This window comes from Pollachius pollachius (genome assembly GCF_949987615.1).
Source record: "Pollachius pollachius genome assembly, chromosome: 2".
Lineage (NCBI taxonomy): Eukaryota > Metazoa > Chordata > Actinopteri > Gadiformes > Gadidae > Pollachius > Pollachius pollachius.
The window spans coordinates 16,965,297-17,109,475 of NC_136935.1; the positions used below are offsets into that span (position 1 = coordinate 16,965,297).

Genomic DNA, 144,179 nt, shown 5'->3' on the forward strand with positions numbered 1-144,179 from the left:
AGAGATGAAATACGGAAATAACGGCATTCAATAATAAAAATAGACTTTCATCCTAGCCCTAAAGATACCCTGTTGAATTTTGGACACATTTATTAAGGGCTTTAAAGTAATATCTACATATGCCTCTGACTCACTTAGTTCATGGGGTTTCAGGTGGCACAAAGGTTTATTGTGGCAAATTAATAAAACACCAAGCAGCAGTCGTCATGGTAATGAAAGACTGAACAAGTGCCATGAAGAAAACAGAAATGAGATAAAACCTAGAACTTTGATTACTTCAGTCACAAATCACTTTTGGAGCTACAATCACTATTCTTCGGCTAAACGAATCCAATTTATAATTGTATGATCGACATCAACATCCAGGATCCACTATCTCATAACAATTATGCACACAATGTATGAAATCTTCAGAATCTCTGAATAACAACCAGATACAGAAGCCATGGCCCACAGTCATATCTCCAGTAAAATATATTCCAATCAACAATGACCATCAGGAGGAAGCGGTTAACTATCCAATTACATGGCTGTTGTAAATCATTCTATTATTCTCCATTACAATGGGCCATTTATGGAACAGCTTGTGAGCACCCCCTTATTGCCTGCCACAGACTCCCCAACACAACGCTCTAATAATACAAGAGCTTACATTGAACTTTGATAAATTAGCTTTGCTAATCATTAGCAATTAGTCGTCAAGAACCAGAAATCCCACTTCTCCAGCCTTTCATTATATGAGCCTGTATAGTTGACTGAACTGTAATAGACAAATTATCAAGTTATTTAATGCTTGATTATGAGCATTATTATTTTACATAAATATTCAAACATCATACAGCATACAAACATCAAGCAAAAATAATAAAGCTTACCCATTCCCTTGTTCCAGTTCGTTTTCCCTGGCCTCCAACCGTAAGAAAAGAAAAAGATAAGGAATACCTCTGGATGTGTTAATCCCAAAGTAGAAATGGTAGGAGAAGGCAGGCTTCAATGATTGAGGAGACAGGGCTGTTAGACTGTGGATAGATCAGAGTTTAGGATCACTGGTTATCTGGCAGCATACTGACACATGGGATTATGGCTATAATCAGATAGCTCAGAATGCTCACCCTTAAGATGGATTGAACTTTGACCCCAGCGAGATGGAATACAGTTAAAGATGTCCGTCTGTAAACATCTCAGTACGTCTTGTAATAACATTGAAACTGACCTTCACCATCAACACTCTGACACACACCCTGCTGTGAGAACCTTGAACAACAACCGTAGATAGTTTGAAACATTTTGATTTATTCTTTGCTTGCATGCCAGGGAATAGTATTTTCAACTTTGTTTTTCACGTAGTATTCTTGTTGTTGTTTTTGCTTTCTGTTGGTATTGCGGTATTCCATTGACAAACAGCAGCTCACACAAGTGCTCAAGATGCTCAGGTAAAATTAAAGCCTGTTTAGAAACATTGCAAGTGTGAGAGTGTGAGAGTCCATCCGGTAATCGGTAGAACAATTCTTCTCGGTGTGATGTTTACAAGGGTGTGCAGAGACTGAAACAAAGAAACATATTTGTGTGTGTGTGGTTAATTATGCGTGTGTTTCTGAGGTTATTTCCTCTTAAAGGGGACATATCATACCACCAGGTGTGAGTGTGATTAGCCATTACAAGCAGGTTTGAAAATGTGCAGCATTGTGACATCACAGGTTGGCGTGTCCATCTATCCGTCACACATCTAGATGGACACGCCCACCTGTGATGTCACAATGCTGCACATTTTGAAAATGGCTTGTAATGGCTAATCACACTCACACCTGGTGGTATGATATGTCCCCTTTAATAAAAGCGAGAGTAGGTGAAGAAACGTGGAGGTGCTAGGCCTGAAATCCATACACCCCCCCCCCACTCACCCCCTACAGACATAACCACCAAGCTCCCTGCCGAAACGACGACCCTGCACTGGTCTGAGCCATCCGTCCTCTAGCCCTGCCCTCAGAGGCTGAAGTACTAGTAGTAGCAACAACTGCGGCGGTGTTGGAAGCTTCCCCCCAATTGAGAAACTTAACGGCCTCTCTCCCTATAGATTACCGTCCGGAACTCTCCTTCCTTCTTGTATTGCCCCCTTCCCAATCACCGCCGCTCAGCAGCTCGGAGGCATGCAAGGTGCTATCCCTCTCCAAGCCTGCCTGGACCGGCTTATTATATGTCAGGAATTTCAGGGGGTGGGGTGGGGGGTAATGAAAAGAATGGATTTTGAGAGGCCTTGCAGAAAAGCTATTCATCGCTACATTTTCTATTTTCCCCTTATTTACCCAGGCATTCAGAAGGCAGAGGTTTTATTCCGGGTGACAGCCTCAGCCAGAGGCATTATCTTCTCCCGGCCATGGTGCGATTGGCTTTGATTGGAGCAAGAGCACAAAACTACCCAAACACATAATGAATGGCAGGGCTTGTATACATCTTTCTCTCTCTCTCTCTTTCCTTCTCTCTCGCTCTCCCTCTGTCTGCGTTATCAGAACGGACCCCTTGTGACAAATTTGGGCACCAACCACGGCAAAAAGAATCCTATTTTCAACATGCACACCATTTGCCAACGATTCATGCAGTGGGCCAGATGAGGCATGGATAGCCCCCCCCCCTAATAGATGTTGGTCACCGCTGGAGACCGGTGTCTGACACACCACCGCTTTCCAGCTTTATTCAGGCCTGCACTCTGGGAGAGCAGCGTGACAGGTACTGGTAGTCGCAGTCTCCGAGGGGCCAGTGTGTCCCCCTCACTCACTGTCCGTCAGGCCTTCTCCCCGTCAGCAGGAGGGGGAGAGACCAAGGATGAGAGGATGTGGGTGAGGGGTGGGATACTAGATGAGAATCAACAACGAGGGGAAGGCTAAGCCACAGAAGCATGTTAAGAGAATATTTAAAATAGGATTCATCTACGCTCTTGCTGCAATTAATTTATTTTGTGTATATTTGTTCATCTTGTATTGTTTAAAATCATTTCCAGATTTGAGAGCAGTTTATTTTCTCTATCAGTGGACAGGACCGAATACAGACTGTGACAGGAGTTCTAATTATCTCATTCATAATTTCTGGATGTTAAATATCTGTTTTGGAACTGTGTTGTAGGCCTATACTGTGATTTACCATCAAATGGTTACATTGTGCTGCAGTCTGTCTTGTCTGGACACTCGAGTAAAATATATCTTACAGAGTTCACTTTGTTCACACATTTTAGTATCTTTGTATGATTTGCTAAGGCATGTTTTTCTCATGCATTTAATGCTAGAGTTTATTTGCTCAATTAATTCATCTTCCAAGCGTTTTCATAATTGTTTCAAACTTCACTTGAAGCCTTTGATAGTGTTCATGTTTTTTTATTTTTCTCGTAAATTAGTTTAGTGAAAATACATGCATTCCAAAACTATAAATTGCTTCATTATCGAAGTTAGCGTACGATTTTATTATTGGAGGTAATTGCTTTTGGAGAATGAACTTCTAGAACAAGACTGTGGCATCCACTATTACAAAACATGTCTTCACATTTTTTTTACTAACATTTTATACATTATAATTTATAAGTAAATTGTAGATTGTCAGTTATGTCAACGCACTTATTTTAGAGTCCCACCTCCCCAGCCCAAGTAATCACTCTCCGCTGTGTCTTCTTGGTTCTCTTATCACTGTTGTCACTTGTCTCTTTATAAACCTCTCAGTGTCAGCAAACTCTTGTTTTCCCCATCGTCCAACAAAATGCTCGTGCATTTCAAGTTGCCTGGTTTATGAATAAACCCTCTTTTCCTGCACCCTGCCTCTGGAGAATATCTTTAGATAATGATACGTTGAAAAAGAGGAGGGTGATGTATGAGTATGCAATTAGCCATCTCCAATGATGTTACACTTTAAGATGCAGAGTTGAGCTTTGCTCTGCTATGGAAATAGAGGTCAATAGTGTTGTGGCGTGCTGTCTCCCGTATCCCTCTCTGATCCGAGGAATGTTCATTGCTTCAAAAGGGTTGCATGGAGCGGGGTAGATGGGAGATGATGGGTTGAGATGATCCCAGTATATTGACATGCTTAAACCATGTTAAACCTCAGTGATTAGGCCCTGATACTTTAACACCTTCTCTTCATCAACAGGCCTGGAGGAGGTCAGGTTTTCCGTGGGTGGAAAACATAGGATTTGTATTGTCTCCTGCTTATTGCTTGTCATTATGTGCAAGAACAAGATGGCCCCTGCTTTTTGTGAATTGATATTTATTTTTTAACCAAGTTCTCGGTTCGAGGGGCTTTGTATTATGGACTATGAAACCGAACAGCATGGCAAGTACTGCAAAAGCTTTTCATTTTGGAATGATACTGTAACATTGCCCAAGAGACAATCCCTTTTCATGTGTTTAAAGATTATGCACACCATACCTTCAATTTTAAAGGACACAAGCAACACAGAAGATTATTATTGTATACAAAATATTAAATTTTTCCCAAAATCCACTGGATGATGTAGGCAGAAAACCCAAAGCCATAGGAGATTGGGTTTGGCACCAAAGTAGGCATGGTTGACTTTCTCCTCCAAACTAAATTAAAAGCAGTCGAGGAGAACAGCAAAAGGACACGTACAGAATGAACAATGGCAACGAAAGAATAGTTTTACCAAGACAGTTTCATGAGTTATGGCATGAGTGCAAATATACAGACTTCATTAGCTGCTAATTTTAGCAACAATATCCGCGTTGATATTTTGCACATGGGTCTGTGTGTGCAGACACCAAGGAGGCAAGATAACGTAGCCAGAGAAAAGCATAGCCCTTAATCCATACAATTTTAATATCAGAGAAGGCCTGATATTAAAATAGCGTAAAATATTGGGTAAATTTGATTGGGGATTAGCCTAACCTAATAAATGATTTAAATCACTCCTAGAAATATTTTTTCTTACCTTGCCCTTGTGACGCAATGATCATGAAAGAATGATATTGATATTCATCTCACAAAGTTTAATCTTGAAACCCTTTCTGTAGCCCATTCCAAATGGAAATTTGCCTTAAAACAACCAGAAATTATGCCAAACACACTTGCGTTCTTCCCGGTCTTCAATGTGTGGGATACAGATGATCCCACTCTGCTGGGGAACTAGGTTAATTCCCCACCTGTTTGCCATTTAGCCAATTTAAATCAGCAAAGAGCAGCACTGCACGTGTACGTATTTTGCCTAGCTCCTGAATCACTCAATATATAATTGGTTAATGTAGGTTTCTGAGGTCTTCACAGGAGATACAACCTTCATGCCACACATATCATTATGTGTTTCATGTTTGATTTATACTTATTTAATGTGGCTGAAATGTTTTAAATACCCTGTAAACCATGGGTGGGGGACGGGCGAGACATCAACCTAGGTATCTGAAAAGGGAGTGACATCAACTGAGATATCAGATACACTGAACACCATGGGGGAGAGGGGGGGGGGGGGGTGAAAAGTAAGTGACATCAACCTAGGTATCTAGAAAGGTGGTGACATCAACCTAAGTATTTGAAAAGGAAGTCAATAGGAAGTCATTGAGATACCTCGACAGAGTCTGTGTGTCCCGCCTCCTGATCTTATTTTTGTTTTGCCATCGAAGCCCTAATTGAGTAATTGGCTTTTGCCTGGCATGGAGATGGCCAATTTAAATGTAAATGTGGATGTCCTGTCCCACCTCCTACTCCACAGATGTGAAGGTTTGTGTAGAAACACACACAGGCACACTAAGCAGCTGGGGATGAGGGAAAGGCGGGAGAGATATTGAAATGCATATGTTAAATAGAGCATAGTGCACGACATCACTGTTGCCATTAGTCCCCAGAACAAATTGAGTCAGTTCAGCATATTGTTTTCCGCCTTGAGCCACAGAACCTGAATGAACAAGGGATGATCCCTGATTCCTAATCCTGGAGCTTTCCTCGAGTAACAATGGTTGAAGTTGCACCATTGGTTTGCTGCAATACAGCGTGTGGTAGTCAAGGCCACGATGAATACATACAATGGTTTTATATACAACAAGAATACGGTGGACTTGTATGTCAAGGGAAATGCTAAAGTACAGTCAAGCACAGTGACACCATACAACACGGGGAGCAGCCAAGCCATAGGATCAGCTAAAGATAACAATTTATACAAAAGATTTCACATGTTCCATCGCCATTTATTTTTTATCTCCTACAAATGATGGTAAATCTTGACATCGACGTTGTGAAGGTTTTTGCATCTCCCGACCTTTAAGTCGTTTACTTAAGTAAATGAATCACGTGCAGTGATGAGAACCTATAAACGTGCACTATATGAAGCGTTTCATGTACAAGCTCAGACCTGATGGAGGCTGATGGCTTATCGGTTCAAACTGTGCACAGATCAATTTCAGCCCAGCATTGATTCATTTTAATGGCGAAAAATGGGATGACATTTACCAATCCTTCCCTGTCTAAGGGCCCTCTGAGCCTCCACAGACTCAGGACTTCAAATAAACTGCGTTCAGCCTAGCTGTGAACGAATGAAGATATAGTCTTTCATGGCCCATTCTCTGCGAAGTCCCTTGAGTTGTTCATATCACCCATGTAAGAAAACCTCCCACTCCTCTGAATGAAGAAAAGGACAGAACTACTGCAATGTCTGCAGTGACTGACAGCATTGATATAGAAACTGCAATAACAAGACAAGGACTTTGGTAAGTCTTTTAACTCTGAGTTGTATACCCCAAAAACTACAATATGTGTATTAACACATTCAAGACATAATCTGTAAAGTTGAATCTAACCTAACAGGAAGTAGGAAGCAGCGATCGGTGCTGCTGCTGCGATTGGTCCCTGATCCATCAATTGGCCGATGACAGATAATCAATTGATCACAATCTTTATATGGACTCATCTTTTTATTAATCTGTCAAGTTAGAATACCATTTGCCGTATACCGCATTTGATTAATCTTCTCTGATAAGCTTTAAGAGATTTCAAAGAGTTATAATTGAAAAGATAGTAATCAATGGATGAATCGACTCTGGGAATACGTTTTGCATTCAGAGACTCACAGAAATAGTGTGGAGGACGTTTTCCAATCAAACACGTCAGTAGTGCTCAGGTCTACTTTATAACCACTGTTGCCTGAGGTAAACTTACACACTGTCACTCAATTTCGCTTTCATCATCCGCTTTTATAGACATACCTTTCTGGCTGCATGTCTGGGGAGGACCACACATTGTCTTCCCACACAATGAGCTGTTTGCATGAGGCCGGATTTCCATTCCAAAAAACCAGAACAATGTTCCCTCTCACGCGTGCCAAGCCAACGCCCGTGAATATTTCCTAGATGACTTCCTGCTTGTTGTTAGCAATCCATAAATTAATATCTTGGTATTATTCCAACCTATCGGGCTTCCAAATGATACGTGTATCCCAATGATTTCCTACTGGAGTCTCAGGTGTCTGATGGCCAATCCTATTAGTTCTGATCCCCCTGCATCACAGCTGTTTTTATCATTCCAGCTTTATGGGCATAGCGGTTGGATTTTGTGTATGAGGTTGAATAATACAATTAAAACGCATACATGGTATACTTTATTCCATCTGTGCTCAATTGCTAATACTTGTGTATTTTCCTAGAATTAATTGAGTAAGTAAGGGATACTAGGCACTACACATATTAAGTGTCTGTAATTTCTTGGAATGCCGGCAATGGGACACATGGGAAGGAACAAGGACAAGGACTTCTGACACAGAATGCCCGATTGCAGTAGCAGTTATGAGTCATCGGCGAACCCAAGCCTGTGATCTGAGTCAGTGGGCAGGGTATTTCTCAAATTCAGCGAATATAATTACTAGGGACATGACGCTTACAAAACTGATCTGGAAAAACAGTATCAGATACAGCCTTTCCGCTGTCGTGCAAAACGGTGGGATGATTGTGTGCTTAAGGCTGCCCTAGGGCTGTTTCAGGGTCTTAAGCATGCGCAGAGAGGGGGGTGCCTGAGCATCTGCCCCTTAGCTCCTCCGTGTCCACCGTGAAGGCCTGCCTGTGGCCCTGCTCAAGATGAACATTTAACAATTGAGAATAGTTTAGCTATAATTAAAATGACCTTGCGGACGTCACTTAGTTAACGTCACATGACGTCGCCTGCCCCGACCGAGTCGCAGGTGTGAGCAGGGATGCACGCGGGAACGCTAGATGGTGAGTCTCAGTTGTGTTTCATAAAACTTGATTGATTATCACGTTATATTTATAGCATTTATAGCGTTACCTTACACAGCATCACCTTCAAATCGTGCATCACTTGTGAAACACCAGTGTTATTATAACATAGCGGTCTTTACTGCTGGCTCTGCTCGCTAGGCTAAATATTGCTGTGCTAAGCTAGGCAATATCTCTCAGTTTGTTTTTCTAGTGCGGAGGACAAAATAAGAATAACATTCGGATGACGCCTTCTCGTGAGTCTCTCAGAAGGCTGGGTGCCTCCAACTGCTGTTGGTTCATGTCAAACCAACAACAGTCCGTCTGTCCCCCTGCAACAGGAAGTCTCAGTGAAGTGACATGGCCCGAAGCTATTTAAGTGGCTTTGACATGGCCCCAACATGGCAGTGTGTTCAGCCCCAGCTGGTAAGACTCACAGTCTGAGCACCTGCCCCTCTAAAGGTCTCTACACGGCCCGCCAAGCACCGGGTCTGTAAGCCAGCCATGCAGAATGGCTTGGATATGTACGTTTAATGAGATTTAATCCCCGTGTCACTAAGGCGGTTGCTGATGTGGATAAATAGTGACGGCTGTGCGTGATGGAGTAGGACTGTATTCTCCACCTGTGTGCGTCTGATAGGACCTTCACGTACGGTGCATTAGCTTCAGCACTGAGCAGGAGGATCGCATTAGCCCCAGCGCCCAGCAGAACAGCAGCGTCAGCGGTTTGGTGGGCTGGAGGGACAAAGAGTACGTGGTCCCGGTGTCGTTTTCACTCATTCTAAACAACGATTGAAGGCTCGCATTTTTCATTCTGATCCCCTCCCCGAGTTCTGTGTGTCTATTCATCACACAGTGTTGTTGTAGAATTCGATACAGGTCACGCTCCATTTGAAGTTGCATTACTATTCCGATTGTTTTTCAGCCCAAGTGAGTTCATTATCCACTGCCAGATTCTATTTTAGCTTTTCTTTTTTCGGTAGGTCTGGAGCGATTGCTTTTCAGTTAAAACTGAACTCCAATAAAGGACCACAACGGAAACGCAGACATGAGAGAGCATCCATCTTCTGAGGAACCCGTAATAGAGGTGGTCACCATCCTCCCAGAGGCCAACACTGTATTCTTGGCGGTGCAGGACATTTTGAAGGACATTGTGTTCTGCTAATGGAGTTGTTGGAAGCCTTCTATGCGGTAAAACCCACAGCAAAATATGTTATTGGAGCCATTAAAAGTGGTATAGGGGTTTGTCTTTATGTGTTTGGATGTAGGTTTTTTCAAAACATATTGATATCTTCTCAAAGGGCATTCTACTATTTTATGTATATATTCAGTCTCTAGGCTAAGGCTTCTCTGGTAAAGAACAGCAGTATAGGTTATATGTAAATATCTGCTCAGGAGCGCAATGTGGCATGTGATTGTCATACTTGGGGACATTTAAATTACGTTCAAAGGTCTCAAGTTGTCATGCAATAAAAAAGCACCATAGGCTACAGGGTCTTGGCTACCCAAACCTCTGCCATTAACAATATTTGTATTCAGAATAATAATGGTTCCTCTGCCTATAATTAAAAAATTCCATTGGATTGTTAATTAAGAAAAATGTAGAGTGGGATTTTTTTTACCCCCTGTGTGCAAGACGTTAAATGGTGTCCGTTTTACACACTCAAATGAACTGCATGGAATTGCTTCTGGCGATTCTGTGGACGGTTGGTGTTAAAGGATTTACAAACAGGAAGATTTTCTTTCTCCTCCTTTCTCTTTGGAAGCTTAAGTAAGCAGGCACATATGGTTCCATTTAGACTGAATCTGGCAAATGCAAATTCTTATTATACGAAAACAAAGCGGTTCGGGTTTAATTAAATTTGCACTTTTTTTGGGTTGAACCTTGCACATTTCACACGGCTCCTTAATGTCTCCTGGAAGTCCAACGTCAGCCCCTCAATCATCAGGAAAAATCGTTCCTTAAAGACCCGCCGACCCTGCAGGTGGCACCTAGTCTCTAATCCCCAAACACAGACCCACACACAGACCCACACACATCCCTTGCCACTTAGTAGCTCTGTATTCACAGGATCAGTCTTGTGACTTTTGGATGCAAAATTTCAACAAAAGTCGCCGTGGGCCCGCGCAACTATGAGTCACGGCTGGAGACTCCCCAGGGAGGAGGCCCAGATAGAACCCAGGCAGTCATCCATCACTGCGCTAAGCACCGAGATTCCTTTACACTGAGGCGCCCGATGAAGAGAGAGGGGGAGGGAAGAGAGAGGGGCAGGAAGAGAGAGGGGAGGAAGGGGGAGGAAGAGAGAGGGGGAGGAAAAGAGAGGGAGGGGAGGAAGATAGAGAAAAAGGGAGGAATAGAGAGAAGGAGGAAGAGAGAGATGAGCGGGAGGAGAAAGATTCCGGAGGGAGGAGAAAAAGAGATGAGGATGCACAAATGAAGAGTCGTGAGATGAAACTAATAAAGGATGGCTGATGGCTGAGCAGAAGAGAGGTGGAGGGAGGCAGAAGCTTGGGTAGCAGGAGTAAATTGAACTTTCAAATTGAAACGTATTTTATTGCTTAAGAATAACTGGTATAAAGTACTGTAATCTTTTCAAAAACAATTATCATAAGAAGGCAACATGTGAAACATGATGTGTATATATATATATATATATATTCCTCAGGAGCCGAGTCAGTGGTGAGGGTGCTTTATGTGGCCCACCAAGGTCAGATGTGATGACATTGTCATGTTGGGAGGTAGGTGGTGGGTAGGATCTCTCTGCTTCTCATCCCAGCTGATCCTCATATTGCTTACGGAAACAGTCGCCCACAGGGAAGAATTCCCAGCAGCGCTCCTGGTACATCTTCCACACGTAAGATTCCTGGTAAAGGCAGAACATTTTCAAAGCCGTAATCAATAATCATGTCCACCAGCATTCATGCAACATAAATAACACCGTGATCTCACCTGTCCAGTGTGTTCGGTTTCGTCTTTGTTAATGAGATACATCATAAAAAATCTGGAGTGTAAGAAAAATATTCGTTAAACACCATAAGTTGGATTTACAATGTCACCATATTAGAAAATCTTGCTTGCGAAAAAGGACATTTATACATATATTTTCAAGCTGGTGTTCATGATAGCCGAATTTCCCATTCAAGATCTACAAAGTATTATCCAATCTTATGATGTTATGGTCATGAAAATAAGCAAGCAATTCAAAAGTGAATTGCCTGTGCAATTCACTTTGCACAGGCAATCACAGACTCACAGATAGTTGGCCAGGTTGTGCTCCTGTAGTGTGTGTGTTTCAAAGCCATGAGGGACCGTATCAAAGTATTCATTTCCTATTCCACAAATAAAACATTTGGTCTGCAGAAAAGAGAGAGAAAACATGCTTTGGGTTAATTTTTGTGACAGGAATCCAGAATAAAATATATATGAAATACTCCTGATTGGTTTCAATGTATGGGTTCAGCAGAGCCCTGAGTTCTCCACATATCAATTCAGTCACTCGTTTGAAGAATCAAGTGTTTCCAACAACACAACAAAAAGATAACATTACCGGTTAATTATACGAGAATGATCCAATGCTATAAACGCTGCATGGCACGTTTGCTGACTTAATGAAATACCTCACATCTAACAGCCTGTTCATCCCCCCTGTCAACAAACAGTATTTATTCCTTCCAAACAACTTCAGAAGGCATGGGAATCAGTCATGTACGACGCATCAAGCTTTGGCAACGGCCGCTCAGAGTCAGTACAAAGATGATTGCCATCATAATGAATCAGTGTGCAGAGGAACTATTTATGCATGCAGCATAAACAAATATCTGTGGAATCCCAAATCGCGTGCATAACGATATTGGGAACACTCGTGTTCCACAACATGGCCGCTGCCTTTTTATGCAGTAAATAAACCAACATTGTCGCTTAACAGCACTAAATAATCTAACTAAATGCGTGAACACATTTACCGAGACAAGGTTTTTGGTTTTCAGAGCATCCAGTACATAGTAGTGCAAAAACCAAATCTAATCTTCAAAAATGCCCATTAGTGTGGAACCTCTAAGTTCATGCTTTTCCATTTCCAAGGGCTGTTGTTTGTTGTGGGGGCCTCTTCCCGTGGGCGTCTTCCACTCTGATCCCCAGCTAACGAGGCCATCGCAGCTTGACATCGGGTTGCGTTTCTCCAAGAGTTGAAGCTTCAATGCCCGACCCCCATTCAAATGAATGGATGAACTGGCTGGTCTGATCTGAGCAAACCCTTAGTCTCACGTGGCCAGGCTTCGGGCACAACTTGCACTATGTTGTATTGATCGCTGTAGTTTGGTGTGCATGGTAAAAACAAGTACATTCATGTAACTGCTTTGGGGTCAAGGTGAGGGTGGTTCTTGTACAATTTACAGCTCTCTGAGAAACTCTTTATAAAAAAGCCATATTGGTATTGCAACTGAAATATCCCTAGCCGACAACCACTATCAAGTTATATTAAATCACAAAACTTTGTGAACACCGCATCGATCGATTCAGGAAATGGCGAAACCCAGCCCTATCAAATCCTGCATGGCTCAGTTACATCTGAACCAAACATATACATAATTGAGTCTGGGAACTACCTTGAATTGTACTAAGGATTGCCTGGCATTTATAGAGCTACGGTGTATTCAATCAAGAATAGGCTCCGAGACGACCCCAGAGAGTTCCTGTTCTCAGTCAGTTTTCAGTTTACCGTCTAGGATTACTACACTCGCCTGTAGCGCATCAATCAGGAAACACATTGATCCCTTGTGGGGGATCAATCCCAAGAAGGATGCTGTCCATTGTGTGGTGTTTGAGCAAAATGTGGAATATGAGTCCAAAAAAGTTGTCTATAGAAATGGGACAGATCATAGGCCCGGGAGATCATAGGTGAGAAGCAAGGTATTGCTCAACATACCTGTCCCTTATCGTGGCATTTGCTCTTCCAGATGGAGAAGAATGGTTCAATGAAGGCACGAGAGAAGGCAAGGTTGTGGCAGATTGGGCTGTCTTAGTGTACGGTTAAGGAAAGATGTGAACCTTCCATATACAAACGTGTGTTTGTGTGTGAATATGCTTAATAAGTGAAATCCTCTCTTGCCTCCATATCCTCTTTCACTTGCTCCTGCTGGTCGCGCAGCTCCCCAAAGGCATCGATGATCAAACCTGCAGTGGAGCATGGACAGGTTGTATGCATTGTTTACGTATGTGTGTTTACATAATGTGTGTGTGTAGGTGTGTGTGTGTGTCTGTGTGTGTTTTATGACAGAAGTAAAGTGGGGCTTTTTTCATTCTTTCATTCTACTGTGCTTGTTACCTAGATCTCTAGCTGTCTCTCTCTGAATCCCCCCCTATCCGTTCACATGAAAGATTCATGGTGCTCATTGTGGCTGAAAACATGTAAGGTGAATACGAGAGAGAGACGGAGCGACAGAGACAGAAGAGGACTAGACAGATAGAGACAAAGACCGAGACTGAAAGAGAGAGAACGCCCAGATAGAGACAGAAACCGACAGAGACAGCCAGAGACAGAGACGGAGACAGACAGACAGACAGACAGAGACAGAAACCGACAGAGACAGCCAGAGACAGAGACAGAGACGGAGACAGACAGACAGACAGACAGAGACAGAAACCGACAGAGACAGCCAGAGACAGAGACAGAGACAGATACAGAAACAGACAGACAGAGACAGAGACAGATGCAGAAACAGACAGACAGACAGACAGACAGACAGACAGACAGACAGACAGACAGAGACAGAAACAGACTGACAGACAGAGACGGAGACAGACAGACAGACAGAGAGAGACAGACTGAGAGAGACAGGTAGACGGACAGAGCCAGAGAGACAGAGAGAGTGGGGGCTTGACTCACCCTGGATGATGGCCAGGAGGATGACGATGACGAAGAAGAAGAAGGTGATGTCGAAGACGACGCGCTCCATCTCAAACTCGTCACCGGCCGGGTCGTCGATCTCGTCGCCGATGCCCCCCCCGGCGCGGACCCCCACGTACATGTGGAACATGTAGCACTGCAACGCGGCACAACAGCACCACCGCCTCAGAGGTAAACGCTACAGGCTTTTTTTTACAATCATAATTATGAAGCACAGTGCGCATTTTGATCCTAAATGGAAAGCAATGTTGTTTTTTGCTTTCGAGAAGCGACGCACATAAAAACAGATGCAAAAAAGTATGAGTCTTTAATGGGATGGGCTGGTTAATCTTAGAGGCCAGATTCGGCCGTTCGTTACTGCAATCGGTTTTGCTTTCTCCAGTCTTAACACGTCGATAAATGCCAACTGTTGTTCTGGGCATGAAGTCGAGCCTTAACAATGACACGTTCGCCTCAACAACCATGGGCAGAAGATGGGAGGAAGGGAGGGAGGGAGGGAGGGAGAGAGAGTCAAACGCTATCTCTCCCTGTGCTCCTGGCGGCCTGATTGACAGCCAGGGGGAGCGCATTAGAATAGGCCAGGCGGTGGGGGGTTGATGTTGTCAACATATCCCTGGCTCCAAACAAAGACTGGAAGAGCATTTGTCTGTCACGCTTAAGATAGACCTGGGGGAATCTAGGACCTGGGGTTGGGATAGGGCGGGGCCTGCCGATAGCCTTAACCACGGGGGATCTCTGGCAGAGTTCTGTACCTTCAACATGAGAGGAGGGGGGCAGAGCATCAGAGCCCAGAGCAAACCACCCCGTTTGTGTGTGTCTGTTAAACACAGATTCAAATTCGGATTATAAAGGGATAGAGGAGTGATGGGAAACAAAGGGAAAATTTGGTTTGGGTGAAGGCTTTGCTTGTTTTCCCGAAGAGAGAGAGAACGAGCGAGCGAGACATTGTGTGTGTGTGTGTGTGTGTGTGTGTGTGTGTGTGTGTGTGTGTGTGTGTGTGTGTGTGTGTGTGTGTGTGTGTGTGTTGCCGCAGCGTACTCACGGTGAGCATGTCGTTGCACTTCATGTCCCGGGTGCCGCCGTCCTCACCCTTGTTGTAGAACTTGCGGAAGAAGTTGAAGGCGACCACGGTGTAGAGATACACCACCACCGCCAGCAGGCCCACCGTCAGGGCCAGCTGGAGCACGCACACACACACACACACACACACACACACACACAGACACACACCACACACACACACACACACAGAGGCACGTCGACATAAAAGCACATGTGAAGACAGGGCCGCGAACACTCACAAACGTGCACACACGTGCAAATGCAAACACACGCACACAGGCACGCACGCACGCACACACCACACACACACACACACACAGAGGCACGTCGACATAAAAGCCCACGTGAAGACAGGGCCGCACACACTTACACTTACCGCATTCACACGCACACACACAGGTACAGATGGGCTGAAGACAGATTTGATAATAACAGAAATCCCTTAAGCACAAATCTAAATATGCTGTACATGCAAATCCCCAGACCATAATACCCCCTCATAGTGTGCCCTTCTCCAGATGGAGAGAGAGAGAGCTATAGAGAGATTAAAAAGTGGCAGACAGGGACAGAAAGAGTCACATTCACACACCGCCAGAGACCGCCCAGCCCTCCATCTCCAGGAAGGTTACGGGCCGTCATGTCCGAGCTGGCAACAGCCACAGCTCAAGAGTTGGCGGCTCGGCCTTATCAAATTGGCTAGCAACACCCCCACCCCCCCACACACACACACACAAACACCCACAGAAGTTTGACTTCAAATGGTAAAGGACGCGTGCACACAATCATGGCTACTGCCAATCACGCTAGCAGGCTCCCGCGAGCCCGAAAGGACGTGGTGACATTGTGCGGACACACACACTGTAACTTAGAGCCACTCGCTGTGCTGCAGATAATATACTTCTACTTTATGTGCAGGCATACACTGTTACATCCTGTTGTTGGGACGATGCATATTTAATCTATAATTAGAATATTCCTATATTCTATTAACTTGGAGGTTTCTGGCTTGTGCTGAGACACTGTGACAAATCCTTTTCTCGGGGATCAAAGGAGTTCCCCGGGTCTGCGTGTGAGCACACACACACACCTGCTTCCCGTTGTGCGTGACCGAGGACAGGATGGTGCGCAGGGTCTTGAAGCCCATGGCGATGTCCAGGAGGTGAACGGCAAAGAAGAAGTTGTTGTAGTGGCCCAGGGCTGACATGACCATGTACCATGTGAGGTATAGGAAAGACTACACACATTGACACACACACACACACACACACACATACAGGCATGAAAATATACACAAACACACACACAGGCGTGCATATATACAAGGACGCACACACACACACACACACACACACACACAGATTGTGTGGAAATGAATCATACAAAACAGAAAATACCAACATGGAAAATAAGATCATATATGATTTATAATTTGAAGGGATAAATATTGTTATCATCTATACAAGCAAAAAGCCATCTCATAGTACACACTTAAAGGATGCATCTCTCAGGTCGACTTACGTTATCAGTGAACACCACCCCCAGTTTCCAGACCTGGTACTTGAGGTCAACGGCGTAGCATCTGAAACACAAGTAGTGCCATGCTCAGGGGACGTTATGTCTCAACGTCTGCAGCGGTCAAACCGGGCCATTGATGCCGTGATTTCACAGGCTGTCTCATATCCAACATGTCCTGTACCGTCTCTCCTCTCAGAGACACAGCGTTCTGAGACTTCCCCTCCACTGACAATGGCACGCACATGTGCAAATCTAAACGCACGCACACCCACGGACACACATACACAAACATATAAAAACAGTGCCTTCTACACAGGTTCAGAATAAAGATGTGGAGTCCCCCTTATAGCACAGAGTGAAAACATGGCGTCCCTAAAGTGCTTCAATACATTGAATCCATCGGGATCCAGAAAACAGATGCTGGGCACCCAAACAGCCCGTCCTATTAACGCTCAGTAGGGGGCTCACACGTTCTCTCTGTCTCTCTCTCTCTGTCTCTCTGTCTCTTGCTGTGTGGCCATCTCTACTGCTGTCTCTCTTCTCTCCCTCTCTCTCCCTCGCGCTGCTCTCCAAAGCAAGGGCCAACAGGGGACGCATCATCCTAATCAGTTTCCCCGTTTCTAGTCGTATGAATTTCCCCTTTCGCCGACCGATGGGTAATTGGCTTTGTGCAGACACAGTTTTATTACAGTCTGCTGAGAGAATACCTTATTACTACCGTGATTGCAAATTGCACTCTGTGATGGCCATCTGCTGATCTGCACGTGGTGTATTAGGTTCATGGCTGACGCAACAACAGGGTGGGGTCGGGGAGCCAGGTATGGGGAGGGACAGGAGGCAAATCGACAGTCGTACAAGTGCAAGACAGAAGTTGTGATGGGCATCAGGAAAATCACGGATTGATTGAGCTTTTTCTTGCAGTGTCAAAAAAACGTATTGTTAGCAATATGGTAACCATCTGGTTGGATTTGGGTTTAGTTTTAAAAGGAGCTGTAGGGAATGTTTAGGAGCTATTATTGGAGTGCAATTGGTAACACTTTAAAATAAGTTGACATTAACATTTGTTAATGCAGTAATAAGCATTAATCTATAGCCTAGGGTTCAGGTTAACCCTAATCCTATTAAATAATGTATAAATGAGAATACCTTAGTGAAACTGAGAACCATTAGTATATGATTACAGGACAGATTAGTTAACTGTAAATTAGCTTCTAGTTATTGCTTAGTAAATAGTAAATGATTACAGGACAGATTGGTTAACTGTAAATTAGCTTTTAGTTATTGCTTTTTATTGCATTATCTAATTTGAATTATTGTACCCTTAATGTAAATTGTGGCTGTGTCATTTGTTAGAAATGGCAAAGCTATCTTTCAGCCTAAGTTAGTGCATTGTAGCATCACAAGTTAAAGTTCTGCAGCTCAGTCTGGCCTTGATCCTGTTGAAACCCTTTTCCAAAAATGTAGAAATGATGGGACGAATCAGTGCTCGGGGAGGGAGCTTCAGTTCATGCAAACGAGGAGCACCAAGGTCTGCCAATTTAATAAAAAAGAATGGCGACGCCCAAGGGAAGTGCAGCAATCAAAACAGTTTGTATCCAAAAACGACTGAATTACGTTATTTAAAAAGATGAACCAACACCTGCACGGCATGCCTTTCTCCGATGATAATATGCTGATGAACAAAGTTAAACTGCGACCATATCTTGAAATCAATCGCTGCCCATCCAAGCCCGACTGATATTAATTGCAATACGCAAGTGTTGATATCCGGATGTTCTCCAGAGGCTAGGTGAAATGCACCATGAGAGTAGAAGTCTCGAGTTGACTGCGCCTGCCTCTGCCTGAGAGAATTTACTTTTAAACAGCCCCTGCTCCTTTCTGACCAATCAGGGCATCTTTTCACTGTATAGGTTCAAGGAGTCCGTCTTGCCTTTCAATCACAGGTGCTTGAATACAACACTTCTCCATGGTGGATAAATGTTGGGACCGGAGGGAGCAGAGTTGGAGACATTTGGAGTTGTTTTAGTTTAGTCTGCTCTTTTCTGATCTCCCTTTCCAACTCTCCAATCTTACCCATAGCACCTTTATTCCTGAACAAAAGAATGAAGGATGAAACGTTTCGGTGGCAGGTTGGTTGGAGGCGTGTTTGAAAGAAGGTTTAATCCCTCCCTGGTGGACTCACAGAGAGCTCCAGGCCGTGTCCCTCCTGGGTCTCCTGGCCTCCGCACTCTGGGAGCTGAAGTCCAGCGCGGCGCGGTCCAAACCCAGCAGCTCACCGATCCGCTCGCTGCCATACAGCTCCCCGTACTTATCCATCACCTGAGGATGGTGGGGGAGGGACACAAGGAAGCCCTCTCAGTTTAAAGTGGGTAGCGCTGCCTGAAGCAGAGGGACGTCCTGGGGCCGGGAGTGACAGACTGACTGACTGCTAGCATGTACAGCCTCTCTTTGTAATAACGCTATAACTACTGGGAAGTAAATCACTTCTTTGAGAGAGGCTAGGCGTTGTTTAAATATGTAGCTGTCATAAAAAAATAAACGTAATAAAGGGGGTGTAGCGAGATGGATAAAATACTTGTAATAGTTGACAGGGCACTATTTTTTTTACACATACTGTTCAAACATACTCAGGATTGAAGTCAAATGGGCTTATATGATTTCAAGGTTTAATTCTCCCTTGCTGCAGACTGATGGAAATGAGGGATCGGTCCACTTAAACTTAGATTTAATGTAGGAATTATGTTTCAATTGGAATATCTATCGAAATGGTCTCACATTGTTAAAAAAAAGGTAAGTGGCAGTTTTATAGGTCAAACATTTTTATAACTAATATATTTTACCCATCTCCCCCTCTGTGAATAAAGTAGAATAAATGAGTGTATTTTGCCACGGAGAACCAACTCCCTGCTTTACATAATCTTTCCCGTTGAAGGGGTAGGAGACATTTGGGCTTCACGCTTCATCTCTGGGGACAGCCAAAGCGGTAGTCGAAGGCTGGGGGAATGATGATTACATCTACCATTAAACGCTTCATTAAATCCCGGTTACGTTCTTAATAGGGTGTCACTCAGTTGAACGGCCCCCTGATTGGATGCATACACACACAGACGGGGTACGTTTAATACAGTAGGTGTGACCATGTCCCAGCTTCACAGCATTAAATCTGCTTTGGCGCATTAATGTAAAGGCCCGTCAGACAGACATTACCTTCCTCTTGACAAATTTATCCCAGTAATTGTTGGGAAATGACCTGGAGAATTGCAGAAAAAAAACAAGGAATGAATGCTCCATCAGGGGATAAACAACACAGGGTAAGACACGTCGTTAGAACGAATACTCTTCCTAATCATCCAGTTTACGATAGATCCCGTGATCATACTGTTTGGAGTGTGTGTGGATGAAGACTGGTTTGAGCAGCCTCACCTGGCCCGAGTTTGATTTGACTCTGGGGCTGCACATCATAGTAACACATTGAGTTATCAGTGTGCACAGGTTTGAACCAGCCATCAACCCACACACTCAGAGAGAGATCTCCTGCATGGCAACATGGAGCGCCGTTGTCATGTATCATTTTATGCAACGTCTATAATAAACTTGTTTGTTGCCGACCCTACCACCCTGCATCCTCGTCTGAAGGAGCCCACTAAAAGCCACCTAGGTGGAGTGTAGCATTGCCATTAACACACTTATGTACCGTGTGTTGATGGCCATTCGGTCCCACTGGCCTTTGATGTCGTCGTCCGGGGGCTGGTCGGTCACGTACACGCCGTCAAACTCCAGCCGCCGAGCGATTTCCTTTTCCCGCTTAAAGATGACCAGGGGCACCTACCAATGGAGCGCACTGTAATCAACCCCGCTCTCTGGGACTATTGAATTCTGCTCATTTTCACAGCCTATTGCGCACGTGTACACACACACACGCACACACACACACACACACACACACACACACACACACACACACACGCACAACAGACGATCACCTTGTACATGACAAAATAATGACATTTCGATCTAAACATTCCTCACTTACCCACTCAATTGTTTATCAGACTGTGTACTTAATTACATACAGAACACTTGTTTACAATTTCCCCTTCGCATAGCGCTGCCACGCTCCACAGCGATCTGGCGGTGGACTCCAAAAGGAGGGACCTTCCCGGATGCGGCGGTTACCTTGAGGCAGTAGTAGCCGATGATGCAACAGAAGGAGAAGAGGGTGTGCGTCACGGCCAGGAGGCGCAGCGAGGGCTTCATGTAGCCGCTGCTCTCCTCCAGGACGAAGAAGCCCCCGTCGCCACCACCTCCGCCCTCGGCGGGGTCCTGAGCCCCCTCGTGCTGGGACGAGGCCGCCGCCGCAGCGCTGTTCTGGTCCTCCTCCACGGTGAAGGGAGACACCTGGGAAATGGGAGAGGGAGATAAAACGGAAATGAAAGGATACACAGGAAGACAGGAAGACGGAAATGGAAAGAAGGATTGGAAAGAAGGAGAAATACAGATACTAACCCTAGAAGGAAAGGGAGGAAGACGGACAGATTGAAAGACGGAGGAAAGGAGGGACAGAAAGATGAGGGAAAGAAATGCAGGATGGAAGGAAGGAAGACGGACAGATTGAAAGATGGAGGAAAGGAGGGACAGAAAGATGAGGGAAAGAAATGCAGGATGGAAGGAAGGAAGACGGACAGATTGAAAGATGGAGGAAAGGAGGGACAGAAAGATGAGGGAAAGAAATGCAGGATGGAAGGAAGGAAGACGGACAGATTGAAAGATGGAGGAAAGGAGGGACAGAAAGATGAGGGAAAGAAATGCAGGATGGAAGGAAGGAGGACGGACAGGTTGAAAGATAGAGGAAAGAGCAAGGAAAGAAAGAATCAAATAAAGAATAATAAAGGTTGTTGAAAAGGAAAGGAATAGATAAATAACAATAGCTCTTGAGAGGTTGTTATTCCAAGGATGCTTAAAAGGTAACAACTCAAGCCTTTGTGTGTAACGCCACAGATAACACTTTACGGGAACTTTTCTATCAAGAACTTTACATTTTGTCCATTTTGAAAAACAAAAAGAATATAACGCTGACCCTCATTTGCTTTACATTTGAATATAAAAAGTGTTCTGTTTCTGGCTTAAAATTTCCAAAACAGGAGGAAGGGGAATTGGATGCGGGCAAATAATAAATAATCTACTGGCAATCCCAAACGCAAGAACCTTGTAGAAGAGGAGGATGAAGTTGATAGCGAATGCCACGAAGAGAGACAGCAATCTCATGTTGTAGAAATTCCTCGCAAAGCAATTCTGCAAGTATGAAACAAACAGTTATCAGTTTTCAGAAAGCAGGTGTAGGTTTTGCATTCATCTGCATGATTAAAACGCTTGTTACTGTGTTTGTCTGTGAGTGCTTATTTGTGTGCTTTTGTTTTAAGTTTGCATTTGTGCTCCTGTGTGTGTGTGTGTGTGTGTGTGTGTGTGTGTGTGTGTGTGTGTGTGTGTGTGTGTGTGTGTGTGTGTGTGTGTGTGTGTGTTACCAGCAGCTTCATCTGATAGCTGCCCATCAACCCCCACAGGGCAGACTGCTGGGCGTCTGGTTCCTCACACTGGCTGGAGCACCTCTTGGTTTTCCACTTCCCCCTGGTCTCCTCCTTGCCCTCCGTCTTCTCAGTCACGTCTCCTCTGTTCAAAGTTCAAACATAACACGATACGTCATTGTGAGAATAGCAAATCAGAAGTGGTGTTGAGACAAACACAATAACATTCAGAGATCCTGCAATTGCCGACTTAAGATGAGCTTATCTGGCTGAACGTGGACGGCAGCACTAAGCTATTTTCTCTCATATACAAGACCGAGCAGATTCTTTATGCAAAGCAACGTACAAGTGAGGCTGACAAACAATGGTGTGGCTACAACAAATTTAAAGTTGTAGTTTTAGTTATTTAATTATTGTTTAAGTGCTAGTACCCAATCGTTTTTATTCTAAATTGCGATTCACTCACATGAACGAGCTGCACCAGTCGGTTTTACTTTGATTAGAATTTCTAAAGCAAAAAACAAACATTTGTTTACAATATAAATAGGACAGTAGTGACTCCACAGGGGAGAAGCATAGATGTGTTGAAGACAGCAGTATCTGAGTCGGTGCTGAGGAGATCAGAGGCTTTGAGTAAAGGCCATTAAACTGAGTATGCAAGGCACTCACATTTTCTTCTGTGACTCAGACAGTTTCTCATTTTCCCCCCTCCCGATACCCGCCGGAGCCTGAAGGCACCAGAAACACAATGCTTTTAGAAAATGAATTAATGGAAAATGCATAACGATCAACTACTACTGCGGCGTTTTGCAGGGATAGAAGCTTCACACTTTCCACACCATGAAAGTGTAGTATTAGGTATTACTTTATAAAAATAATTTAGAAGAAAAATAACATGCGTATATACTACTTATAACGTTGCTCGGAGAGTTATGCCCTTGAAATACTGCATTCAAAAAGCGGACATGCTGCTAACAGACACAAGTCACACCAGCACGACCTTCACCTGATGCTCCCCGGGGACAAAGTGACCTGGGGCGCTCTGTCCAGTGGCGGGCGCGCGGTACGGGTCGGTCAGACTCGCAGTGGGGTCGTCCGTGTGGAATCGATACTGCCCGTCTTCCTTCGTCAGGCGCATACCAAATATGGCTGAGAGGCGGTCCACCTCTCGAGGGGACGCCGTCGGGGGCATTGCCCCCGACGGCGTCCCAGCCCCTTCCCCCAGCTCCCACCCTTCTCTCTGGAAGGAGACGGGCCGCCCATCCCGGAGCGGGGCCGACGCCTCCGCGACCCGGTCCAGCGTGGGCTCAGGGATGCTGCCCAGCGCCTCCAGCACCCCAGTCTTCTGGAAGGCCTCGATGATGCCCCCGTTGATGAAGGCCACGTACAGCGCGTAGAGGACGGTGCGCACCGCGGCCCAGCCCAGCGCCGCCGTCCCCAGGAGGACCCGTCTGACCAGCCACACGGGCGCCACCAGGAGGTCCCTCGCCGTCATCCGCTTGAAGTACTTCCTCGCGTTGCGGAGGGAGAGTAAAGACAACAGAGAACCTGACGCGTTTTCATGCGTCGAGCCAGGCTTTGCCCCTGGCTCTTTCCCATTGTTGTTATTAACATTTTCCTCCTCATCCTCTAAATCGCTGCCAGAACTTTTCTGCCCGGCGCCGGAGTCTGATATCTGAGACGCCAGCTGCATCTCGAAGATGGTGTCCTCGCAGAAATTGACAAACATCTCCATCTTCTCCTTCTCCCCTCCCTCGTTCACCACGTCGAAGATGAACTGCCTTTTGGACTCCTTCACCTGGGGCTTGTCCCACTGCGTGCGGCTGGACCCGCTGATCTCAAAGTAGACCCGCTCTATGCGCTTCCCGCTGCCGAGGATCTCGATGCGCCCCAGGTATGGCCGGAAGTAGGTCAGGATGCACTTGGCCAGCTCCAGGAACGTGCCGAGCCGGGAGTCGTTGGGCATGTGCTCCGACAGGTTGGTGAGCAGCACGGCCAGGCTGAAGCCGATGTCTGTGGCCGGCACGTGGAAGCGGTCCACAAAACCCTCGTAGTCCAGCAGGGGGCTGTCTGCGTCGGTGCAGGACAGCAGGAAGTGGGCCTCGGGCGGGGAGAAGCGCTTGCAGCTCTCCATGGCCTTCTGGAAGTCCTTCCTGGACACGCAGCCCTGGGCCTCGGGGTCGTACTCCCGGAAGGCTTCGGACGACGTCAGGTCCTTTAGCTTGAGGAACATGTCAAAGAACTTGAGGATCATCTCCACGTTGCTGGAGGACTCCACCAGCATGTCCACCATCTGCTTCCCGATGGTGCCGTTCACCACGTTACCTTGGTTATGGAGGGAGCAGAGGAAGAGCACAAAAATGAAGGTATCAGTCCACAGTGATAGCCTATAAAACCCCGGTGAGAATTGCACTACAAGCCTACCCTCTAACAGCGACAGCAGCATTACAACCATGTCCTTCTGCAGATCCATCAACTCCTTCAGCAGATTTATTTGCCTGGAATCCTGCAAACACAAAGTTCCCTGCTATAAAATGCAGACGCTGCTTCTGTCACACACGCATAAATGCATAACCATTGCAGAAAGCGCCACAATAAGCACTTCAAATAAATCCCTTAAGCCTGTTAGGAAATACATAAATGTGTAAACTGAAGACTGGTTCCCAAAATGAGAGGAAAAAAAGGGCAGAATAAACAGCGGCTACCTGCGAGAGCTTCATCTGCATGTGAGCGAAGACGTGGAGGAATCCCACCACGGCGTCCCAGAGGCGGCTGTGGGCCAGACTCTGCTGGTTCCCCGTGCACGGACCCTGGAAGCGGTTCAACGCATTAATTAGCCACATTACTTCTGCATGGGCAATAGCTTCAGCTTTGCATAAATAATAGTAATGATGAGGCAGAGCTGTGTGAGGAACAGGGGGCAAGGGTACATGGGCACAGTTCCAAAGCCGGGGGAAGGAGGCCTAATGCGAGGGAGGAGCGGCCATCGACTGACCTGTATGTACTCGGTGAGAGTATTGAAGACCTGCTTGGCCGCACTGATGGCCTTAGAGAAACTCTGCCGCCCGTGGTTATCAATCACTGCCTTCCCCGAGTAAAACCAGTAGAAATCACTGATTGACTCCTGCAGTGGGAACAGAAGGTGAAAGGAAAACATGTGTGCATGTGTGTGCAGGCGTCACCTGCTCGATGAGAACTCTGTGAAGCTGTGACACTGACATATACAGGTCTCCATAGTGAAAATACAATTCAATACAAAAACACACCGATTTGCACATGCTTGCACCTGATTAATATACATAGCACATGCAGTAATGTAGTCTTCACATCAGAATGATCGATCATTTTGAGGTGAACTTTACACTGATGTATGGATTTTGTATATCAAATGGGGTTAATTTTACCTGTAGCCTCAGCAGGTAGTCAACGGTGGATATGATGATGTTAACTGTGGTGTTGTTGCCGGTTTGTGTTCTCAGGTAATTCTGGAATTCTTAATCAATCAGAAGAAGAGATATAGAAAATAAATGTGAAAATAACTTTTTGCAACTTTTTGAAGATTGCATCTCCTACTAAACCATAAAGGAATTGAAATACTAATATAATGCAAAGCACTATATACCTATATATTGTGATATGTGTGTGCATTACCTCATCATTGTAATAATAAGATGCAGTAATGAATTACCTGTTGATTGTGTTAATATCCATTTTAATACACTGCCCATGTCAATATTTGCAGAGCACATCAAATATGAACAGTTATATGTGTCACATGAATATATACAATATGGTATTGTTATTATAAATAAATTATTGATACATGGATGCAGAGGGATATTTATTCACAAACAAAAATAAACAACCTGAGTTGTGTCCTTCACAAAGCAGCTGTAGGAAACGAAACAGATCACAGGTCAATTCTTCGTCTGGCCTCACCTTCTCCCCTGGGAGAGAACGAGAGATAGTGTGAGTCTGTGTGTTCTCGCGTACAGATGTGTGCGCACACACGCGCATGTGTGAGGGGCTGGCGCATGTGTGAGCGCAGGGCGAGTTTGTGCGTGTGACGACCAAAGGAGTGAGGACAGAATAGGTAGGTCTAGATAAGGAGGGGGAGGGGAGGAGGGAAGTACGACACAAAGAGACAGTGATGAGCACATTGATTGAAAGCAGACAATTGCTGTGGATGGAGCAGCCGGCTCAGAAAGGGGTGTCTCTGTCCATGGTGTTCCTCCTCCACATTACCATAAGAATGGCATACCTGAGCTATCGTCCACAGTCATCCCTAATCCTTCCGCTTTGTTCTGCCTCTCGAATGCATTCAGGTCCAGCACACTAGGCGAGAGAAGAGCATGAGAAAACACACACGCACAATGGCTCCATCGCTACCATGCAATGGTAGCTGTTAGATCCGTCTCACCTGCAGGTTTGCATGAGGCCCGCCATGCTCTTGAAGAAGCCCACATCTCGCCTTTCTCGAAGATACTCCAGCATTTTCTGTAACATGAAACAACAAACTTAAAACAAAGACATAAACTTGGAAAACCCTTACTATGGTGGGCAGAGGCTCAAAAAGTATATGTGACTAATTGGGGTGTGTGGGGGGGGGGGGGGGGGGGGTGGATCCCAATCTTAGGGCTTAAATCACCCCTGTACTGAACTTGACATTGAACTTATGACGAAATTCTGTAACAACATCAGCCCTTGCCCACAAGGGCAGTATTACGGGGGACAAAAACAGATTGTGCTATAGTGTCCAATAGTTCATTTCTTTATTGGCATCAATAGGATTTGATTAATTTGCCAACTGTGCTACTGGTAGCCATACTTGCTGCACAGTCGTATTTCCTCCATTCAGGATGGAAATACCCAGCTTTAAAGTGGATGAAACCATGGCGTCCATCTCTCCTGTGGATATGAAATGAGGAAACACATTTTTAGCCGTGACTCAGGCCATAAAAATTACAGCCTTGCAAAAAGACGTCCGGTTTTGTGGAACAAATAGCACCCCGTGTGACTAGAGCTAGACGTACAGCTGGAGTGCATAAATGCATCCCAGCACACCCATCAACACTCTATTAAGCACTTAAACATGGGTATTGTGCGGTGCTAAAATAAATTCATCCTGGCTTTACCAGACCTGATACATATATTTAATTTTCTGTTCCAAATGAAAACATTCACGCCCCCTTTCTGGGCTGGACTGAGCAGGAACACTCATCTGGTTCTTAGAGTCCCTTGAATGGCTCACCTTTACTGGCACTGATGGTCTGCAGCACCATCTCGGCAGCGCCGCGGTCGTGGAGCCGGGCCTGTTGATACAACAGCTTCTGCTTCTCCATCTCCTTCTCCTGTGCACACCCACACACGCACGCACACACGCACGCACGCACACAAACACACAAACACACACACACACACATACACAAACACATCCACCCGTCACAATCCCCTCATACACACTGAGTTCATCACTAGGCCATCACCGCAATGTAACATGCACGTTTGGATGAAGAGTGATGCCGCCTTTGCTGGGATGTATTTGTTGTGTGTATGAAATGTAAACATGCACACTGAGTCTTGAAAAACCTGTTGCAGTGCTGCCCAGAGAAGGACTCACTTCAAAGGTTTTCATCTCCTCATTTTCATCCTCTTCCTCCTTTCTTTGACAACTCTTGAGGAGAGGATCAGGCAGGGTTACCAAGAAAATATTAAATATCATACAAAAAAACAAATAAATAAACAAATACGAAAGCCTTGCTGGAGAAAAGGCCATGGGGATTTTCCACTGGCATAGAGGAGTACCAGCATGACATAATGAATTTTCCACTGCAATGACAACCTATATAATTTGACTCACTACTATTATCCAGTAACCATATTCACCATTGCAGTATTTCAGAAGAACAGGGACAGAAATCATGCGGAATGCGACAACACTTTATTGGTTGATTATCCAAGCAGTCTCCAATGGGAATCTTACCTTAGCCATAATTGTGGCATAGGACATATACAGCGTGTCGTTCCCAGGTTTACTGTCAGACAGAAATAAGAGGCGAAAACAATGAGTTTTGTGAGCTCAGTGGAGCGTGGCATTGTTGTGTCATTACTAGGAACGCCCAGAACAATATCAATTAAGGTCTTTTCAAGGTGATTCCACAGTGGACCAGGGGGCTTGTCTCACAAACACACACACACAGTTGCACACACACACACACACACACACACACACACACACACACACACACACCTGAGAAGCCAACTGATCACATGAGACGGGAATGAGGCACCAGGCTCCCATCACAATCGCATATCGACGTTCCTCTGGTGTGTTTTAAGTGGAAATAAAAAGGGCCTCTTATTGCATCGCTAATGACGAATACAACACACGCACGCACTATCAGTTTCGGTTCCACACTTGCTAACCCTACACACATACTGACACACACCTTCCTTCTGTCAGGGCGCTCCGGCTGAAGAGTGTAATGAGTTGTCGGAGGGGATCAATTGGCTGGCCACATTCCTCCACCCCCTTCTGCTTCCTCTTCTCCTCCTCCTCCTCCTCCTCCTCCTCACTGCTGGCTCCGCAGTGCTTCATCACTCCCCTCCTCTGCAGTCCGAAGACACCGTTAAGCCTTTTCATGTGTGCTCTTTATTAAGGTTTTCGCTACGGCTGCGTGCCACGCTCCCCGTTGCTAACCTTTAGCCACGGGCCGACTGTAGTGTGTGTGTGGGTGGGTGCACGCAAGCGCCCACACGCACGCTCAAATTTGCACACTTGCACTAAAGTCCCCCACATCACCGTTGGCACTATGCTAACTTCTACCATCAATTAAAAGTTTTTGAATTATTTTTCCCTCTTGACTCTCATTTCCTAGAAACGATAAGACTTATCAAGCCTGCTTGATCCACACCCTCACTCTCCTTCAGGAAGTTAGCCTTGAAACCCCTTATGCTTCGAGACCTCAGCGCAGAGAATTAGGCGCACACATGCCAATATCCAAACCGGCTAGATAACCCACATACATGCGCACACATGCACAGCCCACCCATCTTCATTAAGGAACGTAATTCATTGTAAAGTTTGGCCTTTTCTCTGCAAGGGCTCGACGACAAGCAAATAGATGGCAAGGCCGTGCCGTTCATCACGACTGAGACATTACATCCCACTCATACATTAGCTGTTACAGTAAATAAGGAATAGGCCGCAACACCCTCCCACCAAGCTAACAAGAACACCATTTGCAAGATGCAAAGAAGTTAAAGTAAAACACCCAAGTGCAATTCATCCGTCCATATATGTATATATTTTATATATAAATATATTCACACACACATATACACACACACACACACACACACAAAATCAATTTTGAAAGTGTTTTTTCCCCATAATTCAACCGAGTGCTGGGTCTGACTTACTGCTAAACCCTCCACAAGGTTTTCCTCAAAGCTGTGATCCTCAGCTGATATCCAGGACTTGTGGTAACCATGGAGGAAGAGGTTGACGGCTCTGTGCCTGGGAGGGGGGTACAATCAGGGGATATATATAATCAGAGACCACTAGATTACGCCCAGTGCACCCAGTGAGCTACAATGCCTGGGGTACGACCAATTAGGGATGGTACTCTGAAATCTGAATACACTGTGGGTTAAACATGGCAACATGTGCTTGTAAATACAGCATAAAGACATCTTTAGAAAGCAATTCTCATGTATGTTAATGTATGTATTCAGACTGAAGCAATTTGAATATGCACGATAGGACTTGGCCCGGTTGGCCTCATTTGTTAGTGAATTGTGAACACTGACATGACTCTAACAAAGCACTTAGAACACTTAGACTAGCCGAGCAAAACAAAGCCATCCATAGGCCGAGTTTTAATTTAGGATACAGGGGGTAGGACCATGTAAGGAGGCTCAGATTAAACCCTAGAGTCTATCGTTTGTTTATTAGTTAAGGTATACCCCTCGACTCCATTACAGAGTCTGCTAGAACAAACACACTTTAGTTATATGAGCCCCATAAAATGCTTATGCCTTACATTTCATGTAGCAATGCTGACTATGATCAATTTCCTCATTAGCTTTTTGGGTGTACAATTTGTTTGTGTAGTGTTCTTGTTTCTGTTACTCCACTGCCCTCGGGTCTGGTGGACCAAAACATTATTGGGTTTTCAACACAATACAGCCATGAGATTTAATGTAAAAATACTTAACAGATGGTGACTTTACATAAATTATAAGCAGTATTGACAGCATTTATGGTTATATATTTGCCATTTTCTGCTCTGAGATCACATGTATCAATACAACAGCTATGAGTTTGTGATTAAATTTGATTTTTAAATGAACAATTATAATCAAGACATGGGTGGAATAAGTTTACAATTATGAATTGAACAAGGTTTTCATCACTTTTGATGTTTATTGCTTTGGACTGAACGCATTGGACACAGTAGTACTATGGAAATATATACGTAAATTGGCCAGATAAAACACATATTCATGCACTGAGGGACAGGTTTGAGTGTATGTGTGTTGTAAATTAACTTTGTTGTACTTGATACATGTAAACTGTGTCTATCTCTCCTTCTCGGGCCTGAAAGCATCGCACTACGCGTGTGAGTGTGTGTAAGTCTGGACATGTAGTCCACAGAGAAGCTGTGAGATGATTTCTGATTTTGAAAATAAAATAAAATCACAAACCTAATTGACTGGGAGTGTGTGTGTGTGTGTGTGTGTGTGTGTGTGTGTGTGTGTGTGTGTGTGTGTGTGTGTGTGTGGTCTATTGGTGGAGGTTGTTTGGTGTAGGGGGGGATTAACGGGACTAAATTTGGGACATTTGGAAATGCTAGATAGGGTTGTGTTCAATCTATGAAACATGCTGCAAATCTAAAGGAAGACACACACACACACACACACACACACACACACACACACACACACACACACACACACAACCGACAACCTCACTTTGGCAGCAGTGTTGCTATTATTTTAACTACATTTCTCAGTAGTGTAGCAGCTGTTTTTCAAGTCAAATGGCTTTCAGTAGCGAAGCCCTTTTATTGATCAAAAGTGTGAGCTACACACAAGCTATACAGGACAGTGTTTCTGAGGTAGAATTGCAGCCAAACTTTTCTTCTCCGGCCTGAAACCAAACCGTTATGGATGATTCAAAGCTCATTTATAGCTTTGAACTGCGTGAGCTTGTGTGTGGTGCACACCTCTGAAACTCCGGCACTCCGCACAGAGAGCGTGTGAACTGCATGTCCACAACAATGGTAAGGCCGGACAGCGCCCAGAAACACCACGGCACTAAACGCACCAAACTATGGCACCACGCACTAAACGCTGGGCGCTCCACAGCGGCTACACTCCACGGCCGTACACGGACCTGTGTAGTAGCAGACACGAACACTTCTGTTTGATGGTGACATCGCGAACATACACACACACACACACACACACACACACACACACACACACACACACACACGCATAGATGAATACATTTTTGATGCCAAATTGTTTTCGGAGCACTGATAGCAGAGATCTCATCTTATTGTTGCATTGAAAAAAATAATCCCCAGACTATCTATTTGATTGACAGTGTTATTGATCACTGAGATAGCAATTACTTGGAATACAGTTGTTTTCTTCTATGTAAAATACCACATTTTCCATTTGGCCATAGCTGAGCTTGCTACATTTCTCTGGGGGCCGGTATCAGAGCAGGGAAGCCAACACACACACAGACAGTCACACACACACAGACAGTCACATACACAGTCACACACACACACACACACACACACACACACACACACACACACACACACACACACACACACACACACACTAACAATGCTTGACCTTTTGGTCCTTACAGAAGTATCCATAAGCAGGATTGAATCCAACAATTAAAAATAATTTCCAAATTATACTAACAGTATAATTACTGATGAAAGACTTTCAGTAAATACTACTCGAACACAAATAAACCCTATGATAATCACCCCTTTCGATGAACAACAGATAAACATTTAGAACTACATTATCAAGGCTGAGAATTTATTCTAGACTGAAGAAATTTGAATACGCACAATGGGACACGGGGCCCTATCTTGCATCCGGCGCGATTGACTTTCTCACTGGCGCATGCGTCGTTGCTAGTTTGCAACTGGCGCAGAGCGTTCTTTTCCCTCCTGCGCCACGCGTCGGTAAATTAGGGAATGATCTTGCGCCCCAAGGGGCGGTTCGGCGAAAGGAGGAGGCGTGTTCTGGTGCAAACGTTCCCTGGTGCTATTTTGCAGTTTCAGAAATCACTTGCACCACAAACCAGGAAATACCTGGTTTAAAGTCAGTGCCGCGTTGTTCAGATGCTATTTTAAGGGCGCATGCATAATGTTGCTTGTGCACCTCGCGCATACACTTTGCTTCTCTCATCTACCTAGCCACACATTCTTGGTAAATTATTTGGGAAAGAACAGCTGATACAACGGTAATAAGTTGTAATTTTAAATCAATGCATCTGCAAACGAACGTACAGCAAACACATATTTTCTTGACACAGACATTGTGTACATGCCCATAACTTTTAGGATTGATGAGTATTTGATCGTGAGAAAACATTGTTTTACCGCGAGTGAGTGTTAAAAAGAATGAATGAATGCGGGTGCGCGTGTGTGTATGCATTAAAGAATTAATGAATGCAGGCGCGCGTGTGTGCGTCCATCTGTTTAAACACACGCAAACTAAACATGTAACGCATAATACAGTCCATGGCAATGTATATTAACGGGGGGACACATGCATATTAGGAACACAAGTCGATAACGATAATGCATACAATACTGATAAGAAACAATGTTTATAATGTATTGCGTATATCATTAAATAGAACCACAGTTACCGCATATCATATGTGTGTTAAGTTTTCTTTGCCAAATTTTATTTGAGGTATTTCTGAAGTTGTGGAAGAAAACCTTATTCCATGTGTGAATTAGGCCATATTATTTGGCCATAAACTGAGCCATTTGAAGTTTGAAATTCATGTGCATCTGTCTCATCGGAGACAGCAGACGCGCTGTCAAAATATCAACTCGTCAGATTCAAATGGCTCATGGTTCTTAAAGGGGATGGGAGATGGCACTCTCATTGGTTTATTGCACGTTACGCCCAAACCACACCTACGGGTAATTAGGCTACTTCAAACCAACCCTTTTTAGATTTGCGCCGGGCGCAAGAGTCATTTTTGCGCCGGTAAAATAGCAACATCGCCATAGAACCGCCCACAAAGCCACTTGCGCTTGGCACTTCTCACTTGCGTTTCAGACCGTTAAAATAGGGCCCTTGGTCCCTTTTGGCCCCATTGGTTAGTAAATTGTGAACATATCTGTAACAAGGCACTTAAAACACTTAGGTGAGCAGGCAGAGCAAAACAAAGCCTTCTAAATGCCTTATTCAATTTAATGGCCTTATTGGTTCTAAACAGAAGCTGGGTGGGGACACTGCTACTGTTTAGAACCAAGATGGCCACTACAGTGAATATAGTGGGGTCTGGGGTCCTGAGATCTGACCTGGGCAGGTTGTACAGGGGGGCCATCCTGAGGCAGGCCACCACCGCTCTCTTTCTTTGCTTGGACAGAACAGTGTGCCATGCGGCTCTCTTGCCGCTCTGCGGGTGTGCCACCTGGAGAAAAGCCAAGCGGCAGGAAACAGTGAGCGAACGCACACAAACGCTTTAATCCTTCCTCCACAGAAAGGGGTACCAACCAGCTGCTCTTCAGCCCAGGTGGGGACTGATCCTGCATGCTTCCTTTTTTGGCCCGCGACCCCAAAGTTGTGGATTTTTGTGCATCTGGCTCCCCACACATTGTTTGAACCCCATCAACAGCTACACGCAGTGACGCCAAGAGGGGGGACGGCCGGGGGCCTGGGCATGACAAAGGGCCGGTAAAACCCCCACCAAAAAACAACAAAAATCCAGGGGCCCCAGCCACGCTGGCAAGGAGGCTATAGGCCCATGACCTCCCGCTTTTCATGCCCGCTACGTGCTACATTTATATTGTTTATATACCATAGGCCCTACCTAGTGAATAGAAACTAACTTACCAGCGACTGCAATGTTCTTGTGTGGCTCTACAGCAGCAATGATATCAAAATTGTGAAACCGATATATATAACCAGTAGTATTCTAGCGCAAATAGCCATAATTAAGTATAGTGTTTGAAACTTACATTTTAATTGCTAAATAATTTGGCCTTGTCTGTTCATCAATGTCCCAGTGAACACATTGCACCGAATCAATGGCTGTTTATTTATAAAGCACCTTTATGAGAATACCTTAAAAAAATGAATATATTGATCACCATCAAATATCAATATAGCTCATAAAGCTGCAATCTCCCACGGGGAAGCCTGATACGCATATGAGCTCAATCAGGTGACCATAAGTGTGGAACCCGACCCACAGGTCAAGGGTAACACACATACTATATCTGGTTCTCCTTTTGGTCCATGCATTAACACCTACGTCATTCCAGAGAGTCCTTCTATGTTCCCCTCTCTGTGAAGCCTACCTGATCCAGGTAATAGAGCACGCGGGCGATGCGCAGGATCCTCGTTGCATTGCTCTGGATGTCTGTGCTGTCCTTATGCGGCCCAATGGGCTCGCTATAGAGGTCCTTCTGCCACTGGATCACTGTTGAGTCCTGCTGAGAGAATATAAGAGTAAATGGTTAATGCACTGTATTTATACAGAGCTTTTCTCACCCAATTATTTCAGTCTAGAATACATTCTCAGCCTTGAAAATGTAGTTCTAAGTCACCCATCCTGAGCCATCCGAGGCTGATGTTTGGAAGACAAATGTTAATGGAAAACAGGCCAGTGGATTATTCTCATTACAGTCAAGTACGACTGACTACTGGAACACATGATTGGAAGAATAGTGAACATCTTGAAGTTGAATTAAATAGTGTGCACACTAAGGTTGCCTTGGACAAATGTAGTGCTCTCAGTAGTCCAAGACTCAACAATAATGAATTAATATGCAAATGATAGTGACGGCTTTTGTGTATTATGTTTAAAACCTTTAAATCAGTATCACCAAGGAAAATTAAATGAAGCACATTAAAAATCGTTTAAAGTTTAGTTATGTTAAACAATCCAAAAGAAGCCAGCCCGTGCTGTAGATATGCCAATGCTAACTTTGCTATGTGGTATGGGTAAGGTTGTTTTCCCTAGATCTTGTTGCTATATTATCAAGTGTCATTTTTTATGCAAACGTAATCCACCTGTCAAGGCATTCGATTAGGAGCAGAAAATGGAAGCTTTGGTTTCTATTTAGTTGATGTCAATCAAGGATTGTCTTTACCCGGCTCTGAAGCTGTAATAGACCATTACAGATATGCTCTTGAATCTCAACGTCTGCATCTTTCTGTGGAGGAAACAGAAACAAACAAAGTCATGAAAGAAATACATATGAAAACAACAAGGAAACGAACCAGTCATCCGACCGTTAATGTATTTTTTTTTCTCTCGGCAGTCTGGGATTTCAAATTCATAGCACAATGCTCTTGGAGGGCTTAAGGAAGAGGGGGCATGAGCACCATTTATTTTCTACCTGATGGAGGTGGCTCTTGGCCAGTGCGATAAGGCTCTGGTCGTCTGGAGAGCAGAAATGCAGGCCTACAGGGAGCAGCCTTTTCACGGCAGCAACAATGAGAGAGGTGTGTGCGGAATAGCGATCCCCCTTCCTTTTAGACTTCCTGTTCTCATGGTCCATGGGCTGAAAATTGAAAAACCCATGAAGCGGATGATCAGCCTACTTGTTAAATGACTGAAGGGGCGATTCTCGCCTTGAAAACGGGTGAAAAGGGCTAATGTCATTGGAAACGCAGCACTGGGACTTATTATTGCCCGCCATAGGTTGTGACGGGAGTTCAACCATGGCGGTACTTTAGGACCATTCAGGGCAGTGGTCAAACTTGACATGCGGATTGTGCTTTCACTGCTAACCTTGGACATCTTGTCATTGCTGTTGACCAGGAAGGCTGAGTTGTTGATTTCATTCTGGACCACGTAGTTCTGTTCCTCCCACTTGAAATTCTGTTGTGTTGTACATAAAGAGTGTGTGAGTTGGTATGCTGTTGAGAGGATACACTTTTTAACCAAACCAACCTTCATTTTCTGTCCTCGCCCACACACTCACATGAGACTTGGCCCAAAAGGTAAAGATGTCGGCCACCATGCCAAACAACTGCTGGGCCTCTGGGTCGCACTCCTTTAACCAGCTGGCCCTGAAACAACCAAACATGCCAACAATGCTATAGAGATTAATTGCATGAAAGCTTTATAGGAACCATGGGAAAAAAAAATCATTCCCAATCTTCACTGCATATTATTTGTCAATGTCCGGCAAAAACCTAGTTCCTTCCAAAATGTAATTATAGTTGATAATTTCTCAGTTATTATTACGATTATTTATTAATGTACAGCTGTTTTCACCGGGGGGCAGATTGCTTACATGAATTCTTAAGCGCAGAAATATTCAAACAAATATCTGTCTTTATTCATATTTCAAACCTTTTAGCTGGTATGACATCAATCACCCCTCTTAATCAATAGTGTATGATCACGAGGGCTCCCCTTTTGATATCGACTCACAGGGTGAGTCTTGTATGTATGCATTGCCTGGGCCTCTGGGCCATGTGCTGTGTACTGTAGCACACTGTTCCGGTGTCCTCACCGCTTGGTGTCCACGAAGGGGATCAGCAGCAGGTAGAAGGCGTACAGGTCCCGCACCAGCACCATGAACTTCTCCTGGATGCGCAGCTCGGCCTCCGAGCGGTCGCTGTGGGACGCCGCGTCCATCTTCATGCGCTCCTCCTCCTGCAGGATGCCCTCCGTCCGCTTCCTCAGCTTCTCCATCAGCGGCAGGAAGTGGCTCTTCAGGAGGGCGGGGCAGGCTTCGCAGATGATAGGCTGGACGAAGACTAGGGAGACACACCGATGATGTGTGAGTGTAGTGAATAACATTGGTTGGTATCAGCTGCACTGAGCAGTATTTAAGAGAGAAGAAGAAGAGAGCATGATTTTTAAACTAATCAACCAAAAAAACGTCCCCTCTCTCCCGCCCTATGTTTCTCTGCCATTGACAAGTCTTACATTGCTGAAGTAATGAGCTGAGAGCGTTCAGAACCTAAATTGGCGCCATCAACATATATTCTCCCGGCGCACCTCATACACTTAAAGCTGACGGACAGCGTGGCCATTTCAAACAAATGACTTAAATGCTCCACCTGCGAGCTGCTGCATCCAGTCCCCCTGGCACTTCCCCAGGTGGTTGTGGAGGATACGGAGGATGTGGCCCAGTAGAGCGGTGTCGAGGTGAGCCAGCTGTCCCACCTGCTGCCACCGGCGGGCCATGTAGCTGCACACCAGGGGCAGGGTGACCTCGGTGACGTGGCCGTAGTGGGCCTGGCGAGCCCCGGCGCCGGCAGCTGCCAAGGTCTCTACCTCCCCCAGGGCCTGCTCCAGGGAGGGCAGCAGGGGACACAGCTCCTCCGGGCTGCCGGGCACCCCCAGGTCTGGGGGACACAGATGAGCAGGGAGCAGGGGCAGACTGAGTGACTGGGCGTGTCACTTGGCGGTGTGGGGGAGTGTTTGGGAGGGGGTGCTTTATGGCTACCTTGTCTCTCGGTGTCGCTCAGCGTGTGGAAGATGGAGCTGGGCTGGTCCTGGGTGAGGGCCGGCTCCAAGACGCTGACTGGGAACACCCCGATCAGGGCGGCCAGACAGGCGCCTGCGGCTGACCTCTGTCTGCGACGGAGACACACGGATGAGGGCGGGGCAGGGGAGACACTTCTCATGGTGACAACCAGCTCTCCTAATCATTAGCTCACCTACTGAAGAACTAGTTTGTTCGTTATGACCTCTTATTAATTATTAAAACCTTTGGATTAATCATACACCGATATGTTTCATAGGAACTGGATAGTTACTTAAAATTACGCAATTATACAGAATCTACTCAAAAAGAGTGAGCTTGGAATAGATATTCTAGTTTAGCAACTCGTTCTACACATGCCAGACCAAACAACCAATCACGCCAGCACCACACACTCTAGCAGGCAGTAGCTCCCGAGGAGAGTGCTAAAGGCTTACCCCTCCACATACACTTTGCAGCTGGTGCCCAGGCTGTACAGGCAGTTGAGGATCCGGTAACAGTACACCTGGACGCTCCCCACTGGGGAACACAAGGTCAGGCACAACAGTGGCATGGTTCACAGAGTCAGTTTGCACCTTCGCTATTAGCGCACTTACACAGGCACAGTGCGTACGACATTTGGCCTGGAAGTACGCCAGAAGAACGAAGAGCTTGAGATGCAATCGAAATAGGAAATGCACTAGCACAGTGCTGGCCAGTGTGTTCTGTCACTTTTCCAATCAAATCCTGACGGATGATATCACATCCATCCAAAATTTTAACTTGACTGCTTTAATTATTCATAATGAACCATGATCCAAGCTGTGAATACCACTTGACTTATAAACAGTAAAGATGTCCCCTCGGGTTCATCCGGTGGCAGGGAAGGCTGAGAGCCTGGCCAGGGCACAATGAAGCCGAGGAAGACCGTAGGGAAACGATGACGAGGACGACGATAATGATCGCAGTTTATTATTAACCTAATGACGGATTTATGGGAAGGTCGAAAGATCAATGAGGAGGAGGATATGCCAAGGCTGCTCTGTGGTTAATGAGATCTGATTTCAAAGCAGAGGAAGAGCAGCAAGGAGAAGGGAGAGGACCAGGTTGTTTGTGTGTAGGGGGGGGTTTCCCTGTGTGATTTGGGAGGTGTGGATGCCAGCTGTTCCTCCCTGCTGCTTAGCATATGGGCAAAGGTAACAAGGACTCTCTCTCTCTCTCTCTCTCTCTCTCTCTCTCTCTCTCTCTCTCTCTCTCTCTCTCTCTCTCTCTCTCTCTCTCTCTCTCTCTCTCTCTCTCTCTCTCTCTCTCTCTCTCTCTCTCTCTCTCTCTCTCTCCTGTATGGAGAGGGAGCAGTCTTTTAGAAGTCATCTCTCATGCAGGTTCTCTGCGTGATTCAAACACACTTCAGGTGTGCTACATTAGGTTGTAAGGACGGCGTGTATGTTAAAAGCTATCTCTTTCATTGAGTTTTGACAGTTTAAAGAGAATTACTTATACATTGCAAAGTGTTTTTTTCGGATTCTGTGAAATGACTCAATGTATATGTAGTCTCCTTCTTCATCTCCCAGAGGTGTGTATATGTCATAGACTGCCCAATTGAAAGGCTTTGGTTTTGCTTGAAGGCAGTACTGACAACCAAAACGCTTTTGTTCTATTGAACATTTTTACCTATAGTTATATTCAGATGTTATCTGCACTGTGAAGCCCGGTTCAGCTCAAAGATTTGCGAAGAGTCTAATCAATCTTGGGACGCAGTGTGAACTGGTGTGTGGCAGACGGTCTGAAGCGGTCTCATGTGGTCTCAGGAGCCTGACCTTGTTAAGATGCTGTGTGGATTCAGAACATATTGATAGTGTTACAACAGGGCGGTAAAGGGAACACCGTTAGCACAATGAAGAATGAACAAATATGTAAACATAAGTATAAATATCCTAGCTGTGGTATTTTGTTTCTCATCAGTTGCCAAGGAACAAAGTCTAATCAATGATTTGTCTGTCCCTAGGGATAACACAGTCCCTGAAGAATGTGTTTTGTTTCTGATTAGGCCAGCGCATCGCCCGCTTTTAAATCCTGGAACAACGAGAGCTGAAGCACCCGGTCTCTGCCGCTGCAACAGCGCTGAACGCTTCACAGCACTTCTCCCTGCAGCCATGGGAACAGCACAGTTTACTTGTGATTCTGTTGCATGCATTCTCATCACAAATATTTTATCTGAACTAGGCTTAATTTGACCGTGATGGTCTTGAAAGGGTTCCAAACATTATTATCGTCATTATTATTAATACTTGAGTTTTCACACGCACGTTGCGCGAGCTCAACCTCTAGTTGTAATAGCATAGCATACCCATAGCAATAATGTGGAAACCCCAGTCGATAATGTAACAAATTCCTGAGCGCATAATATAATAACATTTTTCCTATAATTTTACAAAGTATAAAATTCGTTCACCACAAATGATTCTTAAAAGCAGTGCCAACATTTAAATATTTTTTAACCATTCAGCGAACAAAAGGCGAACAGGCTGATTATCATTTAGGGGGCCACTCAGTGACATGCAGAAGCGTCGTCAACACGCCCACTGAAGTGGTGTGAGAAATACTGACTTTCTACTCCTCACTTCACATATAAGGTAATTTACATTTCCTACCGAGAAAATACTACCTCATGGGTAGTATTATTCAGGAGATTTTCAGGGTACAAATTTCATGGATATGGGATGTGTTGTCCACACATACGGCCAATCAGGAGAATATCAGGACTTACACGTGTGTCTGAAAGCAGCTAGTGTGTGAGCATTTGATCACATTATAAAATTTGTCAATTTATGACTAATTTTATTTATTACAATTAACAGGGGTAATTGTTCAATGGAAAGTGTAGTATACTATGCATGCAAATCAATTATTAAATAGCTTTTACTGTTATTCAGGGCTGAAAAGTGCATTTACATTTTAAAATGCAAGTCAACTACTATTGGTTAGTTGAAAATAATAATCATCATTGAGATTAAACATCTCTTCGTGTCCTTGCCAAGACAGGTAGCAGTAGCCTACAGTCACACATAGCATACACACAATACATAAGAAAAATAAAACAACTAAAACAGTCCGCAGGGGGGAGGGGGGATATCAATATCGCAAGACATTTGGGGAGGCTCAAGTAGGAGAGTAATATTAAGTTTGAGCAACAAAGTGTAAAGACATTTCGGGAGGCTCAAGGAGGAGGGTAATGTTACATTTGAACAACAAAGTGTAGTCTTGTGATGGACTCTATAGATATAAATCACCATACTGTGTTATTGACATGTTTTCATTCTGTGTTATAGGGACACGGCCTAAGATCACGTCGCTTGTGTGTTGATATGCCAGTCGGTGCGATGTTTGAATTTATGAATTTAGTTTTTATATGACAAAATGAACAATCCGCCTCTGCTTTTCGAGGTGAGAAATTGTCTCTTCCCTTCTTTTATCGCAATTTCTACAGTCTATAGACAGAAGGTGTTATCTGGGAGAGTTTGTCGAACGGCGGAGCCGTTTTGTTTAAAAACATAACGTCTTACCTGGGCGAGTGTCACTGCAGTGTGTGTGCGTGCGTGTGTGTTCTAACCTGCGTGTGTGTCGATGGCGGAGCCTTTATGTTTAAAAACATAACGTCTTACCTGGGCAAGTGTCGCTGCGTTATGTGCGCGTGCGTGTGTGTTCTTACCTGCGCATGTGTCAATGGTGGAGCCGTAATATTTTAAAACATAACATCTTACCTGGGCGAGGGTCGCTGTGTGTGCGTGCGTGTTCTTACCTGTGCTTGTGTCGATGGCGGAGCCGTTATATTTAAAAACATAATTTCATAGCTTGGCGAGTGTGTCGCTGCCTTTGTCTCGACGTACAGCGCGCGCGAGTGTGTGTGAGTGCATCCGTGTATGTGTCACTGCCTTTGTCCTGACATACGGAGTGTGTGTGTGTGTGTGTGTGTGTGTGTGTGTTTGTGGGCGTTTCCATGTATGTTTGTGCGCATGTGCGTGTGTGTGCGGCGTGTGTATGCGGTGTGCATGTGCGTGCTTGGGGCGTATGTATCCGTCCGCGCGTGCTGTGTGTGTGTGTGTGAGCTGCAGGCTGCTTGGCACATGCGCACATGAGTAACTTCAGTAACTGTTGCGACAGGCCTGCTATTATAGTAGTAAGATCATTCAATTACTACCACCACAGTTGGATAACCAACAGACCACCTTTATAGCTACGGTATAGTTGTGTTGTTCACCTAATAGGTCATCTCCAGAGCCCTGGCTCCTGAGGTGCTGGGAGAGGGCGGTGAGGAGGGGCAGCAGGGTGGAGGCCGTGTAGCCGCACACGCTGGCCAGGCCCCAGTGGGGCTGCGGACCCGGACCCCTGCCCTGGGGGACGGCCGCCAGGGTCACGGAGAGGTGCTCCACCGTCGTCTCCAGGTCGACGGCCGCCGCGTCGAAGAAGGAGCGCACGGAGGCCCGGATGACCTCTGATGAGCCCTGCATCAGGGACCTGAGGAGAGAGGGAAGGCTTCTTCAGCCTGGAGACCATCTGGATCACGTGACCTCCAGGCTGTTATGCTGCACGGAACAGTCTGGACCTCCTGCTGCCCATGTCCTTTTCCAGAAATTACAATGCAATCAGGGCCAATCAGGGACTGTGTCGTAGTCGACGACGTAAACGGGCCAATCAGGGACTGCGTCGTCGTTGACAACGTACATGGGCCAATGAGGGACTGTGTCGTAGTTGACCACGTAAACGGGCCAATCAGGGACTGCGTCGTCGTTGACAACTTACAAGGGCCAATCAGGGACTGTTGTAGTTAACAACGTAATAGGGACAATCAGGGACTGTGTCGTTGGCAGTCTCTGGCAAAACAGTAAAGGCGTAACAGACTACAAATCCCCTGTAATACAATAAGTGATCACTATCTATATGGGCATATTTGTTTAACTAATAAATACATAAGTGTAACAGATGTAATTCATGACATATGATAATACGAAGCATACATGATATGTTCATCATAAAACAATATGCATAGGGGGAACATATGATGAATGTGTGTGTTGCGAAACATTCTTTTCCATGGTTGTTCACCCTAAGCAAAATGACTTAACAAAATAAAGTGTCACAATATAGTGCCACCAGCCAGACCAAACAGCTGTGTTTTTCCCCCCAAGCCAAATGTACCTGATAGCCATTGATCTGCTTTTGAAAAACAAAACAAAAAGGACCGACCGCACGCGTTAAGAGACTGGGAGTTGTGGGCACTGAAGGGAGGATATCAATGCATCAGTGGATCAATTACCCGGCCTAATGTGACCGGAGGATTTGGGTGGGGGAGGGGAGGGGGTGGTGCCATCTACGTACCTGGCATCCAGAGCCTGAGCCAAGACATGGAGGCAGCTGTTGATGGATGCGTCTTTACCACCTGGGGAGGGCGGGGGCGGGGGGAACCGTCGAATATGAAAGGTCACTGTATAAATAGGTATTTCTCAGATCAATCCCGCATGTACGTTTATGCACGTAGGAAGCCTCGAACGTAGAAACATGTGTCATAAATAAAGCCTGACACAGTTTAGACACAGTGTCCCCGCATTCCTCTCGACGTGCTTACCAAAGAGAGATGTTCGACGTCTCACTAGACCCGCCAGTTTACAGAACAAACTAGTGACAACATGGTGGGTGGAGAGAAAATAAATACATTAATGGCAGAAAACATGCTGAGCAAATGGGAAGAAAAATAATGAGGCATTTTGCATTGACAGTATTTACTTGGCAGCTAATTATCCAGTCCAACCGACAAATCCTGTCAAGATTTGACAGGATTTGTCAAATTAAACAGAATCATCTGTTTAATGAAGGGGTTGTATATATAATACATTTCTGAAAGATCTGGTCCCATTCTCTACCTGACGACCATCTCTTTCTCCTTGTTAGAAGCGTGGCCCCTGGTGCCTTGGTACGTGGTGGAGTTGGAAAGGTAGTAGTCCTGGTGGCTCTTGAGGTATTGCTCCAGCAGAGGAAGCACCACCTGACAGAGAATGGACTTACTTTAGCAGCCGCATCCCTTAGATGTCAAACAGTAGCTTTAGTAAATCCTGCATAAAACAGATTCTAAATCTCTTATTTGTTATCACGTTATTAATATGCTGATATATTTACATATAATGCAAGAAGGTTAATCAAGGGAACAAAGTCAGGTCTCGTTTGGCGCCAAAGATCACGTTGCGTAATTACGATGGATGTGCTGTTGCAGACCAATACCACTCATACAATAATAAGCACCCTAATTCCCAGTTCCAAGAAGTACAGCCCTTAAACTGTGTCTCGTCTGAGCGCGTCAATATACTAATGACTTTCTGCTTTGGTTAACGTCGTCGCCTCAGTCAGCACACATTTGTACATTTGTGCTTATTTGTGTGTGTGTGTGTGTGTGTGTGTGTGTGTGTGCGTGTACAAGTGCGTGTGAGAGTGTGTTTTCAGAATGTGTATACGCGATTTTGGCATGGATTTCTACAGTCAACCAACTGTTTGTGGTTGTTCAGTGCAAGTATGTGTTGCGTCTGGTGAGAAGCTGCTCTGCAGACTAGACCGGCTCTGAGTGAAGAAGGGGGGGAGGGGGAGGGGGAGAGGCATGCATCACAAACAAATAAACTCTGTTTCATGGCACGCCTTCTCCGGGACACACGTTTGCGTGGGAGATGCTTTAATCAATCCCGACGCCCACATGCGTTTCCAGAACGGTTCCATAAACGACACCACCGCAGTTGCCTTCACGTGTCCGGGTAACCCGTGGCAACCTTCTATCACCACAAGCGCTCACATGTAAATGAAAACGGGGAGGGGTGTATTGGGTTGAAGGGAGGGGAGAGAGTGGGAGTGTGGGGGGGATAGGGGGTGATGGGGGGGGGGGGGGGGGGCATTGGACATGAAAGATAATAGGATTTGAGAGCCGGCCGGCTCTATGGAGAGGATTCCATATCAAACGGAGGCGGGCCTGGACTCGGCTGTTGGCGTGCTTCTGATCTGAGGCAGACCTTGGTTAAAAAATGCATCCTCTGCTGGTGCTGAGGCTTCTCGCCCTTGGTCGTCTGCCCTCTGGCCTGCATCACCTCTACATGTGGAACCACACACACACACACAGACGCAATTTGTTGGCATAATATGCAGCGCAAAATTTTCAAAGAATAATACATCAATGGGTATGGAGACACATTCAAAATCAACCAGACAACTTGTGTGAACTAGTGCAAACCCAAAGCTCAATGTCTACAAACCTGCGGAGTACACCAGACGCATAAATTGCTTCATGGATTTTGCAAACCAAACAAAATAAAGTTTACCCAGCTCCAGGATGTTCTCCTGGGCTTCCTCTGTATAGGACAGCAGCCTCTGTAGGAGTGTGTAGCCGTAGCGGGTGGCTATGGCCGGGCAGTCCGTCTCCACCGTCTTCCGGTCCCTGCGGCGGAAGGGAAAACATCAACACTTGCAATATACATTCCAGTGTTTCCCCTATATGCATGGATTGCCAGCGCCGCTGAAAATGTGCAAAATGTGCAAAAAAGAAAAATATGTTTCTGCCAGGTTCGAGTACATTTGCACAATGATCTGGTCTAAGCAGATACCTTGACTCTTTTGGTTGTTATGTCATATTTGGAAGCTCAATCTGTATATTATTACCAAAAAAATGGTAAAAATAACCCTTTAAATGGTTACCTGCAGTAACCATTGGTTTATATAACTATTAGGGTTATTTTTTTAAATGTTCTTCCGGGGGGGCATGCCCCCAGACTCCCCAGAGATGTTAATAGGTTACCAACTCACAGCACCACCGCTAAAAAATAATCTAGGGGAAACACTGCATTCTAAAAAACAAATCAGGGAAAATGGTTGTTGTGACGGATCAGACGTGCAAGTTGTTTTGTTGTTAGTTAAGATTGAGCGACGGCGCCGCGTTTCGCTGACGGTGCCTACCGGCTCCCAATCATGAGGCCACGCTGGCGGTAATCACAAAGACAGATTGTGTTCAGACTCCTGCTCTGACTGGGGGTGCCCGATAGCGAGCACCTTTTTCGAGAAGCCAGTCAACCTTGAGTGCCTCATTACATGCCCACTTACCTTAACGTGACCCCGCACTTTCACAGTCCATGCCTGTGTACCCGTCGCTCACCTCCACACGGTGTAGCCGTTGAGCTGGAGGAACTTCAGGACGTCCTGGGCTCTGTCCCGCAGCTTGCTCCTCTCCTTGGCGCTCAGGGCGTCATAGGGCACCAGCAGAGAATGACTCGCTCCACCTTGAGGGAGACACAGAGAGAGAGAGACGGATGAAACACACTCACCCTCCGTGCGGCCATGTTCTGTGCTCTTCAGGGATTGAACCATTACCCTCCAGGGGGGTGTTTGTTAAGCATCGCTCAGGGTACAGAGACGAGATGATAGGATGGAAGAGAATAGGAGAGAAGAACGTTGAATAAGAGAAGGAGGGATAAGAGAAGGGAGGAGAGAAGAGAAAAGACCAGAAGAACAAGATGGAACGTAGTCCAACCGGATCACCTTTGGCCTCCAGCTCCAGCTTCTTGCTCTTGGCCCAAGAATTATGGTAGTTCTCCGCCAACTGTTCAGCCATAGACTGAAATCAAATAGAACCCTTTTTTCATCAGATATATGACAAAGTCACCGCTGAAATGTACGCCAAGTTAATTGAATCGAAGGGACTTACACACTGGTTCCATGACAAGGTCACACTACTCATGTCCAAGGGTTTGGGAGTGAAGGTGGAGGCTCCCTCAAAAGACAACTACATACCACATTGAGACGTATCGTTATTCGATTTGCTTTAGTTCTTACATATATTTCTACATTTATATAAAGAAACAAAGAACCATGCAAGGCCACGTACCGGTCCTGCCTGCGGGGGCCTGCGTGTGCAGGTGGTGGGGAGACCAAAGGAGTCGCCCTCGGTACTCCTCTCCACCGTCCATCCGATGGACAGCATCGTCTTTAACGTCTCCTTGATAGCCCAGCGGTACGCCTCTTTGTCCTGGGAGGATCAAAAGCACGGCAGACAGGCTTCACGTTGGAGGCATCAAGCTTCACAACAGTGAATCCAATGTGCGAAGTGAAGTCTTTCATTAATATGAGATGTACTGCGTTTGTTTTTTATGTTTCACAAGGACTTTCCAATAACCCTGCCTTCAATTGAAAAAACATCCAGAAGGACGAGGATTTCAAGAAGAACCAAAAAAAAATATATATATACGCTAATAACACTCCTCCGCGAATTTCTTTGCCAACTTTGTAAAGTCCAGGGTTGTTTGCATTAGCTTGTTACCTTCTCTGCCAGAGCCCGGTATGGCTTCAGCAGGGGGTGAACCTTGGCCTGCTCACACAGCTGCTCCCCGTGCACCCAGCCGTTAGCAAACTGACGAAACAAAAACACTGATTCAAACACGCACATCCAGCGCGCGTGGACGACACAACACACGTACACGACACCGCTCGTCTTCTGCTGTCAGGCTCTCGGGACATGGGGAGGAAAGATAAAAGTTGTTTGCATTGTACCAAACAGACTTTAATGAACTACTAAATAGGCTTATACGAGGCAAGGACACATCCACAAATCACCCCTGTCCAATTTAACAGCGCTGATGAATGTTTTGTCATGAAATTACCTTGTCCAGCGACCATTTCTCATGGGTATGCTCCGCGTACTTGTTCACAACAAACTCCAGTCTCTCCGGCAGCGAGACACTGGCGGGAGAAAATTGGCATTGAGCTGAAGTTTTTATATTAATTAACACAGGGAGTCACGATGTTCAGGTGAAGGAAAGAAAATCACAGCAACACTTGGCCTGAGGAATGCAACAGACAGTAAGTAAGTAAGTGAATACTTTATGAATCCCCAAAGGGGAAATACCATGCCAACAACAATGTATTGAAAGAAAGAGAGCGAGAAAGTAAAATATAAATAATTGAATAAACACAGAATTAAATTCACTTCTTTTTTTTATTTATGTCACGATATGAGGTATGCAGGAAATGCAGTAATCCGATCATCCGCAATCCCACAATGCACTGTGGGATAGCGGCACAAGTCGTTGCAATGTCTCACCTGGAGGTGTCCACCGGCTGGGGGTTGAACTGGCCCTCTTTGTCCCAGGAGCCCTTCCCCTCCGTCTGGCTCAGGCAGCAGGGGTGTGTGTGGCAGGGGGGCAGGGCCCCGGCCAGGGCAGCCAGGCTCTGGAGCCCCAGTCTGAACAGCTCGGCCTCGTAGGGCTGTGGAGCGACCAGGCGGGCGGACCCAGGCCAGAGACACAATCGCCAGCAACAGATAAACGCTAAGTGATTAGAGTGGTGCAGATGCTTTTATCTAAAGTGATTTGAATGTGTTCAGATACATGTGTCTTCATTAATGAGCAGGCAGGCGTTCTCGCTCAGGGATGCCAACGGCTGGACTGGCAGATTATTGTAACATGTTAGCTGTCAAGTCTCCAAGCTTGGAGTTAATAAAAGACTACATTTCACATTAAAATAAACAAACTGTTTATCAGTAATTGCAGACACCTCCAACATGATTCTGGCAAACTTTGATAAAATTTGCTGAACACATTAAGCATTCAAGTGTGGATTTAGATAAGGAAAAGGCACTCAGATGTCACGGAAAAAATGCCGCCTGCGTTCAGCAGTGTGAGACCTTCACATAGAGTGGGGAGAATGGTAAAACACAGGAGGGGAACATAGGGACTCAGTAACATTCATAAAATGGCATAGATTACTATGTTGATGATCATATAAGACTAATTGCCACGTTTCAAATCAGAAAGAAGCGGTTTTCGTTCCACTGGCTCCTTAAGAGCAACCCTGACTTGATTGAACTCTCCTTCAAACGTAGATGAAGGAGGTTTCAATACTCTAGTTAATGTGGGATTCAGAGCACCTCCTGAACCTAGCTCTTTGGGCAAATGAGTCAGAAGCGTATCAGTCAGCAATATGATGATCACAAGGTGTGCGCTTCTATTGAACCGTGGAGGCTGAGAGACTGGCTTGTATTGATTGCAGAAATTTTAGATTCATTCAATCTGTATAGCCACTTCTCCAAGTTTTCTGTTGTACAGTATGAAAGAAAAGTAGATAAAGTATCTTCAAAGAAATCTTTTTAGTTAAATCGATATTTCTACTCAAAATATTTGCAATGAGTATGTGAGAACAGTAAGCTGAACTTTGGAGAATCGTTTTATCATCAGTATTTTTCATGAAAAGTTTTTTTTTTACCTTTTCACATTAATCAATGGGCTATGAGTGACCATTTGCAACCTAGCAAAAGGGTGCCAGCTTTGCTGCTAGATCCTACAAGAAAAAAGTGAAATATGTGTCAACTGACGACAGGATTCTGCAATGTTACCGCCTGAATGTCTTTTTCTTCTTCTTTCTTAGGCACTCGACATCCAGTTTGTTAAAAGTGTGCCTTCTTGAGGATGACGTATCTTTTCTGTCAACATAATTTCAACTACTATGATTGAACAGTGAAACTAGGGATCCTCACTAGTTTTCCCATTCTAACTCATTCTGTTGATAAGGCCATTCTCCGTCAAATAATTCAAGACGATCTCACCTCCTACCGCAGTTACTAATAACTGTTTGCTAAAGTATTTTCTTTGTCTTGCGCTCGTCCGTCCTCATACTCTTTAACCTTAACCAATAGAGTTTGTAAGATGATATTTCTGTGAGTTTACCTTTTGAGCCAGAGCATTGAACAGGCCCCAAAACAACTTCCTGGACATGTGAAGCTCCTCCTCCGAGGCGGAGCCTAGGTTTTCAGACTCGCCAACCAGACAGTAGTACTTCCAGTTCTGTTCATAGTGATTGGTCAGCAACTGGGGGCAGGAAACAGCAATAATGAATGACTAAACTATTCAGTAATGTTACATTTATATTGATGTCAACTACAGACAAGAGAGACAAAATAGTCACCTTTAGTGGCATCTTGGTGTGGCCTGCGAGTTGGGGAATGTCAAAGACAAGACGCCGCAGTAGAGGCTGGATCATTGATGGCTGAAGTTGACTGAGACATCCAGAGAAATACCCAGCCAGACAGCCAGTCCCACAGGCACACACAAATACCATTTAATAATTAATTTGTGTTCAACAACCAGAAACATCCTGAGCATCACTTTGAAAAATCTAAAATGGAAACATGACTGAAGTATTCAGACAGTAAAGCTGACTAATAAAGTAACAAATTCAAAACATTTAGATTGGGATAACCCTACGGGTGATAGATGGCTGTAAACAGAACACAGTTGCGAGCGCATGGTAGACCCCAAAAAACGCAGCATGCGCGTATCGCTTCACCCCCTGAAAAATAGATGGCGGTCTCTTTCATTGCACGCACATTCATATTTCAGCGAGGCAACACTAACATCGGGAATCAATCCTATCTCTCTACCCCCTCTCCCTCCCTCCTCTCCCCTCCCATCCCAGGCCGTCTCACCCGCAGATGGCGAGCATGCACTGCTCGATGGAGTCCCTCTGAGCCTTGGTGAGGTTGGGCGAGGCGGACAGGCGGTACACGGCCTGGGTGAGGGCCTGGACCAGGGCGAGCGGGGCGGGGGGGGTGACGTCGGAGGCGTGGAAGAGGCCGGAGTGCTTTGTGAGCAGGGGGAGCACGGCCGTGCACAGGTAGCGGTTGAGAGCCAGGGCCATGTCGACGGAGCCAAGGTCAGCCTGCAGGGGGGCAAGGTCGCACCGGTTACGAAAAAGGGCATCCGGCACAAGGACTTCTAGAGGGTACTCCTGGATGTAAACGTAGGCGGATGCTCCGGTGGTACGCAGTGGGGGGAGGGAATGAAGTGAAGCCATGCAAAGTGAAGGAAAGTGTAAAACCAGTACGAATAAGTCAAAAACACACAAGAAACACCCAATGTATAAACTATTCAGTCCAGTGCAATTACTATAGGTGTTTACCAGTCATGTAATGCAGATGTACACCTAGATCGTTAGTTAGTTAGTTCCTTACACAGGTAGGAGCCAATGAGTATGATGAGTACAGGTTTTTAGAGTTGATCACTCCAGTGTTTCAAGTGCAGGGGTCTTTCCAGTGCAGTGGGTAATCTCTGGGTCACGTGGTTCTGAGTGGCACTGGGCATCCAACCATGAGCCAGCAGGTCTCCTTAATAGGTGATAACTAGCGGCTGATTGCAGCAGCGATGCGGTAAATCAAAGGCCAGCAGAAAGTAAGAGGGCCAGAACACAAGAGGGGAGAGAGAGAGAGAGAGAGAGAGAGAGAGAGTGCAAGTCACCCACTGTGCACTGTGTAATGATGTTAAACAAAAAAAAGCATGGATCGGTGCTATTAAAGCGGTACTCTGATAAAAGAGAGAGTGAGAGGGAGGGAGAGAGAGCAGGAGAGAGAGCAGGAGAGAGCGACAGCGCGCGAGAGAGCAAGAGATAGACAGCGAGAGAGAGAGAAAGATAGACAGCAAGCTTGAGAGAGCGAGAGTGAAAGAGAGAGAGAGAGAGAGAGAGAGAGAGAGAGAGAGAGAGAGAGAGAGAGAGAGAGAGAGAGAGAGAGAGAGAGAGAGAGCAACAGAGGGGTCATTTAGTGGCGGTATATCCTCCTCTCTCTGCTCACAGTGTCCAGCGAGGCAGCAGCCTGCAGGTCGGGCAGGAAGCCCACTTGGAGCAGGTGGAAGAGGAGCCGCTGGTCCGGGATGCCATAGACCCGGTCCAGGAACAGGACCATAGCAGCCTTGTGGTCTGGGCAGAACACTGTAGTTGGATCGGGCTCCACCAGTGTGCCATCTAGGGGGAAAAAACAAACAAGCCAAAAAACTGAACAGAATGAGGGGGTTTGATCGATGTTGAAGTTCTATATTTAAAAAAATGTATTTAAGCAGTTTGACACTTGAAATGGATTTGTGATCAACTTATTCATTGATTAATGATTCCAAAAAACTATATATTCTGTATTCTGTTCCAAAACGACATTAAAAACAGAATTCTGTATAGTCTTGGGCATTAATCACTTCAGATAATAAAGCTTGGTATGTTCCTAATATAGTTCCTAATATGGTTTACATCTGACGTATACTAACATCAAGTAAGTATACGCCATATGTAGACCATTATACTGAAATAGTGAACCACAGAATGTATGTTTTGCGGGCACCATTAATGTCCCTTGGTGGATGCATGTGCTGATAGTCCAGAAAGCAAAGCGCACGGATCTTACTGGAATCCATAGAGGGGATCTGGAAGGGAATACTGATCACCCCCTGCAGGTCAGAGAGGGGGACCAGGGACCGCAGGATGGACCTCACGCGGACGGCCTCCCCCTTCCCTGCATGGATCAGCTGCACAACAAGCACAACGCAACATGAGCGTCGTCAGGCCATGGATAGAGACCCAGACACATGCTGTCGTTTCTGAGTTATTGAAGTTGTTTTGTCAGTTGTCACATGTTTGAGGGCATACCTTTTTGTTTTATATGCGACACTTTGATTCAAAAAGAAATGATGTAATTATTTATGAACGGAATACATTTTCATAAATGAAGCAGCTCTCCGCGTATGAAAATGGCGTGGATATTCATTCACTCATTACAGGCATACCTATTTAGAAGGACGACCATGCGCTCAAACATCAAGAAAGCATGTCCATCCATGCATCCCTCCCCAGTTTCTAAAACACAAGGTCATCTGCTCCACTTCAATTACTGTTCCCAACCCATGCCGAGGGAGCAACTTACACCCCCACGTCCCCTTTACACTCTACTAGCCTTGTTGACAATAAATACAACTCTTAAGTCATCAGCAGCAGGCTATTGAGCAGCCAGGCTTTCCCTCCGCTGCTCAGACTTGTATCTCACGTGCATCTCCGGCGCACAGCGGCCCAGCAGATCAATGAGTGCCGCGTAGAAGGTCATGATGGCGTGCCCCATGTGGATGAGGTCATCGTCTCCGCCGTCGTCCTCCGCGGCATCCCTGTGACCGACACACCGACACAAACGCTGCAGTGCAGGTTCTACCGCATAGTGTCTGGTTGATTATAGATGGGATGTTAAATGAGCTGCGTTTATCCTGCATGAATAAAGCCAGCAAGGCTGAGTGAGCCGGCTGACAGAATCACAGCACGCACACACGCAAACACACACACACACACACACACACACAAACACAGACACAGACACACACACAGTCTTGTAAAGGCTTCATAAATGGGACTTGAAATAGAACAGAGAGTGCTCTGTGTTGTGTCCTCCACCATATAATCTCTCTGCACTCAACCCTGTAATGCTGTATTCCTTAGATATCGGGAATTGGCTGAAGAGCGGCGGGACCAAGGCATGAATGGGACAAGCGACAGGTGAGGACATTTGTTCTTTCGTTGCCAGAATGTGAGATCTCCCACAATTCTTACATCAAGGCCACTTGTGCCATCACTCACTCACTCACTCTCACACGCATGCACACACACACACACACACACGCACACACACACACACACACACACACACACACACACACACACACACACACACACACACACACACACACACACACACACACACGTTTCCATTACTGACAGTGTTGTGCTGGACCTGTAGGCGTTTGAGGGTCCGTCCATAGAGATATCCTCAGAGATCCTGATGGCTTCCTCCATAGCAACCAGCAGGCCGTCCCCCCCCTCGCCCTGCAAGGCGGGGCCAAAGCACTCGGGCCGGCGAATTAGCAGCTTCACCACAACATAGGCATTCTCCTCCACGCTCTCCCCTGTGGCGGAGAGAAGCGCACGACACACACACACACACACACACACAGACACACACACACACAAAAAAAAACACATGCACACACACACACACACATACACACAGATACAAAATGGAAGATTAACTGGATAGATATCTAAAATCCAGGTCGCCATCTAACATTGAAGTTAAATATAATTTGATTGAAATGTAAGTAGGTCTAATACTTTTTCTGCCCTGCTGCACACCACAACACCCCTTTTCGTAGGAAAATCAAGACTGACCTGACCTGAACTGAATATTCTTATTACATTACCTTTTTATCCAATCTCTGGAAGTCATCTATATTCATATTTGACCATTGTTAGTTTTGTGTAGGCGAGTTTGTGCAAGGTCACATTGATTTGATCTAAGATCTGCCTGCTTAAAAACAGAGTGCATGGTTTATTTCTGCTTGGACTCTGTGGCTGGGTGAGGCTGCACTGTGGTGCATTGAGCATTCCATGCATACGGGTTACACCAACCACAACCACACACACACGCAGAGAGAGCTCTGAAAGGCCAGTACTGAACACCCGGCCTGATTAGGCCAGACTAGTTCTCAATCGCGTATTGATTAATACTGATTCTGTCAGAGCAAATTAAATAAGCTCTCAGAATTTCCCTGGATCCCAGGCTTCTGAACACCTGCTGACTCTTACAATTCTACACAATCTGCAATAATTTAAAAAATCACGCCGGTGTGCTAGTAGTCGGCGGAGCCCAGTAAAGCCACTGAGGTGGAGTGTGGCAGTCAGCTAAGTGGCTATAGCAGGGAAATTGCTGCACATATCTTTATACTGAAACCTCTCCTTGAACAATACTCAGCCCTCACCTTGTGTGTATATATATATATGTCAGTATATATGTCTGTATGCTTGTGTGTTTGTATATTGTGCTTGCATGTAATTTATTTTTTTTATTATTGTTATCATGCCGGTAGTAAATGTACCATTGCAGAAGACGGCAAAGCGCAGGAAGTTCAGGTAGCGCTCTCCCTCTACGGGGTTCCAGCCCAGGTCCGGGTAGCCCTTGGACACGAGCATGGCACAGCTCTGGAGCCCGCAGCCAGCCAGGTACTGGACCACCTGGGGAGCAGGCACCGTGATAGGGGGATGTTTTTTGGATAGATTGCAACATATGCAGTAGTATACAAAAACCCTCAAACACTACTCTGAGATAGCATCTCTAGTCAGACGCCCCCAAGCTCCCCTGACTTCGCATTAAGACAGCAAACATGCAAATGGGAACCTCGTCAAACATATCCCACTGGAAAATAACAGGAGAAAGCAAACAACAATCTTTGTTAGAGCCCATCGGATATAAACATGCATAAATGTATTCTATTCAGTCTCAGAGGACAGCTCCCATAACCTAGTCCCCTAGAGGGCAAAGGAAAACTCCCTTAATTGTCAAAGAAGAAAGATGAGAAGGAACATCTAAAGAGGGATCCCTCATTCCAGGGATGGTTAGGCGTGCAATGGGTGCCGTAATGGACAGACATAATGTCAACATAATCAGCAACAGGGTTAAATTAAGATGACGTTTTTATAAAGTAGAAAATGTAAGGAGTGAACTTTGTTGACCTTCTCTAGGTCGGGCTCCCGTAGCGCCAGGGCCAGCTCGTTGTTATCCATGACGGAGGCGGCAGCCACGTCCAGGGGTGTGGCTCCACGCATGGATGGAGAGGCTAGGGACCAAGAATCAGAAAAGATCCATCCTCTGAATTCTATAGCTGTAAAAGGAGGCTTAATAGTGCTGGAAAGGGTTCCGATGACTGAAGCCTATCTCCTGGCTCGTGGCCGATGAGTGTGAATGGCTCCTGTAGGAGATGGTTTATGAGCCACTTCGTGGACCGTAGAGATGTTAGAGCCAGTGGGAATAAATAAAGAAGGGGGGGAGGGGAGGAGGAGCTGGTTCACCTAGTCCCACGCTGCTGTTCTCCAGCAGGTAGCTGAGGCGGTCGAACAGAGCGCCCTGGTTGCGGCGGCTGATGCGGCAGAAGTAGCACAGGAACCGGCAACAGTGAGCCACCATCTTGGGGAAGCTGATCTCCTGCCGTGACATCGTGGCGGAACACAAGGAGAGAGAGAGAGAGAGAGAGAGAGAGAGAGAGAGAGAGAGAGAGAGAGAGCGAGAGAGAGAGACAAAGGGAGAGAGAGAGAAAGGGAGAGGTCGCGCCATGAGAGGCAGGAGAGCAAGGCGAGGATTCACATCAGTGGGATTAGAGCGGATCAGCGACGACTTAGTCACGCAAGTCAAGGGAAAAGATTCTCCTAATTTAAAGCGAGCTAATAGCCCACTGTGAGTGACTTAACAATGGATCATTTTCTAACGACCTCTGATGGTGGAACGGTGTGGTGAAGCAATGTCACAGCTCTTGATGTGGGGAACTCTACGATGATGAAGACGATGATGACCGCTCCTTACCTTGGACTCTCCCTCCCCCAGCACGTTGACCATCACCTCCATCACAGTCTCGTGCATCCCCAGCGCCCTCATCAGGTCTGGGTGCTGGTAGAACACCTTGTTGTTCATGATATCCCTGCAGGTAAACAGTGACATCGGGGCACTCAGATGACAATATAAGTGATTAAAGTCTCCCCTGATTGAAGCATGGGATTATACCACTGTAGTTTCAACCTGATTGGTCCACTAGACCTTTTAGAATGAGATTAAATGAGCGTACAGCACACCTGATTGTGCAGAAATTAAACATTAGTCATTACTATGAATATTACTTCAGCTAGAAACATAACACTACTAGCTTAAAAATGCATGTGAAATTCTCAGGAAATGGTGGCAAAGTATTCCCATGGAAAAAATGCAGGTCTGTGAAGACGTAAGTTACAGGAATATTGAACTAGCAACGCACTTTTGTGTTTGTTGCTACAATTTCTAGAAAGCATTAGCTCAAGGTGGCAAGCTGACTAGACAAAAGGGCCTTGTTACTAGGCTGTTACTGTCCATTCTACTGGCTGCAGTAGTATACTACGGTTATTGATCCGACTAGGGACGTGACTCTGTTTGTCTGACTGTCTTGATGGTTTTACGTAGGTATGAGTCACACCCCACTCCCCACGTGCGCCGTTCAGCACGCACGCACCGCTGAAGTTCGGATAACGACGGCAAAGCAGCACAGCCTCCAGGGTAATTCAGCCAAAATGTAATCTAGATTCACTGACGCACGCCGAGGAAGAAACACAAGACGTCCCTGAGTCCCAGCCCCCCTCCTCCTCCTCCTCCTCCTCCCTCCTACCCGAGCCCTCGGACCGTCAGCCGCTCCTCCTCGCCCCCTCCTCCTCCTCCTCCTCCTCCTCCTCCTCCTCCTCCCCCTCCTCCTCCTCCTCCTCCTCCTCCTCCTCCTCATCCTCCCTCCTACCCGAGCCCTCGGATCATCAGCCGCTCCTCCTCGCCCCCTCCTCCTCCTCCTCCTCCTCCTCCTCCTCCTCCTCCCTCCTACCCGAGCCCTCGGATCATCAGCCGCTCCTCCTCGCCCCCCATGCGGACGCTGAGCAGCGATCGGATCTGCCCCAGCGAGGCCAGCAGGCCCACGGCATCCTCCACCGAGGCCCGGCTGATGGTGTAGGCCCTGCGGAGCGGCGCTCCCATCTGGCCCGCCAGGCCCTGGTACTGGCGGTGCAGCAGGGAGAACATGGCCCTCACCAGAGCCGGGTCGCCCACCTCGCTCTCCTGGGCCCAGAGGACCACCGTCGCCGAGATGAGCTCCTTGAGGGACACTGGAGGGGAGGGGGGTGGGAATAGCAGTTAACAGAGTGATGCTCTGTTGGCAGATTACTAACAGTCAGACGAGTGAGCTGGGGGATCTTATTGCTGATTTAGAAGAGATAAGAATACTGTAATTGAAGGATAATGTTTTTGCACGATGCAAACAATTTGGAAAAAATCATTTGCTAGGACAATGAAAAGATTGTAATTAAATCATGACTTGATTTAAATCAAAGCGACTCCCCAAAATCACATGACTAGCCGCCTAGCCTTGAGGAGGACTCTGATAGACAGGAGTGCCGTCCAATCATTTCATTCAAATGGTTGGACAGGCTTATTCAATCATTTTTGGTCAGAGCATATGATTTATTAATTGCTATATAACAGTATATGCATATTGTAAAGATGTTTCTAAAATCAAAGGCCTACCCTAGGATTAATGCTATACATGTGGTATCCAAACCTGAATAAACAGTTGTGATCGTGGGTTAAGAGCACATAATGCTGATGGGCGGTTTGTTACATCATTTCTTTGCATTGGTTATTTTCATCATCATTTCTATGATGCCATCAGTGGTAACAAAAATGCAAACGCACATGCACACACACACACACGCACATGCACAAACACACTCAAACTCACACAAACACACCCAAAGAGAAAATAAAAAGGTCTTGTAACTTAAAACCCACTGGGAGACTTTGATCTGCGTTCAATCTCGCTGTCTGTGCAATTCTCCTTTCTGCCGATGACCCTCCTTATCAGGCTGACGAGTCGGTCTTTAATGTTCCTCTCTGTTCCCTCATCGCTCTCCTGATCACCATCGGTGTCAATTCCTGCTCAGAGGACAGGAGGAGCACACAAAATAGGAAGTGTCTTCCTCAATATCATCCAGCCTCGTGGTGAGTGCTTCCTCTGGGATTGTTCTGGGCAGAACAGGTCATTGCGCATTCAGAGTACATCTGTAATTGGGTTTCCTTTTCAGAATCAGTCAGGTTTTATTGCCCAGTAAGCTTTCACACGCAAGCAATTTACTGTGGTGTATTGGTGCAGAAACACGAGATACAAACCAAAACAAACGAAACAACAACTTCAGGTTGCGTGCGGTTTACCACAGTGTGCGGTGAGGCGATGGTGGAAGTCGTGCAGCAGGTCCTGGATTTCCTCTGGACAGGGACAGTCGTCGTGGTCCTGATCCAATCTGAAGCTCAGCAGCATGTTCATCTGAGAGGGAGGATGGTGACGCATGTCGGAGCAAAAATAATGAGCCGGGCTCGGATCCAGCCTCGTGCTGCCATGAAAGGCGTGAGCAGGCAGAGACATTCCCCGCCGCTGCTTGGCTGAACCGCATATGGTTTTAGAAACAGATGGATGGATGAATGGATTGCAATCGCCACTACATCAACATACTACCAGATACCAACATTTCACACCAGTTCAAGAATTATTTGAATAATAAACAAAACTGCAGTTAAAGCATATTATACCACAGTCTGGGGGAATACTCGATTCTGATTGGCTGGAGGGTGTGCATTAACTCCTGATATACGGACACCTGCTAAGTAGTTCCAGTCAAATTGTCTGTTCAGCCTTCAAAACGAGAGCTGGTTAATTGTGAAAAATGCATTAAAATGTAATCAGAAAATGCGGTTATATGCTATAGACCCTATAGTATCTGTGGTATAAAGGCTGGGCCGAATTTCAAATTATAAATATGTACAATGCATAACTTTAGCTCTCTGGCGCATAGCTGAGCGGACTAGAATACCTCCCGTTGCCAAGTCGTAGCTAAGGTCCATCCTAATTACTGGAGTAGTGAACAACGATCCGTTGTATAAGAACCTTACGGGAGGGTAATGGTTGTTCCAGGAATTAGTCAAACCCTCAGGCGTTACCAGGGAAGCAAAGTTATGGCTTGTGAAAAACTTTATATTTGGATTGTAAAACGCATGAAAATATGAATGAATGGTCTTCATTTATTTTCTTTGGCAAGTGACCGTGGTATAAGCGGGATAATGCCCTTCGAGGTGTCCATTATCAGGAATTAATGGATGACGCGGAGGCGTGAACCGTCCGACACGCAGCGGAGGATGGTTTGCCTCTGCGAAGTCGGCCATTATTCCTTACTTAAAACACTTTGTTCGTATCTTGCTCGTTGTGAACAGCCTTGCAATTTTCTCAAAACCCATATAGCCTCCTTCATCTGCCACTAACAGCAAATTGTTATGGCATCATATTGCCATATCATATTCGATATTAGTGCCATCGGCGTGTGAGGGAGGGGTCCACCCACCTGCTCCAGCGGAGGGGAGCGGAACTCCTTGGTCTTGCGGGCGGTGAGGGCGGCGGACATGTTGAGCGCCTCCATCACCTGGTTGTAGCGCAGCCGCTGGTTCTCCTGCAGCCGGCCCACGAAGCTTTCTGAGAAGGCCGCCGCCGCCTCTACCCTGTGGCGCACCTGGCAGTCACACAGGTAGGACAGGAGCTGGCACAGCTGGAGGGGAGGGAGGGGGAGAGGGGGAGGGGGGGGAGAGAGAGAGAGGGGGGGGGAGAGAGGGAGAGGGGGAGAGAGAGAGAGAGGGGGGAGAGAGAGAGAGAGGGGGGAGAGAGAGAGAGGGGGGGGAGAGAGAGGGGGGGGGAGAGAGGGAGAGTGAGAGAGAGAGAGAGAGGGCGGAGAGAAAGAGGAAGAGAGCGTGAAAGATAGAGAGCATGAGAGATAGTCAGCGAGAGTGAGTGAGAGAGAGAATGTGAAAGATAGACAGCGTGATCAACAGCGAGAGTGAGAGAGAGAGAGAGAGAGAGAGAGAGAGATAGAAAGTGAGCAGGAGAGAGAGAGTGCGAGAGATAGACAGTCAGAATGAGAGAGAGAGCGATAGAGAAGTAATTTAGTGGAGGTAATTGCAGGAGAAATGTGGTATATTTAGCTTTGCTCTTGTAGGGATTTTCAGAGCTAAGTGAGAGAAGGTACACTTTATGAGTCCCAGATGGGAAATTTGGGGATTCAATAAAAGAAAAAAAGGCTAGAGTAAATATCGCCTAAAGAAGGTGTTATGAGATCAAAGTGGGAAGATATGTATGCACATTTACCTCCAGTTTGACAGCTTCGGGCAGCTTCATCTTGAGTAGCCCTTGTTTGGGAATGTTTTCCTTCCCGCCTTTGCAGCCCATCTGCTCCTTCCTAAGTCCATCATCATCATCATCATCATCATCCTCATCATCCTCATCCTCATCATCATCACCACCACCACGGCCCCCCTGGTCATCAAGCATCCCCTTTTCCTCGCCACAGGGATCCCTGCGGAAGACCCCGGGCTCGATCAGCTCCAGCACCTTACCCAGATCCTCGTCCCCAAACACCCCCATGACCAGCAGGCTGTAGAACAGCCGGAGTGGCGGCACCAGCAGCAGCTCAACACTGCCCCCTTCTGGGTCGCGGACGCCCTGCCCCACTGCCCCCACTGCCGCGCTGAGCAGCTCCACGGTGAGGCTCTTCAGCTGCTCCAGGGGGACGCGCGGGCTGCCCGTGAAGACCGAGGGCTCGGGGCCGCCGCCGCTACCTTCTCCGCTAGCGTCGGCGATCCCGTTGCTCGCGCGCACAAAGCAGGGCAAGGAGAGGAGCAACTTGGGCTTGAGGGAGGTGCTGTGGGCCATGCTCGGAATGGGACTAGGTGGACCGGAAGAGCCCGCCCCCGTGGCACCAGAGCCTGGTTGAAGGGTGAGGGAGCTGGTCTGCTCCGTCAGGGGGATGACGTACTCCTGGTTGGTCATGAGGCACGCGGTGGCGCTGGAGCTGAGGTAAACCTTAGCAGAGCATAGCATCAATGATTTAGGTTGCCGACTCACTGGTTTAAAGGTTGCACACCTCATTTGTTGGATTCACTGAAAACACTGGACAAACTAAATCAATAGAGAAATAGAGCATCTCTAATGTGTTATTGATTGAACAATTCGCTGTTGAACGAATGTAATAATAAAACAGGGGAGGACAGAAAAAAAGCCTTGTTACCTGAATGAGGAGTTTATATAAGGCTGTTCGCAGCGGCCCAGGGAGATAGGGATTCTGAATAGCATAGAGGAGCTGGGATTGGTCCAGGTAACTGCAGAGGGCGTGGCTCACCCTGGCGTTGCCAAGGGCACAGAGGGAGCAGTAGAGGAGGAGGGTGTGGTGATGAAAGGTCAGGAGGTCATGACGTTCCGACAGCTCCAAGATGTCCACGCACCTATGGACAGGGTCAGGGTTATCAGTAAGATGCTGATGATTTAAAATTGTGTTGCCTATTTTGATGACTTTATTGATTATTATTATATGTGTTTTCCAAAAATACATTTTCATTAATTAACAGCAACCTGCCATAGAGATTTGCACCCGTATTCCTACTAGAGGTTTGATTCTATACTGAATCCGAAGTCGGCCTTGAGGAATGGGTAGGAATCTTGAAGGCAATCCAATCAAAGTATGCCTTTCTGAATAATAGAGTTGCTATGAATAACATACTGTTGCTATGGACGCCGTATGTTTTAGACTCAGAAGAAGCAATAAACCATAGGAACCAACGATACCCGTTTCTGGGTAAATGTCGGTGTCCATTATCCCTGACGTAACCTTAAACCTTACGCATCAATCACTCTGATCCTACATAATAAGGTCACAACAGATTTAAATGTTATACTACATTGCAGCATTTGCGAATGACCCGTGACACCTCTACTCCCAACTCTCATCATTTGCAACGTGTTTGTGTCATTCAAATTTCTTTGTAATCCGCAAAATCTGATTGTTATGCATACCTTGACAGACCGCTGCATGAGTTAACTCCATGTGTCAATTAGGTTTTTGTCACCAGTCCATCACAAATGATGAGATGTAAGTATTTCAAAATGGGTTTTCCCTGCTACCACACAGGCTTTGCGAGAGGAAGTAGGATATTCCATCAGCTAATTCATACCACGTTATTTAAAATGTGTGGTTCAAATCCATTCAGCAACCAAGTTTTGATTAGATGCATCATGCAAGAGCACCCAAAACATGACTCTTAATATTCATTTCCTACATAGAAGAATTAAAAATGTTCAAACCAAACAGTAAACACAGGGCATCTCTTCCCAACCTGTTCTCATCTGGGATGTGGAGGTTCATGACCTGCAGCGGCTCGGAGCACTGCATCTGCCAGCCGCGGCGGGCGTCCAGCCGCGCCGCCTCCACCCTTAGCGTCTGCTGGGGCACCCGGGCCCAGGAGACGGGGCTGAGCTGCTGGACGTGCAGCCTGGGAGGGCACTGTGGAGCCGTGTTGGTCCTCTGGCTGCGGAAGAGACCCGCTGACAACGGCATCACGTTCTGCAGGGCAATGAGAACAGAGACAAAACATCCAGATATAAACACAGAGAGAAAGTATAACAGCCAGTGGATGTGTTGGCAGCAGTGGTTACCTTGACACAACCCAGATTGAACTGAAACATTTGGGAGGCAGTGGGCCTAACGAAGACGGCAGGGAACAGCCTTGTGCTTCCCTCCACCTGGACGATATGCAAGAGGGGTATGGATTATCATCACGGCGCAAAATCAGAAACAGGGAAGCCAGATTGTAGTATGACACTGTGTGGTCTGTGCTGCACTTGTATTCTATATAACGCAGCAACATTTTGTAAAACATTACAAACAATAAAGACTTAGATAAAGACTACATTTGTGTAGATATCTATGTCTTTATCTTTATCTATATGAAATAAAACAGCAAATCAACAGCAAAAGAAAAGTAGATGCTTTTTGCACAGGTGAATATCGCCCCGAGCGCTCTATGCTCCTCCCACCTGGTAGAAAGTGGCCATGTCCACTCCGCTGGACGTGAAGGTGAGCAGGCCGCTGGCGCTGTTGACCAGACAGCCGATCTCAAGGCCGGCGCTCCTCCGGCTCTGGGACAGGCCGGTGGCTTCTCCCGCACACACCATGTAGCAGCTACTCCGCTTCACGCTGAGCACACACACCACATGCACGTAGTCGTGACACACTGGGTATCCGTTTGATGAATTATTATAATCAAACTATTTTAATAAAAAAAGTGTTTTATTCATTCTTATGAATAAACACACTGGGTATCATTAGTCTTCAACTAGATAACATCGGGTTCCAAAATGTCTGTTTAGGGGCTGGCTGGTAAGCTTTAATTTCAAGGTATTTTTTCTAAAGTTACGGAGATATTGGATATTCAACAGATATTCACGCTCCTGAATACAGCGATGCGACCTGGGGAAATTAAACGTGATTACAAGTATGAGTCCTACATGTTTTTTTCAATAAAAAACAAGAAAACGCCTGAGATTTGGACCGGTTATATGTAAGAAGGGCCCTTTTTTCCTGTCTATCCATTATTCTATTTGCCTTCAGTATTTAAACCCAGCAAGAGGCAAATTGCATTTTAGACACAGATCACTGTAGACCACAAAATGTCACACATTCTGCAATGACTTCCATCACCACCAGCACACCTTGTATGTTCCTTTTTTAACAGATACTGTCATATGCTGTCTACCCAGGTGTGACAGGGTGAAATAATAGCTGCCGCCCAAGCCTAACCTCCAGCGACATCCAGGATTCTGTTCAATTCTGGACAAATATCACCGTGCTGATGATCAAAAGGGTGCTCAGGCTGACCTCTCCTGCACCTTGCCACTCTCGTCCCCCAAGGTCACCGTCACCGTGCGGGTTCTGTCAGGGTCGAAGGTGGGCCCATGCTGGTGGAAGTCAGAGGTCACCCAGCCCACCCACACATTGAAGGGGTCCTGGCCAGGAAGCACCCGTACTGAATAGTAATACTGGAAAAAAAAAAGTGAAAAGGAGATCTGTCATGATCTTTTATTGTTGATAATGAAATGTATAAGAGCATAAGAGAAATAGTTAATCAGTGAATTCGGAGACAGCTCGTTTAGAAACAGGTTGGGGCTAGCTTTGTCTTGGAAATGATCACTGTAGCCACGAGTCATTCCTGCCCCATACCTTCATAGGGTTAACAACATAAAACCACAAACAACATGAATAATGTTTTCATGAATGAATATCAACTAAACAAATGAAGAACATCATGTTCCAGTGAAAACTCTCTTAAAGGGTTCCTACCATTGAGCTCTGCACCAGACAGCCGTTGTTGTCCTTCTCCACGAGCACATCCTCCAGGAGCCGGGCGGAGGAGTTGCCGCAGACCAAGCCCGGTTTGTTCTTCTTCAGCATGAACCTTCTGCAGGACACACAAGCTTTGGTTGGTTATTGACTCCTCATTGAAGTCTCTGAGAACACATCGAGGGAGAACCTATATAAATGCTGGCGAGGTTACAAAGAGAATGCAACCATAACAATATTATACGCATAGCGTTAAAACCTTACATTTACACATTGTAAACGCTCAAAAAATTTACCATTGAAGGCGCACAAAGATGTACAAATATTGTTTTGCAGCAAAAAGTGTTTTGCAATTTATTCCAGGAGTAAAGTGCACCAAAGGGAAAGAGGTCCAATCCAACTCTTATTTTAGCCAACATGCAGTATACCCAGTCCTGAGAGAGGTCTGGTGACCTCCTACGCTCCAGTCGCACACACACACACACACACACACACACACACACACACACACACACACACACAGACACAGACAAACACATATAGAAACAGACACACACAAACACACACATAAATATAACCACAGACACATAGACAAATACCTTAGACACAGACCAGACGAATAGACAAACACACACACACACACACAAACACTCTCAGGCTCTCAGGCTTCTCCGCTGTGTTTTCCTTTCTGCTCACCCTCCGTTCCCCACCTACCGCTGCTTGAGCCTGGATGTTTTGTCGTGGCTCTGGTCCTTTTGGTTCAGCTCGTCCCTCGATCCAGAGAACCCATGGGCAGACTTCATTAGCACCTCAAAGTCTGAGTCCACCTCAAACTCCTCCATTTCCTTCCTGCCTGTGGGCAGACCCAGAAAGTTGAGAAAATGAAAAACGAAACAAAGTTAAACAGTATAACGTTTGTGACCTCGTTTTAAGGTTAAGGACAGACAACAGAGGACGATGATACCATGGGGCTTAAATATCAGTGAGACCAAATGGTAATTTTAAATCTACATTTTACGTAAAATAGGCTTATGTGAAGCCCTTTTTAAGTCATATGGACAACTGTACATTAAGGGCAAAGTTAATTTATATTCCAAAAAATTTCAGATAAACGAAGCAAAGGTCATTTATATTCCATCTTCAATATAATCCACACAAAGGGATGACCTAACCATTGCACTTGTATTGCGCTGTATTGACAGGTTGAAACCAACCTGCATGAACCATAATTAATACAACCAATACAAGCCAAGCTGGCCCCTAGCTAAATGCTATTTCTATGTTAAAGGTCCCATGGCATGAAAATTTCACTTTGTGACGTCTTCTAACATTAATATGAGTTCCCCTAGCCCGCCTATGGTCCCCCAGCAGCTAGAAATGGTGTTAGGTGTAAAAACCAGCACTAGGTATCCTGCTCCACCTTGAAAGCTCAGATACTTCGATTTCGAATTTGGCCCCATATGTCGTCATAAGGGGTTAAGTTATCTCCCCCTTCTCTGCCTTGCCCGCCCATAGAATTTGGCCAGCCAATGAGACAATGCCGCGAGGCCCCACCGCCGCGAGGCCCCACCGGCGTGAGGCACTAGCGCCACGAGGCCTCACCGCGGCGAGGCCAAAAGCTGTGTGCGCCTCCAGATTATATTATGAATCCGAGCCATTGCGATACATCCACTGTAAACCCTAGTGCATGGTACCGTGGCCGCAAGCTGCTCATGGCCTCACCCCCACCCTCCACCTTGACCCGCCACTAAAAAACGGCACGTTTGTGGAAAGCTCATTGTGGGACTGGCTCGTAGTGGCTGTAATTCTGCACAAAGGCTGGATCTTGAAAGTCTTCAAATACTGTATTAAGGGCCCACTAACACCTATATATAAGCATCCATAAAGTAGCATGGCATGGGAATTTTAACCAATAAGAAACAATATGACTTGTGGAATACTTACTTGGAGACACTGGGCTGGTGGTCCCTGGGAGAGCACCCCCTGCAGGAGTTGTGAGTACTGCAGCCGTCTGGACAGACATGCTGAGTCGGTAGAAGCCCGTCTCACTGCCTCCGAGGTTAGACAACGCCATCGTTCGCTGAGACACCTTAAGGCTTGGGGAAGCATCGGCCTTCCCACTGTCTCTGGTGACCTTGAGGAACCAGTTGAAAAACACGTAATTCCAATGCAGGGTATAATCATTTCTCATTGCCTTCATCGAAACAAGTACGAATTCACAATCTTTTCAGCAAGGCATCGTTCACTTGTATTACATATATACGGTCAACATTTAAACTGACGCCAGTACGAAAACAGAGAAAAACTCTGCAAGCATTACAGAAAATATAAAAAATAGTCCCAGTTTTGCAGGACGATGCAGCGGCCACAGCACCGCTCCTTAAGACCCAAGTACAATAAAGGTGCCGACTAACCATCAGGTCTCGGTGGTTGGGCAGGACGGAGATGAACTGAGGCTGCCTCCAGCTCATCCAGAGGGGGGGCTCTCTGGCCATGTTGTCGGCGAAGGGCTGGTAGCCCTCCTTGAGGCCACAGCGGGCAAAGCACTGAAGCGTGGCCCCCTGCCTGCCCAGGTTCAGCCTCCCCGCCTGGTTCATTCCAAGGCTCACCGCAGGCAGCAGGCCTGTGAGGTGGGACCAGGGGAATGAGTGAAATCGAGCAGAGCAGTGGAGAGACACAGCGGGAGAGCAGACATTAAACTCTTACTCACCGTCTATATCAAATATTAGTGAGCGGTGCATTCCAAGAATATATAGCTTTGAGTAGTATCAGTGAAGTCAGTATTATTTATAGTATTGAGTATTAGCATTCAAGTTTCTACTATACCACTCAAAATCCGACCACTGTGTCAAAGCTGTCCGGAGCAAGCCAAACTTTAAGCACATAAAAACAGGGTCATGCTACATGGCTATTGGTGACAGATTTATCGATGCGTGCAGAAAGCATTATCGATTGAAACCTGTCACACACCGTCTCCGACGTCAAAGTCTTTGGCGGCCAGCTCCGAGCCCAGGTGGTTGAGCAGCGCCTCCCCGTTGAGGCTGACCACCATGGTGTGCTGGGCCATGTCCAGCAGGCAGCCCACCACGTCACCCCTCTTCCAGGGACAGCCCAGAGGCTCGCCCCCCTGGTGGTACCACTTGGCCTGGAGGGTTTGAGGAAGAAGCCCCAGATGCTTACTTTGTACACTCGTCGACTTCGGCCCACGTCCTTACACCCGCACCATTTAACCTTTTCACTGCAGCAATCGCTTTTTCCTTCAGAATGGGATTTTCTTGCTTCTTGTTTTTCTTCGGCATAACACATTGATTTAGAGAGGAGATAATGGCCAATGTGGACTGGGCCTTGGGCGGATGGGTTTTATTATTTTAAACACAAATAAAACGGAAACCTGAAGTGTTCGCTGCAGTGAGAAGGTTACATGGCGCAGGCATCCAATGTGGATCCATTTGAAAGTCATCATTCATAAAACTTCGGAGAAACTCCAGCTCACCGTGGAGCCGTCAAAGACGTAGGCCATGTCGTCAGAGCCCAGCTCTCCGTCCGGGGAGCATTGCGGTCGAGCCCAGCCCACCCTCATGGCCCCCGCCGTCAGCACCTCAAACTCAAAGTACCAGCGGCCCTGGGTCACCGCGTAGCGCTGGTCGACACGAAACATCCGGCCCCCCTCGGCGGAGGGCAGACAGCAGGGGTCGCTCAGAGCAGCTGCAGTACCAAAGCAAGAAAGTAGTTTGCCCAAAAAAGGATGAAATGAAATATACTACAAAATAAATGCATACAATTATGACCCTCATATAATTAGCAACATGCATTTTCCATTTCTAGTCAAAATTAAGCTTTCAATATTCAATTCAAAATGTATTATTTTAAATCAATACAAAATATTTTTTATAAAATACATTAGGCTTAAATTGCCCTCTTGTTATCGAAAAAAGTAAGCTATTTAGATTGTGCTTACAACCATCAGGGTCCATGCAATAAACCGTGATGGCTGTGGTCTGCTCTCTGAAAGAGGCCTCATCATGGGTCTGAGGGGACAAAGGTGGTGAGTGATGGTTCTCAGGGGGGAGGAGGACGTACTGGGCTCCAGGGCGAGGGGCTCCAAGCTGTATCCGTAGGCCAGCAGGGTGCAGACCGCCTCCCTGGCACTGTCTCTGCCCGCCTCCCTGCTCTGCTCCTCTAGCAGGCCGTACGGCACCAGCTGGGGGCTCCGCTTGGCCTTCCCCTCCTGAACACACCCCCACACAGGCACTCAGAAAGACTAAACCCATTGGCAAGGGCTTGGTGTCTTTAAACAAGTGCTTTCCACTACTTTAAATTGATGATGTTACCTCGATTTGAACCGTTTTGAACCATATATATAATTGCTTAGATTACCACACAACTAACCTTTGAAAATTGCCTAATAAAATCTCTGCTTTCACCAATTTTCCCAACTAACGCCCTGTTGACTATATGACTTTCCAATTCTAGACGTTTGCAGGCGCGCCGGTATTGTTGTGCAGCACCTACCCGCTGAGCTCCATAGGTCCAGCCCTGTCTGATGAGCTGCTTGGCCCAGGCGTTGTGCTCGTTCTGGGCAAGGGCGTCCACGGCCGTCTCCAGGGCCACGCCCAGCACCATCTGGCTCAGGTCAAGCGGGGCGGGTCGGTAGCCGCTGGGCTGCTCATACCTCACATCAACCACAAATCACACTCAATTAGAGGGAATCAATATGTCTGGATCCCAGCTGCCAGACAGACGGATGACAGCACCTCTGCCTGTCTGTTGTTTATAGATATTCACGGTTGCTGTTAGTGTCAAGAATGACGAAATGACGAAAGGTTATCTCAGTCCATATTTTGTCAGCTGTTGCTAATATGAAGTACTAACTCATGAGTTTCTGTATTGGCACAGAAATGGTTTCAGGGTGCGAGCCACCTTGACAGTGGACAATGTGTTCTCTGCTGTGATACCTACTTTGCTGAAAGCCGTATGTACTGAAGGTGTTTCTCAGCGTGGCCGTCTGCCAGCCCAATGTGGAATCCAAGAGCGATGAGCGTCCTTAAGGTGAAATATTGTTTATCAGACAATGCTGGTACACTGAACGTGGTGGCAATGCCAATACTGTGTGTGTGTGTGTTTGTCTTGAGGACATTATCTCAAAGAGGGAGCTTCTCCTACCCAAATCTCATTGAAATTCTGCTTAACAAATTACAAAATAATCCATAAATCAAATACAAAAAAAAAAAAGATTTTAACCATCAGAAATAGTGCATCGTAGTGCATCATAGTTAGATTGGAATCTTAAACTCTCTGATGGAAGGGTTTGAATGTACTTGATTGTTATCTGAGCCATCTGAAGATTCTGGTTCTTCTCCTTCTCAGGAAGCTTTTGGAACTCGACCAGGCCGGGGTCCAAACGCTTAGCCTCATCTCTCACCTGTAGATCAAACACAGCAGACACAACCTCACCCTGACGTTCTTGAGAAACCGAGCCAGACCGAATGTAGTTGTTGCAGAAGAGGCCACAGACATAGAGAGGGAGGTTAATTAGATTAACTATATATATACGATTTTTGCATGTAGTATGTGGCTTGCATTATTGGTGGTCCACGTTGGATCTAAAAGGAGGAGAAATGCAGTTATATCACCAAACAGCAATCCTGAGTTTCTGGACTGTTTGACTTTATGCAGTCTTTATAGACATCACCAGAACATGTTAAGATACGACAGCAGGGTCTGTAGTCCTATGCATTGTTGCTTCCACAGTGCTGATTATTGCTTTGCTCTTACAGATCCATACGCCCAGCCCAGTCCTATCTTGTCCATTGACCAAAGTTCATGGATATTCTCAGCCAGTCTTTCCCGGATGTGTTCCAGTTGTGCAGGCAATTCCACCTAAAGATATAATTTGAGAGAAGCTGTTACAATAAAACAAAACAATATAAGCACTACTACCTCTTGACTTTGTGATTTATGGTAGCAACATTTGTATTTGTACTATTAAGTGTAATACTAAAACAAAATGTTTCCCATTGCTCCATTAACAAAAAAAGGCTAATGCTCTTTGCTTTGCAACCATAAAGATACCAGCGCGAAGCATGTAAAGATGCCCTGATCTCAAACATAGATCCATGGCACTGTCAGTCCACTCCTATGGGATCCCCCCATGCGTACCTTGCTGATGTCCACGGGTGTGGGGGTGAAGGTGGGCGGTAGCAGGGCCATGGAGGGACCCAGGAGCTCCCGCCCCCCGTCCTCGGGGTCCAGGCTGTACCGCTGGCAGGGCTCCACCTTCAGCTTGGCCCCCCCGGGCAGCAGGGCCTCGGAGCACGGGGCGAAACCCGGCGGGGGCAGGAAGCGGAACTCTCCGTGCCGTCCTCCGAACAGGAAGCGCACCCTGGGGGTCAGAGTTCGGACCGAACGGAGAAGGAGTTTGAGCTCATGACATTGACAAAATAATTGCATTGAAACACTCAATCATGTATTATACAAATATATTAGCATCCGAATGCAATGTTTCATCACAGATGGGTAAAAGAGGAGCAAGAATGAGTCAAGGGGGTGATCAACTTTAACCGAAGGGTTATAGGTTCATCCCAAACATCTGTAATATACCAGTCTCTCTCTCTGATGGACAACTTGTACCTGATCATTAATGTCATGTATTTAAAGGATGCACAGTAAGTTGTTTTAGATAGAAGCTTCTTTTCAATGACTTGTTTGATAATAATAATCACTACAATCAGCATTCTGAAAAAGCAGGCACACTAACTAATGGGGAGATGGGGTGAGACAGAACATCAGGAATGGATTCACATCCTTCATACTGACTTGACTCCAGCGGAGAAGCTGACCACAGGGTGCATCAGGCCGTCGCTGTTGAAGTTCTCCAGCATGCCCTGCACGGGCAGCCCGTTGACCCGGAAGGAGATGGAGGGCGCCACCAGGTCCAGGCAGCAACTGACCACGTCTTCGTCTCTCAGCAGGTGAGGGAAGGGAGAACTCACCCGGCGACTGACACAACCTGCACAGTGCACCATGGGGGGTCCAGAGGGTTACGGCAACTGTTAAACATTCTGCTAATGATTGATAGTAAATCCCAGAGCCTCGATGTGTCTTTGGCATATTTTAATTTTGATATCACTTTGAAATTACGCTTTTCAAAAAAAGGTGTGAGAATGTAGCTTTTCAGCGATTGTTAAGTGAATGCAGCATTTGAGTGAGTGTTGATCATTGTCAGTAAATGCTGGTTTCACCCTTCAACTGTTTTAAAGGTCCCATGGCATGCTACTTTATGGATGCTTTAATATCTATATTAAAGCATGTAGCCTCCGGCCTTACACAGTATTTTCAGCCGTGGTGCAGAATTACAGCCACTATGAGCCAGTCGCACATTGATCTTTCCCCAAACGCGCCGTTTCGGTGTCTGTAGCTTTAATGCAAATGAGGAGGAGAGAGGCGGGTCAAGGAGGAGGGTGGGGGTGTGGCCCTGAGCAGCTTGCGGCCACAGTACCATGCGCTCTGTTTACAGTGGATGTATCGCAATGGCGAGGCGCACACAGCCTTTGGCCATGTTCTGCAAATATTCTAGAACACTCCGGGTGCTCCGGCGGGAGTCCTGGAGCTCTATACCTAAATAATATCATATTATACATAGATATCTATATCGTATAATATATATTATCACGGCCGAAAGGTGTGTGCGCCTCCAGACGATATTATGAATCTCAAACGACTGCGTCAGGTTCTCCGACGTCTCTGGTTATTCCACGTCCACATCAATCTGAAGTAGACTGAACCAGGACATGGAGGAGAAAGGGATAGTTGCCTGCGATTGTTAACCGTGATTGTCTCCCGCCCGAGCATCGCTGCCGAGGGACCACCGCCTCGGCAGCAGGCAGCACTTAGGCACCACCACCTTCTGCAGCGGGCAGCGCCGAGGCGGTGGTCCCTCGGCAGCGGGCAGCGGGAAGCGGGGCTCAAGCGGGAGACAATTGAATTGAATTGAAATATATCTAAATAATCGCGGGCAACAATCCCTTTCTCCTCCATGTCGTGGTTCATGTACTTCATGGAGGCAAAGCCAACATTCCTTTCCCCCAATTCCCTCTCAACCATGGCTGAGATAATCCCAACTACGAGTCTCATTGTGGAAATACCAGAGACGAGAGTCCGACGTGTTATGTGCCATAACACCAACAGCAGAACGGTTATCCAAATAACAAAGAAGTATACAACACATGTGTTACAGTCCTGGAGCTCTATATCTAAATTATATCATATAATACATAGATATCTATATCATATAATACATATTATCACAGCCAAAAGCTGTGTGCGCCTCCAGACGACATTATGAATCACAAACGACTGTGTCGGGTTCTCCGACGTCTCTGGTTCTTCCACTTCCACATCAATCTGAGGTAGACTGAACCGCTCGCTGCCTGCTGTCAGCAGCCCACTGCCTGCTGCCGGCTACCCGCTGGCAACAATCCCTTTCTCCTCCATGTCGTGGTTCATGTACTTAAGGGAGTCAAAGCCAAAGTTCCTTTCCCCCAATTCATTCTCAACCATGGCTGAGATAACCCCAACTACAGTCTCGTTGAGGGAATACCAGAGACGTCAAAGAACCGACGTGTTATGCGCCATAACAGCAACAGCAGAACGGTTATCCAAATAACAAAGAAGTGTACAACACTTGCGTTACAGTGTGTGTAATCACAAACACATACACATGTGGCGCATAGCTCATTGTCTCGTTGGCGGGCCAAATTCTCTGGGCGGGCAAGGCAGGGAAAGGGGAAGTGACTTGGCCCCTTATGACGACATATGGGACATTCCAAATCAGCGCGCCTGAGCTTCCATTTTTTCAAAGGTGAGCAGGACATTGCTTGTTTTACACCGAACACAAGTTTTAGCCACTGGAGGACGATAGGCAGGCTAGGGGAACTCATATTAATGTTAGAAAACCTCATAAAGTGAGATTTTCATGCCATGGGACCTTTAATCTGTCTGTACCAGCGGCACCCAAACTGGATCCATCCTGTGTTCCTCCTGTTCACACACCTGACCAGAGACGGAGCCCGTCGAAGCCATAGGAGTAGAGGTCATCTCCCACCCCGTTGCCCCCAAAGCCCTCGCCGGCAGTGGGCCAGGGGTGGTAGCCCTCGGTGCAGGCCCAGCCCACGCGCAGGTGGGTGGGCTCGGCCGTGAGGAAGGGCTCAACATGGTCCACCGCCAGTTCGTAGTACCACCTGCGATGCTGGGCCGACCCATCCCCAAGGGCCAGGAATACGTTGGGCCTCATGCTAGTGGTAAGAGGGCGGAAGACAAGAGGAAAACCATGCGCTTACACAGTGGTTTGAATGCAGCGGGTATAGAACGAGGACAATCACAACTTAAGTTTGAAGCACCATCAGACTAGACTGCACCATACTTCTTTTCATGACTTTAAGGCTTCTTTGCTTGTTCACCTTAAATCGACTTGTTACTACTACTACCTCGTGTATTGTATTGTATATACCTTTGCTTTTAGTTTATAAGTAGACTTTGACATGTTATTAGTTCTGTTCATTTGTTTACTTCTTGTTGCCAATGATTTGGGATGGTGGGAGAGCTCTTATGTGTGTGTGCTTGTTGATGCTACAATGTGGATTGTTTAACATTGTCTAAATGTTCTGTGCCTGAGGACCCCCTTGAAAACGAGAAGCTGCATCTCAAGGGGTTTACTCTCTGATTCAACTTGGAAATAAATAAAACCTCCACATAAGAGGGCGACTGCTGCTCTACCTTGTGACCTGGTTGACCAGCCGGCTCTGCAGCAGCAGGTCTCGGTCAGGGAGCAGGCCGTGACAGATGAGGTTCTGGTTGGAGCGCACGGCCATGCCGTGACACAGAGACAGGGACGACAGCACCTCCAGCACCTGGGGGTATCCGTCACAGTGTCCCACAAACGACACGTTGACAGGGTTATGGAACAATGGTTTGAGGCAGCAGATCTAGACGATACAATTGGGGCCATGGCACTATCTAAAAGAGTCTTAACTGCTGTGTTGTGAAAGAATATCAGTCTTTGAAAATATGTCACATATAAAAGTACATATATTGCAGATATATATATATTCTATATACATAAACATGTGTGCATTGACACAAGAACAAGAAACACAAGAAACACATTTAGGACCTATTTAACAGAACAGATATTGACAAAAACAATTAGCTATTGGATAATTGCTTTTTTCTTTTCTAGGTCTCTCCCATCTCTGCTCCCAAATCCAAAGTAATATATTCATGCATGACCTTGTGATTTCGTCCATGTTTATCCAGGAGGGAAATTATGGATTGGATGTGTCCCCCTTTAATGACATTGAGGGCCTCTGGGCTCTCCAGCACCATGCAGTGCAGAACCTCCAAGACACCTTTAGATGACAGACAGGAGTACGCCTATTACAGGGAGCACCCTAGGCACTGTGGCTGGTTTCTGTATTCATTACACCGATAATGACTGCTAGTTAAAGCCCACCAAGCAAACATCGGGGATTAATGTAGGCTGTCCAAGGTGGTATTTGATCAAGAGTGATGCCCGTCAAAATATCTCCCAAGGTAAATGGAAGAACATGTACCTTTTCCGGTTGCTTTGCAACGCTGATCCAACTGAAGGATCAGCGTTGCAGCATAGTGTTGAGCTACAGCAATGTAAGGCTGCTTTGACTATTAATTCCAAATGTGTTTATCGATTCCAGCAGGCTAAACGCTAAACTACAACTACACCAATGAAATCAACAGCTTAAACCGAATAGAAATAACAATAAATTCCTTGAAGCTTTACGTAAAAGACAAATTGAGATTTGACCATTTAAAATTTGCTAAAAGTGCCTCAAAGGTCCACACACCTGTGGAGGCCTCTGTTCGCTGCAGCCTCTCCACCAGCCAGTCCAGTGAGGAGGAAAACCGGGCACAGCTTCTGCGGTTCCCCCTGATCAGAGACGCTGGAGAGGAACGCAAGACAGTAGACCTTAAGTAATAGCAATTCACAAGGTAGGATGAATCTCATTAAATAACATTCATTAACTATCTGCAGCTAAGATACGACCATTCCAAGATATCATCCTCAATAATTGTACTGGTGAAAAAAATTAATAAAAAAAAATATATAATCTCTGGAGCCATCATTGTTGTTAATTGTTTTCTGACCAATAAAGCGTTATTATGTAGTTCATATCATTATGGTGAATGATCCTCATTAAAGCAAGATCAATGTGTGACGTTTGTATTCCTTCTGACCCAGTAGTTGATAGAAAACATTGAGGAGGCTTTCGCAGCCTTCTCCCTCTCCGCTCCCTCCAACAGACTCAGCAAAGTTAGCGGCGCTGCTGTACAGATGGAGACGATCAAGGCAGTCCACCACCAGGTTCACCACACCCTGGAAGCCAGGAAGGACACACACAAACATAATAACACACAATTAAACACAACACAAAATAACATTAGAATACACAACCCAAATAACACAGCAGGAAGTAGCAAAACACAAAGGCAAACAAAATATGCAAATGCAACACACTAAAATTTCGAAAAAAAACAACACAAAATCATCAAACTAAATACAAAATAACACATACCAATGCCAAATAACAACACCAAATACGCAAAAAAAACACAAAAGCGGTACAAAACGTTCCCTTTGATGTAAAATTGCTAGCATTACAACGTCGGGTGTAAATGTAATGCTATGAGCAATGTTCACTCTGTGTACCTCCTCTTGAAACAGGCTTTGTCTTTTCTTCAAGGTCTTCAGGCCGTTCTGGTAGGTCTCATGCCCCAGTCCCTCCTCTGGGGGCTTGAAGAAATGAATCAGATCCCCCAGACAGAGTCGTATTGTCTCTAGTTGGAGGTTTACTGAGGAGACGTTTTCTTGTTGATCCAGACCATCCAGTTTCCTATAAAAATCAAATATATAATATGAAAAATACACTAAGAAAAGGCATGGTTTGATTATCCAATTGTATAAAAGCTGATATGAAAAGGCTTCCGACAGCGTGACTACACACAATTTTACATAATGAAGGCCAAAACAGGCAGAACTTCCATACCTCGTTTTGTAAAGTCAGTTGAAATCAATCCCTCATCTTTTTCAATAAACATTTAATTGAAATATTTTTAAGTTAGCCATATCATCATCAAGCGGCACTCGTTACTAAGCATGCATAGCAGATCACTGTGTCACAACGTCAATCTAACCCTGTCGTCACTGCCACTGACACACCACGGCCCTAGCTCTCGGTGAACTGAGACTACAGGAGGCCAGTATGGTTGAGGGTGTGAACCTGACGAATGCAGTGAAGAGGTGAACCGCGGTGCGGATGAGCCTGGCGATGCCTGACTCCTCTCTCTGGGAGCGGGAGAGCGTCAGCCCGTCGTCCACGTGACCCTCGCTGTGCAGAATGGCCTGCAGAGGAACCTCGGTTACAGCTGCTCGATAGCCACATGCTAACGTTAATGATCTTAAAGGTGTGTAGGATTCAGTTACACTAAATTCTACATACAGCATCTTTAATTAAAGTTTGCACAGAAATCTCATCTCAATCACATTACCACACAGAGCTCTGGTACAAAATAACAAATTATTTAAAGGGATACACAACGATATCTGTAAATAGCTGTTTGCCTGTCTTACCCAGATTGAGACGAGTTGTTTAATTCCAAAATCATCAATGTGCGGTCAGATGGGGAGTTCTCTGGGTTAGTGTTGGCTTTCCGTTAGCAGCGTTTATTGACTTGCAGAGTTACAGTAGCCTACCTCCTGTTCATGGGAGGGGAATGTCTGCCTTGTGTATGAAAATGTGCCACATAAATAAAGTTGACTTGACTTGTAATTATTTTCCAAAGATCTATATGTGTTCCAAATAGTCAATTACTCAAAATGGATGTCATAAATAACCCAACAACATTGTAATTTGTAACACTGCACTATTTTTGGCGCAGTGATTATTTGTCTACCTGTGAGGCACCGCTGACTCTACCCTCTGCTTCAACCACCCAGAAGCAACAGATTCTATAATTGCACTAGTTGCAAAAATAGTGCCGTATTATCTGTGTGTTTGTAGACAAACTACATCTTGTTGGGTTTTCACTGGCACTCCATTTTTTGAGGGTTCTGAATTGAGTGAATATTCAGAACAAATTTAAATCCTTGGAAAGAAATCAGGAGCTAGGCTAACTCTGTAAGTCAATGGAACAGAAAGCAAATGCTAACCCAGCAATCTCCCCTTCTAGACGCACAATGATGAAACACATGATGGTAAGACAGGCCAAAGCCAATTAACAGATATAATTAATTTAAAATAATTGAGGACCACATCTAGACCATTTGTTTAATAAACTAGGTTTATCTAAGATATTTGTTAACATATCTAACTAAAAGACGCATGGCATTTGACAGTGTGTTGTATTTTTTTTCTAAGAACGTCCACACAAGTCACCAAAAACGATCAGCAAAAGAGCAGTAGTCTACCTTGCGCTGAATGGACCCCATGCGTGCACACTTCCCGTCCACTGCCTGGTAGGTGAGCCACAGGCCGGAGGCTACATGCTGGATGTAGCAGCTTGAGTCTCCATACTTGATCTCTGCCGTGCCCATGCCCTCAACATCCTTTTTAGAGCATGGTTGAGCCTTTTCCTAGATACATAAATGAATACTTTATTGTTTGTCAGTAGCAAATGGGCATAAGTTAAGATAAAACAAGGAGGGGATGAGCTAAACACAATTTATCTGAAGATGCTATGCCAAACAATAAAAAGGCGAACAAAATAAAGTATAGTTGAGCGTGTGACCTCTGACCTTCGAGGGTTGGAAGCAGAAAGAGGAGGTGCCGACGTCAGCTCTGTTGCGCTCCACCAGATGAAGGCCGCCTTCCTCCGTCAGCCCCAGGTACCTCCCGGTGGTCAGGTGGCGCAGGCGGAAGGGCTGGCCCCAGCGGGCGTGGCTCCCGCTCCACCTGTTAAGAAACGGAGAAACCAGCAACAGAACAACCACAATGTGATGTTGTTGTTTTTGTTGTGAGTTGTATTGCAGTTTTTTAAGTGCAGAATACTTTTAATTGCTGTCTTTCTTAAGATCATCATATCCAAAATATAATCGTGGGAACTTTTGCACACTTCCACTTTTTTATTACTATTAATTGAAGGAGACTTGTATATTCGCTCCCCCCTCAATGACCATAGTGGTTGCAGGCTACCTTGCAAGGCGAATGCTAAAATATGTGAATATGGTTCACAGGCAAAAAGCGAGAGGCGGTTGCAAGGAGTTTAAAAGGAGTTGCAAGGAGTCTGTGCATATCTCATGTTTGAACTGAAGAACAGCATGCTTCGATAATAAATAGCTCTGTGAACATAGCTCCAAAAGGACATTCTAGTGATTAAATGTTTTTAACACCAGTCCACAGCGCCTGCTGTTTCAAAGAGGGACCTCTATGCCGTTGCAGTGGGGAAAAAGCAATGCGATACAGAGATAAAGTCTTCAGAATTTCTCAAACAGAAATAGTAACAGATTCTATCAGGACAACAAAATAATAATATAGCACTTATTATTTTAGGACAAAACAATACATATTTCATGCTTTTCTGTACAAAATAAGGAAAATAAAAAAAACTTTAATTTTCTTGTCAGCAGACAAAAAAGTACCATCACAATAGCTAAGCCAATACAGATTGAACACCCCAGTGTGGGTATAACATTACATATACAAACAATAACGGGGCCATTGCTAATACTACTTACATGACACGCAGAATCTCCAGTCTCCAGAGGGAGCAGGCCTGGCTGGACACTGAGCCAATCCCATAATGGATTGTTCTGGATGCACACAAACACACACACACACACACACACACACACACACACACACACACACACACACATAGAAATGATATGAACAATAAAATAGCTCTAGATATCCTTGCTGACACAGTAAACATTGTCTTCAGTTTGGACGGGAGAGGGAGTTAAGGGTTAGGCTCCGACCTTAGCCTCCCGACTGACCTTTGCAGCTCCTCTCCATACTCTCTGGAGGGCAGGGTGAGGCAGGCGTCGCTGTGTCCGTGAAGCAGCCGCAGGGTGTCTCCTCCTTTCAGGTAGCCTACAGGTACCAACCGAGACCAGAGACCAGAGTCAGGCTAATTTTTTCAGGTAGCCTACAGGCACCAACAGAGACCAGAGACCAGAGACCAGATATCAGAGATCATAGTCAGGTTAAAGCTCTCAGGTAGCCTACAGGCACCACCAGAGACCAGAGACCAGAGACCAGAGTCAGGCGTATGTTTCAGGTAGCCCACTAGAGAACAGAGACCAGGGTCAGGCTAAAGCTTTCAGATAGCCTACAGGTACCACCAGAGACCAGAGTCAGGCTAAAGCCTTCAGGTAGCCTGCAGGCACCAGCAGTGACCAGAGACCAGAGTCAGGCTAAAGCCTTCAGGCACCACCGGACATCAGAGTAAGGCTAAAGACTTAAGGTAGCCTATAGGTACCAGCAGAAACCAGAGACCAGAATCAGGCTGAAGCTTTCAGTTAGCCAACAGGTACTAACCAGAGACTAGAGTCAGACTTAAGATAACGTATAATGAGATAAAGCTGTTGAATGTGACATCTGCAGTTATAATTGCGATAGGTAAAGATGAATGATTAAACATCTGAGAGTAGTGCTGATGAGAAAAATCAATGGAAGGATAACCTCAGTAAGCCATCATCAAACTCTGTGTAATGCATAATTATATTTGAGGAGATTTCCATCTTCTTCCAATTTACTGAAATAGTGGTGGAGCAATTAGTTTGCTCTATTCACAGACTGCAGATGTTCTGCAACAGGGCGACGCGCTGGGATTATTGATTCGTTAATCAGGTTCTGGTTCTGTCTGAACCAAAAAAAAAATAGGGTAAACCGTGCCTTGAGCCACTCCACCGACAGAGCAGACCGGCGCCACGCTCCACAGAGTCTGCTGGAAGGCTGCGTCCACCACCACCCTGCCACTCTGCCTGTTGTCCAACACAGTGCCATAGGACAGGTGCTGAAGGAGACCAAAGACCATTACAACATGTTAATCACCAGGATAGTCATAATCAAAACCATACAAAGCACTGTGCTCAACCCCATTCAAACTTGAATTGCACCAATCAAAGACTGGGAAACTCGACTAGGGTATTTTGTTAGGTTTTTTCATCCTGATGAGCAGTGCTGCTCTGTGCCGAGCACCAAAAGTTGAACATATCAAAACTTTTATGTGCCTGGCAAAAATAACAGAAAAACACGAGGTACATCACAACGCACATCGCACACAACTAGGTTAAAAACTCATCATCATGCGTTCCTAATCACCACTTAATTAGAATCAGGGCTTCAGGACCATTTCTATGACCTGTAGATTTGAGCTGGCAACTCCAACTTAAAGATAAAGATAAATAGACTTTCTCAAACACTAAAAAAGGGTAGTAGAAAAAAAGCCATTTGGGTTTAGGGTTAGGGTTGGCAGCTATTTCAATGTTAAAACAAGGGAAAACTACATTAAAAAGCAAAACATTGACTTAATAACGGGATGCTGATTTAATAAACACAAAAAAAACTATTTAGACGACTGTTTTTTTCTTTTCTTGGTGGCATGACATCCATCCTCGTGCAAAGCTCTAATTCTGCTGTGCAGTTTCATTTATGCTTGCACAATGAACAGACCACCTTTTAAGCATTGTAATGATCTTAGGCCCAATGATTCGATCTCTCATTCTTCCAAAGCCACGTCTTTGGAAACTTGGCTTGGCTTAAGCCAACTTACATTACCACAGGGAAAATTCTTAACCGTGACAGACCTATTTATAACACTACAGATTCAAGGTTCAGTTTAGAATAGTTTTTATGTTCACCTCTGCTTCTGACCCTAATTTACTGGTTCACCTGATGATGACAAAGAGCCTTGTCCAGCAAATACTCACATTTACAGAAAAAAGATTAAGCATAACAAATATAAAGCATTTTTTATTTTCACTTGTGCCTGGAACTGAGAGAAGCTTGGCTTTTAGTATTCCTATAGTGTTTGAGTAAGTACGACATCATTGTGTTTGAGTTAATATGGTGTCGGAATAGAATTGACATGTCACGGTTTGACCTCTTAAAATACATTACTCTGACGTTTGTCCTTTTGAAATGCCTCCACTTACCAGGTATCTCTCTGAGGAGATACTGACCAGTATGAGGTCATCTCCAACACGCACCTTCTCGCCCTCTGACCTCTGCATGGATGCTGGGTGGACAGTCCACCAGCATGACTCACCTAACACACATACACACAAACACACACACATGCACACACACACACACACACGCGCAAATGGACACACATGCACATACACGTCACTCTGCTGCAGCCGGGTATAAAACTCCTCATGGAAGTGTCGTGATGATCCAGTTTGAAATGCTTCATTGCAATAAAAATATTACCTTCTTTATCTTCTTGCAGACCAACATCAAATGCAAGCTTATCAGTTGAAGACAGACAAGAGGACAAACAGCTGAGATACTGTGGGTAAAAATAAAGGGTTCAATCAAGTGGAAGCTTTTACAACTTTCCATGATGCATAAGATTTGAGATGCAATTAATTAAATAATGACTGCTTTCCATACATAATACAACATGTATCCATTAACATATTCTATATGCCTCACCATGCCACTGTATGAATGTTGGAACAACACCGCCTGGCCATACAACAGTGTTCGATGACAGTCTGGGACTGCCTGGAAAAACAATACTCATCACAATACCGTCTCATTTATCAAGGGGGCATTTATGAATTAGCAAGACAGTCAAACACAGAGAAGAGGAGAGGCGCGATGAGAAGGAGAGATAAAGCAGAGAGGAAAGAGGAAAAGAGAAGAATGAAGAATAACAAATGAGCAAGGAAAAGAGAAGGGAATAGAATAAAAGGAGAGTGAAGAGACACTCTTACCCCTGCGGTGGGGTCCTCCCTAGAGGCAAGCATCTCTTGAAGGGCTCGGACAGAGAGGCACTGGGCCAGAACAAATGCACACACAGAGAGGTCCGGTGGTACATTCTGGAGAATATATAGAAAAATAAAAAGGAAACGAGGTTAATACAAATATCATCAGGATTTACAGATTATGACTATCTGCATAAATACACAACTTAGACATTTACACTTACACTAAATGATTCATTATTGACTATGAAAAAGTGTTTCATTATTATCAATAATTATACAACTATTAACAATTTCCTTAACTGTGGTGCAGTCAGAATTATAGCTCTACTTATAATAAATATGTAATAGGTTATTCAAACGTAACACATTTCCTAATTAACGGTTTAATGAATGAATTGATTTATTTGTAATGTGCTTGCTGCAGCATTCCCTTTTTCTATCCATTTTTCTAAAATTTCTAAATGTTGTTTTGTTCCTGGAGAGAAGTACTGCATGTTCTGCATTATTAGGTAGTCCTGGCGTATCTCTGTTGGAGAGGAGATGTTTGGGCCCGCACCTTGCAGTTAGAGGTGGGCTCCAGACCACAGAGTCTGCAGCCAAAGCCTTCAGCCGCCAGACACAACTTCAGCTGCTCCTGCTCAGAGCTGAAGGTGCTCTGCAACACCACCTCATCCCCCTGACATGGAGACACACACAGACGACCAGCACACACACACACACACACACACACACACACACACACACACACACACACACACACACACACACACACACACACACACAAACACACACACACACAAAAACACAGAGATGCCCATACAAGTCTCTCACACACGCACACACACACACAAACATAAGTAAAGACACACAAATGTCAGATAAACGCACGTGCACACAGACGCACAGACATACACACTCACATTAATAAAGATCACTGTATGAGCCAAAATCAACATAGAAGCTACAGGTTTGAAGAAGCGCAAACGCATAGACACATTAGCCATGAAAGCTAACTCGACTCCTTTTCATTCCTATCCTGGACAGATATCCAAGTCAACAGAATGAGCCGTTTCCACTGTCTATTTAAGGAGATTCTAGATGCAAAGGTCAGATGACTGCTTTCCACCGTCAAACCAGACCACAAACACCTCTGCAACCAGGCTGCATGGCACTATGTTGGGACAATAGTGCAGTGCCGTGCCTGACCTTACGTTCACCTTCCCCTCCACTTCCCATATCAACGGAACCCTGGAGTCTGTCATTTACACATCATCATACGCACAGACAGTAAGGGGCCTTCTCAGTGTGAGGGCCTGGAGCTGACAATGGTTATGTTGCATTTACTATTGTGTCGTTCGCTAATGACGTTCCCTAGCATGTTTACATTGCTTTCACAACGCTAAAGTGACTTTGGCAGGAATGTTATACACATTGATGATGAACTGCGGTAAGGAATTGTAATCTGAGACTTAACCTCTCAGATCAACTAAATTAATTGACAGAAAGGTTCATGCTCGTGTAAACAATAACTGTGAGTGCTAATAGAATGTTACCACCGAGATTGTTTAGTGTAGTGTATGTGTGTATATGTGTGTGTGTGTGTGTGTGTGTGTGTGTGTGTGTGTGTGTGTGTGTGTGTGTGGTTGTGTGCACGTGTTGTGTGTGTGTGTGTGTGTGTGTGTGTGTGTGTGTGTGTGTGTGTGTGTGTGTGTGTGTGTGTGCGTGCGTGCGTGCATGTGTGTGTTTGCACATCAGTCACACGCTGACTCTGACATGTCTTTATCAGAGGGTATAAATAGCAAGATGTTATCGAGTACACTGGAACAATGATAACATGATAAAACAATCTCTAGTCTGGAAAAAAAAACATGCAAAAAACGAAACACCTTTTTAAAAGGGTTAATTTACTATCACAATATAGTATAATATAGTATAGTATCACAATGTGCAGAAATAAGAGTAATGTGGCATGATACTTTTAAACCTTTAAAGGTTGTACTAGTGTTAATGCAGCATGCATGTGATTTAACTTACAGTAGCCCACTAGCCTACAGTGCACTTGTCAACAATAAAATATGTAATGAAACAGAAAATACAAGCTAGCCAAGCCTTTCTAACCTAATGAATGTATTGGTTATTAAAGTAAATAAAAAATGGTTTCAGTTCTTAATTTAATAAAGACAGCCGCATCACAAGATAACGATAGCCAGCCGGCATGTGTGCTACAGTCGTTTGGATGGAAACCATCATAAAAATACACTCTATATGATTTAATAAACCAGAGACACAACTGAAAACTGCCTTACCGTGCGCAGAAACTGAATTTCCTCTTCGTTTTCTCTGGCCTCAGTCATTTTAACCAAGGAACAAATAAAGCAGCCGAAGTTAAAGTGAGTTTTGAAGGAGAGAGGAGATGGTGAAAGTTTGGAGCGCAGCTCGCGGGATGTTCAGCAGTGGGCGGAGCCTAAATTATAATTACTTAAAATTTGCATAATGAGGAAAGTTCGTCGAGAGCACAACTTAATTTGGTGCAATTAACAAAACATCCCCCAGGTCGTTAATACTCCGTATCTTAGTCAGTACAGTGAAATTTAAGGACCTACACAATTTCTAATGAATATTTAATGTCCAGTGTTCACCATTTTTTTCATTTATCTATAGAGCTCTAGTGAAATGCAACTAATAAACAAGCATGACGTTTTTTTTCAGCTAGTTTTATTGAATGCATACCCTCTTCAGTACAATTTTCATCTCCCTACTTTGCCAAAGCCAACAAATAGACTATTACAATTATTTAATTTTCTATCCACCAAATTACCTACTAGAAATTCCACAACACGGCTGTATTCATCATTCAGAAAGAGGAAAATTCTTCTAAAAGTTAATATTCTGTAGCTTGAGGATACATCATTTAGAGAAGCTTCGATTGCTACAGATATAGTCCAGCTGTTCTAAAACATCCTGATAGTGACAAGATAGTGTCTAACATTTGTGGTGCATTCATTTATTGCATAATTTTTCATATTGATTGCGTTTGGCATTGTATTTGCAAAAAATAAGGCTTTTCAACCTGACCTGAAAAAACTAATTTAAGGCAACTCAAAAATAAACTTGCATTAAACCAAAAATAATTAATAAATCGTCACACATGTTGGGATGCCAATGGAATTGAACATTTGTAGTGTTTCATAGTTTAATTAATTTAAGGGGCAATGTGATTCAAAAAAGACAATTCAATCCAATTTCATAATGTGCATCATGATTGTAGACCAACAAACAAATAGCCATGGCTGACACCACAAGCAGATTTCCTTTCAAACTCATCTGCTATTTTCAACAAAAAATAAATCATCAAAAAATAGGAAGAGTCCACCCACGAGGGGGGTGGGGGGGGGGGGGGGGGGGGGGGGGGGGGGGGGGGGGCAGGGGTTGGGTCAAAAATAAAATCATTAGCTGAGTAGATGGTGGGGTTAAAGGTCGCTCTCCCCATAAAGCGCAGTGGAGAAGGCAGTGTAGTCTAGCGCCCCCGGTGGCGCCCCAGGGCACTTGTAGGGAGGCATCCTCATGATGCAGTACTCAGCCTGGTCTGGGGGCAGCTCCCTCCTCAGCTCCTCCACAAGGATATAGGGCTGGGACAGAAAGGGAGAAAATAAGCTAACATGAGATAGCATGGGATACCATGAGATAATGGGATACCATGAGATAGCATGCGATAGCATGAGATGGCATGGGTGAGGGAGGTTCTGCAGAGCTAATCAAAGCTAAAGAAATTCAGAATACTGTGTGAAGGGAATATGATGAGGGTAGACATCTTATAGACAACATGAACAAACCAATTTATTACTGTCTTATTTACAATGATATTGGGTCACTCAACAAATAAAAACAAAATAAAATAAATTAGAATAAAATAATGACTGAATCTCTGAGATCCATCAAAATGATGACGACTCGATCCAAGTATTTCTGCCATTTTGTCCCGCACATCTTCTTTACATCTCCTTTAACAGGCTTCTTGCAAATATCCAATTCTAGGAGCAAGATATTCCGTTTATACTATATTGCATTGTCTTTAAATCTTGGATATAATTAACGTAACATAACACAGCATATGGGGTGTGAATCCCATTTGCAGTGTGACATAAGAAATAAATAAAACCGATTTTCTCAATGTATCAAAGCACATGAGGCGGAAAAAACTTTTTTTGCGTGTTCCAGAGCCTGGCACACTGGTTTGGGCTTTAATCTGAAGAACAACAATTGTGGTATTTCACCATCCAATCCGTTCTTCAGAAGAAAAGGGAAAACTAGATAGATGGAATAGACAAAACCAAGCCCATCTACCTTGTCAGTTGCCAGGATCCTGAAGGAGGCCACGACCTGGTCGGCAGTGTCTGAGTCAGCGGTTTCTCTGGTCATGAAGTCAATGAAGGACTGGAAGGAGACGGCTCCGGAGGCGTTGGGGTCCACCAGCAGCATGATACGGGCAAACTCCACCTCCCCCTGTTCATAGGTTATCAGAGGTAACAGGTGCATTGGTTTTATGAACACAACAAACCACTTTTAGATCTCGAAATTGTTGTACCCTAGCAACACCAAGCTCTTACCAGATCGTAACCCATAGAGATGAGGCAAGCTCTGAAATCATCTGTCTCCATCGCTCCGTTCTTCTTCTAAGAGTGAAAGTTCAGATGTGTTAACTGTTAGCGTTAAGAGCATTAGTGACTTGGGAGAAGTCAGACAAGGTTAGGGAAACAGAATGAAACATAACAAATATATAACTTAAAGAAAGAAAAACAAAAGTAATGTCAGACAGTTATAAGATGAAGAAAATATTTAAATTCGTACAAACAGGGTTACACACATAATAAAAAATACTTACAATAAACTTTGTGTTCTGAATAGTGCTTGTTTTTTATCTGCCCAGATCAACATTCTGGTAAAAAAAAAAAATAGCTTCCTAGCTTTCATTTCTTACATACCATAAGAATCTAACCCTGGGCCAATATCTTCTAGGAAACATTAGGCCCTCTCTTGCCATCTTGTTGATCTCCTTATATACATTGGAGTGAGAGCCGGAGCACCCTACCCTGTCAAAGTGACTGAAGGAGGAGCGGAACTCGTTCATCTGCTGCTGGCTGATGCCCTTGGCGTCCCGGATCAGGACCTGGGTCTCGATCTCGTTGATGGTGCGGGCGACGGTGGTCAGCAGCTGCTCCCAGCCCACCCTTATGTGCTGTTTGAGCGCAGGGTTCAGAGGTCAAATGAAGACATGTATTCCTCCATGTATTTCCTCCTGTATTCCTCCAAACATTTGCTACACCGAAATAAGAGATGTTGATGATGCTAGAGTGCAGACTGCCTGCATCTGAATATATGCACATATTCAGACCACAAGGGATAGTTTGTGGACGGTGATTGAGGACTTCTGAGGTAAAAACAAATCCAATGAATCATTAATTAAGGATGACTGCTCTTTGTTCTCTGAGGACACGTGTATGCGAAACACTTGTGTTCTATACTAGACTTGTACTTGCTAATAAGAATAAAAGAACGAGACGGGCACTGTAAGTTTACTCAACGTGTATCACTGTATTCTTCTCCTTTTACTCTACATCACACTACACAGTATCAGTATAACACGAGGTAAGTGTGCCCCCCTGATGGTGCGGTGGAATAACAGGAACAGCACATAATAGGACTGAATACACAACAACTTGCTAATATATATTTTTTATGTACTGCAATTCTAGGTATAGATTGATGGAGCTGCCATGGACTTAAGTAGCTTTACTAAATTAAAGACTAGGTGGAAAAAAAGTGTGTGCGCGCATGTGTGTTAACGAAACTGTCTTGGGTGTTAGTGTACCTCCATGGTGTAGTTGGTGTGTTTGTTATCAAACACCAGCGACTCTTGGATGAGCTGGTGGTCTCCCTCCAGCTTGTCGATGTTGGGTTTATAAGCAACAATGATGTGCTCAAACTGCTTCAGCTGGGTCATCTGGTCCTCCAGGGCTCCCATCTCCAGGGAACAGCGGCCAACCTCCTGCCAAGACAGCATATGGTGACGTCAACCCTTTTGGACATGTCAATTAATGATACAACTGGTGAAGATCAGGTACTGCACTTTTGGATTCAGAATGGCATTCATGAAAGAAAGAAAGAAAGAAAGAAAGAAAGAAAGAAAGAAAGAAAGAAAGAAAGAAAGAAAGAAAGAAAGAAAGAAAGAAAGAAAGAAAGAAAGAAAGAAAAATGAAAGCTGAATTTCTTCATGCTTGGGCTCAGTTTTTTTCTGGCTTATGTCTAAAGACCTAGCCTGGGAATCTGACAAATCATATTTCATTTGCTCTGCAGAAAAGGTCTGGCTCCCCTCCCATACAAAACCTTTTCTTTCCGGTACGAGCTAGACCGACCAATCACAACTGTTTGTCTAGTATGAGGCAGGATAAATACGATGACAGTGCAGAGGAGTGCCGTGCAGGCATTTTCAACAACAAAGATGTATAACCTTTTTTTTTCTGTTGTAAAAGAAGTTATACACCAAGGAGTCTTTTGCTTCCACTTTCAAGATAAAATGAACTGGAGGATATGTATTTCACAAAAGGAAGAATATACTACTACAAACAAAGGCTGCACCTAAAGCAAAAAAAATCGGCGCTCACTGACGCACACCCATCTCGTTGTTGTGATTGGTCATCGGGCTTGGAAAGCAAAAATGAATGGAGAAGTTCTTGACTATTTCTAGTTTGCAATTCGTCTGCCGATGCCAGGTTGCTGAAGTCCCACCTCCATCCTGGTCTGAATCCACGGTCCAATGAGGTTAGCCTGGGCAGCAAACTGTCGTCTCAGCCTTTCGTTGGCATGCTGGCGCGCCATCTCTTCCTGTAGGGAGCCATCCCTCCCAGGAACCAACTTCTTGATCTAAACATACAGGCACATGAGACATTACTGAGGAAGGCAGGTTTCTCTGGAAAAAAACAAAAGTCTGAATTTTATTTTAATAAAATGCAGCAAACTTTGAAGTGTGCTACAACTCTTCCAAGATATATAATTATATAATAATTATAATATCCCTAGTGTAACTGACCATATGAAATGCCAATTGACATAAATCCACCTGAGTTTCATTACTTTTTTTGATGGCATACATGCAGACATCAATCTACCCATTTCTATACTAACTAAGTCTCTGCTACCTTGTCCCACTTGTTCATGAGATCCTCCATGGTGATGGTACAGTAGGGGTTGATGTCGCTGGCCTTGATGCCATAGCTCTGGGAGATCTTCTGCACCTCGTTCTGGATCCCCACGATGGCCTGCCGCTCTCCGTCCGCCTCAGGGAGGGTGGCCTTGAACTGCTCGTGGGCTGCAATGAGGCTCTAGAGAGGCAAGGGAGGAAGACGAAGGAAGGCTTGACCAAAACACAACCGTGACGCATGCACCATGACTTTGAACCACGGGTTTAACTCTCCTCAGAAAGAAGAGTCGCGTATGCACTTTCGTGAATTGCTGTAGTGTTTTATAAAAGAGGAAAGTGACTTCCCATGAGGAAAACATATTCTTCAAACAGGGATATAAAACAAGGAGGATTAACAAAAGGGAATACTCATAAAAGTATACCTAGAATGAACTTGTGGTAAGGCAATACACACACACCAAAAAAGCAGGAGTGAGCAGATTTATTGGACAGTGTTTGGTGCCTATGACATACCTGGACCTCTTCGATGGTGTGCACGATAAACATGTCCTGCAGGTCCTCCATGGCTCCCTCCATCCAGTTGTTAAAGGGAGCCGTTCTCTTCGCAAACTCAAGGAACAACTGGTCTATGGTATCCAGCAGCTTCTCTGTCCGCTGAGGAACACCGGAGACAAGGCCATAAAAACACCACATAAACAAACCCCACTTTTCGCAAGTGGAGTCCTAGTGGCGCAGTGTTGGGAGTTGTGTTTATACATGACATGGGTATGAAAAAAAACGCATGGAAACAGTATTACATTAGATACAGTACACTAATTATGGACTTGCATGGTTGCACTTTAATGACATTCACTACTGGAGGCGATGAGGACTGATCTAAATATCGACCGAGACTATTCTGAAAACCAACGTCCCCTTCACCTGTTTGGATGGCTAATCCTGGATACAACTCATTGTTAGCCTTGTTGACCCCCACTGCCCAGAGATTGGCACACATCTGAGATGCGCCCAACCAGCAAGGGCTTCCAGCAGAGGGAGATTTACAGAAAGTAGGCCCCTGTGCTTGTCACTCACTCAGGCTAATCCCACACACTGGGCCAGGGCCGCCGTGCCACAAAGGATCAGAGCAGCTCAGATGTAGTGGCCAGTGGGCTTTGATCCAGACACATCCAGGACAGACCGTCCCCAGACAGCCCCCCGCTGCCACACCCCCCCGATCTAGGTTAAGGGAGCTTAAGGCTCTGGGAGGGAATCCATTTATCCCGACATGAATCAAGTCATGTCTGCACCATTTACACCTAGAATCTGGCCGGCACGGAGTGAAGCCTTTTGTATGGTTTAGTTGACTGGGTCAAGTTCGTATAGCGAGATCAAATAAAAACGCTTTCATTGAATCGTTGGTCATGTGTTCTTAAATCCAGATATTGTTGCCCATTGAAATTAATTTCCTCACCTCCAGTGCTTCCCGCCTCTTCTGAGTCAATGTTCCCAGCTGGTCCCATAGGTCACAGATGGCCTGGCAGCGCTGGTTAACAGCAGCCACATCATGGTAGTCTAGTTCACTGAAAACACAGCATAACAATGCTTTAGTTTACATCTGGCTAGGGTGGAGGGCTGCGACATTAACAAATTGCTGTTGACCTGTATACAATTATTGATATGTGAACAATCATTTAAATAGATTAGTCCATAGTGTCTGGCATATAAACTGCATAGAAAATAAAAGTGAATTGAAGAGCCAGGTTGATTCATATTTTATTCTTTCCAAGTAAACGAGCAGGAACGAGTGGCAAGTCATTTGCTGTAGACAGACAACAGCCAAGCAATGAAACTCCCTTTCAGTGAGACATTCCTTCAGCTGTTTTTACTTGTAACAGCACCATCAATATAGCCGCTATATTGAGTCTGTATAGCTGTGGTTCACATCAGTACAAGCCGTATCGCCGTTTCTGCATCTCCTCCCGCTCATTCTTGCCTTCTGTGTACTCTGACGCGTAGTGGTTCATCGTTCCTGGATATAGGAGACCCCTCTTGTAGAGGAGCAACAAGTGGTGGAGCGAAGACAGGACTGTAGGATTACCATTATCAGGAGACAACGCTGGGTCGGCCGGCCCTTCACCTACTGATTCAGCCGTCTGCCATTCTTCTGTGTGTCCGGCAGGCCTAAACCCCCGTTCTTGGGTTTCCCCTTCGAAATTTCCACCTTCATAGAAGGCCTCCATGTTGGTCAACTCACCCGGCTGGGAGCCGTACGGTGTTGACGTCGGATCGTCTATGTAGTTACGTTCTTGCGTTTCACCTTCTGAATCCCCATCTTCATGGATTGCTTCAGAGCGCAGTAGTTCACCAGCTTGGAACTGTTGTGGCGGAAGACGCATGGTGCCGGTACCTGTAGTCTGAGGAACCCACCGAGAGGAAGCACCACCACCACCCAGTGAAGCTACGGGAGAATAGCTATTGCTTGCTTGGTAACCTTCAGAACCACCCAATCCATCATAACCGCCAACAGGATCAAGGGGGAAGTAGCCGCCATTTTGGGTTTCATATCTATGGTCAGAATAAGAACTTTTAGAATAGCCATTGTTGTAGCTTAGAGAAGAGTCCATGTTGGTGAAGGTGCCATCAAAATCAGCCTCATTCTGATTCCATTCTGTAAGAGGATAGACACAATTAAGTTAAAGTCAAACAGGGCCATTGTTCCAATGTTGGAGAAATAAGGCATATTTATTATAATTACCATTTTTAAGAGGGTAGCTATGGGCCAGGCTTCCAAACACCGCAATTAGAAGCCACGTGCTGAAAATATATACATTTTGAAGAGTAAAGTATTTGAATAAGAATAGTTAAGAAATTCCTTTAAATATCACAGCACATAGTAAACTGATTAAAAGTACTGCTTACCTTAATATCCACAGAAACATTATCCCACCAAGATACAACGCTGCTGGAAGGCCTACTTAAGTGGATCCTCTTAACATGAACCAGGAAGTTGTCTTTGTCCAATCAAAGTGCAGCAAGGTAAAAGTAGACGCCTTGTTGTCGTTGATTACTAATTGATCAATTCTGGTTAGAAAAAAACATGTTCCCTCAAATCACAATGAAGTGGCCTCAGTCCTTGTTTATGATTTCCTTGTTAGATGTCATCAAACTAATTTGGTCATCTTAAATCTTGCCCTTGATATGCATATGATATGTAAACTCTGGCCATGCGATCATAACATGGAAAGTCAGATCAGAGGCAAATGACATCTGAATTGAGCATCCAGGCCTTCAATGTGACCCTAGCCTGGTACATGTCGTCTGATCTCTGGCTATGTGACCCCGCTGTGCTCTCACGTCTGAATGAATCTGTTGTTTTGCTGCTGGCTCTTCTTCAGTGCCAGCAGTCACTAATAGCTGTACTTGACCCTTCTCTGCCTCTCACTCAACCTCCATTGGGAACAATATGTTATCAGGCCTTTCATCCTAATCATCTGTCAGAATTATATTTTTTGATGGTTGCTCTTCCAGATCATACCCATTATGTTCTTATCGTACACAACGGCCCTTTCTGGGCACAAACGAACAAACAAACATAGACTTGACTGAGTGCATGTACAGCCTTTATTGTGTGTGTGTGTGTGTGTGTGTGTGTGTGTGTGTGTGTGTGTGTGTGTGTGTGTGTGTGTGTGTGTGTGTGTATACACACTGGGATGGAGCCAATTCGATTGTATTTATTTCACTCACCCTCTACTTGTTTTGACAATCACAGTTCAAAGAGTATTGCGACATAGGATGAAACCTCAAATAACACCTGCAGGCAGATGCAGCTCGGATTGTGAGCTCTACACCTGAATGTTCCTTGACATACCAGGCTAAAGTGATGCCCTCACCGGGAGAGAAGCTCAACGTAATGCAACACACCGTCTCTGGAGTCTTGTTGCTACAAAAGATGGGGGAACGGCTGATGTTGAAGGGTGCTGTGAAGTTTGCGCTGTCATGGAATGCCCTACTTATTTTCTCATTTTAAAAAACACCACATATGTTTACTTGTGTACTGTATGGTGTACTGTATTGTATTGTATTGAATCACTGGTATTGTTTACAGAGAACCTACTTCAAGACATACATTTTAATACTTTTTTCGGTATGCTCATGAGCTTAAAGGGTACGCCGAGATATCTGTTTATTTGGGTTTGCCTGTCTTACCCAGATTCAGAGGAGTTGTTCAATTCTAAATACATTAATGTGCGTCAGAGGAGAGTTTTCTGAGTTAGAGTTTGGTTTACGTTAGCCACTATGATTGACTTACAGAGCTACAGAGACAATATCTCCTCTTCATGTGAGTAGAATACACTTTAAATTACTTTTCAAAGGTTCCCAATGTGTTCAAAATATTCGCTAACTTAAAAAGAGTTTCAGTAACCAGAATGGAGTTCGACTACAAACACACGGATAATCGTCAGTATTTTTGGCACCTTTAATATAACGATGCCAGTGATGATGATACCCAGCAAGAAGCAGCTGAATATATAATCACTGCAACAGAGCATCACAGGTACCTAATGATCACAGCGCCGAAAATATTGCAGAATTATCGGTGTCTTCATAGACAAACTACAATGTCCCTGTATATTGACGAAATTGAATTCATCCAAAACATGGAAGTCTTCAACAAATAATGATAATATATATATATATCTATATATATCCAGGGTGCGATTTGCCGGTGGGGATGGTGGGGATTATCCCCCCCTCTGGTTTACACGTCCTACCCTCTGCTGAATTATTTTTGTCCTCGGTGGGGATAAAAATTATCCCCCCCACCCAAAGTATTTTCACCATTACATCGTAATAATTAACAACCAAAATACACAGGGTCCGTCTTCATTTTGAAACATTTTAAAATGTTTCTCAAAATTATCCCCCCCTCTGGTTTCTTCACAAATCGCACCCTGTATATATCTATCTCTATATAAATACATCTATATCTATATCTATCTCTATATCTATATATGTTCAATATATATGTACTATATATATTTTTATATGTATGTGTACTGTATATATATATATATATAGTACACATATAAATTGAACAAAATTGGTACAAATAAAAATGATCACTCTCCTTTCATAACCCTGAAGTGAACAGGTAATTACTGTAATGAATGAGTAACCAGAGGGCTGGCACAAAAAGCGAAAAGCGGTCATTATTTCTGGAGTACATACTTGAGCTCCTGTGCGATGGCCGCGATCTGCTCCACCCTGTCCTGGTGGGCTGCCAGGTCACTCTCAAAGCCCTCGTGCCTCCTCAGCAGGGCTCGTATCTCAGTCAGCGAGGCCGTTTCATAGTCCTTCTCTGAGAGGATCTGCTCTTTGCCTACACGAGACACAGGAGACATGCAGGACATTCAAATATAATGATGTCTTAGGCTAGCATTGGACATGTATTGTAGGGGGAGGACTTGACACACAGAGAAAAGTAGAGACAAAAACCCCTCGGTGGGGATGTGGGGGACTGACCGGTGGCCCAGGTCTCATGGGTGGTGGCCTTCTGCCTGAACTTTTCAGCCAGGTGGTCCAGTCTCTCCAGCCTGCGGATCTCTGTGAGCAACCATTCTTCATAGCCCTTCTCTGCCTGCTCCAGGCCCTGCCAGGCACTGGCTATGTCCTGGGTGAGGACACAACGCACACAGCCCATTCACCAGTTCATTCCAAACCCATGGACTAAGAAATAAGAGAGTACTCTGTTGTACGTGCATTGAAAACAGTGTTACAACATATGGTTTGAAGATATACAACTCCGCTATGTTATGTACAGATCAATTCAAGATGCATCAAAGCAATCAAATGGTCATTTCAATGCGCACCAAGAATCCAATACAGTAGCATCAGTGTGTAAAGATGGATAGTCCATCAAGGCTGATGGGCTGGTGGGTGCTGGTAGGGGTGGTGTGAGGACTTGGGCCAGACTTACAGACACCATCTTCCCCTCAGAGGGCATGAAGGCGGGCCGGTTGCTGATGCGCAGCTTGGTCTGCAGGGTGTTGAAGCTGATTTCAAGCTGGCACTTCTCCTGCACCTTGGGGGGCTTGTGCATGCGCCGGTAGTCCCGGAAGTCCTCCAGCTTCCGCTGCATCTCGCTCATGGTCTTCTCCGCCGTGCGGTTCTCCAGCCAGGGGGTGGTGCGCTGGATCCACTCCAGTAGCTTTAGATGGAGGGAGGGAGGGAAGAGGGAGGGAAGAGGGGATGGGGGAGCGAGGCAGGGAGGGTGGGAGGGAGGGGAGGAGGAAGGAAGGATGGAAGGGAGGGAGGGAGGGAAGGGGGATGAGGGAGGGAGGCAGGGAGGGTGGGAGGGAGGGGAGGAGGAAGGAAGAATGGAAGGGAGGGAGGGAGGGAGGGAGGGAGGGGAGGAGGAAGGAAGGATGGAAGGGAGGGAGGGAGGGAAGGGGGATGAGGGAGGGAGGCAGGGAGGGTGGGAGGGAGGGGAGGAGGAAGGAAGGATGGAAGGGAGGGAGGGAGGGAGGGAGGGAGGGAGGGAGGGAAGAGGGGAGACAGGGTGGGAGGCAGGGAGGGTGGGAGGGAGGGAGGCAGGTAGGGAGGGAGGGAAGAGTAGACGAGGATGGAAGGATGGAAGGGAGGGTACATATAGGATTTGATGTACACATCCACATATAGATGTTTGAGACCGAGTTTGTTGCTAGGAGCTTTTTATGGCTTTGTGTTAAGGCAATAGCGTCTGGAAATCAGCTACTTACCTCACTTGCAAGTCGCTCGTACTCCTCCATCAACTTCTCGTTCTCCTGGTTCACGCCCAGTACCTTGCAGATCCGATTAGCTGCTGTCTCGGCCTGACCACGGAAACACAGAGAGAGAGAGAGAGAGAGAGAGAGAGGGGAATGATAAGGAATAGGCACTCATCCTTTTGATTTGAGGGAACCTTTGACACACTGCACTGAAATGTATTTACCATTTAGCTGACCCTCTATTCAAGGTGACCTAGAGTGATGTTGCAGAAACTGTTATCCAAGGTGAATAAGTTTGATTTTGTATGCACATGTCATGTCACATGCCTAAACCTAGGCTTTAGTTGGAAGAAAACAACCACGTTTCAGCTGGGAGTCAAAACATCCTAACCACATGGTCTGCCCATCAGGGTGGTTAAACTGCCTTTTGTCATCTTATTTTCTACCTGCTCGGCTCCAGCGAAGGCATGGTAGAAGCAGGACATATAGGTCATGATGGCTCTCTCGTCAGGCTTGGGGGTGTTGATGATATCTGCAGCGTGGAGAATGTGGGGGGGTAACACAGAAGATGAGGTAAAGGAAAACTAGAACAAGGCATGGTTGGAAGACGCATTGAAACCCCCGGGGGGAAGATGAAGACAGCAGCATCAATATTAGGGTCTACCCCGATGCTATTTCTGGGGGTTTGATACGTGTTAATTTGCTGCTGAGGAAAAGTGGCAGAAGTCACGGAGGTTAGTGAGAGAAACTCTATCGGAAGGCTTTGATCGCAATGTAGGGCAGACTTTGTGATGGATATTGTTTTGCTCAATGTGGAATACATGCGGGGACACAGATCATAAAATTTTTGCTTCTTACTCTTACTTTGATTCCAGCATACATTTCTTTTTAAATTCCAGTGAAATTAAATCATATTTAAATTGTAGTATTCATTTTTTTCTATATTCTATAAGTATATGAGATAAAGACAACCACATATACATATTGAAAAGCATTGATAAAGTTTGATGTGTTTATATGTGTTGTATTTATTTTTACCTAGGGACTGCAGATGTAAATTAACCTAAGGCTAACTGTGTCAAAACTCAACACACAAGCAAATAAGACACAACACTGAGATATAGGCCATTCACATCTATGTCAAATTGAAACTCTTCTATCGAAACTTAACAATCCTTTGTCAAAATATCACTCTGATAACAAAATGATGCACACTTGTATCATATGAATACACTTTCAGATCAGCAGCAACACACTAGTCTACTTTATATTAAACACTGCAGTCTTCCATATTCACTGTTTTATTCAGTTCCACAGAAGGCACGTTTTCACAGCAACCAAAAAATCGAATACTCAATACTGTACATTGCAGTACGGTACTTTACAGTGCAGTAAATTCAGTTGAAGCAAAAGAAAAACAAAAATAAACCAAAATAACACAACTGTACTGTACAGTAAACACAGAAAAACATGGCAATTGTGCGTGGCGGTCATATACACGCCATCTTCAAGCCGAAAAAAAACCTTCTATAGGGTTTAGAAATGGCGAGTATACGACTTCAAACTGATTATGGTTGGTGTACCAGTTCTGGACAAAAACAGCTAGATGGAAACTTACATTATCCCAGACAACAACAAACCTGGGCTGCTCTGATCTGTCCTGTTCAGCTGCATCATGAAGGGCCTCTAGAAATGTGATGATATGTTGGGTATTGTAGGGACCTATTTTGCATGATGGTGCAGTTACCCTCGAAGACTTATGGAGGCACACAATGATATATTCCCCCCTGCGCTGCCCCGGGACGTGCACATTTGCCCATTGGCCTTTTTGGAGCTGGCTGATAGGTGTTCAGTTTTGTAAGTAAGTGTCTTCAGATGTGTATTTAAGTATTTTCAATAACCCAATTTGTTTTGTATTTTGAATAGATGTGTTTTCCCAATGGTACACCGAGTGCATAGCAGCGCTTTTGTTTAAGGTATGGTAACATGTGTTTAAGGTATAATAACAAAAACTTCAAGTTGTGTTACTTTGGTCTAAGCTTGTGTCAATATTGTTTAAGCAATTGGCAAAAACTGTAATCGCACATGTTCCCTTCAATTTTTTTTTTAATTTAATTTAATTGAGTTGACAGTGTTTGTCAAATGTTTTTGTCGCACAAATTTGACATAGAAATTGAAATAAAGCTCATAAAATAAGCCGTTACCTTCTGCATCCAGCATTTTGGGAATGTCCAGGTGTTTCTCTGCGATGTCAAAGGCCAGGTTCAGGTTCCCCAGAGGATCATCCTAAAAAAAGAAAAACAATGGTAAATCACTGTGCAGCAATGGTGGACTTAAAATACTTTGCAGATGACCTTTCATGAAGAACAGGACTGCTGTTCCGGAACCCTGTGATGTGGTGCTTCAAATCAAACATCAAAATATGAATATGAAAAAGTCACACACAGGGTGGGTGTGGGAGAAGGGTTTTAGAGAGGGAAAAGGGTTTGGATGTGGGAAAAGGGTTTGGATGGGGGAGAATGGTTGAGGTTGGGGAAAGGTTTTAGTTGGTTCCGTCATGCTGCTGCTGTTGCCTGTGAGGCTAGCCTCACGCTCTGCTGGAGTGGGGTTAAGATGAGGTAGGGGAGAGCATGCTAAATGACAGGGCCAGCTGCTTCCCCGATACAGCTTATGTCAGAGGGATGGACAGACAAATGGATAGATAGATGGATGGAAAAAGTGAGTGTGTGTGTGTGTGTGTGTGTGTGTGTGTGTGTGTGTGTGTTCATGTTTGTGTGTTTGTGTGTAGGTTTGCATGTGTGTGTTCTTCTGTTTTTGTATGTTTGTATTGTGTGTGTGTGTGTGTGTGTGTGTGTGTGTGTGTGTGTGTGTGTGTGTGTGTGTGTGTGTGTGTGTGTTCATGTCTGTGTGTGCGTTTGTGTGTGTGTGTGTACTTGTGTGTCTATGTCTGTGTGTGTGTGTGTGTGTGTGTGTGTGTATGTGTGTGTGTGTGCCATTTTAGCAGGCTATAACACTGAGCTTACTGGACATGCTCACCTGGAGCCAAGCTCAACAGCTGAGTAGCCACCAACTCCTTGGTTCTTCTAACAATGGATGCTATATGTCTGACAGAGGCGATATATTTAGAGATGTAATCATGACAATAGATGGGGTAAGCAAGTATGGCCGGTGTGGTTTGTTTAAAGCTTGTGTTTGCATAGCTACATCCAGTAGAGTACGTACTATATGTGTGTTTGTGTGTGTGTGTGTGTGTGTGTGTGTGTGTGTGTGTGTCTGTGTGTGTGTGTGTGTGGGCGTGGGCGTGTGCGTGTGCGTGTGTGTGTGTGTGTGTGTGTTAGTGTGGGGGGAGGGGGGTGATATTTGTGTACTTGCAATGTTTGTGATCTGTGATCATATTTATAGACTTAGATTAAATCTATAAATGTCTGCACCACCAACATTTTGACATCACAGAGCGGTCAGTGAAGTTCACTTCACAGGAAATGAAAATTGCCTCCATTTTGAAGGTAATATTCTGTAGTGGTAGTTGGTAGCCGTTGTATATAGGCATATACAAAGGTAGCCCAGTTTATGTTTCTCTATCTATTCAGTGTTAAGGCTGAGTCATGCCAGGGAACTAAATGGGTAAAGTGGTGACACTTTACAATAAAAGTAGATTAATTAACCATTATTCTACATTATTTAATGTAGTAATTAGCCTTAACTAACAATCAACGAACAGTTGATAAACTGTTTACTAATGGTTAAGGAATACTTTACTTATTATTTATTATTAGTAAAGTACATAATTTTGACATGTAACATGACTTCGTGCCTCATTACAGAATAAAACAAGGGAGAGGTGTGACTGCACAACCCAGTTTTGGAAAGCACCATCCACTCCTCCTCTGCCAATGTATGCCAATATCATACAGACCCTTTTCCAAGAGGCGTCACCATAGGACCAACACCGGTGTTGCTCATAACGCTAATCATGGTTCTGCTCCTTTTATGTACCAGAGCACAGATCGTAGACTAGTAGATAACACGCAACGCTAGTGCTTTGACACACATAATGAAACACATGCATAGCCAATGCTAATGCCGGGGGCTACACCTGGGTGTCTTACTGCTATGACAGCTCTGTGTAAAGAGTCCATGGTGGTCAATGGTGTTATCTACACAAGTTTAGTCTACTACTGTGCCCTGGTGCATCAAACCAGCAAACCCATAATTAGTGTCATGAATGATATGAACTGTTCAGAATGAACAGAATAAAAGGAATGGGTCTATATACACCGCACTGCCACATTCAAGGTCTTACTTATTGCCACCAAATGTACTGCAAATCTGAGAGTGTGTATTGAACAATGTAATCTTTAGTCTTTTTCCCTTAATTGCTGTAATGTTGTCCTGCAAGATCATCTAACAAGTATCTTCAACTATCCATCATGGATCAAGGAAATAGATCAAGGAACATTTTTTGTTTTACAAAACGAATCCATGACAGGTCACAAGAAAAACATGCAAAGGAAGTTATGGGTGGAGGTAAAAGTGAAAACAAGGATAAGTCATTGTCTTTCTAGCTTGAGAATATTTTTCAATGGTTATTTTTTTCTGGTGAAAACTGGAGGTATAGGAAAGGGAGTGTGGAGGACATTAATCAGTTAGTGTTTGAAACACAATCCATTATGGTTGTTACAGCCACGCAAGAGAACCTTGTTGAGCTTAGAGTAGTCGAGCAGGTCGGGCCTGTGTCTATGAATCAGGGCGCAGAAAGCCAGGCCATCCTTCCAGCTACGTTGGCCAAACAGCAGAGAGAACCCACATGTCAAACATCAAGCTTACACTCAACATAAAGGAAGGGTCGTACAGTAGCATCCACGTTGGCCACTTTCCACTTTGTTTGCATTCAATCACAAACTATACTGGTCCAACGGACGATTCACATAGGCATAACATCACCAAATGATTGACCTCAGACTCTGTGGAATATGGGAACATTTCAAAAGTGACACTGTAATTTACATGTTGTCAGAATGACATTCAGAAAGGAAAACCGTGAAATAGGGTTTAATTTCAGCTTGACACATAATTTGATGAGACTTAATTAGAACAGTTTCTGCACAAAAATACAAAAGTAAATGTAGATAAAGGGCAGATCTTTTGTCCTTATACCTCACTAACAAAAAAGAGACATGACTTAACATAACATATTTTAAAACTGGTATTTGAGTAGCATGACAATGTGTTAAAACCTCTATGAAATATCTGGCTACCAAGCAGTAGCTGATGACCTTACCTGACATGGAAGTTTTGGACGTTAACATTCCTGTAGGGGGCAGTCTTTCTCTGACACCACAAGAGGAGACCTTCCTTGGCAGATGTTTCTGACGAAGAGGATGATTAACAGATTAAAGTGAGGCCTACAATTGTCTGTGACCTTTGAGAAAAGCACACTCCCAAAATATATTGGGTAGATGAATGTTATCGTGTCAATTGGACTGCAATCTACAAGCTCTTCCCAAATTGCTATGGCACTGGTGGAATTGACTTCCAAGGAAATGCAGTTAACCACATGTATCCCTCCCCTTATGTGAGAGATCCTTAAAGTGATGAGCTCACCTTCTACATTTATGTCCTGGATTGCAAAGCGCAGGATGATTGTCCAGATCATTCCCAGAGTCATCTTCACATTCCCGTCCACAATCTCTGAAGACACAAAAGCGTGTTTGCTTATCAGCTGATGTAGATTTTAACATTTTACAGAACTTTATCAAATTTGTTATTTTCCCAGGCCCCGTTCACACAGGAGGTAATTGCCTCTTTCCAGGCCATTATTGTAATGAAGGATTTGTTCCTAGTTAACTAGAAAATAAAAGCCTTATGATGATGAAAAGTTAAAAATATTCATGTTTTTCATATTCCCACACTAGTTAGTAAGATGGAAGCGCATCTGCCCTGTTTGTCTTTCTCCTACCCTCCTGTGGTTTACTGGAGATAATCACCATCACCATCATCATCATCATCATCATCATCATCATCATCATCATCATCATCATCATCATCATCATCATCATCATCGTCATCATCATCAACATCATCATCATCTTCATCTAAATCTTATGAACAGATTTGATATAAAAAGGCTTTTATAGAAACTAATGGACAAGTTACGGTGGCAATCAAAATCATAATTAAATAATAATAAAAAAAGGAAATAAAATATCAATAAAAACGTTTTGCAGCGTCTTCATGGCATTTATTTTTTGTAAAAAAAATTGTTCTCACTTTGGTGTAAAATGTAAACAAGTAAACTGTGTTATAATGACTATAACCAGGAGTAGATTGGTTTAATCTGTAGTTATTCCATTACATCAACAGGCAGGAGGCCCGGTACCTTCAGCCCCTATGGAGACCAGCTTCACCCCCTTGCTTGTGATGAACTCCAGAGCTTTGTTCACGTTGGCAATCTTATGAAAACGCATTTTCCCTCTGTCTGGCTTGGGTAACCTTTCTCCTACAGAGGATACATAAGAGAAAAGAATAACCCAACAAAAGATATGTCTACATTATCATTTAATATATATTATGGTCATAATATGTGTTATTATGCATATTATGGGTATGCTTATTATTATAGTACTACCTAGCATGGTACGATTGTTATTAGTAGTAGCAGTAGTAGTAGTACTACCGGTTGTATTATTATTGTATAATCAACAGTGGATTCTGTTACCTGATATAACCTCCAGGAGCAGCATGAGCTTCAGGCCGTTCCTGAAGTCCTCCTCTATGTTTTCTATCTGTGTCCCTGCTTTCCTCAGGTGGGAGTTGCACCAGGCTGTGAAGGTCTAACAGGACAGAACAGCCATGAGTCAATCCAATGGGAGGGGTTACAATGTCCCCATATGAACCTCATCCTTCTGTGTAAATCATAAATTGGTATTGGTGTTGTGATGTAATAAAGCGTCAATATTAACCATTATCATCATCACATTACGAGTAATAATAATAAAACATAAGTTCCCAAGAGCTGGTTTGGGTCTGTGTGTTTGGATCTCTCAGTGCATAGTTAGATCCCTTGCTACGCATAATGCAAACTAAAGTGTCTGACAGATTAGCAGCACTTTTATACCCTCTATACCACCAACCACTTGGCACTTATAAGAGCAGTATATTATATGACTAGTAGTATCTTATATCATAAACCTCTCTGCAAAAGTACAACGCAGACTTGATTTCATATTCTCATCATAAGTGGAAAAATTATGTGTTTAGTTAAAAAGTAGTTCAAATAATATCAATGTGTGAATGTGGTCATCACGGGTACTGAGGTATAAGCTTATAAACAGACATGTTATTTAGGTGGAAAACTTAATTCTTAAATGAGTGGTGGTGGTTAAGCGTTAACAGTGAAATTGCAGGTCTTTTTAAAACTTTCCTGGCTCACAATATAGCACAACAATATCTCTTAGCATTGTGGCCGTCTACGCGCCATATGGAGATACATGTAATTCAAGACTGGATCATTGTCTTTCTCTTCCTATTTTTACACGTGTCTTTCAACGGCCTGCGACAGAGCTGTAGCTCAGGGGCCGGCAGCCCTGCACACACAGGCAGCGTGCTGGGGCCAGGCCCCGCTGCACATTCCAGCTGATACAAGGGGGTAAATTTAGCCATCTCTGGTGTTCATCAAGATAGACGTGGGGAAGGAAAAACCTCAAAATGTTTCTCGTACAGTGTGAGCTGAAATGTCACGTGGTATATACACTGGATCTTTCCCCTTGTCACTCCCTCCCAACTTTCTCCCTTTGCAGCCTTTAAATGAGCCCCCAGTAGGCCTGTAAGAACAAAGGCACGCAGCCCTTTCTATCTTAACCACAGCTATTCCGACCAATACAATATCCCCAAGAGACTAAATAAAGCCTTCTCTATCTGAAAGTGTGTGACATATGATGCTGAGGATTTGCTATTAATGCTTCTCAAATCGTTACAGATCCATATTTGATTCTATGATTGATGATACGGTTCAGAATCCTTCATCCTTCAGCTTATCCTAGATGTATGGTACCTCTTATCTAGCATAGTCTTTTCAACGAGTAGCAGTCTTCAATCTGTGTGTTTAGATTTGGTGAACTCACTCTGAGACTCAACGTGAATACTGGTTTCTAATAAGCTGGTATCCTAGGTGATATACTGTCAGTGGGTGATGGCAGTGATTGATGACTCTGATTAGGGGAGTGATCAGTTTCATCACGCAATGCTCTGTCCCTGTCTCTCTCTTGAAGGGAGGGTGGGGGGGGGGGGGCGGTAAACAAAGTGCAGCTAACATGCATCCCAATGCGACCTAGGAACCCAAGGACCCCCCTGTGGGAGGAGCCTGGGAATATTTGAGGCTTTGGAACAAAGGCCTGCCAATTCCTGAGGGGCAAAAAGGAGTCTGCAGTGTGCATGTGGTGTTGAACCACTGTAAAAATGCAGCTAGTGTTTCTTAAATCCAACCAGAGCCCACAGCCCTGCCAAGTGTGACGATAAGATCTAAATATAAAATATGAATCATATACAGCTTGGAGGACCACCCTGCCACCCTGTCACAAGTGCCTGATGTCTTTGAGAGCTGACAGGGTCAACAAGCAGCTTGTCCAATCAAAACGCAGAGAGTCAACGAGCAAACAAGAGATTGGCGGGAATTCTAATCCAATCTGTTTGTGATTTTTTTCAGGGTTCACTGAAATCCAATGCCTGCTCAGGAAGCGTGTCACATGGAGGCTGAAATTGAATTATTAATGGAACGCTTTGATGAAAGCTGAAATGTCTCCAATATGTCAAATAAAGGTCTCCAACAGGGGTAGGGTGGATGTTGAATGTGATGGAGGAGTGTGAGGCATGTAGAAACCTCCTGAATTGAGCCTGCCATAAAGTTCACATTTTTACGTGGACCAGGTTTCTTTGACATTACGTGCAATGAAGGATTATCACAAATATGTGGTTAGTGATATGTGATATTCTGCTTTAGGAGCTATAGGTAGGGATTGCCTTCCATATCAACAACTTAAATTAATGCTGAGGACAGATTCAAACCTGGGGACTGGTAGGCCTAGTGGGCCTACATTCAGACCAACTGTTGGGTTCAATGTGTTTTGGTGTGGTTTCCATCAACAAAGGAATTCTGCTCCAAGGACACTGGATTAACCTACTATAATGCCTTCGCTCCGCAGGTTAAATTTAGATATAGCATCCTTTCTAATCCCGAGAACGTCATCATGTGTTAGAAGCATCTGTTGACAGTTTGCATTCCGGGCGTATCAGTGGAATGGCAACAGTCTCGAGAGCAGCTCATAGCTTCTATTGTTAGCTGGTACCCAAAGCATCCCCACCCCCCCACCCCCTCCAGTCAGATGGAGCTAAACCAGCCACCAGGGGCTCTGACTTCATACCACATACAAAGACCTATACAAACCATACTGATGATGATCATAAAGCACAAGAACGACTATCTTTGGAACGTCAAACCTTTTTTTTTTTGCTTTGCAAATAATTTTATTTTTGGGCAAATTTCAATGAAATTAATTTACAAAAAAGACATCTCGCAGGTTTACGAAATATGTGATTAGGGTACGCGTTTAACCAACTCACAACCTACTTTTCTTTGTTGTTTCTCCCAGGCGGGGTCCAGCAGCATGTCCCTGTCCCACTCATCCTCCTGCAGCATGTACTCCTCCTCGTAGCCGTAGCCGTTGTCGTAGTGCACGATGGTCTCCACCTGGGTCATCATCCTGGCGTCCTGCTTTAATTCCTCCACACACAACAAATCGATATTACCCTTCAGCGTTTTAGCTCAGCTGGTTGTTGTCACGAGAAAGAGGACTGTCTGTAGTAAAATCTCTCTTTGGTTTGGTTGTAGTTTCTTTTTCTTTTCTTTTACTGCCTCTCCAACTCTCCCTGAACCTTCCTACCCGAGTGACGTCTGGCCCCAGTTGCCGCAGCGGAACACCGGACAGCCGCAATTAGTACTGGCGGGACGCATGACGCAAACAAAGTGCACTCGCAAAGTCTGCACACCCACCGCCCCACCCAGTAGCACACACCCCTATAATCCACCCCAAGCACACACACACACACACACACACACACACACACACACACACACACACACACTCTCTCTCTCTCTCTCTCTCTCTCGGTCCATATCTCTCAAGCACACACAACACACTCTCTCTCACTCACAAGCACGCACACATACACACAAACTCTCTCATGGTCTATATCTCGGTCACACACAACAGACATCTCATATACGCGCGCGTTCAGACAAACAAACTCTCTCATGGCCTATGTCTCTGCCACACACAACAGACACTCTTACACACACACGCCAGGCACAGACGCACGCGTGCCCACGCACACAGACACACACACACACACACACACTCTCTCTCTCTCTCGATCTATATCTCTAACACACAACAGACACACTCAAACATAAAGACGCACCATACACGCACACAGCAGGACAATGTCAGTAATTTAGCAACACAAAAGTATTTTTTATTGCAAAAACAAACAGACAAGTATTGAAACACAAAGAAAATGTAAAATATAAATACAAAAAAAACTAAACTTATGGAGCAACCCCATACGCCTACTTTCACATATTGCGTAGTGATTTTCATAAAGAATACCAAGGTTTTGGCCTTTTGAAACCATAAATTGTTCAACAACACCCACAAATATATAAGCTATTAGCTGCATTGTTTGTATTGGGAACATTATTTCATCCTTTATTTTTCCTTCTCTTAAAGCATAATCCAATAGTTTTTTATATCATACATAATATATTATCTATATCATCGGACTGGAGAGAATTTAGTGTAGGCTATTATAAAAAATAAAAATAAACTCCGCAGCCTGTTCAGCGTTGAAAAGAACAGGCGGCCAAACGCCTGGATGGAGTTTGCGGTCTCTCAGAGGGCTCTACAACAACAGTTCACCCGGAGTGCAAAGACAGCATGTGTGGTAGCCTCGGTAGAGGAGGGAGAGACATCCGCCAAAATTACCACTACATCACTCCCAAACGCTGCTGGTGAATGCACATCGCAACCCAAACAAACAAATCAACGATCCGCGCGCCCCGGGCCGACCGGAGGGGAGAAGGAGTGACCGGAGGGCCGGGGGATGGCAACCATCATCGTTCTGTGTGTTGTGGTGGTCGGAGAGTCCAGTATCGCGAGGAGCTGGTACTGGGAGTCGTGATAAACACCCCTATTACTTAGACTGGTCCAGGTCACAGGGCCGCCTCCACTCCTGGCCGCGCTCATGAATCCATTTGTTTGATACTGAGAAGCAGAAGGGAACACGCAAAAACATGTCATCGTTTTCAAACGGTCCACTAAGGTCCTCACTAATGTCCTCAGGCTGCCTGTGTGTGGGTGTCCTATCGCACCGGACACATGAGGACATGAGTTGTAACTCGCTGTAAGCGGATTTTGATAACAGTGTCTGCGCGTATTAAATGGTAAATCCAACATGAAATTGTAAATCGTAAAACTCTATCATTAAAATCACAAATCGTGAAACCGACGGGAAATCGTAAATGGTGAGCGCGGCGTCGACACACTAATAGGTATCCAAGGACATCCATGACAGAACTACGGGACGTGCTGAGATAGCTGAGCAGGTGAGTAGCATCCAGCTGCAGTGCCGGAGTCGGGGCCTGTGATGTGTCAGGTCGGTTTTATTCGACGTTTTCGGCGTCACAGTCGGCCCTTAGCTACCCCCGGCTAAGTATTTCAACGTTAATTTTTCTAGTTAAATTTCAATAAAATCTATATTTTTAATATTACATATAGATATAGATATATCCAGCGCTGCAGCTGGATGCTACACGAACGTTCCATTTCCCATAAGGCCCCTCGATCGTTTCTTCGAAAAATATTGGAAAATATTAGTAGGCAAATTTAAAAAGAATGCATTTCACATTTCAAAAAAATAGAAAGTGTCGTGACTCGATGGTCCAACCCCCCCCCTTCCCCCCAAAAAAATATCATCTAGCACCCTTACTGATTCCCTACCCTACTCAGCACCTATAAATACAAATTAGAACAATTGCAGTATATTGGAGCCGGTAGTTCTATGGAACTTACTAGAGCAGGGCTGCCTATGCGGCTGTGCCCCTGGCCAGTGTGCAGCAGCATCTGGCACAGTCCACTAGCAAGGCCTCATAGAGGAGCCTGCTCCCATTTTCAAACCAACGTCACCTTTGACCTTTGGTTGGTTTTCGCTTAAACTACAATTATGAGGCTTCAAAAAACATTAGGCCTATGTGATATTTTTCAGATAGAATCATTATATTGTTTTGTTTTAACTTCAAGGCCTATGAGGCTTGAAAAACCGATGTTGAACAGACTATTTACAATGTTAAGAGTGTATATTTTGTATACTACAAAATACTTTTACAATATAGGATTTCTTAACTTAAGATAACTTTTGTCAGACAGAGAATTCCTTTTTACTATATATTTTTTTATTGTTTAATAGTAGTTGTATATAAATCATCATGACAAATCATCATGTCCTTCAATGCTACTTTTTTGCACGGTATATCAATGTACTAATTGCTGTATAGACAGATACTATTGATAAGCAATATATTGAGCTCTATGATGGAGAAGCAGTTTGATGAAATGGTTTATGTTGGAGGAGATACTATTGAACCATTTAATGTCCTAAAATAAAGGAATGAAGACATTGTCGATCTTTGCCTAAAGCGCCAACTGTGGCACTTTCAACTTTTCAACTTTAATTGAAATTGATCTTCATCTGGATGGTATGGAGTAGGTTGGAGTTTCATAACGAGGATGGGCGATCAAAGAGAGATGGTGAGGAGAGTAGAAACCTACACTGTACACTGGCGACTCATTTTAGATTACTAATTAAGCTGAGCTTGGAATAAATGCAGTAACATGTTGTTTTGGTCAAGGTAAAAGAGTGTTTCTCAGGAACACAACCACAATCATAATAGATATCCTATAGTATTTCTGATCCATTTTAACCATGGCTCTGGACTTACCCCACTTGTTTCCCACCAGCACTGGGCATGCTGCGTGCCGCGTGCTGTAGTCTCCATCCCCGCTGGCAAACAGGTTGTACCAGAACACTGCAGTTCCCTGTACACACACGCACACGCACACATAATATACATTTTAGACCGGGAGTCTAGTAATTTATTTAATACGTTACAAATCAAGTCGTGGTAAGGAAAAAAATGGGCATCCTCTTGGTACCTTCTTGGGCCAAACGGCTGCTCCTACGTCTGGAAACACTGTAGCGCCCCCTGCTGCCACGTCAGTCATCTGCAGCAGACAGAGAAATGAAGGACAACATTTAAACCTTTGATGCAGGAGGTGAAATTGTTATGGTTTTCAAGGCCTCGCCGGTTTTTTATTTGGACTATCTGACGGGTTTATTAATTCCTGCCAGGGGTGGATTGACTGAGTGAACCCATCAGCAGGTGGAGAGAGGAGCGGCGATAAAAAGTCCCAGACTTTTACTTTGTGAACTCAGAACTTTCCATGTTATGTTACTACAGCTGGATGCGCTCAAATCTCCTCCTAGCCCCTTAAGGGGGCTTCATGTAATTGAAGATAAAAATGAAACCAAGTGCCAAAACTATCAGAACATGAATGATGGAAAAAAGTAGACAAAATGATTAATTATTTAATCAAGGAAAAATAAATAGTTTGATAACGGTAATATTTCACAAGGAGAATAGTGAACAGATATCTGTGAAGAAACAAAGAGCAGTATGAACATACTCACATAGAAGAGCCACGTTGCCACACGGTTGCCCGTGCCAAGCTCTTTGAATGCGTCCGGTTCGTCTTTCTGCCGAGGCCAGACCGAGTTAAACACTCACAGCTCAACAACAAAGAATGATTACAGAAAGGTGTCTCAGGATAATCAGTTACCTACCCTTCCAAAGTCAAAGTGTGGTTCATATTGACCTCCGACACCATAGTTTGCAACCTAAAAGGGTGAAAACCAAGAATAAATATGATTCAAATACACACCGATGTACAAGACAAAAGCTTTACAATATATTTACACATATATTATGAGTGATTAACCATATACATGGTTTTATGAAATGCTAATAATTATGAATATTAGTATTTTTGTGTATTTTTCCAAACACAAAGTTGAGTTCTACCTGCATCTCTTCTGCAGTGTCCATCTCCAGCCCGGTGAGATCTTCAATCCTCTGATTAATCTTATCGATCAGCGGGTCATCGTAGCCAGTCAGCCAGGCGCTGGGAGAAAACAACATGTGTCACGTGCATTGCGGGTTAACGCCCACAAGATGGCACTAAAGGTCCGAGTTGGAGAACGGAAAACATGCAGAAAGAAATCGTCATGCTTAGTCAAGCCTACTTAATGAAATCACATGATGAATTTGTAGCAACACAACGCATGAAGTTTATCCATTAGAGAAGGACAAACTATAGACGACGGCCCAGAATTCAGAATCTCCTATTGGCTGAGGTTACACAGAATGTCACAGAAGAAACGCACGTAGCACAATTCCCAATGTGTACAACCGGGGAGGTTGAGGCAGGATCACAGATGGTCTCACTAAGGACTACAGAATGGCTCTACATTAACTACCGCTAGTGTTGTCATAGAGGTAGCCTCTCCCCTCCTTTACACTAGACACCTTTCATCAAGAGGGCTGACACCCTCTGACATTCTAGCACTCAGGTCTTACTGAATGACTTCCTGACAGGGTTTCAGCAATGAACCCTTTCAAGTGAGTGTACAAGGCCGCGGAATTAGACCAAGGAATATGTGGCTGGGGGAAAGCTCACTTTTATTGCCATGCGATCGCCAAAGTATCTGCTCGTAACTCTGTATCATAACTCTCATGCATTTTACAAGGTACATTGTTGACTCACATGCCAGAGCTTCTATAAACAGACGGCATGAAGCCTCACAATGCATTGTGGGAGTAAATTTAGGAATGTGCTATATACTTCCCTAAAGATTTAATTCCTTGGAGCTTTGTAGGAGTTTTAAGTCTGAGATGGGGAAATAGATAAGAAATAGCACACTCGCACAGTGAATGTGTGCATCAGTAACACGCTTATGTCACCCAATGAACTTGCGAGGAGCACCACTAAAAAACAGGAGAAGCTTGAGAGAGAGAGAGTGAGCAGCCATGTTGAAAGCTCACCGATTTTATAGCCTTGGAAAATGATAATTCCAGAGGAAATAACCAGGTCAAATAGAGTCCAAAGCTTCAATAACAGTTCTAACAGTTGAAAGATTTCCATTGCAACTTCACCAAAAAATAACCCAAGAAATGTCAGCCATGCATGATAGAAAAAATACAAATGTTTCATTTGTAACCGGTGTTGGCTGTGGTCTTATCCACATCCCACAGAAACGGTACTTCCATGGATGACTGGATTCAACCAGTAGAGGTTCAGCCGGTTGCCTGAGTGTTATACATGGTGCCTGGTCAGCATGCCTGATATGTTAACTCCGTAGATGTGGGCTTCCATCCATGGATAAGAACGGGATAGGTGATGCAGAGGAGCTGCTCTGAGCTGTGACCTGTGACCTCTTACCTCTTGGAGACTCTGTACCGGGCCGTGGTCAGTTTCCCGGTAAGGGGGTCATGCACCGTAGCACGCCTTAACTAGCTCAGGACACCACAGAGGACGGTGTAGGGAGGGAACACACAGGAATACAGAGAGGACACGGATAGGTAAGGAAAGAGAGAAGAGAAGATGCGGTCACTGGTGCTTCAATGGAACTTCATCTATGAGTAAAAGGTTGCATTGGTTTTTGTTGTTGATGTTTTTTGATGATGATGATGAATGAATTATTTTCATCATTTTGTGATTTTACCATTGCGTTAACTAAATATCATTAAATCTACAGCAAAGAACTGTAATCAATTTTTTGATTTCCTTACAGTTCAGTAGCCAACCTCCAATTAGTAAAACATTTTTGTAGTACAGCTACAAAATCTCTTACTGGGTATCAGCAGCACCGCCTGCTCCAAAAACACCCATATGAACCAATTTCTGTTCAACGGAAGGTACGTGACTGTGTGTGCCAATCAGACATGATGTAGGTTGCATTTCCTTTCCATTCCCTCTTTTCTTTTGCTCTATGGCGCCAGAGGTTTTGTTAAAAGCAGGAGAGGACACGTGCTGTGAGTTCAATGCGTCGCTACGTGGCCCAGACCGGGGAAGAGAGGAGAAGGGGTGGGAGGGGCTGAGATAAATATATCATGTATATATATATACAAGAACAGCCTCTCCTCCTCTCCCCTTCCTCCCCGCCCCCGAAGCCTTACCTCTTGCTGATCCGGTATGGAGCGGTCTCCAATATGCCGGTAATTGGGTTGGAAATAGTGGCTCTGCGCAGCTGTGGAGCCAGGGACACGTTCAACCCATCTGTGTGTGTGTGCGCGCGCTTGTTCTTGTGCGTGTGTCTGTGCTCAGGCCACTTAATCGGTTTCTAATGAGTTTATGGGCAACATCGTTCTAGACCCGTGGCATCGAAATAAAATAACTAAATTAAAATAACAAAAAATACACTTAAATTTGCATTAAGACAATCTCAATGCATGCGTCACTGAACCATGACTTGATAACCTGCTTACTGTTACCAGCTTTCTTTTCTTTGCAGTTTCTACTGTTTATTTGTTGGGTGAAACTCATCTATTCATGGCACCAGAGCAGCTTACATGAGAAGACACAAGAGAGACAGTCCCTTACCCTGGGCTTGGCAAGGCTCTTGACCTTCTCGATCTCGCTGTGGGAGATGATGTCGTGGTAGCGGACGATGTAGGGCCGGTCCCACTCATCCTCCTGTTTCACCGGACTCAGCAGGTACATGGGGTTGCGGTGGTTGTCATAGTAACGGCAGAAGAGCCGGCTCTGTCTGCGCGGTGTCTGTGTGCGGATTAAAATCCTTAAAAACAATGTTCCATAGAAGGAGAACGATTGCAATAAGGCGATGAGTCAGCGGTGTCAACTGAACGTGGAGGGGGGCCCAACACGGGTGTCAAGTGGGTGTCAGGGAGCGGGGACCTCACCATCTGGATGCCCTCGCCCCGACACAGCTTCTCGTACATCTCCCTCTCGGGGATGGGCTCCTTGAAGCCTCTCTTCTTGGGCTTCTCCTCTGTTTTGTTGCCCACCGTCCCCTCGTCCCTCTGTTTCTGGGCGGCCTCCTCCTCATCGCTCCTCTGCTTCAGCAGCTGGAACTCAAAGTACTTCAGGTTCCCCCGGGCGCGCTGGTGCTCCGAATCTGGATATGATTGTAAACATGCATACACAGAACAGGAAATCATGTATATCCAACATATTGTTTAATGTGGTTTTATTCAATCATTTATTTTATTTATTCAAATATATATATATATATATATATATATATATATATATTTTTTTTAAAGAAAAGTTGAACATGTAAATGCTACATATTATTTTATGCAGTTCCAGAGGAATACACAATCATCTCATCACCTTAATTATCGCAATGTTAAATATTGTTTACACATTTTTGTAAAGTAATTTAAACATGTCGCCGGCATAGGATTAAACAGCAAATTTATGATGTGATAACATTTGTGAGCTTTCTCTTTAGACTATAGAGATCTCTAGAGATCTTTCAAGTTATTCAGTGACCATTTCTTTCCCTCATTCGGTGGTGTATTAAATATGAGCCAAACATCTGGGGAAAAAATATGGACTAAGTGCATATTATGGAACAACAACTTTTTCAGTCAAGCCTTGTAATAACATCCAACAGGGATTGAAGACACCGGGCACAGAGAACCAAGAGTTACATAACCAGTGAGGCTCTGGCATGACTCTTTCCTGGGGTCTGTCTACATTCCATGACCAATGTTTATAATAAACCATGTTTTCGCTGAACTCCACAGTGATAAATACCTATTTGGTATCGTCCATGTGATGTTATCTCATCCCAATATAAATATATTTAAAAAAACTTGTAAAAAACACGAGTCTTGTGGACTGGTGTCAGACTCACCCAGTGTGAGCAGCCTCTTGGTGACCTCCAGCGCTCTCTCTAGCTCCCCCTGTTGGTAGATGGCGTAACTGAGATAGTCCAGCACGGTCACCTTGTCGATGGTGGACTCCTCCCCCTGGTCCAGCTGCAGCAGGGATTGGCTCATCCACAGCTCCGTGTGGTAGTAGTCTGAGTCCGAGTAGGCGATCTTCCCCAGCTCGTAGCAGTCCTCCACCGTCATGGGGCTCTTGTACGTCACGCCTGGTGGGATGATATTGGCCATGTTGGTGGTGGTGTTCATGTTGGTGGTGAGGGTGATGGTGGTGGGGGGTGATGTTAGTAGGTGGTGATGAAGGTGATGGTGGAGGTGGTGATGATGAAGGTGAGGAGGAGGATAGTGATGATGAAGGGGATGGTTGTCATGGTGATGCCGACGACGATAAGGAGAAAGAAGAAGACAAGAAGACGATCAAGAAAAGGAATGGAGAAAAGCAGAGAAAATGTAAAAAAAATAAATAAAAAATCCCGCAATTAAAAGAGGGGAAAAAGGAAAAAGAAAACTTTTTTTTTTTCCAAGAGCTTTTCATCCGGCAGCAGGGATGTATGTGTGTGTATGGCCGTGCGTGTGTCCGTGCTTGTGTGCGGAGGCCTACTGACCAGGCAGGTTGCCGGTGGAAATGGTGTTGGTGTCCAGATGGTACGTGTCCTGCAGCCGCAGCAGAGCCTTGGCCGCCCCCGTCTGGTCGTCCTCGGTGGGGAAGTGCTTGCGCTGCATAGTCAGGTTGGAGATGAAGGCTGGAGCCCAGCAGGGAGGGAGGGGACACTATGAGGCAGACTCACTATCGTACTGGATCACAGCTACATACTGTCTACAAGTAGCCATACTCCACATGGTTCATTGTTTTGTAAAACTGTCTATTTCGACCTCCACTGATCGAATCAAGTCATCCATGGAAATACCGTTTGTGTGGGATGTCGATAAGACAGCATCCGACACCGATTACAAATGAAACATTTGTCCTATTTTTATAATGCATGGCTGACATTTCTTGTTAGTCTTAAATGAGGATGTTTTGCCTTTAAATAGCCCTGTACAAAAAATGTAAACCTCCCAATTAGTTAATTAGTTACCCAAGACAGCTTCAAAGTCATCCCCATCTTTAAAATTGGTCCTTTTGGTCCTTCAAATTGACTCTCTCACTCCAAATGTTGATTCCTCCACTTTTAAACTGTTGTGTCTCTATAGCTTTCTCTTCTCCTCGTTTCAACGTTTGTGTCATGCGACACACCAATTCACCCATAATCCATCCATCCATCAACACTAATTCACCCATCATCCAATCCACCCGTCCATCCATCCATCCATCCATCCATCCATCCATCCATCCATCCATCCATCCACTCATCCATCCATCCATCCGGGTCCGAGTTGTGGCGTTTTCTTCCCCACAGGGATGAAACTGACCTTCGGTGGTGTCACTGAGCACCAGGGTCTCCAGCTCGCCCCACTCCGTGTTGAGCCTCTTCATCAGCTTGAAGGCGTTGACCGGGTGGCCCAGGAAGCCCTCAGGGTCCTGGATGGCCGTGATGGACAGGGAGTCCAGCTGATCGGCCCACCTGATACAAGACCACAGGGGGGTTCAGTTATGGTTCATATAGTGTTGAAGCTGGGGCTGATGGAAGTACATAATGTCAATCTGCTCATTACCGAAAGCAGTATTTACAGATTGGAGATCATTTATGTATGGTTGAGTCATTGTAAGTGTGCCAGTATGTGTGCATCTATTTGTGTGTGTTTTCATGTAAATGTGCTTAACTGTGCCTCTCTTGTTTGTTCATTTACACGTGTGCCCAAATGTGTGTGTGTGTGTGTGTGTGCGTGTGTTGGACTGTGTATGTGTTGTATGTGTGTGCATGTAGTACCGTTTGACCTGCTCCAGCTTGCTCTCCTCCACTCTGATATATTCCTTGAGAGAAGTGACCATATCTTTCTCTGTGAACAGCAGGTCTGTCATGTGACCTGAAGGACACGCACACACACAGCAGTACCATTTGATATCAATAGATGACTCCATTAAATCTAAAGTGAATAAAGGACTGATGCACTGTACATGCACACATATACATGCATGTACAACACATATATCTATTTTCTAAACTTACCTATTGAGGTGTAGAAGTCATTGTGGGCTGAGAGGGACTTCAAGAGGAAGCTCAGAAAAATACATAACTGCAGTCTCATCCTGAATATGGTACAGACAGATAGACAGACATATTAAAAATTGTTTCCAATTACAATTTCCAATGCATGAATTTGGCTGTTTATGTAAATGATTATTGCTGATTCCAAATAACGGAAAACAATGCTACTGCAATGCATAGTGTTAACTAAATTCCTTTTTGGTCCATTAGAAACAGATGTTTCTGTTTGTTGAGGCTGAACGGCATAACGGTACATTGTTTGGAGGGCCACACTTTGCACCTCCAAGGACACAAGCCAAGTAAAACAAATAATTTAAAAGTTGGATTCAAAACTACTGTGACACAGCAATAGATAAACAAAGAAATGAGGGCTTTGAATTCGAAAAGGAGATGGAGTTATTGGGCCAGTGGACCAGATTGACATCAACTGCAGGATGTCTGTAATTCCTATCAAGCTGCAGCTTGCCACCCACCACACCAGGCCAAATATAACCCCCTGGTTACGCTGGTTCAGCCCTGGCCGCTAGCAAAGTGGGCGTTTGCAATTGAGTGTCTCAATTGCACTGGGCGTTTGCAATTGAGAGAGAGTGGGTAGGGAGTTAAGTTCAAGTTTGCAGATGGAAAGAGAAAAGAGACACAACTGGTAGGAAGTGGGATGTAATTTAGAATAATCTTAAATATTGTAGATATTCAAACCTTATTTGACAGAAAAAGGAAATTTGGAAAATACTTTTGATTGACAGGGTTCACATTCTTTGCATCATTGAGATAAACTATCTTAGTCAACGGCTAGAGGTTAATACATATAGGACTGCTTTATCTGTTGAACAACTTGGGCAATATAAGAAATACAAACACTATTCATACTTCATACATAGAGGTGTAAATTCTAATACAAACCAGTTTCATTATAACACAGTTACAGTAGGCGTTTTTTTTTTCTTGTGAGATAATTCCTGTTTGGATCGGTTGATGTCAACTCTAACATAGCTAACATATAAGCTAACCTAGCAATGCTTCGAAGTAGGAATTAAATATCAAATATTGATAATAAAATGGATATTGTTGCGCAAAGTTTGAAGAACATGTGTAGCAGCACAGGGTAGACAGTAACGTAGCATATGAGACTAGCATCTGGTCACTTTAGTGACATCACAAATTGAAGCCTTGGTCCTGAGGTTGCCCTGCCACTGCCTGCAGTAATAACAACTACCTTAAAACATCCGCTCCAACCACACACTGGGCTAAACTAAGAAAACCGTTCTGAGAAATAAAACATCAGCACAATTCACAATTAAAAATAAATCCTTTCACTTAAACTGTCCATATTCACTGCCCATATGAGAAAGCCAGAGTTGTCGTTACATCATTTTTTCCCATTAATTAAAGACGCAATTTCATGTCAGTATTGGTTTAGTTTATAAACGAACACACACACACACACACACACACACACACACACACACACAAAGTAAAGGTCACATATGAATGCATACGTGGGCAGCCTGTGGCTACCTCCTCTATGTGTTGCCTTAAGAAGCCATCCTTACCCACAGGCTTGGGCAGGTCCCTCCCAGACAAGTCCTGACTCTAATGAAAGTCAATGAAAGAAAGGTCCTGTCTGCATGCATGCAGCGAAGGCTCTCATGCAGAAGCCCACGCAGACGTCAGCAGAGCTATGAGCATACTTTGTCTCCACAAGCATGATGACCATAAAGCTATCCGCTATAGGGTTAGAATGTTTTATCTATGACGTTAGGTACCATTCGGTTCTCCTGTGTTTAGAGGGAGTTTTATAGTTATTATACTTAAGGTTTATGGATACCAATAATTGCAACACTAGTATGACCCAAGACTCCAGGGGATATTCCAGTGAAAAGGTTATTTCGCATCCTTGAGTGAAGTATTCATAATGAATGGACATGAGTGGGCTCAGAAACCCTAAGGGGACATCCGGAACCTAGCAACACATAATGTATAATCCCCTTGAAGGCTTAACCAGTTTCTGAACATTTCCTTAATGAACTGTCCTTGCTGAGGTCTGGGATGTAGTACTGCTTTATGACTGCTTTGGGCTAATACAGTTTAAAATTACATTAATGCACTTTTTTTTTCTTTTTCAAATGCACTGGAATATCTATTAAATAACTGGAAGTTCTGTTCTCTAGAATAAGTCAACATTGTTACTCACAACAAGCATCGTGAGAATGCTAATCATTGTAAACACAGAAGCTCCTCATTATTATCATTATTGGGTGTCTCTGCAGAGTTTAAGGGAAAGTTCTTGAATGAGCTGTGGAAGGACTGCCACGTCTTCGCCCCTCCCCCGCAGAGAGAGAAACGAGAGTGAACTCTCAGAGCGGGCTCTCCTGCTCTGCGTGGACCGGTACCTTCTTTCCTGGGAGAACCTCGTGAGGTTATTGGCCAGATGGGATGGGTTAGGTCCACTGCGGGTGAGCGGGGATAATAACTCGCCTCATTAACCTATTCTCATAAACGCACAGTGGCACAGCATGTAGGCAGAATATCAAAATAAAATAAAATACATCACAATAATGCACGACTATGCTCAATACAACACTGGTTTTATGGGTCTATACTATTCCTCACATTGCATTTGTTGCACATGGATTATTTTGGAGTATATATTTCAATGAATTTTACCGCCCCGACAACAACAACAACAACAACGATCTATATTTTATGGACAACCAGGAATTCAAGGGATTTTCAAATTAAAAGCACCGCTATGTGTGCGTAGTCGTCACGCTGATCGGCGGAAGCATCCTACTTTCCGATGATGACGACTGATCGATCATCGTATGAATGAGGACGATCAGTTCATTTAAACCATCCCAATGTTTTAACGCTTTCATTCCCCCCCCCCCCCCTTATGATGCTGTAAACACCGGTGGACATTACACTATTACTACTAACAATACTACTAGACTTCCAGCTGCAAAAAACGATAATCCATGCGTCAATATTTACCCGAACATCTTGATGTGGTAAACGGATCCTTCAGTCAAAAAATAAATAAATGTAGCTCCAATCCAAGGCTCAAGTCGTAGGTCTAGTCAGCTCCAAAAAAAGATGCCTTGCTAAAGTTGACTGCACATACTTTTCGGTGTTTCTGAGCCACGCTGCTGCGGGACAGTGCTCGCCATCTGTTGGAGTGGGCTGGTCTTCAGCTCCCGTCAGGAGAAGCGCTACGTGCAGAGTTACACATACACCGTGGTGCTGCTGTCCTACCACACTTTTCGTCTCGTCTCACAAAAATTTCGATGGGAGGTGTCCTGACCCTAATGTTGGCAGTCATGTTGATAATCATCCCCACTTTTAGGATAATACTTAGAATGGGCTGAATAGGTTACCTCTACCCCTCTTCTCTAAAGTTTACTGAGACGTCAGAGAGGTTGGAGCCAGTGTTGGATTTGTGTTGCATTCGTTTTAATTTTATTAACATTTACTCTCTAATTTATTAATCAATGTTGGGGTACTGAACTGTATAGACTCTATTTCCGTTTAATATGCACTTATACAAGTTTAGGATGGATAATGTGACCAAATAACCCTAGTCATCTCCTTTAGACTGTGCAGCCAGAGCTATGGCTTTGTTTCAGCATTCCAGAAACTTCCCTTGACTGTTGGAAAAAAAAACTACTGGTGGGAGGGAATTCCTGCAGCACGCTGCAGAGTTGAACAGGGTGGAGCTTAAGTGGTGTGTGTGTGTGTGTGTGTGTGTGTGTGTGTGTGTGTGTGTGTGTGTGTGTGTGTGTGTGTGTGTGTGTGTGTGTGTGTGTGTGTGTGTGTGTGTGAGTGTCTGTGTCTGTGTGTGTGTGTGTGTGTGTGTGTGTGTGTGTGTCAGACAAACACAAGTACAGATTAGAGGTATGCAGTGATTTGTTAGTATCAGTATTTGTTAGTGATTTGTATTTTAGACAAAGTTTCCAGCTTTGTCTAAAATGGCATCTCCTATGCAAACTGTTGATTCACACTATTTGCATTTAGTTTGGATACAGGCCTACTTTCCTATACAAATACAAGCATTGTTACATGAATGACTCATTAAAAGACCAGCAATGCACTTGTGAGAGAGAGAGAGAGAGAGAGAGAGAGAGAGAGAAATATAACTTAAGAAAAGAGGATAAAAACTATCTCAAAATAATCCAGACAGACAGATGACTAGATCAAACCGATTACTCCTGCAAACCATCAGGAGCATTTTGTTAAACCACCTGACTGCAAAATGCCTGCCAGTTTTTTTTAAATTACGCACAAAAGTTCAATGACCATACATTTTAAAGCTGCAGTAGGTATGATTATATGCTATGATTTAGTTTAAAACATATTTTAACATAGAATGACCTACTGTGAGTGGGTTTCATTGACCAGTGTTGCAGCATTAGAGAGATATTTTCATTTTCATACTCCACCATCTTTTAACCAACCATGTTTATCATACAGAGAATTGACTTTCCAACCAGCTAGTTATATTAGCTAGCAAGCTGTATGCCCAAAAAGCGATGCTTGTCTTGAATCACATGCACAAAGTTGATTGACAGCAAGGTTATTCTCATTCTCTTGGATGGAATACTATTGCTGCTAGACTGGTCAATAACACTCCCTCACAGTAGACAGTGTGTACACGTTAAGAAATGTTTTGGAGCAAAATTACAATAAATAAACCAATTCCAAAAATCATACCTGTACTGCAGCTTTAAGAGGCATTTATCAGAACTTCAGCCTGGGTTACATCAAAATAATATCATCATTGAATAAATAAGACACTCCCAAAGGTTCCCCGTGGTTTATTAACAACGTGTCCTCCAAGTTATTAGGGAGGGATTGTGCAAGGCCTTTTATTCCAGTAAGTTCCCCTTGCCTCAGCATTAAATCATAGTGAGATAGAGTATGTTCTCATCACAGACGGATCTCATCCAGCAACGCCAGTCTGCTCCCAACCACAAAAAAGGGCTTGTTGGGTGCCTGACTCACTGCCTAACTACAACATAAACCACACAATAAATCTGGTGAATGCTTGTGTTGTCTACAACTAAAAGACAGCAAGTCTTTTAGTTGTGCATGTACAGTGGTGTAGCAAGCAACTATGTAATTGTCAATTTAAAGTGAAGTCAAGTAAATAAACCAAACTTAAAAAAAGACTCATCCCTTTGTGCAGGGAATGCAGCTAGTATCCTGTCGCACACATGGTATTCTCATCACCTTGGTAAGGCGTGTGTCATGCTTTGCTAATGCTAACCTGATTGCATATTTCCTTTGCATGAAAAAGTATGCAGAATATTGCCCAAAATGGATCAGGCATCCTAGCACTAGGGTTAAATCACTGTCACATGATCCCTTGCTGCTACCCCCCCCCCCCCCCCTCTCACACACACACACACACACACACACACACACACACACACACACACACACACACACACACACACACACACACACACACACACACACACAGAACCTGTGGAATGTGCATTGCAACTCTGGCAGCTACTTCAAAGAAGTATTTCTTTCATATCCCATAAAACTATCTAATATTCATAGAACAAAAACAGAATACCTTATTTGGATTTCCACAACAATACAAAACAGTTCTCACATCAAACATCCAACATACATATGAACAAAACAAAGGATATGTGTTCATAGATCTTTATAGATCTAAAACGTTTTCATAGGACCACAATACTAGAACCTAAGATCAACAGCGTTGCTTGACACGTGTCACCTTGCTTCATCAAAGTCATGCGAGGCAAGCAGGTGGCCCCAGCACGGAGGACAGTGGCACGGTGTGCGTCAATGGCACCCACCTGTCTGCGCGGCAACAGCCCAGGAGCAGAATGTAGTAGTTGGGGGACACACAGGGCTGGCCAGCGGGCCTCCAAGCTCGGCAGATTGCTGGCCTACAACACCTGCTGAGGGGGGATATATCCATACTCCATGCTGGGAGCGTCCAGAAGGGCCCCCCCCCCCCCCCCCCACCACCAGACCATGAGCCTTGCATGCTGTGCAGGAGGAGAACAGAGCAGAGAGGACATTGTCATGGTCATAAAAACTGTAGGATTAGGGATGACTGAATAAATAGGAGGAGAGTGAAAACATGAATCATCTTGATTACAGTCAGCACTGTTGGCCTCTCATCAGAGACATATGGTTTGTTTTCAAAAACCATCCCACGTTAATGTTCAATGCACAACGCTCCCAACATTCAACGGGAAGTTGTGAGAGACAAACAAGGTCCTTAACGGTAATGGGGTTTGTTTACTGTATACTTCACTCCCCTGGAAAGTACTGCACCCTTCTTTTATGAGGCATGCAGCAGTACCTCTGCTGTCCCCTGAAGCTTTTGATCAGAAGAACAACTCGCTTCAGAGGAAAAAGGTTAAAATGAGTAAAAATGAATATATGTTCACTTCCTTTGTTCTCGTGTCGGTTCGGTCGGTCAGGGTCGGGTGCTGCAGGAACAACGAGGCATTGTTCCAAATACAGACGACTCAGGAATTAACAAAAAGGTCTTTAATAAAGCAGCTAATTATCTGTTCCGTGGACAGGCAGAAAAAACAACAGTTACACTGGGGACATTCTTTACAGGGCGGAACTGGGATTTCTGACGAGAAATGTTTGAAGTCCAAATAAAGTATCTTAATAAAACCTTTCTTCTCTTTTTTTTCTGTTCAGGTTATTAATGTAAGCTCGAAAACCTTCACTGCCCTCTATTGTGCTCTAAGGAAGTTTCACTTCATCTGCCATAACCTTCTGTAGTATGTGTTAATATGGTATGCATACATGAATCAGTTACAACAACAATGTACACAACATTTTACAGATCAACTGTAATCTTCATCATAATCAACTAAACAAAAAAAAAGTATACATCTTTTGGTTGATGTGGTTATAAGGATTATACCACATTTACATTGGATGAATCTGTAATAATATTGAATTATTTCAATGAGTTTCTCAATAAATTCTCTGAATCCGGAAACACACATTCCTGTATTCAACCTTGACTAAATTCTTAATGAGGGAAAAAAATGTAACTATTATAATCTGTTATTTATTTGTCTATTCCAAGCTGTAGCCAAAAATAACTCCAGCTGTAAAGGGGCTGGCGAGTAAAGCTAGTCAACTGTTTACATGCAGCAATAGCTCCCAGGCTCGTTTCCATGGTGCCTTAACGTGTCTGGTGAAATCTGTGCCGCTGTTTGTTTAAGCTTCTAGGGGGAGCAGGGCTAGCTGCTCACGCTCTGCCGTCAGAAGCCTGTGTTGACTCTAACGGCCTCGCTCATATATACGGCCACATGGGCTACGAAAGCAGTGGCGGAGAGAAAGGCAGGCAGCCATGGGGAGAGAGGAAGGGGTTTTGGTTTATTAAGTATGGGGAAACTGGCAGGAATGTCACAAACAGATGTCAGAGTTGAACAGAGAGAGTGAAAATAGTACTAATTTACATTCTTTATCTGCTATGGCAAAATACTACTTGAATAAGTCTTATCAAGTCACTTTAAATAGTTCAAGATTCAAGATTTAAAGGATTTTATTTTTCACACGCTAATACAGGATGTTCAGTGAAATGTTTGTGTGACATGAAAAAAAATACAATAGAATAAAAATACAATATAAGTTTTAAAATAAATGAAGAATATTATAAACATATATACAATGAAAACTAGATAAACAGGGAGATGTACTAATTGTATTGTGCAATGTGGCCAGGGTTAAAGGGGAGTGGTGGGGGGATTGTCCAGTGGTCCGGTATCACTTAGTGACTTAGTTCAGGGCTCTGATTACCTCAGTCTCTCTGTTGTGGTGGTGTATTGGGGGGCCAGCGTTTAGGAATGTTGGTTAGAGTACAAAAACAGATTATTTATAAACTAAAGAAATGTTAATTAAATAAAAATAATAATTTTATATCATCACATAATTATTCCTAAAAAGCTTATTTATTACCCCATGTAATGTTCTATCAATTGTCGTTATTGTTGAAATTTATTCTTTAACTCATGCCAACAAAACTTCACCCATTTCGATAAGTATTTAGATCTGCTGTAATGTCCGTCCTCCAGCCAGGTGTGCAGATTGGTCAGCCTACTGCCCATTGGACTGGCCCCTACGGGAACACAAACAAAGCAAAGTCCATCGGAAAGGTAATGAATGAATGTCCTTCACCGAGCAGCCTTTAACAGAGAGGACAGCCAGCCAGAGAGTTGATATTTCTCATTTTAAATAAATGGTCTTTAGAATTCTGTTTGTTATTTTTAAATTGGAGCATCAGTTTGAGTCATAATAATGGAAATATAGCTCAAAACAATCTGAAAGGGGATTTGTTGAAGACATTTTGACTGACATTTTGCAATGAACATCAAGTGTCAACATTCTGACAATGGCTAGATGGTGAGTATATCTTTGCTTATACGCTTGCTTTTTTTACCTATTTAATTTGTTCTTTATTTCATCCACTTTTAAAATTTTAGTGGGTATAGGAATACAATTAGTTTATATATTTTCTTCCCAACTGCATACAATTTTTGTTATTTAGTTTGAATGTATAAATATCTATTCATACACATAACAATGGGAAGTATTGAATATTGAAAGACAATGAAAAGAGGGTTTGGTTTTTTACTTTGGCATACTTTACAGGCCTACCTTCTCGTAACCAACATACAAAACTCCTGTTATAGCCAATAAAGTAGTTCACATGCTCATCTTGGGGTTAAATATATGGTTTGTTATTTTGTGGAATGTAGCCTTATAATCGACACTCATTTTGTCAGTTATCAGTTTGACCGCTTTCCAATTAGTAACAGACCAGAACACATTCAAACTAAATGCACGTTAAATGTCAGATATATTGGCAAAATCCCTTTCTTAACCAATTGTTATAATTCTTCTTTTGTATTGTGCCACTGGAATAAAGGTGAATGGTTGGATGAATAAAATATTGGTTATTCATTAACGGAAAACGGAATTAGTCATCAAAATAATTGTGATTATGCGAGTTATATTGCAAATGTATTCTTCTCTATTCTACTATAGTATATGTCAGATATTCTGGCAAAAATATAGGGATATCTCTGAAATACAATCAAGGTTGGAGTATGCAAATATGTCCTCTACTGTGTATGCCTCTGCTGCAGACACACCTTGTATCATATTCCTCTCTTCTTCCGAAGTGCAGGAAGGGGTGTTGGCGCTGGAGGTGGGGTCTCCCCATCTACCCCTCAGCGAAGGCCTCCACAGCGCCCGTCCTCTGGGTCACGCTGCTGGTCAGCTATGTCCTAGCTGACAAGCTCCACCGTTTTGTGGCAGGGGTTTTCATCCCCCAGTATCACTACCCGTATGTGGTGGCTCTCTGCTTTGGCCAGGTCGGTACCTGCTACTCTGATGACACACACTGTTTAAACTGATTCTGTGTTTGACTAGTGGGTGAAGGTAGCCAGTAGTCTATCCATGTGTTTGTGATGGAGGTGTGGAAATGACCTACTCTCATAGCATTGTCTTCTTTATGCAGTCTTTTTGGATGATGAAGAAAGCCATATCGAATTCAGTTTGAACAGTATTTCTGTGCCGTTCAATCTGTTAAAAGCATGCTCATGAGAACGAATGAAAAGAATATCAGTCCAAATCAAATGAACCTCTCTGTGCAACAAGACACATATGCCATTCGTATCATATAATGTCTCCTTTCTCACCTCCAAGTGTCATGACCTTTACTCTTCACGTCCTCCACAGGTGGTGCTCTCTCTCCTCGTGCTGAACCTCCTCTACCTCCTGAGGCTGGTCTCTCTGAAGAGGTACTCCCGGGCCCTGGGGGGCGAGAGGCTGCTGGTGCCGGCCGTCTGTGGCGGCGCCCAGGCCGTGATGGCCCTGTGGGCCCGGGCCAACAGCTTCACAGACGGCGGCGTCTTCCCCCTCGCCGCGTGCCTGTTGCCCCTGGTTACCGCAGGCTGGAGCCACACCCTAAGGCTGGCCGCCCCGCCCTCGGCCCGCATCACGGGGCTGGTTGCTGCGCTGAGTGGCGTGTCGCTGGTGATCACAGGTGATACCACCCGCCTGAGGTGATGCGTCCGTCTGTTTATAATTTACTCCTCTGGTCGGTGCTTTCATAAGGAGTGGATTAAAATGATTATTTTTTGGTATGCGTGTCTTAAAGGAGCAGGGAGGGGCTAGCTATTCAGACATCATGGCCAGTACGCTATACTTTATTAAGTTATATTCAGATCAGTTTCTTTCTAGTTGCAGAAATGTTCATGGATTTGACTCTTCGAGACTGCAGTATAACTGTAACAAGCAAATAAAATCGACTTGAACAGGCAAGGACAAGGAAACACACTTATATAGCCGTCCTCTGCTTCTCACCGGTCCATCCGTCTCGCCTCTCAGGGTCCCAGGCCACGTTGTCGGGCACCCATCCCCTGGAGTATCTCTACGCCCCTCTGAGCCTCGTCCTGCAGGGCCTCGCCCTGGCATGGCTGGCCAAGGTCTCAGAAGCACAGCGTCACCACCCCCACAGTCAGCAGCAGGCCTCCTCCCTCGACCTGTACCACACCCACCTGGTCAACCAGAGCTGGGTGCTGGGCCTGCTGTGGCTGCTCCACCCAGATGGCCCTTGGTGGGCGCTGACAGAGGGCAGCTGGTGCTGCCTGCTCTTCCATGGGTACCTGTTGGCCCTACTCCTGCTGGGGGCGGGGCTGCAATGCGCCGTCTACCTGACCGCTCAGCGCTGGTCGCCGCTGGCTGCAGCGCTGGTCTCTGCGGGGCCCGAGCTGACGGGACCTCTCCTATCTTTCTATCTGTACTAAGAGAGACTGCGTTGTATTGGCAAGGACTGTAGACATGCGGCCTGCGTAGTATTCATTTTGTTTGTAAGTTGTATTACAAGTGATTTGTAAAAGGCGTGCAAAGGCCAAGGAGTTAAGAGGATGTAAGCAAATGATGCTCGCTCATAATGCAATTTATAAAAATATGCAAAGAAAGTTACTGCATGTTTCATCCACTTTTACAAGTACACAATGGTACTAATCATAACTAGTTCCACCTAATTTTGGCAGAGTGCGCTGCGCATTCTGATTATGTAACCAGTGATTTGCTGCCAAACCCATTAATCATGAACACTATCAAGGGTTCATGAAGGCAGTCATTCTTTGGAGCAAAAATAAAAATATGTACCTTTAATATGGATCCAAAAAAAACCTAGGCAATGTATAACTTGTATTGAGTAAAATAACCTAGCCCATCTAGGTCCTTTGTAGCCACTGCTCTGATGAACAATTAATGCTTTACCACTTGGAGAGGAGGAGTGGAGAATCGGTAATGTTCAACTAGTTTATGACTTGGAATGTGAACGAATATGCTTAAAGCTTTTTTTTCTTTTATGCTTTTGACTGAAAGCTTTGAAGTTAACCATTCCAAAAAAAGGCTGAAAAGTATTTATAAAAGTCATTTTATTTTGCTTATGAGAGTGTTATTTAAGTGCTCTGTAAAAAAACATTAAATGCCAAACATTTTTACAAGTTTGTATCAACATTTTTCACAACTTCAAAAATGTTTACGGGCTTCCATAAGTGAGAACACTACAACAAGTGTTAAACACCTCCAGGGCGACCCCTAGGGCTATAAGGAAAAGCCTGTGAAATTTAAGAAAAAGTCAAAACTGTATCAAAAGGGGGACTTCAGCTGAAGAGCGAGTTACATTCCACAGGGCCTGCTCTCTTAGGAAGGGTCGTTGTTTTGGGGCAGGTGGAAGCCCAGGCTCTGCAGCAGGTTGGAGGCAGGGCCAGCCAGGCCGGCCTGGGAGCTCAGGGACTCCAGGAGGTTAGTGACCAGGTTGAGGTCCACGTCCAGGGGCTGGATCTCCTCATCCTCCCCCTGCTCTGGATCTGCTGCCTCTTCTCCCTGTGAGTGAGCCTCTCCTCTACGGGGGAGCGTGGAGCCGCTGGCCGGACACTCCTTGTCACGATTCTGCAGGAAGGAGAGCAACAGTTCAAGATCCGGGTCACATTTGCATTGTCATAATGATGTTCTGGGTTGATCTTAACAGCCCTGTTTTTATTTGGAATTCCGATTTTATTGGCTTGTTCGGTTCAAGAAGTGTTCCTCTTATGTATGAGATAAAGCAAGTATACTGAACCATACGAAAGAGAGAATAACCCAATTTCTTTCTATGTTGGAGATAAGGCGTATTATGGAAGAGGTGATGATATCATTACCTTCTGATTGAAACTCTTTCCAATGTGTGTGTCCATCAACTCATGGTCCATTTGGTCCATGTATTTACGAAGATTATCCAGAGTTTCCGTTTGTTTTTCCCCTTGGGAACCTAAAAATACTTTCACGTCTTCGCTCTTCTCATCATCTTCATCATCATCATCATCGTCGTCATCTTCCTCATCATCATCGTCATCCTCAAGATCATCAGAGTCCAATCCTTCTTCGGTCCTTCCTTCATAAATAAATAAATCATATAAAATAGAACTAGAGGAAACGGAAGGAAATTGTGCCCCAAGTCTCTGGAGCAGAATATTACTGCTATAATGCTGTGTGTGCACAGTACATACCTAGTAATTTGTCCATCGCGCTGGCCATGGATACAGGATCAAAACTAAAAGGATCGTTTGAATGGGCCCTGGTGTTCAATAAAGACAAAAATAACCAGCAAAAAATATTTGGCTAAATAACTTGAAAGAGGAGGTTAGTCGTCTATTTATATCGAGCAGCTTTATCCCGTTATTAACTATTAGGAGGTAACATAACACCGCTAAAAGGAAGCAATATGACTAATTACTTACAGTATTTAGCCATTCTTTATCCAAAGCGACTTACAGTGATTGTGGACATCTAGAGAAATATGTCATTAAGGAGCAGGTAGGGGCTTGGAAGCCTGGGAACCAGATGAATCTCGCAACCTATTGTAATATTTACTCATTTGCATCCTGTGCACCATGATAATATTTATCCCGCCTCATATTAGATAGTGGTCTCCCTATCTCGTACTGGGCTAAACATTTAGTATGGGAGGGGAGACAGACCTAATCTGTCTGTTTCCCAGGCTAGGGGCTAGGCATCTTGCTCAAGGATGCCTCCAGCTAGGCTGCGGACATTGGGGATCTAACACAGAACCATTTGTCTGGGGATCTCACCCTTGCCACAATAACTCTCAACCCTTTCCTGTACTGCCTAGTTCGCATGAACCACATCTATTTGGGGTCTCACCAGGGTAGCTCAGCGCCCTCGTGGGACGACATGGCACTGAGGAAGCTCTTCATGCCCTGTGTCACGGCTACCAGGCTGATGCCGGCCTCCTCCCCCTCTTGCTCCTCCCTCTTCCCCTGGCCCTTCTCCTGGGTTGGTTTGGTGAGAGCGATGCCCCTGGCTCCCCCGCTCTTCTCCTCCAGCATACGCTCCAAGTCCTGAGAGGTGAGGTCCAGCCAGCTGTCGCCTGGGGACACGCATTGAGAAGCAGTTAGACGAGGACGGCTTACAGGGCCGACTTATCTTTAACAAGTCAGGTACTTTCTGATTTCATATACTGATTCAAATAAGTATAGGAAAATATATAATGTAGAAGTAATTTGTGTCAATGCTTAATTGAAGTTAAAAAAATCTGCACTGTTGGGCAACATCGCTGAGGCATCATTTATCCATTCCAGAGAAATTAACAGGGACACCAAGCCCCATATTCTAATATGAAAATAATGAAATGCGGCCATTTGTACCATATTACATATCATTATGAGTACGACTTAATACACGTTTTGTGAACATTGCTGTCTGCAAGACCAACCAAAAACAATATCCTAGAAATGTTGGACCACTGACGTGGTCCGATTTGGAGCGCGTGAATCCCAGTTGAGGTGCTACATTGAGCCATGAGGAAGGAAGCTCATAGGACAAGACCTCCACGTTTACTCACTGTCAGCCGGTGCAAGCTGGGACTCCTGCTTCTCCAGCTCCTCTATGTTGAGAGGAGCAGAATTTTTTAGCAGCATGAGAACCTCCTCCCCTGCACTCTGACCCCTGCACACACAAATAAATAACAGTTCTTGTCGTTTTTTGATATTTGAATGCGGAATGGTTATAAATTGTACAGTTAAAAGATCCACATTCCCTGCAAACATGGCTCTTACCCGTGTGTGAAAGAGAGTCTGAAAAAGTTCTCTGCAGATGTCATCAATCCTCTATAGTGAACGGAGCCTTCCATTTGACCCTGTAACCATGACAACAAAGCTGAATTTACAGTTCTGCATACATCTATGCAAAGATCCACATCAGGATTGAGAGACACAATGTGGATATTTGCAGCGCTGCTCGCATTCATACTTCAACGCCAACATAACGGCAGTAAATGTACTGCTGAAAATCGCTTGGTGTATTGTTTTGATTTTGTGTCTGGCATTTGAAAACAGAACAATACACCTGGTACTTATTAACCCAGGTGTAGTTAGGGTTCCCTAACCCTAATCAGCGATTAGTTGATTGTTAGGAACCCCCACAGAGAAGGGCCACACTTTGCTAATCTCTGGGGAGAATGCAGGTCTCTCTGTATGTGTAGGTCCTCGGCAACATGTGCATGTACGTTGTCTCTGTCAACACGGCAGTTTGCCTTTATGCTTGACACACAAGTGTGATTTGGCCTTCAGGCAGCCACTCTTATAATTGTGAATTACAAACTATAATGGTATAGTAGCCTTAACATCCAACAATAGCTATTGTAACAGGCCTAATGCATTTTGCTTCACCATTAACATGCTAGTCTTGCCTTGAAGTAGCCATGCTTCTTCAGGTTCTCCAAGAATCCTTTCCATTGAGGGTTACAGCTGGCTGGAGCGTCTGGCTCTGAAGAAGGTGCTCTACACTTAGAGCATAGGATCTCGAAGCCATGAGCCTTGAATATAGCACACACACACACACACACACACACACACACACACACACACACACACACACACACACACACACACACACACACACACACACACACAAAATATAAAATCCCTCTTGAACAAAAACAATATGTGAATATCTGAAAGAAACATTTCACGGTTATGAATGGAAACGTATCAGCCGAGCCCACCAATTTCATGCCCAGCTCGTATGATTTGTGCTGGGGGTGAGAGCGGATAGGCAGGGTAAAGCCACTTCTCCGGTCTGGGGTGAACTGTTGTTGCTGGAGTTGGGCATACAAGCATCGGGTGAAGGTAACCTAAAAAATATGTGCAGAAAGAAGGAAAATTTAACAATAATTATGATTGCTAAAATATTTGCAGAGAGATACGATCTCACAGTGTTGCAACTCTCTCCTCCTTGAGTTTGTGTCAATTATATATATTTGATAGTAATCGAATAGTGTTTTAATGCATTTCAAACGGCAGGCAAGCAGGACTGCACATTAGTTTACCAGGGTGTGGACTCGTGTGTCCGGGGGAAAGGTCTTAAACCCCCGGCAGGCCTGGAGATCCACAAGATCCCGGAGATAGAAGGCGGAAACCGCAGGCGCTATCAGGTCAGGCCGCTGGGCCAACACTGTGGCGATCCCCGCCGGTAGGAAGCAGTGAGCCCGGTGAAGGTTAGAGGTGATCTTCTCTGGGTACCTTATACAAGGACACGCACAATCATGAAAACACACAGTGAATTGAGTGTAATTGAAAGTTACTATAAGAAAGTTTCTTGAGCACTTTTCTGTTCCCAAAGGTCCTGTATGTAGAGTCTACCACATCCATGGCCCCCTATGTACTATGCCTAATTCATGCATTAAAGAAGACGGTTCTCTTGTTTGCATTTACTCTAAAAAAAAAAAAAAGTTACGTTACACTAACAGAACCGACATTTCATTTTGAACGCTGTTCTCTCACCCATTCAAACGCTTCCTCAGGGCTGAGCCAATTTTAGGACTTGCAAGGCAGTGCTCAGCGTTGGAGGAGAGGAAAGCTAAAGCCTGCGGCACAGTAGGCACCACATCTCTGGGAATCCCAACTGCACTGGAACGGGATGGGCAGGGCAGGATTTGAAACTGTCCCCTGTGAATGAACACCTGATTGAGGAGATATGGGATCAGATTACCAAGACTGCTACAAATGGAGAATATAGTCAGGATAACATTTTGATATTTGAAGTTAAGCAGAGCCTAAGCAGGTTTATTTGATATTCAATCAATATATCCAAATAAATAGGAAGAAAGTAAGGAATAACAAATACACAACATGCACACATAGAAAGGCAAAGTGTTGTTGGTCATTTCAGGACATCCTACCCTGTTTTCGCTTGTTTCCGGACTCAACCACTTGGGAAGATAATCTGCCGCTTCAATCAGCAGAAACTCTCCATCGTTGTCCTCAACTCTACACACAGAAACATGATTTCAGCATCACAGGGAAAGAGGCCCTACAAAACGGTCCCCTCTCCAAAGGGACCATTTCAAACACTCTCGCACCAGAAACAAAAGGTACCAAAGAGCATTCATGAATTAAGGTAAAATAGGAATACTACCTCGCAGCTAGCTCGGGGAAGGCCTCGGTGATGTGCTGAAGGAGGTAAACGATAAACCATTCATCGTCCACGTTGTCCCCAAAGAGAGTGGTGCCTCCGATGTGAGCAGGAATAGCGTCTATCGATACATGATTAACATATTTAATGTTTAATCTAGACAATCAACCATGGAAAAACTCACTAAATAAATGAATTCGAAGTTTGTTGGTGGATCACAAATAAATATTAACTCATACTACATATTGGTTCGTTCATTCTTTTTGCTGTGTTGACTTGGCTACCTTTCTCCGGCTGATAGTTGAGGTTGAATGACTGGTGTTGCCAAATATATTTCATGAGAAGTGGGGCAATTCTGGCCAGAATATCTTCAACCAAATGCTTTAAACGTTCTTCATGGGTCTGAGAATCAGTGTCGTCCGACTGAATCAAAAATAGTTTGTACAGAACCACGTCTTCCTGCACCACTTTCCTAGATAGGGGGTCCATAGCAACGTTGAGTTCTGGGGTCTTTCACCTGAAAGTGCATGAGGTCAACATTACATTAAAATCGAATGCTATGTTGTAATGAACAAAGTAACACTAAAGTTATCGTAGACATAACACAACACAGAGTAGCCAAAGTGGTTAAACAAAAATCTTACCTGGTTCAATTTTTAAGTAACGTGAATATTATTTAATTGAGTGATGACATTAATTGTCAGTTTGTATTTGCAGGTCGTCCTCATAACGTTGGATTAACGCATGGCTGTATCAACCTGACATTGTTGTCGTCCGGTCAAAAACCTTTCCGTCTACAAACAGGGATCCAACGTTAATGTGTCCTACACTGGAAGTTTCTCGTCATCTACATGTTATTTTATGATAATTAAAATAAACATTAATATTAAAACACAGATACCCAAAATAATAAATATTTTAAAGCAATACTTTGATCTAAATCATAAATGGGTCGATCATGTCAGTAGTATAGAGCGTCCAGAACAATATGCAGACCTTTCATCCATGTCGCACATCGGACACATAATCCAGATACGCAGTTCCTTGTCCGCAAGCAATGCAGGGAGTTGTAGTCGTAGCTCAAACTACCAGGCTGTTTTCAGCGGTATCCTAAAATCAACTTCCCAGGAGGCTTTGGAAACATGACATAGGGTATCCATGGTATTCTTGTTATTGTTGATGTGCCACTTACCATCTAATCTTCTCAAGGTGCAATAAAACAACCTCGCTACCTAAGATTTCCCACGTCTGCTAACATAGGATGAACAGTATACATCGGACTGCATGCTTAAGACACATGGAGCTGTAGCAGGCTCTGTGCACACTGCTTGTTCCTTAGGCAGCTCGCCCACGGCGGCTCTCGTTTAGCTCCACCACCACACAGCGTTAGCATCTCCGCGCTAGCTTACATCGACAGAGATGCCCAGCAGCACACTGATGCCCTGTTTCATGATCACGAATGGCGTTGGTCTGCTGCCGGTGTACATGTCAGAAGGTTTGCTTCAGGAGTTAATAGTGATCATAGAAACATAGGGCAAGCGCAATGATACAGGAGGGTGTCTGCAAATAAGACGGAGGAGGACAGGAGAATGATTTCACGATACAACCGACGACCCGTATCGCACAAACTAGAGATGTAAGTAGAAACAAAGTGCACGTCATCTCAGATAACTGTCTTGGTGTCTGTCTTCGGTACCGAGTCAATAGGTGGCCAGACACTGACGGGACCGACCCACGTGTGCACCTGCTTGTGTGCATCTGGAAAACCTTGGTTCCCTCTCACTGATGATTAATGACGTATCTGTGTACCCACCTAATGGATCTGTCCACCAACAGGTTTACAACAGTGTAGTAGCATTTGTGAGGACCAATGTGTCACATCATCATGACCAATTTACTGTACATTGCAAAAATGCTGCATACTGCTTTGCAATTCTGTATTGCTTAGTTAACTTAATGTGTTGTGTTGTTAACCATACAGAACACCTTAGTAGACTATCATAGACTATCAATACATTGTACGGTGGTCACGTTTGTTCAGTATGTCTCGATGTAAATCCACATAATGTATTGACTGTTTCCAATGTCCTCTGTGTTGGTGGGCCAGTCGTGGTTTATCACGGAACAGCCTTGACCACCATCCACACCCAGACGAAGTAGATGATGTCTGTACGCCTCAGCATTACCTGCACGACCTACAGGAAGCTGTCTCCACTCACAACAGGTAGATTACTGGGACATGGGCTTTGCTACGTTCCTTAAGCTATAATGTTAAACTAGGGCCGCCAATGGTTTGACAGTGACACTCGCTAGTTGAATGCATACAAGCCCATGTAATGAAGAGAAAAACTTTTGATGTTAGAAGGCTGATGGAAAGTTTTTATGAATTAAAGCATGCATTATAAATATGTAGCCTTTCACAGACTGATAAATAAGACAATAAGGAAACCAGATTGTAAGTGGCTCAAAATGTATGCCACATAGGTAGACCCATCCATCAGTGTCTGCTGTGGACATTCAGTAATGGTACAGCTTCTTGAATGGACCATTGATTGTCATGGACTGGTTATATGAAAGACTTGATACCTGAGGAAAATCATTTAAACCATCATATCGGATTGCCGTCTTCAGATTCAAGCAGCTGTGGTAGAAATAATAAATAATTAGCAGGCTGCCATGCTTGTTGTCAGATACCATGTAACTATATACCATACGTTTGATAGCCTATTCAGATCTTACACCTACAACATGAAGGCTGGTTCTTAGTGTGTAGAATACCTTTTTAAATTCACTGCAGCCAAGACGTCACAAAAGCAAATGTTTACCTCTCTCCAGACAAAATTGCTTCAGAAATAATAAAAAATATTATAAATATTTATGATACCGTAGCATTGATTGTGAAATGGTTGGTTTTATTCCTGCAACACCCAAACACTTATTCACACATTTGTTTAGTTCACAGACGTCTGCTGCGTCCGGACAATCAGACTGTCCCACGGTTGTCACAGGTGACATCAATCAGTCGTGGTCGGGCATCCACAGCTACACAGGGACAGGTATCTCCACAGAGAGGAGCTCAGTCTTCTCCTGGGGCTACGATGTAAGTACCCTCCCAAAACAACGGCTGTGTTAGTGGTACATATTTTTGTATTAATTTAAACACAAACACATTCAAACATTTAAACACATTTTTAAACACATTTTTTAAACGTTATTTTCACGTTTATAATTTATTCTATCTGCTTCTCTGTAAAAACTACTACATACAGAAGAGTTCATGACTCTACTGTATGTCACACATTTATTTTCAGACTTTATGACTGACTTGGTATTTGTGTGGTTAGACAATCTATCTGGATGTATACATAAGTATACCATCTGCTTGGTATGAACGTACAGCCCAGGCCCAACTCCAGCGGGAGTTGGTATTCCTTGGTTTATACCTTGTTCAAGTTCCAGTCAGTTCCACAAAAACAACAAAGACCTTTCTATAACTCTATGATTTATTCATCTTCATGTCCTCACATTGCCTCCGCCAAAAATTATAGAGAAATATAGAAAATATTTTTAATTGGGTTCGAGAGAATCCATCACACACAGACAGACAGACAGACAGACAGACCTCATCTCTGGGCATTCATCTCCCTATTTCAAGTGTTTCTTCTTTCCCTCTTAGCACTTGCTAAAACGGGACTAGCTCAGGCAGCTAGCCCTACAGCAACCTAGTTTGGGGCAACTATCTCAGGCAGCTATAGGAGCTCATCGACATGCCGTCTCGGCTCGCTGTAAAACAAACCAAACTCTGCGATGTGCTGCCAATAATTGATGAACATGATGCAGCCTGTGTGTCTCCAGGTAGCTGAACCATTATTTTGTTGTCTCTCTCTCTACCCCTGCCTCTATTTGTTTCTCTCTCTCTCTCTCTGTATATCTCTCGTCCCGCAGGAGTTTGACAATGCGGCGTCACGGCAGGTGCAGCAGATGTTTGAGGAGATTGACAGGGAGCTGTACGAGGGAAGGGGCGGGGCCGGCGGACAGCTCCGCGGGCTGCAGGACGAGTGTCAGCAGTGGGCCACACGCTTCCCACATTTGCGGTATAGATACGGCGTCAAAATCACATACATACAACATACATACATGCATTCATATAGACACACATGTATTTGCGCCAACACACATATATGTGCACAAACACACACACACTCACACACGTGCACATACAACATACAACTCAATAAAAATAAATTTGACTGTGCATTGCATGTATTATGCAATATATCAGAAGCACAAGCTTCATATTCACAAGCTCTGAAGTCCTGGTTCCTTGCCTATTCTTAGAAGTGCAAATACATTTTGAAAAGACGGCTGTCCACTATGGAGTTGCCTCTAAAACCCACAAGAATCCATCTCGGTATGCCAAATACTGTACACCTTTATCATCATAGCAAGGCCGTCCTCCTCATTACCAAGCCCCAGCTCCTTCTGCATTTCCTCCGCTTCCACTCGCTCTTTTGCAGCCTAGAAGATAAATACATGATTGATTATTCGATCAACCTGAGCAGTTCTTCAGTTTTAGTGAGTGTGTGTGTGTGTGTGTGTTCCTCCACCAGGATCCTCGGCACTCAGCTGGTGTGTCCCAGCGACGAGGGGTTCCAGTGGTACGCCACCTCAGGGAAGAGCAGCTCCAGCATCCAGCCTGCAGCAGAGACGGACGGGGCCTCCATGACACAGGACAAAGACAGGCCAGCCACAGAGTGAGCATCCCCTCCACAGTCAGACTATTGCAGGGATTCTAACCTTAATTAGCAGAATAACCTTGTACCTCGTAATGTTAATAGCTGGTTGAAAATCTCGACCGCTTAGAAGGTTACAATGCAATTGTATATTAAAGGTGGCCGATTTTCAAAACGGAAATGTCTGGAGCAGGAAAATTTCATGTGCTGATTTCCTGGAATATCCATCCCAGTTCCCATTCAAACACGACGCCATTCTGGATTATAACGTAAAATTGCAGGGAAAGGCTGCATGTTTTACTTTTAGTGTTGATACTTAAGTACATTTTATGTGAGCAACTTTATGACTTTAAACTCAAGTCATTTTCTGTCATTATCAACTACGATATCTGTACATTTACACAATGTAAACTTTCTAGCCCTTTCTTGTGTAGGACTTATTCGACAGTTGGTCAAATCTTACACCCTGTTTGCACCTTTCTGAATACAACAATTGAAGTCTTTAAGTATTTCTTTAGAATCTGAATGGCATTTCACTAGCGGGGTGATGTGGGGCGACAGCAGGTCCACGCCCACTGTGCGTCTCGCTCCTCTATGGCTCACTGTGTATCCGGCGGCAGTGCCTTGCCACCTGACTGCTCTTAGACCATCAATTATGGATGTGCCTGGGTCGGCTCTGGGGTTTTTGTGACCTAGATAGCGTGTCTCTCCAGCTATCAGTCAGTCAGCTCGGGAGATAAAAAAATCGATCAGAGTAACTAAAGTGGACCGTGATGTCACATTCCCCAAGCCATTTACCGCCGCCCAGTCTATCGTTATACGACTCTGTGGTCAGTGCTAGGGAGGGTCACTTCTATGCCTGGATGTTTGAGTGTGTGTGTTTGTGGGGTCGGGTAGGCTGAATGTCCAGGGGAGGAGAGCGGAGCTGGTCAAGCCCCCCCAAGCAGAGGAGTCGGACGGACCCCGCGACGCCACTGGCTGCTCTCTGGGTCACGATGGGGCCAGGGTTATTATGGCTGAGGGCCTCATGGAGGAGTACCTGGCCTTTGACAGCAGGGACCTGTGAGTGAATGGATCTCCTCACCGCCGTGTCCTCACTACACCTGTTTAAGTGTTCACATGTCAGAGGCTTTCCAGCCATCGTTTTTTCATGTTGTCTGCAGCATTTTACAAACATTTTCCATCAGAATTGGACATGTTTCAGTTAATTCCCTGTTTCGGTCAGCATTTTGAAATCCTCACTTTCCGGGCGTTTTCCCCGGTTACATTACAACACAAGACCAATGTGTCCTCTCAGGAGAGCAAAGAACTGAGCTTTTGGTGGATGAAATATAATAATAATAATAATAATAATAATAATAATAATAATAATAATAATAATCCTTTTCAAATGGAGGGACACAATGCACACTCCATTAAAGTTTGCACTCTTCTCCATTTGCTTTCTATGTCACTGAAATGTTCTTGGTTTTTATGTGTGATTGAGATGTGTGAACAGCCACCTCCTCACATGCTGTATCTACTCCCCCCTTCCCGGGGCCCCTGGTTTTGGCCCTTCCTTGCAGGGACGAGGAGCTGGAGCAGGAGAGCTCGGAGCTGGACCGGAGGCGCCGCTGCCTGCCCCCGGTGTCGCCGTACCGGTGCCGGCGGCAGGCTGTGTTGGACCTGCTGTTCGATGACGTGTGGCGGCAGCTGGTGGGCTGCATGGGGGAACTGGTGCAGCGGCACTGGGAGGGATGCATCTCAGGTGGGGCCCCCAGACGCCACCACCCCCCTGCTGGCTTCTGTTACCATCTGCTCTCATACAAACATGTTTTCTCCTTACCCGTGTGGTTATGCATTTATTTAACGCATGTGTACTCCTTGAGTATGCACACTTTAGAAGCTGCTTCAGTAAAATACGTTAGTGATGTTATTGATTGATTCGTTATCGAGATAAGTTCGTACTTTTATGAAACCCAGACAAGAAATGTGTTAACAATATTAGGAGGGCCTGCATTTTAGTGATTATACCGTACAGTAGTCTCACCTATCGGGCTTTAGTTTAACAGCCAAAGTCTGATGGCATACAAGCAAAAAAATCGGTTCAAGGGGCGTTTCATTTTCTTTGGCTTCAAATTATCTGACAAATCACCTTGCTGGAGGCAAAATCTGCGTTATTTGGTATGGGTCTCTACTGGAAACTGACGGGCGGAACCACAACAAGCGTGATTTGGCTGACCCTTGATCTCAGATCAAGGGGAAGACATGATAACAAAACCGATAGCTTCGTTTTCCCATTGTCTGCAGCCCTCCTTTGGCCAACTGTGAACGGGTACTTACCAGAACTGGTAAACTAAACATCAAATTAGTTTATCATTGCAGTACTATACAAAACAGGAACGCTGAGCCCCTCACACTTTCTTGTTACCGTCCCAGGCTTTCCATTAGTTTCGGATATAGCGTCGTCAAACTCCCGGGTCTGAGATGAACCACACACCGAGATGAGTTGCATCATTTGATTGTTTTATGTCACTGTGTGATTGACAGATGACGAGAAAAACTTGAGCCCCTGCGGCCAGCAGGACCCCCAGAGCTCCTTCACGCTGCTGTCCACCCTGCCCACCACACTGCTGCCCCGGCTGGACCAGAGCAGGCCGTCCCAGCTCACAGCCGGCCCGCAGTCCCAGGTCAGCCAAGGGCATGCACACTAGGCCGGGCGTGGGTGTGGGGGGTCTAGCCCAGGGATGCTCTCTATGGATCACAGTTAAATGAATAATAAAGTATTATTAATTTGTGGATTATACAAACTTAGTTAATGAACAGGGTACTTATATGAATTGGTTGTGGTGGACATAGTCACTGTTTAATACACTTTACTGGGATTCTATGTTAATGCAGACTGCGTTAATACTGGATTGATATGTTTTTCTCTTTTGCTTGGCCTTTGGCCTTCCTTGGGATAGTTAAGCAAAGGTATAAACCAGGCCTTTTACTTATCAACTTTAGACATGGTCTTAGGGGCAGTTTTAGTCCCTTTAAGTTTTTAGTGCGTGTAATCGATTTCAATTTTGTGTTTGTGTGTTTAACATTTGTTGTTTTAATTCCATTATGCACATGCGTTACATTAGCTATGGGGAATGTGAGTTGTATTTTTTCAGGTTTGATAAATAGTGTCATAACATCCTCTTTGTTTCCTTAGCAATGAGGTCTTTGGGGCTTTTATCAAACCACTGTTTTTTCTCAGTCATCTGCGTGTAGCTCTTTTCACTCTTTTAATAATTCATTAACTTTGCCACTTTTCCTTCCCTTCCCATTTCACTTATTTTCCCTTCACCATCTTCACTCCAACTCCTCTCTGTGTTTCTTTATCTCTTATCTTATTTCCTTCTTCCACCTCCTTTATCCTTTGGTCACTCTTTTTCCTCTCTTAAGAACCCAAAATCAAGGGGCTTAAAGCACAAGTCCAGACGGAAATCCAAAAAGCAGAAAAAGCCATCCACTGTATGTAACCTTTTCCTCTAGAGCCAACATGGCGGCCTACAATGTACACTACGCCGATGGTGGCTCAATATCTTGATTTTACAATAACTGTGCTTGTGCCTGTTGATGGAATCTACCCCACTACCTGCCTGATTTTAGTGTATATGATTTTCAAACGATGCAATATCTTTTATATCTCCCCTTGAGTTCACTTTGGCAAAGACTTGGATGGGTCGATGTTCTGCTAGTTGATGCGGGAACAATTGAGTTTCCTGATTGCTTTGCATGAGGAATAACGGCTGTACCATTCTAATTGTAAACAGTGAATGTGGAAGTAACAAACCTGTAGTTCAGTAAACAAATGTCTATAACCATGTGTCTTTTTTGTCTTTACTTTCTGTGCTCCGTCCCTCACCTCCTCTATCTCGTTTTTCCTCACTTCTCCACATCCCAAACTCTTCCTTTACCCTCTCTGTCCCTCCAATTACTCCTTCCATCTGCTTGTTCCTGCTTGTCCCCTATGCCTTCCCTCCATCCCCCCATCCCCCCCATCCCTCTGTTCCCCTCTCCCTGTCCCTCTCTGTGATGTCTCTGGCGGGGGGGTGGTCCTCAGACAACCAGGGTGCCCGTGGGAGCGGCCGCGACCCACCAGAACCTCAACGACCTCATCGTGATCCACGGCATCCCTTTGCAGCAGAGGAACATGGCCGCCCTGGAGAAAGCCCACGAGAAAACCCAGTAAGCACGCACTCACGTCGCGTCAAGAACACGCATAGGCGCTCGTAGGAGAAGGGTTGTAGAGTCACGATAAAGTCAGACGTGGGATGGCCTGGATTGGTTCTCAATGTGTTGATTCCATGTACGAGACATTGCTGGGTAACTTATTCAATGCAGAGAGTAAGACCCCCTAGCTTCACAGAGTCATATAGTGATCTTGGTTATTCCATTGAGCTTTTATTCTTCATTAGCTTTGTAGACGACTACCGCGGCTGCAGGGTTACTGCTATAACAACACTAGTAAGCTTCATATACGCCAAACGGATACTGTCACAGTTGAATGCCAGGCTGTTCTGTTCCTCGTCCCCATAATGTGTGGGCGACACTAAAACAATCCAGCGCAGCGAGACATGACGGTTTGGAGCTAATCTGGGCACCATCTCACGGAACAAGTAGCACCATTAGCCCTGTTTCACAGCCACCATCGGCGGCAGGGAAACGTGGCAAGCACAAGTGGAAGAGGCGATCGCTTCGCACATTCAACGGTGCATCCGGTGCTGTAGCCCCGAGCCCGGCCAGCTGGCGATGGGAGGGCGCCGGTGGAGGTGCCCCGGTCCTCTCACACCGCGTCCTCTCCCCTTCTCCCCCCCCCCCCCCCCCCCCCCTCTCCTCCGCCCCGCAGGGAGCCCGAGGAGCGGCCCGACAGACAGGCGTCCCACCGGCCCGCGTCCAGCGCCGTCCCCTCCAGTAAGTCCCGCCCCCGCCGGACCCTGGAGCAGAGTTTCTCCTCCCTGCCACGCCCCGCCCAGTCCTCTCGGCGCCGGAACCCCCCGCCGCGGACCCTCCTGCCCCTGGTCCCGGGCCCGCCGCCGTCCAGCGCTGTGGGCTCCATGGACGAGGTCATACGCGGCACGCGGCTGTGAGTAGGGGCTTGTTTTTACCGGGGGAGAGGCTGGTGAGGTCTTAGATGTTAAACCTGAACTAGCTGGAGATGGACCCAGCGAGTCCCGCCTACCTCTCTGACCTGGGTCCGGTGGTCTTGGGGTTGATGGGGGGGGGGGGGTTGATCATCCTGTCACTAACCCTAAACCCTTTCATGGGCAGTTTGACTTCTGATAACATTGCTGTCAAACTACGACTTTGGGAGTTAATAAGCATTCTATCAGCACTAGCACCAGCTTTTTCATATTATCATGGTGCTATTTGAGGTCATATTTTCAGCATTTGGATAGAAATGGGACTGTAGTTTGTGAGTAAAAATGCCTTTCTAGTCGGGCCAATGGGGATCGGCCTTTCCACGTGACTGGCTGACTATGTGGTGAACAGGACCAGGTCATTATCAGAGCCAGTGACCATTGTCCTCCTCTGTGCTTAAATGGTGTCACTGTCTCCACAGAGCCACGGCCGGCGACCGCCTCGCCCCCCCCCTGACGCCCCTGGGTAGGAACACTCTCCTGCCCCCCATCAGCACGGGAGAGCCAGAGACCCACTCCGCAGAGACCGGCCTGGGCCATCACGCACCGCACCCCAGAACCTCCCAGGTGCAGCCCTCATCTCTGAGGCCAAAAATAGCTGGAGGAGAAGGCTTTCAGTATAGCCCATACTATTAGCTGCATGATCGGGTTGGCACCTGGAAAGTTAGGGGACAGGAATAGACATGGGCTAACTGCAAGAATGTCGATTATTTTGGACGTGTGTGTGTGTGTGTGTGTGTGTATGTGTGTATGTGTGTGTGTGTGTGTGTGTGTGTGTGTGTGTCTGCGTGCGTGCGTGCGTGCGCGTGTGGTGATGGCGGCCCTGATTATTCAATGCACCACATTTTCTGCAGCCTCACCCAAGCCCAGAGTCCGATCAATCTGGAACGGGCCAGGTGAGGTTGCTTGAACCAGCCGTCAACCACACACAATCCACCGTCACTTTGGATATAAGCGACTGCTAAATGACTGAATATGAAATAGTACAGCTATGCCAAATAATGGATCGTACACACGCATCCAAATACGATATAGTACTATTTATTTATGCACTGCAATGGCTGTAAACACCTCCCTATGGAGGTGGTTACTTCCATCACAGCTATTA

The 144,179-nt window shown here is 44.8% G+C and overlaps 5 protein-coding genes across 10 annotated transcripts in view; 1 reads left to right on the top strand and 4 right to left on the bottom strand.

Annotated features, from left to right (window-relative positions):
- Positions 1-10,957: 10,957 nt before the first annotated feature.
- LOC307070587 (ryanodine receptor 2-like) lies at positions 10,958-84,875 on the bottom strand (the record flags this gene model as incomplete). The annotated part of the gene is made up of 102 exons (XM_079729095.1): positions 10,958-11,053; positions 11,140-11,191; positions 11,444-11,544; positions 13,298-13,362; positions 14,075-14,231; positions 15,138-15,272; positions 16,245-16,391; positions 16,676-16,736; positions 18,855-18,991; positions 19,880-19,922; positions 20,367-20,497; positions 20,849-21,070; positions 22,195-22,339; positions 22,864-22,922; positions 23,186-24,519; positions 24,619-24,700; positions 24,900-25,004; positions 25,190-25,318; positions 25,599-25,687; positions 26,061-26,141; positions 26,456-26,529; positions 26,615-26,691; positions 27,023-27,102; positions 27,446-27,545; positions 27,815-27,868; positions 28,178-28,229; positions 28,644-28,705; positions 29,617-29,713; positions 33,780-33,892; positions 34,782-34,916; positions 35,826-35,990; positions 36,221-36,310; positions 36,414-36,501; positions 36,951-37,197; positions 37,504-37,791; positions 37,893-38,023; positions 38,369-38,450; positions 42,169-42,425; positions 43,287-43,347; positions 43,721-43,725; positions 43,829-43,950; positions 44,957-45,033; positions 45,263-45,378; positions 46,090-46,213; positions 46,473-46,548; positions 46,639-46,716; positions 46,819-46,959; positions 47,251-47,340; positions 47,591-47,669; positions 48,031-48,194; positions 49,652-49,792; positions 49,890-49,980; positions 50,410-50,642; positions 51,550-51,719; positions 52,150-52,270; positions 52,786-52,900; positions 53,503-53,689; positions 54,659-54,794; positions 55,293-55,396; positions 55,629-55,761; positions 56,137-56,251; positions 57,170-57,446; positions 58,129-58,272; positions 58,549-58,660; positions 59,730-59,930; positions 60,524-61,237; positions 61,443-61,656; positions 62,545-62,771; positions 62,864-62,950; positions 63,245-63,404; positions 64,086-64,246; positions 64,548-64,662; positions 65,262-65,400; positions 66,492-66,681; positions 66,962-67,170; positions 67,518-67,692; positions 68,041-68,252; positions 68,628-68,775; positions 69,060-69,219; positions 69,507-69,590; positions 69,866-69,969; positions 70,323-70,427; positions 70,707-70,929; positions 71,364-71,556; positions 73,599-73,840; positions 74,322-74,455; positions 74,835-74,953; positions 75,428-75,523; positions 75,819-75,957; positions 76,291-76,474; positions 76,862-76,983; positions 78,049-78,186; positions 78,376-78,532; positions 79,315-79,389; positions 79,576-79,672; positions 80,477-80,597; positions 81,739-81,851; positions 82,019-82,097; positions 82,244-82,315; positions 82,528-82,632; positions 83,078-83,197; positions 84,828-84,875. 102 exons carry the CDS (start codon positions 84,873-84,875, stop codon positions 10,958-10,960), a joined length of 14,757 nt encoding a protein of 4,918 aa, XP_079585221.1.
- Positions 84,876-85,991: 1,116 nt separating this feature from the next.
- On the bottom strand, positions 85,992-106,204 carry actn2b (actinin, alpha 2b; the record flags this gene model as incomplete). 3 transcript variants are annotated; one of them, XM_079759062.1, is made up of 21 exons in its annotated part: positions 85,992-86,150; positions 86,866-87,024; positions 87,129-87,194; positions 87,611-87,757; positions 88,391-88,567; positions 89,308-89,442; positions 89,718-89,900; positions 90,233-90,373; positions 91,173-91,281; positions 94,931-95,081; positions 95,225-95,372; positions 95,679-95,909; positions 96,460-96,552; positions 96,894-96,979; positions 98,652-98,733; positions 101,145-101,223; positions 101,729-101,816; positions 102,052-102,138; positions 102,827-102,946; positions 103,166-103,280; positions 106,073-106,204. In XM_079759062.1, 21 exons carry the CDS (start codon positions 106,202-106,204, stop codon positions 85,992-85,994), a joined length of 2,688 nt encoding a protein of 895 aa, XP_079615188.1. The 3 variants fall into 3 exon arrangements, with proteins under 3 accessions (XP_079615188.1, XP_079615187.1, XP_079615189.1); XM_079759061.1 differs by having other exon boundaries at positions 87,518-87,757; XM_079759063.1 differs by lacking the exon at positions 87,129-87,194.
- A 748-nt stretch (positions 106,205-106,952) lies between these two features.
- Positions 106,953-119,885, bottom strand: LOC307091481 (prolyl 4-hydroxylase subunit alpha-1-like). 2 transcript variants are annotated; one of them, XM_079758477.1, is made up of 15 exons: positions 119,671-119,885; positions 116,641-116,720; positions 116,401-116,497; positions 115,943-116,094; positions 115,135-115,272; positions 114,499-114,738; positions 113,537-113,751; positions 113,217-113,393; positions 112,056-112,126; positions 110,639-110,738; positions 110,401-110,454; positions 110,248-110,313; positions 109,713-109,781; positions 109,499-109,595; positions 106,953-107,765 (listed from the first exon to the last, which is right to left on the bottom strand). In XM_079758477.1, exons 1-15 carry the CDS (start codon positions 119,676-119,678, stop codon positions 107,695-107,697), a joined length of 1,635 nt encoding a protein of 544 aa, XP_079614603.1. In that variant the 5' UTR covers positions 119,679-119,885; the 3' UTR covers positions 106,953-107,694. The 2 variants fall into 2 exon arrangements, with proteins under 2 accessions (XP_079614603.1, XP_079614602.1); XM_079758476.1 differs by lacking the exon at positions 112,056-112,126 and adding an exon at positions 112,793-112,863.
- An 8,275-nt stretch (positions 119,886-128,160) lies between these two features.
- On the bottom strand, positions 128,161-133,969 carry ecd (ecdysoneless homolog). Of its 2 annotated transcripts, none has more exons than XM_079758535.1 (14): positions 133,830-133,969; positions 133,470-133,702; positions 133,189-133,306; positions 132,953-133,040; positions 132,555-132,733; positions 132,101-132,293; positions 131,777-131,905; positions 131,462-131,587; positions 130,830-130,909; positions 130,616-130,719; positions 129,916-130,141; positions 129,261-129,304; positions 128,913-129,145; positions 128,161-128,664 (listed from the first exon to the last, which is right to left on the bottom strand). In XM_079758535.1, exons 2-14 carry the CDS (start codon positions 133,672-133,674, stop codon positions 128,416-128,418), a joined length of 1,974 nt encoding a protein of 657 aa, XP_079614661.1. In that variant the 5' UTR covers positions 133,675-133,702; positions 133,830-133,969; the 3' UTR covers positions 128,161-128,415. The 2 variants fall into 2 exon arrangements, with proteins under 2 accessions (XP_079614661.1, XP_079614660.1); XM_079758534.1 differs by having other exon boundaries at positions 129,261-129,328.
- Positions 133,970-134,361: 392 nt separating this feature from the next.
- fam149b1 (family with sequence similarity 149 member B1) overlaps positions 134,362-144,179 on the top strand; it is a 12,629-nt gene continuing 2,811 nt past the window's right edge. Inside the window, exons 1-12 of one of the 2 annotated variants that reach the window (XM_079758809.1) lie at positions 134,362-134,821; positions 135,293-135,409; positions 136,141-136,285; positions 137,131-137,279; positions 137,796-137,939; positions 138,816-138,980; positions 139,484-139,665; positions 140,448-140,587; positions 141,333-141,401; positions 141,994-142,118; positions 142,780-143,016; positions 143,494-143,638. In XM_079758809.1, coding sequence (XP_079614935.1) covers positions 134,775-134,821; positions 135,293-135,409; positions 136,141-136,285; positions 137,131-137,279; positions 137,796-137,939; positions 138,816-138,980; positions 139,484-139,665; positions 140,448-140,587; positions 141,333-141,401; positions 141,994-142,118; positions 142,780-143,016; positions 143,494-143,638 — 1,665 coding nt within the window. In that variant the 5' untranslated portion in view covers positions 134,362-134,774. The remainder of the gene's footprint in view (positions 134,822-135,292; positions 135,410-136,140; positions 136,286-137,130; positions 137,280-137,795; positions 137,940-138,815; positions 138,981-139,483; positions 139,666-140,447; positions 140,588-141,332; positions 141,402-141,993; positions 142,119-142,779; positions 143,017-143,493; positions 143,639-144,179) is intronic. The other variant, XM_079758810.1, reaches the window with a different exon arrangement.

Coding starts and splice junctions, on each gene's coding strand:
- LOC307091481 (XM_079758477.1), bottom strand. Junction 109,596..109,712: donor CAGCCGTTTGGCCCAAGAAG/GTACCAAGAGGA, acceptor GTGTGTGTACAG/GGAACTGCAGTGTTCTGGTA. Junction 107,766..109,498: donor GCTGGTGGGAAACAAGTGGG/GTAAGTCCAGAG, acceptor TCTGCTTCTCAG/TATCAAACAAATGGATTCAT.
- ecd (XM_079758534.1), bottom strand. CDS start 133,674: ATGGACCCCCTATCTAGGAAAGTGGTGCAGGAAGACGTGGTTCTGTAC. Junction 133,307..133,469: donor CAACTATCAGCCGGAGAAAG/GTAGCCAAGTCA, acceptor ATGTATCGATAG/ACGCTATTCCTGCTCACATC. Junction 131,588..131,776: donor ACGAGCTGGGCATGAAATTG/GTGGGCTCGGCT, acceptor GCTATATTCAAG/GCTCATGGCTTCGAGATCCT.